The 144,179-nt window shown below is 38.2% G+C and overlaps 2 protein-coding genes across 2 annotated transcripts; one reads left to right on the forward strand and one right to left on the reverse strand.

The window, feature by feature from the left end:
- Nucleotides 1-26,688: 26,688 nt before the first annotated feature.
- LOC131221181 (uncharacterized) lies at nucleotides 26,689-83,655 on the forward strand. The gene is made up of 8 exons (XM_058216350.1): nucleotides 26,689-26,835; nucleotides 27,213-28,379; nucleotides 28,584-28,702; nucleotides 29,227-29,886; nucleotides 30,431-30,710; nucleotides 30,843-30,969; nucleotides 82,701-82,788; nucleotides 83,364-83,655. The coding sequence occupies exons 2-8, from the start codon at nucleotides 27,306-27,308 to the stop codon at nucleotides 83,476-83,478; spliced, it is 2,463 nt and encodes an 820-aa protein (XP_058072333.1). The 5' UTR covers nucleotides 26,689-26,835; nucleotides 27,213-27,305; the 3' UTR covers nucleotides 83,479-83,655.
- A 5,293-nt stretch (nucleotides 83,656-88,948) lies between these two features.
- Nucleotides 88,949-93,873, reverse strand: LOC131221182 (uncharacterized). The gene is made up of 5 exons (XM_058216351.1): nucleotides 92,812-93,873; nucleotides 92,667-92,724; nucleotides 92,498-92,581; nucleotides 92,280-92,415; nucleotides 88,949-89,412 (listed from the first exon to the last, which is right to left on the reverse strand). Exons 1-5 carry the CDS (start codon nucleotides 93,434-93,436, stop codon nucleotides 89,125-89,127), a joined length of 1,191 nt encoding a protein of 396 aa, XP_058072334.1. The 5' UTR covers nucleotides 93,437-93,873; the 3' UTR covers nucleotides 88,949-89,124.
- Nucleotides 93,874-144,179: the final 50,306 nt, after the last annotated feature.

The following is a 144,179-nucleotide window of genomic DNA, read 5'->3' on the forward strand; positions in this document are numbered from 1 at the left end:
GTCATCGCGTTGGCATGTGATGGCTGAAATCAGGTCCTGAATCACCTTCTCCACTCACTCCAATCCTCTCTGCATGGCTCCAGTGATCTGCTCCAATTGCGACAAGTGCACATCTTGTTGGTGAAGTTGATGTATGATCGAGGCTCGACACTCGCGCTGGCCAATATGACGACGGGTGCGTGTAACTGGGGTGAACGAAACATCACTGGTTGGTTGTCTCTCATCTTCTATTTCAGCGGCCTCTGTCTCCATTGCCTTTATTTTTGTTGCCTTAGCTTCTATCTCTCCCATGGTGTCATCATGATGAGGAGTTGAAGAAGAAGCTGGTGTATCCTGCAGACCCATTCTCTTGATATTTGACAATGTGAACTTGCGAGGAGTTCTAAGGTGATTTGTAGTGGGAATCAATCCCACATGTCGAGATAGAAGGTAGATGTCACACCCCAGACTCGGTAACCGGACTCACAAGGAACCCGATAGCCGGTTCTGGCCGCAACAACCTCCGTAGTACCCCATCTTGGCTCCTGAGGCAGGTTCTGATCCTGGGATCCTATAAGGAGGATTTTCATAACCACATATTCATTCCAATGCGAACATACCCAAGATCAAAGTAAGTAAATATCAGAAATAACAAAGGGGCACGTTATAAAATCCACTATAAATTTGAAATTTAGATACAAGGCTGAAAGGAAATACATCTGATGACAAAAGAAGAAGAAAGAAGATTTGCAACACTGGGGTCCTCGGCTCAACTCCTATCCAAGCTTTGCCACTACGATGCCGACCTAGGATCTCTTACACGAATCAATAGTGCATAAGCTTATAGAAAGCTTAGAGGGTGGTGAAAGTGTGTGACAACAGTGCGCAGAAGAATAATAGGAGATACAACAGGGAAATATGATCAATGTTAATGCCATGAGCCTAGTCAAGGCTAAGTTATGAATGTAGGAAGCCATACTAAAGCTATGCAATGCAATAAGGCTTATACAGCCGATATCAATGCAATACGAAGTGATGTCAATGCTAATAACCAATCCACATATCCCATACAGTTCCATCATAAGGAATATCACCGGAGTCTGATGCACTATAGGATGATTGCTGCTATCAAGACCGCAGAGTCAACAAGCATAAGAGACCACACTACCTACCTGTGGATAACCAACCACTAGCAAGGCTCGATGGTAGCAGACCCCTTCATGAGCTAGTCAGACTTAGCCTAGTCATGCCCTCTCACTTAGGTGGATAAGGCCACATCCTATCTCAACTGACCACATGATAGTGGAAGACGTGGCCTAACGGGGTAAAGCACTTAGGCGCTCATGATTTTCACTCGGTTATGGCGTTGAGGCATCTTTTAGGTACCTTGAAGGTTTAGGGGCTTTCACTCAAGGATATCTTATGCACCCCAACGCTCAAATGATATATTTCAGTGTCCACATACATCCATCCACAAATATGCCAGTGGAGGCAAGGCCCTGATGAAGCAAGGGCGATAATGTCCATGAGATGCGATGCTAGATGCATAAGTCACGTAAACAAATCATGCATTAGCTCCAAGCACTCAATGTGCACAAGAGGGGAACTCCATCCTTCTATCATATCAACTCAATGACCACACACAAATGCAATCCAAACACTCTATGATGCATATGGGTCACGAGGGTGCGTCATACGACGATGATGACTTAAAACAAACTCCTCCTTCCTAAGGAGGGAATCAAGTCTAGGTACTTAGATAATTAATTCAAGGAAAAACCCTCTAGTGGGGGATTAATACTTTGAGGTAGCCCACAAAGCTAAGGAGGACAATATATAAGCTTAAGGGAATAAGCGGTCCTAACGAGGGTCCAAGGTGGGCCTTCAACCACCTATAACAACCCTATGGGCCTACCTTAGGTCACCAAGGAGGACATCCAACCTCAACTGGGTCTCAAAAAGGCAGCCCACTACTACGCGAGCATGGAATAAGGCCCGAGGCATAAAGAAATCCATGGCCTAGTGGACTATACTCAAAGCCCAACACATAGGCAATATGGTGGGCCCTTAAGCAAGGTTTGGGCCAACCATGAAAGTCACAAATTCATATATTGTGGTGGGCCTAGTGGGTAGCCCGGTAATCCAACCATGTGGGCAATTTCTATGCTTCATCCAAGTGAGTTGGGCCTCACAACTTGGCTCAGGTACAAGGTTATTTTGGTGAGCAGCCAAGGCCCCAACTACTTGCACATTATAGTCCACAAACCCATCACAATAAGAGATGAGATACAGGCCCAAAGGTCAAGAACCTAACTAGAAGATTCCAAGATAAATGGGCCTACCAAGGCCAATCCAAACTATGAACATAGATCCAAAATAAAATCCAATGGAACTGGGCCTCCAAGCATATATAAATGAAGCCCAAAGACACCTTAGAAAATGACAATCTTATGTGCATAATCCACCCTTAATTTGGTGGGCAATGCTGCCCCATAATAGGCTACTAGGGGTGGCCATTTTGGGCCCATTGCTGAATTTCTAGCCCGCCTATATTTTGGGCCTGCCGGGGCGCAACAATAATTAATATAAATTAGGTATATGTTCCCTGGTGGCGCACACATATCTTTGTGAGTCACACCAGATGGGAGGACTGGATTACACACATAAAATAGGTGGACCATGCTGCTGGATTGGAAGTCCAGCAACAGTCCAATGGGCCTAGGCGTCCCAAGGTGAAGGGTCCTATGGGCCTGGGCAATTGGCCCAAAAACACATTAAATTAGGTCTCAAAAATGAAAAAATTCTCAAGGAGGTGTCACATCCCATGTGGACCATAGATGGATGGATGATGGGGTAACAAATACATCAAGATAGGCCCACAAGGGGGTGGACGGCCTAGCCATGGCTGGACATCTCAGCCTGGGTGTCTCAGCCTAATGGGCCGGTCCAGCCCTGGTCACCAAATGCACAAGGGTCCTTTGGCTCCAAAAATTAATAGATGAGTCCTAACATGGGTGGACTACTTTTATATAAAATTTTGGAATTTTTAGAATAGCAGAAGTATTTTAATTAATTTAAAGAAAATAGATTGTTCAGAAAATCTGTTTAACCTAGGCGTCTCAGCCTAGTGGGCCGGTCCAGCCCTTGTCACAGTGTGCACAAGGATTATTTGGCCCCAAAAATTGGTAGGTAGGTCTTACCATAGGTGGGACACCTCTCTATAAAATTTTAGAATTTTTGAAGTAGAAAAAGTATTTTAATTAATTTAAGGAATTCAAACTATCTAAAAAATCTGCTAAGTGCAAAATTTTGATGGACCCTGATTTGAGCCTCCAATAGGGTGGATCAATGGCCTAAAAAAATTTGAGAAAAATATGTTTTAGGTCTCCTCACATATGTACTATAAGGTGGGGTCCACGAATGTGGTCCACCAATGAAAATTATTTTATATTTATAGAATTCCACACTGATATGTTGCTGGAAATAGTCCAGAAAATCCAGACTGTCCACCTCACTTGGGCCACACATTTGGGGCCTTAATCGGGGTTGGATAGGGCTGAAATTTGGGGGACATCTAGGTGGGGTCCAGACCTTCAAGAGGCATATATTAAATGGGACCAAACACCCCATCAATTATCCCAAAAACTAAGCTTAAGACAGCCCAAATATCTATCTAGATAGTTTCTGAAAAGCAACATAATACTGAAATAAAATAATTACAATCACTATAAAAGAGGAAATCAGTCCATGGAAATTATGGTATGGACCACCCCAATGGGCCCCATAAACATTCAGACCATTTCTATCAATAAATATCATTTACATGTACCCTTTTTGGGTACATTTAGGGCCCCAACGTCCAAGGGTGGACTGTCAAGGACGTCCTCCCTCTTTGGATGGTTTAGATGGTTCCAGGCTGCAAGGTGGGCCACACACATCTTGATTTCAGAGTTATAAATAAGAAAAATAAAAGAATCCGGCCAAAAGGGAAGGAGCTCCACCACATTGAGGCCCTTGCCTTCATCACACAATCACAATCATCCATTATATCTTAATTTACACGGTTCCACATGAGCATAACTCATCCTACTCAAGATCTATGGGGGAGATACCATCTCCACCAAGGATCAAGGGTCTAGATGACCCAAGGATCCTTGAATAAAGAAAGAAAACCATGTAGGGGTCCATGGAGAATGGCCCCTTGCATGGATCATGCATGCACAAAGGATGGGCTATAAGCCACATCCATGAAGATATGGGGACCACCACCATCATTTGATGGGCCCCACAAGCTTCAAAATGAAAGAAATGGAAAGAATATCTAAGGAATCAAAGAAATTAGAAATTTCTATCTAAGGAACACCCACCTTAAGATCTATCTTCAATCCTTCACCACAATGATCCTCTAGCTCCAAGGAAAAGCTTTCTATGGTGGAGATGAGTTGGGAATGGTTAGATTGGAGGGGATTAAAGAGAAGGAGGTCTGGAGAAAGGGAGAGGGTGGGGACGGTTTGGGCTTTAGCAAGGAGAAGAGAAGGAGAAAGTGAGAGGAAAATGGGAATGCTAGGGAGATGTAGCCAAGAGAAATGATTAGTTTCTCTAAAAGAGGCTAGCAATGATGGTTTAGAGAAGATAAAAGCAATCATAGTCATAGGAGAAGCAACCCATGCCTAGTCTAGGAAGGCTATAGGGTAGGCTATAAAGTAGCCTTCTTAGAAAGCTATGCATAGGATGATGTCATCAATCATGGAAAAATGTGCAATGTTAGGGTGGGTCCCACCAAATCACACGTCAACAGCTTAGAATGAGCGCGGCCCACAACTCATGACTACAACTCGGATTGCCGCACGAGACACAACGATGTAATTGCTATGGCACTAAATTTGGGTTGATCCGGGTCGGATCTTTGTGACCGAACTTGAGGATGACCGCAAACACTAATCGAAAGTCACGGGTCACCGGAATTTGACCGCTAGGACCGCGGAAACAAGAGAAACGAAATGCATACCTACACACACATACATACACATGAACTCGAGTCGGGTCTTACAGTAGATATGATGAGGGAATAGAATATAAGTATCTCTAGTGCCTTGGACCGCGATTGCCAACTCATGAAGAATAAGAGTTGGCAGACAAAGTTATGCTTTATAACAGATAGCATAGAGTATACCCAACATGAATGGAGTAAGATCTGATTTGTTAGTACCCCTAGGATAAACATTTGAACTGAAATTTTCGTGAAGGATATGGAATTTAGGGGGTATGTGGGATCCATGCAGAGCATTCCCTTCATGCTAGGGAATGTTTTTGCCATAGCAGAAATACTTAACGATTTCAGATTAAATATCCAATGAATTGAAATCGTATTCTACAAATCCCTACAGTTTGGTGGGAATACCAATAAATTGGCCAATTAGAGCTGGAGTAAGATGTGTGATTGTTTAGCTAATGGTGATGTCCAGGGATGGAGGATCGAAAATAGGCGAGTGACAATATGCTAGGAACCTGAATACTTGTTCATTTCGAGTGATCCCGTTAAAATCAAGCATTTTTAACCATCAATGTTGCGATGGTTGTTGAGGAGTCTTTTGACATTGTTGATGTCGAGTTAATTAGCATGGTTATGAGGAAGCCCAATGCTATGGTTGAGTCTTCGAACATTATGTTTGTCACTACATGCAATCGATGCTGTCATACTTGATCCATTGTGCGATGGTTGGTGCAATCTTGCCCCAGATTGAATCTTGGTGCCTATATGTGGAGTAAGTTTTTTTCGTTGATGGTGTAGGGTCTTCGCATGGTGGTGTAGCGACATCGTATGCCTGCATCTAGTCATTTCGGGGCAGTGCTAGATTATTCAAATCTTGAGATGGGTCTTCACATTGCTAAGATGTGTCCATGCAAGGCTGAATCGTGTTTTCTAAGGATGGTGTTGTGGTGTAAGTGTGCATGTGAATCTGAGGTTCTGGCGCCAGTCCTTATAGCCTTGGTTGTTGATGCTGGAGAGATCTAACATGTAGATATGGATATTGAGGTGGCTTCTTAGATGTCTCATAGATAGTTCTTACTATCGTGACCTCAATTACGACTATAACGCCTTGGCGAAGGTGATCTCAAGGTGACAGTAGTGTTGAAGAGTACATTGTGAATGGTTAGTACGTAGATAGTGACGTAGTTTGTGGAGATGGTCCATAGACTTTTTGAGGTGACGACCCTTGACTCTGTGGTTGTCAAAGACGAGGCGATGTTGATGTAGAGGCCTAGGTGTCCCTCGAGTCTACAAATATAGAAACTTCTAAGATGTGGAGACAACAATCGTGCTGGTACTCGAGGCAAGGCGATTGGGCATGGTGTGCAACATAGTCTTTAAATCCTCAGTTGTAACAGGATTTTCAGAAAAGGGCAAGGATGGTGTGGATGTAGGTTTGGTCAAACATTGTGTCTAACACAAAGTTTTTCTTGCAATCTATCAAGGTTTGCTAAGATTGTCTAGTATTCTACTCACAAGAAATCTACTCCCAAGGTGTAACACCCTGAACTTTTCAATACTCGATTATTGAAAGTTCTTGAGTGTTACCATGAAACATGTATATGATACCAATTTAGCTATCCTAACTTTGCATCCATTCTCCAACATGAATCTAACCGTTGAGAATAATCTTCATCCATAGATCAAGCCATCTGACCGTTGATTTTAATTTTTAGACCACCCGATCAAAGTAAACTAGCTATTTGATCTCTACATCTACTCTTCATGCATTAGATTGAGATTTTAATCCATTCATCTCATTCACCACTTATTAATATGTAAGTGCTAGGATGTTGAGCACTCACAAGTTGTCAAATTTCGTAAACACAAACCACTTCAAAGTAGATCTTCAAATATTGGTTTATCTTTAAGAGAAGATCAAGCTCAAGATTAGTTTATGTTCAAGAGAAGATAAAGCTCAAGATTGGTCTATGTTCAAGAAAAGATCAAGCTCAAGATCGCCTAATGTTCAAGAAAAGATCGAGCTCAAATTCAAGATGAAGTCCGAGACAAAGATCAAGCCAATTTGAATAAGATATTTGATATATCTTAGGTAGTATAAAACCCTAGAAAGACCTTAAGACTATATGCTTTCAAAATTGTTTAATTATGAGTTTTTATACTTGTTTTGTTTGGTATTCTAGGCCAACCTAAGTTTTCTTGGCCAACCCAACTTCAAGCTTGAAGCGAATAACAACTTTTGTTGTAAATTCGGCTAGCCCGAGCTTGAAATTCAGCCAGCCCGAGAAAGTTCAGGTCAAATTCCAACAACTTCAACTTTTAGAATTTGGGGGAATTTGGCCAGCCAAAGGTTAAATTTGGCTTAACTGAATTGTGCTGTTTGGCCAACCGAAGTTGACCTTGGGCCAATTGAATTTTAGATAATCCTTATCCCGTGCAATTTGAAATCCGTGAAACCGAATCTACTGAACTTTGGCTAGTCAAAGCCTATCTCGGGCTAGCTGAAGTTCTAACTTCTTTGCCTATAAATTGAGTTTTTCTCTTATTCTGAATGACGCAAGTTAATTATCAAAATTCTTCTACAAGAGAGAAAGAAGCTTAAGTTATTAGCAAGCTATTGGACGATATTTATAATTTATTTAAATAGGTTTTTTAATTCCCTTTAATCTCAGATCTTTCAAGTTTAAATCTAATAAAGTAAACTATACTACTCTTTGAGATCTAAGAGAATTGAATTAAGTAGCTTTTGGGTTTAACATAATTAAAATCAATATAACCTTAAACCCTTTCTATCTGACTAAACAAGGAACCATCTACATTCAAGAAAGAGGTCCTTCTGCTACAAGCTTTTGCTATGTCTTCTAAAATGAAGATAAGTTTACCTTCTATAAACTCTTTTTAGGTTTTTCTAAGATCTCCTGTGAAAATCTCAGTTAAGGTTTTGTTTGAGATAGCTTGGTAAAATCTTAGTTTAGGTTTTTATTGTGATAGCCCGTGAAAATCACAAGGAATTGTATAAGCTTATTAAGGTGACCCTAAGAAAGCCTTTTCATAATGAAAGCCAAAATTACGAGGGAAGTAATTTTGGGAGTGGAGTAGGTGTGGCTGTTTTTAAAGCACCAAACCACTATAATTCTTTGTGCCATGTGGTGAATGCCTTATTTTTATTTGTGGTGGATTGAATGCATTTAATTTCAGTGGTGTGGTAAATGTTGTAATTCTTTAATTTACTCTTACAAGTTTGAATTTTTGATTTTAAAGAAAATCATGAAATAAGGTTGTCCTGCCTAAAACTTTAGGTGAAGGTTGTCTACGAATTATTTAGAATCAAAGTTTCAATACTCAAGCAATTGAGATCTTTGTTTTATTTACATATTCAGCACTTATTTTGATTATCTGGCATTGTCCTATTTACCCCCTCTCTAGGACATCATAAGCTCTCCTTTTAGAATAGATTTAACCCATCATCAAAAGTACAATGTGTAAAACTCATCTATGCAAACAATTCACTCAAATCTAATAGTACTCACGTCCTACCTCTTGATCACCTCAAAAACTCACTTGTGTTCATCTATTTACAAAATTGATCGTACATACACCTATATACACGGTTAGAGTACCAACCATTAAGTTTTCCTATTTTTAGCATGTCATCTGACCATCCATTGTATTTGGATCCCCCAAACGGGCCAACCGAATATTAGGATAATTCATTCATAATGAAGATCTTAGGTCATATATCCAAACCACTAGGTAATGTTTCTATTAGATGTGTACAACCATGATTCTGAAGTACGAAGTGTGTTAACTATTTAAAAGAGCATCTTGGACATCTTTTGGAGATCGAGGCCCAAACTTGACCCATAAAAAGAGCATGAAAAATAAAGGATACCCATTAAATTTTAGGGCATTTGGATAGTACACTCTAACATAACGAACGTCAGAAGATGGTCAAGGAATGGATGGCAAATTTGTAATTAAGGGATGTCAAATGCGTGGCACTGTTCAACGATAAAGATTTAACGGTGAGTGTTGATTGCTACTTGGTCACACTATGCGGTCTACTTTGACTAACCAAATTGCCTCATATTTGAACCTGTGTCCTAACATAGCGGTACAAAGATGGCGAATGGAGCGGATCTTCCAAAAGGTCATAAAAATGGATCCCACCTATTCCACAGCCAATCTAAATATCTCAGTTACATAAGTTTCATGGACATTTAAACCACTGGGAAGCATTAGATTATCAAATATGTTGTGGCTCACCAAAGACTTGGATTTACTTCATTTTTTGGCCCATGGCTCAACACGACCTGCTCATGCTAATGGAGGGAATGGATTTTCCTAAAGAACATCCCAAGTAGATCCAGTAACCAAAACAACTTCGGCACCTTCCCACTCACTGTAGCAGCATCCAGATAATGCACGAAAGTGAATGATCCTCCCACTATAACTCTCGAAATCGACGACTGTCCAATTCCACTAGATCTGAGCCATTCAAACTCCTCTATGGAGAATTCAAATCCAACCCTGGTGGTCCAGAAGAAATAGGGAAACTGCACATGTCGCATTATCAAGTCTTGCAGACCTGGTTGCAACGTGTGGAAACCATCATCCCGATGGAGACAGGAAACTACACGCCAAGAATTCTGGTCCTAATACGATCTAAGCCGTTTAATCTCCACCTAAGGGAAAACTGACTCCAACCCAAAGCACCAGGAGGTCGGATGAATCCCCACGATGCTGAGATTTCCAAATCCGCATAGTCAACTGACTTACAGCGAGTGTTTTTGCTGGTCCCACCAATGAAGGGATCTAAACCTTCACTTTTAGATCATCCCAAGCATCCCTTGATCAATCCAGAACATCCAGACGAGAGAAGGAGAAAGATGGAATGGAGGATGATCCACCATTAAAATGGGGATCATCTTCCTCATTCAAACAACAATCCCAGTTCACGTGACACTGCACCATTATGAGGATCAAGACATCTAGATGATGACCATCCGAACACGATCTGACCTCCAAAAGAAGGGAAGAGAGAGACCTAAGAGAAATGAAAAATAGGTAGCCGCAAGAAACTCTTGTGCAACTTGTTCACACATGACACGTTCCAGATATGAGATACGCAGGAACAATGTAAAGGCCTCCCACCAATATAAATTACCAGCCCTTGCCACTAGAGGAGGTACACAGCAAAAAAAAAAAAGAAGAAGAGAGAGAACGAGAAGAAAAGGAGAAAGGGAGACAAAAAAATCAAGGAGAAACGGTGAAGGGGAGAGAGAGAGAGAGAGAGGTGCATGTCGATAGGTGACTCACTGAGTCAACAAACAATTCAGATTCGAGTCACGTTTCCACAACACCGCTGAGGTGAATTACTCCATTCGTTTCTCTATCTTCGGTAAATGTTAGGTTCCAATTCCAAGTTGATGATGTGGAAGAATGAACATTTGTTGTTTTTCTTCAAGATGAGTAAACGAAGTCGACTCAACAAAAGTATTCACTAAACTTGTTTCGTCAGGTTGAATTGTAAGTGTTGATCAAAGTAAGTCGCCTTCTTACATAACAACTTATTTTAAATTTCTAATTTAGAATGATAATTTGTTTAACCTAAACGTAGATGAAAGAAGAAACCCTAGATTAAACCTTAATCATATAATTTGTGTAATTTATAATTGAAGTTGAACCTAAAGTGCACACACTAAGTTCTAACGACATAAGAGGGTGCTTTGAGGTAAGAGATGAGTGATTCCTTTAAAGCTTACACTAATTTGAGTTGATATAATTTATCTTATTTTTACATACTTTCATATTACTATGGCTTTACATGCAATTGATTGATTTACCATTATCAATTACTTATCATTTTAGGAATTATGGTTAAGGTATTGTAAGTGCTATAGTTTTTATCCCTGTTTGTTGTCAAATTTATGGTGCCAAAATCACTGTTATGTTATATATAACTTGCATAAGTGAAGCTCTCTCAAGGATCAACATTCATGAACAAGCTAAGCTCACATCAAGCAAAGCTCACAAGTACAAGAATCAATCTTGAATGAAAGAACTGCTCATAAGACAAGACTCAAGCTGCAAGACTTCAAAAAGAGTACAAGGCAGTTGGTAAAGAACTCAAGACCCTTTCAAGATTGAGCTACATCAAGATTTCAAGATTGAACTCATCAAGACTTCAATGCTCATACTTCAAGGTCACTTGCTCCCAATGTTTCAATGTCCATACTTCATGGTTGAGGTTTGATTGACCATAGGTTGACCTTAGAAGTAGGTCATTTCGGATACATAAACCGAATGTTTATTTTATATGAGTTTGCTCTGTTCTTTGACTAGTCCTAGGTCTTCTTCGACTAGTCCTAGACTTGCTTCGACCAGTCTAAGAAATTCCTCGATCAGTCGTGAGTTTGTTACAAATTTCGGATGAAATCTGTTAGGCTTCGACTAGTCCAGGAATCTGTTCGACCAGTCGTAGGAACAGTGTCGACTGCATCTTCGACCAGTCAAACATCTTCGACTCGAATTCCAGCGAAGTTATTCAGGACCTATGACCAGTCGAAGGAAACCTACGACCAGTCGTAGGAGAGCTTTGACCAGTCGTAGAACGGTCAGAGCATATCCCGCCGAATTTTTCAAATATCTGTTGTTACTTCGACTAGTCGAAGAGCTCTCTAGACCAGTCGAAGACACGATCTTCTCACCTATAAATAGAGCACGAATCTCAGAAGAAATTATCGAATTAATTAATCTATTCAATCCAATCTTCGTCAAACTTCTGAGAGATAATTCTGTGCTCCGTCTAAGCTAAGTGTGCTTATTTAATATTCTCTTTCCTTAGCTTTATTTAATTGATTTTGTTTCTACTATTCCAATCTGATTTGATAAGAGGAATCATTATTCCCTTTCTTTGGAATCAAAATCAATTAAGGCAAGCCTTATTCGGTTTAATTTAAAATCTATTAGAATTAGAACCATTGTAATTGAGTACTGGACATTGAACTTGGACATTCAATCATCTACTCTGATTTGGTTCTACCGGGCTGCTACATCGAAGGAGATAATCAGGTATTTTACATTTAATTATAAATTCCTTTTTGTTTTGGTTTCTTTCAAGATTTGTCAAAAAAATCTTGTTATATTGGTTATCTGAGGAGAGCCAGGAAAACTAAGAAGTGGAGTTTTTTTAATTGTGTAAGCCCACATACAAAGACACAATTGTAAAGGTTTTGGGTGAACCTGGGAAAACCTATTTTTAGTGAACGCTAATATCCCTTGTGTGAGGATATTAGGAGTGGAGTAGCATTTTGTGTGGCTGTTGTTTAACAGTTGGTGAACACACAGGTGAACCACTATAAACCCTTGTGTTGTGGTTGATTGATTTATTTTTCTAATCTTTAATTATTCTTTTGTGGGATGTATGTATGGTGGTGAATGTTGTAATCATTTAATTCAATCTTTGTGAGAATGTTGTAATAGTTTAGAATTTATTTTCTGCTATTCTTTTATCAGCTTGATATTTCAATTTCTTTTGAAAGTTATTCCAGCAAGGTTGCCCTGCCATTTTTATGGTGTATGGCTGTCCCTAGAACAATACATTTGTCATTGCAATTTATTTCAATTCCGTTTATATTTATTTTTGTATTCCTCTTCGGTTTGAGACTTGATACAAAGATCTTTCTAGAAATAAGGTTGTCCTACCATAAACTCTGGTTTTTGGTGTAAGGTTGTCCTTAGAACAACGTTTGTATCAACCTCTCAAGATCTGAATTTTGAGGTTATTTTACTTTCCTGCATTGTGATTTACTTTGGCTATCATTTTCTTTTTAATTCCACTGTTATAAGTTTTATTTGGCATTGTCCTATTCACCCCCCCCCCCCCCTCTAGGACATATAGCTTGGCCTTTTCAGGTATGATTTTAATTATGCATGATTTTTATGAATTTATGTGGGGTGATGGATAAAAGCATTGCACTTTACCAATTTTGAGAGAGACGCGTGCACTCTATATTGAGTTGGCCTTCTGCTCCTCTCCCCTTATTATTGTTGAGTTAGTCTATTTGCTACTTTTCTCTATTATTGAGATAACTTAATGCTACTTTTCTCCTTTATTAGGTTAGCCTTGTGCTATCTCCCTTTATGACTTGGGCATGTGTCTTGAAATTTCAAAACTCACATGGTTTTTTGGTGCAAGTGATGTATTAGAGGTCTCACATCTAGTGATTCATATATTTTATCATGGACGTAATGCGCTCTAGGTAGCGACCCTCTTGGTCGATACGTAATTCCATGAATTTTGGGTAGTGGTGCATAAATCGATGTAAGTAATCAGAAATGCATGTTACATCACTTCCGAGATTGGATGTCGTAAATAGTCACTCCATGAACAAACCATTTCATGTAATTAATCTTATTCATGTGTTGTGCTGCTTCTATGTGTTCACGTAAATCCACGGTAGCGTTGGACACGCTAGAAAATCTCCACAGTTATGGGATGCGGGGCGAGCCGGGTTTTCAATGAATTATATTCCACACTATAATGATTACTACGTATGATAAACCATACACACTTTGTTAGGTATGCATTCATATATATTGGTTGCGCATACCGATACCACTCGTAGTGGTAGAGTGTGAGGCGTATCAGAACCCTTACGTTACTTTTAAGAATCTCTTGAATTATTGTTAATATTAAAGGATAATCATCACTATGAGCAGGGCATTAACCCTCTCCAACCATATAGATGATGCAGGTGATGTGTAGATTGAAGACACGGATGACAATCCTCTTACGAATGATTATTCTGAATAAATAAAGAGATAGCTTTATGTTTAGTTTTGTTTATCTCCACTGCAAGCTTTAATAATGTAATAAGCTCTCATTAAGAGGGCATTTGATAATTTATTGAATTCTTTTAATATAATGGAATAATAAATACAGTTGATTTTACACTCGTTAATGGTTATCTTCATAAATGTAACTGGATGTGATATAAATGAAAAGAAAAATAAGGTGTGATTTTAAAGCATCCTAGTTTTGCATCATTAACACCCGGAATTCTCGGGCATGAGTATGTACTCGGGTTGAGAAAATTCAGGATGCTACACAAGGGCATCGATCCAAGGGTTCTTGATGGAGCATTGTGACTCGTATCATTTATTGGTATAATTTGTGATCTATTGGAAGGAATACTAGTACATTGAAGATTTCATTAGATTGAAAAGAAGGTCAAATAGTCTAGAAGATTTATACACAGAGGTTCAATAGAAATTGAGTTAAGATATGTATCAAGGTTTAGGAGCAAAGATTACAGGTTCTAAAGTTTTTGTTCTCGCTATTAATTCAAGGACTTATAGGTATCAAATAAATATCAAAATATTTCTAAAGATACATCTATAAATTTAATATCACACTGCAAAATTTCAACATCATCGGAGGTCTAAAGAAGATACAAAAATTCAGAAAGTGAAGGTTATCTATCCATAATTGAATGATTTTTGGACAGCTTAAGAACAACCCTAACTCGTTACAAAAAAATTATAGAATTATAATTTCTAATTATTTTTCTTTAAAACTAAACTTAGCAGTCTACGCTATGGCTTTTAAATAGTCTCAAACGGAGTTGTACTTAATTAGTTATGATTTTTTATAAATAAGGTATTTTCTACTTACTATTGTTGTCCAACTTACTATAGTAGGCTACAATTTTTTAAAAATTCTTTAGGGTCTAGATTTGGGCTGTTATTCTGTGCATAACTTAAATAAGACCATATATGATGTCAGCTTAGATTCAAGGGAATCTAAGTTTATATTTCTAGTGTAAATAATCACGAAAGCAAGGGTCCTATATTAGGGTCACTAATTTAATCATTATCATACGTCCTTGGATAAAATCTAAAACCTAGGCTTTGATACCAATCTGTCACACCCCAAAATTCAGAACCTGAGTTGGCCAAGCCCAAATCTGAATCTAGGAAGAATGAGGTTATAATATGAAATTTTTTTAATTTTCATCACATAATTTTTCATTCAATTCCACAACTAATTAGAGACCAACCAAAAATAAATAAATGGTAATTCATTCTCATTAATTTATTTTTCTACTATTTCAATCATTTAACTTTAAATAAACTTTCTTACATTGAAAACTCAAATTCCACTAGCTTAATAGCAAATACATTGAATTTCAATTAATAACAATAGTAAAAATAAATAAATCTTCATGTTATCCTGCTGGCTCCTCACACTCAAACCTTACAAAATAATCTATTTGGTTGTGAGCATGATGGTAGCTCGTATGGTTACTTTCATCCCAAGTCGGGATTTACATGTTAGAACCATAAGACATTTCAATATATTGAGTAGGTATCAATATCAAAAGAACTTAATAATTCACAGATCAAATTCAATTTAAGACGTATACTACAAAAAGGCATAAATCCGAAAGAACCAAAATAATTGTTTTTCTGTAACTTGAAAGTAATTACCCATGACGATGTTTTAGGAAATGACCCTGGGCAAAGCACCGCATGATATTTTTTAGGGAACGACCCTGAGCAGAACACCACGTGATATCTTTTAGGAGTCAATACAGGGCAGCACACCTGTGTGTGTATCTTTTAGGGAATTACCCAGGGTAGACCACATGTGTCGATCTTTCAAGAATGACCCCTGGCTGAGCACCAGTAATATTTTTTAGGAAGTTTTCTATGATAGAGCACCTATATGTGTATCTTTTAGGAAATTACCAAGGGCAGAGCACCCGTATAACATAACTTGATGATATGAAACAAAAATCTCATAACAACCCATTACTAAAAGTATGGCATACTATCATTGTAAATCAATATCAACAATTTGAAAGAAAAACAATAATACTATTTAACAATTTAAATAAATGTATCTACTACTAGCAGCCATAGATAAAATATATTTTAACACAATTGGAATTAACATTTAATTAACATCATGATAGGAAATGGAAATGCATGCCAAACAAATAAAATCTATGCAACCATAACGATGAAATAAAAAGAAACAACATGATATATATATATATATATATATATATATATATATATATATATATATATATATGAGTATATGATGTGTAGATCACGATTAGGAAGAGATCACCTACCTATTATAATCGAAACGATAATATGATATGATCTAGGATATATGAGGAGTAGTCTTAAATTAGCCAATGCTCCAAACTCAACCAACTTGGGAAGTCAAATTGTGTATAACTGCGTTTGACTGATTATGGGTGAAGAGGAGAGCTAAAGAAGTCCTTGGGGGGGAGGGGGGGTGGGGGAGTGCTAAATAATAAATAAATCAGAGATATCAATTGCCTAAGTATTGAAACATTGGTTTCAATTAATTCATAGGACAACCTTCACCTAAAAAGTTTAGGTATGACAACCTTATTTCACGAATACTTTTAAAATCAAAATTTCAAACTTTGCAAGAGTAAATTAAATTAAATATTGAAATCATTCACCACTTCAACTGAAATCAAAATACTTCATTCACAGAGAATTATAGTTGTTCAGTGTGTCAACAACTATTCTAAATAGCCACACCTACTCCACTCCCAAAATTACTCTCCACATAATCTTGGCTTTCACTATGAATAAGGTTTTGTCAGGATTACCTTAAAACTTAATACAGTTGTGATTTTACCGAGCTATCATAAACAAAAATCCTTACTGAGATTTTCAGGATACCTCAAATAAAACCTAAACTGAGATTTTCTGGCTATCTTAGAAAAACCAAAATAAGAATTAAAGGTATACTCATTTTCACCGTAGAAGAAGCCGTAGCCGAAGAACCACTTTTCTTGAATGTCGAATGTTCAATGTTCATTCATATAGAAAAGGTCCAGGGTTCTATTGATTTTAATTAAGTTTAAACCAATGGCTACTTAAGTTAATTCTCTTAAATCTCAAAGAAAGAAGAGTATTCACTCTCTTTAGAATTAGAATGACAGAGTTTGAGATTAAGGGAATTAAATAAAAACTACAAAAATAATTTATAAATACCGTTAAATAGCTTGTGAAAAACTGGAGCTTCTCTCTTTCTTGCAGAAGAATTTTGATGATGATAATTGATATTTCGGATTGAGATAGAACCTCAATTTATAGGTAAAGAAGTTGAATCTTCGACTGGCCTAAGACAGTCTTCGACTAGCCCGAGCACTGGATTCTTTTTAACAGATTTTCATATTTGAGTGGGATAAGATTTATCCGATCTTCGAATGGTCGAAAGCCTAGTTTGACTAGTCGAAGAGCTTTGTTCGACTGGTCGAAGGTGGTCTTCAATTGGTCGAAGATACCAAAATCTGAACCGATTTAGTTGTTGGACTTCGAGCCGAAAACCCTAGGGTTAATCGAAGATCCTTCTTCGACTACTCAAACAGAACAATCGACTGGTCAAATTTGCAATAGAAAAGCAATTTTGCTTCAATTTGTACTAGGATTGGCCGAGAAAACTTAGACTAGTCGAACCAAACCTTAGGCTGGTCGAATTCAAAGCAAATACAAGCATAAAAACCCAAATTAAATAATTTTTAAAGCACCTAAACCTAAGGTCTTTCTAGGGTTTATAATACTTGAAATGACTGAACTTCTTTGTCTTTAACTTGATTAGAGAGTTTAACTTTTCTATAGAGCTTGATCTTCTACTTAGAACATCAATTAATCTTGACTTTATCATGTCTTTAGAGCTTAATCTTCTACTAGAACATTAGTTGATCTTGACTTCATCTTGTCTTTCGAGCTTGATCTTCTATTAGAACATCAGTTGATCTTGAGCTTGATCTTCTACTAGATCTTGAGCTTGAACTTTGATGTTGAACCAAACTTGAAGATTACTTGAAAAGTTGTTTTGACTAAATGAAATTTGACAACTAAAGTGTGCTTTAATCATTATATCACTTACAAAGGGAAAGCATGGGCCTGGTGAAGTTGCATGATATGCTTGAAAGTGATAATGCTCTGGCCAACTCAACGAGTCGGCTCGATCGATGCCGAGTTTCCCAATCAGTTCTCATATCTCCTAGTTACTTCTTGCAGAGAGATTTCTCCAGTGACGATGCTAGAAACAACAACTCTAATGGTGCACGAATCTTGACTCGTTGAAGGGCGACCGCTTCTTCTTCACACACTCAAACCATCTCTTAGGAATTTCTCTCTGTCATGATCTCTCTCTGAGAATTTTGGAAGTTTTATAACTTACTGAATCTAAAATTTCAAGTTACACATTGAAGCTTGTGGATGTGTGGTGCATGAAGATTTCCTTCTCTGGTAGACTGTTGTAACACGATGGTGAACGATTCTAATCTTAGGTGATGTTTGGTGATTTAATGGTGATCATATAAGCTTTACAACGACATTTCTAATCCTGAATCATGAACCCCACATAGATCCACGTTTTGCGTTGCTTGACGGGGAAGATAGACCACATTAATGGCCTTTTACACCTGGTGACTCTTTCTTCATTTAAAGGCTGATGAACGGTCCAGATTGCTCTAAAGGAGATTTATGTTATAAAAAGTCGAAGCTTGGGATGCAATTGGCGGATGAGTTCAAATAGTTGGTGATGCAACAATTATACACGAAAACATGAAAAATGGCTAGCTAGGTTTCTCTTTGATTGATTGCTCATATAGATACCGTTGGGGTGAGGAGGACCGTTAGATTTAAAGGTTTTAAATGATTGGGATCGGGGGAGGATTTCATAAGAATTGTCAAGAAGGAAGGTCGTGTGCGGTTTTGCCGCCGGCACAACACAGAACAGGCTTTCTTTTATAGGTTGGGAAGCTCAGATTTGTGACTAGTAAGTGGTGTCCACTAAGGTGCAGGATGAGAAATCCAATTCGTCCACCGGTTTTACAACAACAAAATAAGGTAGGAGCTTAAAATCCTAGTCAATCAGAGGTTCGAGGTGGGCCGTGTAAGGAGTTTTCATGGAAGGGATTTTAATAGATTGGGTTTTCTTAATGATCTGGAGTTAATGAACAGAGCAGATATGAAAGTGGTTCCCACCATGATGAATGATTTCAAGACTAAGGTCAGGTCGTGAAGACATTGGCTGAAGAAGAAGGGAGAGAGGAGTGTGAGTTGGGGGTTAGTTGCGATGAGAGGAGTGATGTGCTGATGCATGTCACTTTCTTTTCTTTTCTTTTCTTTTTTTCAAAAAGATAGTGGGACCCACAAAGACGACATGAAAAATCCACTCCCTCCATTAGTCTTGCCTATCCATATTAGGGCATGGGCCAAAAAAATGAGGCTGATCCAAAACTCAGGAGGACCACACCATAGGAAACAATGGGATTTGGAATACCTACCATTAAAAAAATGGAATGTTGCAACTAAAATAAGGTCGTGATCAAAACTTGCCAATCTAGTCTGCCCAGAACATGCCTATGCCGAAGTTGAAGCGTACGGTCGATTAATTGGGGCATGGGTCTTACACCAGTTACCCCTGTCAATTACACTCCAACAACTTATGAGCCTCGATTTTGATGTACTCCAGCAATAGACAAGCTTAAATTGTTTACCAACATCATCTTGCTCCAAAATCTATACATAAGTCAAAACTATAATTCCGCCAACACATCTAAGTTCCTCTTTTGCCACAAATTCCACTAAAAAATAACACTTCGGTTAGAATAGACATGGTTGCTTCTATGCTTGATCAGAATGATGGGGTGTCTATCACATTGGTATTCTGTTGTGTGTAACCTCTGCCTAATAGGTGCACCTGTAGACACCCCACCCGAGATAGGAAAATCTATATCGTTCAATCTAAACTAGTAGTTGAAGCAATGCTGAGAATAGTTAAATTGTATAATAATTAGTTCAAAGAACTTTCAGCACAAGGCTAGAATCATGAGATCAATAGGAATCCAATTCTTGTTGGTTAACTCAAAACTGCTATATTTCAAGAACATCTCGGGATGTGAGTTCAATTAGTAGCGGTTCTTGCTACCCACTATCAAGCTCGAATTCCCAAGTTTTTTGCCTGAAGTGAGACTTAGGATTCGAACCAAGTAACTCAACAATCGGTTGAAATTTGATTACTATTAGTGGTAATTAGATTCCCACTAGCATCTTTATAAAAGGAGGCTTCCTTTTCATTGGAAAAGAAAGGTAGGCATTCGAGGAAAAGGGTTAGATGTATCCTAGAGGGATTCTAAAACTAATAAAAGGAACAAAGAGAGAAAAGAAAGAGAGAAGAAGGAAAAAGAGAAAGACGGAGGAAGAGCTACCTAAGTCATCTCACCTCAGCTTAAGCCTTTCAACAGTTTAGATTGAACGAGGTAGAGGCAGATCTCAAGATATCCAACCATCTCTAGCACTAAGAGTGTCAAGTTTTTTACTTCTTCCTAATCTATAGTTAAGTTTCAATTGGAACATTACATTTTTTGTACATTATTGTTGTATTTCTCTTCTTAGTTTTTTTTTTATATATTAATCGTCTTCTCAGTCATGGTCAATGTTGAGCTCTGTCTCCATGATCATTGCATCAATCAAGCTATTTTAGTTTTGTTTACTTTTCTAGAATTTAATAATAAGAAAAATCTAAATTACATAAAGTAAAGACTATGCTTTGGTACAAGTGGATAATGGTACCTAACTATAAGTGCATTGTTTGTCAATTACTATGAGTTGTGAGTCATCGAGTTCAGAGAACCCTATGAAATGTTGAACATTGAAGACTCGAAGATCATCGGCCTTTAAAGCATTGAAAAAACAAGAATATGATGAAGTGCCTTGACTTTTTCAAAACCTATGCTTATGTAAGTCCCAAAATCATGCTTCTTTGGCTAGCCCAAACTCAATAGGAATAGGTATTCCCTTGTTAGCTAGTAGATGGTCTTGGGAACAAATCAGAACGAATCAAATCTATAAATTTATATTCTGATTCGATCCCATTGAGCGATACTTGAGGCATCTTTGATGGCATTGAGCATTGGTCTCAGATATGTCCAGTGAGTTTCGATAATTTTATTTGAGTTTCTCGATGGAATCGAGGAACCTTTGATAACATCAAAGGGTCACCTCGATGGCAGAGGACCCCTCGATGACATCGAGTAAAGAAGTGTAAACTGTCCAGTAACTTCTCATCTAGAATTCTAACTTTCTCGATGCCATCGAACTGGAAGATTTATGCCTTTAAAAAAAAAAAAAAAAAAAAAAAAAAAAAACCATTGCAAGCTCCTCTATTTAACCCAAAGAGGTTTTTCCTTGCAATGTGCTAAGAAATAGATAGAGCTTTGAGAGAGTGTAATTCCCTTGCTAAATCCTAATCCCAGGCTCTTTCTTTAATGGAGTTTATTATTCAATCATTGTAATTAAGCACATTTATTGAGCATTCAAAGCTCGCATTTAAATGTAAAATCCATCATTCATTAATGCCCTAACCCTAATGTTTAATAGAAAATTCCTTGGTGTTAAAGGGCATTTAATGCTAGTACTTAGGTATTCTAACTTGTACCCTAAAGATCCCTAACCTTTAAGTTAGGTTCTCATACCCTTCTCCCTTACCTCAACACTACAAATGCACATCTACTGCAAAGTTCCTATTCAAAGGAGTTGAAGAAAAAGCTTTCATGATAGATGAAGCTCTTCAACAAGGCACGTTTATGGAGGCTCATCTACCTTAAGTAAGAAAGTTATTTATGAGTCTATATATATATATATATATATATATATATATATATATATATATATATATATATAGGGAAAAGGTACTATGTGCTTGACCTCACGAGTCCGTCCCATGAGGCCGGCTGTGTGGACCCCACCGTGACGCATTTCAAACATCTAACCCATCAGTTAGATGCACCATTCCATCGTGGGCTTAGGTCTCAAAAATCAAGTCAAGCCCTGACTTGTGTGGGCCACACCACATACAGAAGTGGGGAGGGGCCGTGCACCATTAAAACATTCATAATCCGTTTTTTGGACCCATCGAGTAGTGGTTTGCAAATCCAGCCCATCCATTATGTGTGTCCCACTTGCATGAGGGTTCAGACCAAGTTTCAGCAGCATTCAAATCTCAGGTGGGCCCCACCAAGTGCTTTTATATGTTTTAACGGTGTTTCACTTGATTTTAGATGGTATGACCCACCTGAGTTTCGTATACGGCTGATTTTTGGGATATCCCATAATTTAGAAGGTACCAATCAAATGCACGGTGTTGATGGTCGACACGCATCACGGTGGGGCCCACACAGCTCGACCTCACGGGAGCTAATCGTGAGGTCGAGGGCATAGTACCTTTTCCCATATATATATATATATGAAAACCAGTTCTTGTGTAGAATTGTGTTTCAGAGTTTGATAAACCAAATTCACCAAGTCCTTGTGTAAGCCTCCAATGGGAGCATATGTGTGTCGTCCTCGTGTAGGCATTTTGTTGAGTTTGAGATCCAAACTCACTAAGACCTTGTATAGGCTATCAAAGGATGCAAAATGTGTAAACCTTGTGTAGGTTGTAAATGTTTATGATAAATCTAATTTAAAACCATTGTGATAGTGAAATCTGGTACACTCTACGAGAGAGTGTGTCAGTTGGGACTGGAGTAGGCACATAACCAAACCGTTATACATAGTGTGCAATGGGTTGAATAAATTTTATCTATTATTGGTTTCATTTTTGCTGAATGGTCATGAATGTATATCCTTAGTGTAGCTAACATGTTTGATGAATTGCACACACGATGATTCATTGTATTCATGTTTTAGAGTTGATCTAAATTGATATATCTATATCTTGTGTGATTGATTGAGGGGTTGGAGGTGAACCTTAGAAATTTAATTTAAAAAATTTTAAAAGGTCATGTTCACCTCCCTAGGACTTACTCTTACTTTCTAGCTCCTATCATAACAGTTATTGAACTTAGACCATAATTTCATTAACACTTCTTTCTTCATCACCGAAGCTCTTATTCACGATCAACAATTGCAGACAAGTTGTAAGACTCACTCAAGTTGAGAAGTCTTTGATTTCCAATCTCTTGTAAGACTAAGGCATTTAACTGATTGTACGCTAGTGGCAACTCTAAGTCAAACCATATTATGCACGAGTTAAACTCGCATCAATTTCTAGTAGGCACCCGAGAGCCCACCCTCGCGTGGGCATCCACAAACATGGACAGAGGATACCTCATAATTAAACTTTTATTAGAATGCATTAGCCCTTTAATTAATTAACTCTGTATTTTTCTTTTTTACATTGGATATGGACTGTCCCCTTGTCGGTTGCTTCGGTCATTCATTCAAAAGTCCAATACTTTCTAATTTTTAAAATCTTTTAAGCAACCATCTAAGTAATTGTATTTCATAAGATCAACAATTTGAAGTCTTCAGGCAGCGTAAGGGGCCATTAGGACGACACTTGCTCAATGGGGAGTTATCAAAAAACAGGGGTTTAAGCTTGCTACAAAATTGGCGGTTCTAAAAGAAGCCCTTTCATTTTGGCTTCTTTTTTGGGAGAATTAGAAATCCACTTTTTTCAAAAATCTAATCCAAAAATAAAATTTCTAGATTCCAGACCCGTGTTGTGGCCCATATTCTCACACTTTTGTGATTATAATATCTTAGCCATTGTAATCTCAATCTTAGTTTCATTCTCTTTGAAACCACTAGGGCTGAAAGTAGGGCGGATTCAACCCGACTGACTTGTGACCAACTCAACATTGGGTTGGCCTCGGACAGGATTTATCGGGTTCAATCTCGGGCTTGGGCTATACAAAAACCAACCCGATAAAACTTGGGTTGGGCTCGGGTTGATGTCTCAAGTTGCCCGACCCAACCCAACCCGAACCTGAACCCAATCAAATATAAGTTACTTATAAATTATAACTGGGTGCGGATCGCCTGGGTTGAAGGCATAAGAAATTTCAGTGTTGTTAGATCTCATTAGTGCATGTCATTTCTAATGACTCAAGCTAACGAGATATGCACGATTTCTCTCTCGGAAATAGATTGTGTGCTACACGACATGACTTTTAAAGGAGAAGTTGTCCTATATTTTAGCTTGTTTATTTGGAAAAAATGAAATTCTTTACGATAAATAATTACATATATAATTAATAAAAGTATAGGCATGAAAACTAAGATATATAATTAATAAAATCATATTTATAAAAATTAAAAAAAAAAACATATATTGAAATATAATAAATTAATGTAATAACGAAAATGTTAGTATGTATCCAACCAACCAACTTGACCTAGCCCACTTGGGTTGAGCTACGCAACAGAGGTTGGGTTAGATTAGGGTTGAAGTATAGGAACCTTGCGTTAGGCTAAAGTTGACGGCCAACCCAACCCGCCAACCGGATCCTTACTCTTGCTCCGGTGGTGGACTCGAAGGAGTTTCAACGCCTGGTCAAGGGTTCGAGTACCCATAGGTGGTGAAATTCCACTACGTTGGTGTGTGAGGATGTGCGTGCGTGTGTTTAAAAAAATAATTAAAAAAAAAAAAAAAAAAAAACCCAACTCGCCCGACTTTAAGCCCTAGTAACCACCATACCTATGGGCATGTTCTTGGTGGGACCACATGAAGAAAGGCTGAAATTTACATGCTTGCCGATGTCATCATCTCAAATTGTATTTGCACGACTGGGCAGATCTGCCTCTCAACAACCCACTCCCAACAAGAAAAGGAGGAGAAGCCATTGAGTGACTGTCTCTTTTCCTCGGTCCATCCAAGATAGTGCCCATCTAGCTGCATTAATGGATGATCTGCACTATCCATCTAGTAGACCCTACATATGAAGTTACACCTACTAAATAATCATACTTGAATGATAATCCTAAACTTCCCATACTCTAAAGTGAACATGGACCATTGAGCATTTTGTTTCTGACCATCCATTTGAAGGCTGCCTATTGAACGGACATAATTATCTGAGACGAATTATAATTGTGGGGTCTCCTATTAATTGTACGTTCAACCTTTTTGGACGGTCTTGATTACAGCTCCATGCTGCCTTGTGGACCCTTTATGAATGGTCCAAGTAACTGACCCTCCACCGCAACGCACGACTCGGCCTGAAAAGGAAAATCAGTAACTGAGGCTCTCCCTTAACGCGCACTTCTTTGCACGATGTCTTGCGATCTTCGCGCCTACATCATCTACCGACCCCACCTAATTTCTCATTCCACAACGGCTAAAAACCAACGTCTTTCTCCCGCACAATAGAAAAGGCTATTCGCGGCGCGGGGTTATTTGATACTCTGGTAATGTGGGACGGTTCATACACAGGCACTCCGAAATTTTAAATGTTGATAGATCATAATCTACAGCTCAGATTGATTTAACGATCTTAAAACCTTTGATTAATGAGGGTTTTTCTTGTTGAATTCAGACATTTGACTATTTTCCATTTTGAACCGTCCATCAAATGCTCACTAATAAGCAACTTGGGAAATCAAAACAGTGTAAATTTTGGTTTAGGAGCCAGATTCGTTAGTGGCCACGAGTTGGATGGTCTAATTTGAATTACATGAATGCCATGTGTACAATTTCTCAATATGAGTGTATCAACTCTTACATTCTCCCGGAGTATCAAAGTATCAACGAATATTGTTGGAGGGAGCCCGTGCGCAAAAAAGCCTGTGGGCCCAACCATGATGTCCGTGTGACATCCAATCCGTCCATCAGTTGTGCCGGATTGTTTGAGTATCTGAACCTAAAAATCAGGAAGACCCAAATCTTAAGTGGACCATACCACAGGAACAGTAGGAAAGGGGAACAACCACCATGAAACCTTCGTAAAGAGGATCATTGTGTTTATATGAGATCCAACTGGTTCATAAGGTGTGTTCCACCAGGATGAAGAGGAAAGAATAATATCAGATTGATCCAAAACCCCGGTGGGCCCTAAGAAGGTTCCAGTGGTGGGCGTCCGATGAATTGGTCGAATATGGTGGCTTCATACACGGGAGGCTGTCAGTGGCAGCAGCTACTGGACAGTGATACGTGGGCCTAACATGATGTGTGTATTTTATCCACTCCGTTCATCCGTTGTTTTTTTTTTTTTTTTTTTCCAATTCATTTTAAGGCATGAACTTAAGAATGAGACGGATTCAAATATCATGTGGATCACGCCACAAGAAATAATGATAATTAAACGCCTTTCGTTTAAAACTTTTTGAGAGGCACGAATGTTTTAGGTGAAGATGATATTTGTGTTTTCCTTAGGGGCAGTTTCGCGTCACCTAATCAATAGGTTAGATCGAAAATATAGTGGGCCTAAAAAGTTTTAATAGTGGGGTTTAATCATTAATATATTCTTCTAATTTGGTTCACGTGATGGTTGGATGTACCTCATTTTTTGGGCTCATGCCACGAAATGATCTGAAGGAATATATGGACGGCTTGGATAAAAACACACTCATCAAGATGAGCCCACATAGCACCTTCGAGTAGCCACCTCAATCGGCGTCCCCATACACGAACCTATGGTTAGTGTGGCCCACCCGAGTTGTGAGTTGGGCTGATTACGTGGCCCAAGGTCGGAGTAGATATACGTCACACATCAAAACACGGTGGGCCCCACATGGACTGGATGTTGTACGGTCTCCGTACACGTGAATAGAATTCCTGTCCGTACTCTCTCCCTCTCTCTCGCTCCAAATTCTCACCAAACTCGCCGCTTCCCATTTTTAACTTCATTCCTAAAGCACAATCGAACCTTCCTTTCTCACCCCTTTTAATCACAGCCGTTCATCTTTCATTCTCCAGTAACTGTTGCATTCCGCAAAAACCAGAGAAACCCAATTCAAACCGAAATAATCTCCCTGCCTCTCTCCCACATCCTATTTTTATCATCTCGGTAAGCAGTTTACGCCTTCGTTTTTGTCTTTTGGTAACCGTTTTTCCTATTTTCAGGCCTTGATGTATTCTTCTACTCCTATTTCTCTCCACGCCCTCTTCTCTCTCTTTCACTCTCTTCCTCTCTCTTCTTTGTTGTTGGATCAAATACAAGCATTAGAATTGAAAAGTCTTTCTGGGTTTTCTTTTTCAATGTCCAAAACAAGCTATAAGATTGAAATTTCTCTTTCATAGATTGCATACAAGCCATAGGATTGATTTCTGTTTCTGGATTTTCTTTTTCAAAGTTCGAAACCAGCAATAGGATTGAAATTCTCTTTTATAGATCGAAAACACGCAAGAAGATTGAAATCTCTTACTGGGTTTTCTTTTTTGAAGGATCAAAACAAGCAATAGGATCGAAATTCTCTTTCAGAGATTGAAAACAAGCAATTGGATTGAAAATCTCTTTCTGGGTTTTCTTATAATAGAATGGCGTCGTCCTGCGTTCGAATTCAAAGAGACCACAACAGGCGAGAAAGCTCCGCTTCCCATGCGCAAGCGGTGTTCCGAAAGAACCTAAAAGATCTGGTGAGAGATCACCTGCACACCTGCATTGCACTTTCCACCCATGCCGAGTCTGAACGTTTGGAAAACAACGCCACGAGGATCTCTTCTTCCCAAGTTTCGACACGGCAACGTGGAAATGGTGGTGGTTTTAGGAACATCAAAGATGATGGGTGCAATGGTTATGATCGGACTGTGACCCAATCGTCCGCAACATCGAGGAGGCGACAGTCGAGGATATTAGACCGATGGGCCGCTCGCCAAGCCCGTGAAATGATCACAACGATTGAGAGGCAGGGTCACGAGGCTGAGATTTTGGCCTTGTTCAGCACCCATCCCGTGTCGACGAGGGCACCTTCATTTCTTCGCGAGACATCGCCCATGTCATCGGATTCCTCTGTCGAGGTCCCTAACCTGCGGGCTTCATCGCTTGTTCAAATGTGGCGGGAGCTTGAATCGGAAGCGAGAATGGCAAAAGAGAATCGGAGCAGCAGCTTGGTTTCAGCAGCTAGTGGCCAAACGAATGCAGTGAGCACCACTGACAATGCTTCTTCCTTTGAAGAAATGTCTGATAGGTCCGAAGTTTGTGATTCTCTAGATGACATATATGATATGGATTGGGAGTCTGATCGGATGGCTCCGAGTCAGCCACGGCATTCCCCGCGGGCTTTGGATGTGGGGGAAAACATGAGCGTTAGAGTGGCAGACACGATAAGAAAACTGACTTCGCACGATCAGGCATGCAGTTCTTTGTCTAGCGATGAAACAACACATCAGGAGCAGTGTTCTGGTCGGGAGCCACTACTGTCTCGAATCCAGTCCATGTCTGATCGAACGGATAATGTAAGTTTTTCCCTAATTAGGAATCGTCCTTTGGTCAGAGGGCGGCAAGCAACTCGGGATTTGCTTGCACGAATGGAGAGGGAGAGGCAAACAGAGCTTGCTAGATTGGTAGAGCTCCATGCAGTTTCGCAATTCTCACATCGGAGCCGAATTCAGGTGTGCTGTTTTGTTTGGTTTCCTGGATATGTGAATTCTGTTTGATTTTGAATTAGGATGACCATAAAACTGTTCAATTCCACGCTGTGAGGATTGATTTTTCAGCGGCCCTTTTGGAATATATTTAGATCTTTCTATACGATGATCTTTCTGTATGATGCCACTTGGTTTTGAATAGACCTTGATTTTTCCATCTCTTTGTAGGCAATGTTGAGGTTTAGATTCTTACAACACAGCGTCACAGTTCAAGAACAGCAGCGTCCTGCTTCGACTGCATACGAGCTAGACCAATTACATCTTGGAAGCTCTATCATGCAATTAAGGTACTGTCTGCAAGCATATCCATGCAACTACTCTTTAATGTTTCCCTACTCGTTGTTGTTGTCATCTTTTTTCTGAACTTTTCGGCCTCAATTGTCCCTTATGATGCGTTTGCTTGCACCAAATATCATGATATTTCATTAATAATTAGTCATTTTTGGGACAAAGTCATGACATTTCATATCATTTCCTTATTTTTCAAATGATGATTTCATTCTAACTCAAATCCAATTCCCATTGGTAATTAGATTTTAATAGGAACACGGATAGTTCTCTAAATGTTTTTACAATTCAAATAATCTTTTTTTTTTTTTTTCACACATGCACACACATCCCACACACTCATGCCTTGTGGAATTTCACCACTGGAGCAAGAGTAAGGACCCACAATTCAAATAATGTATTTCTTTTACTGAACTTGTCATTCTTAATTTTCTTTCTAAACTACAAAACTATCTTGATTTACTTATTTCTAACAATGATTTATTCTGATATTAAAGCAATGTGTCTTGCTTGATCTAATCAGGGAGAGATTTAGCTCCGGAAACCAGCAATATGGTAGCTCAGTTCCAGTTGCAAATAGCTCTAGCAGCCTTCCACTGTTCCAAAATAATTCTGTAGATTCAGAATGCTCTGGTTTGATGGAGCCATACCCCGAAAACAATGAGTATTTGCATGTAGCTGCAAGAGGTCAGGAAATCACACTATCAACACCCCATTCGTTGCTATCTTCTATTGAAGAGCAGCAAGAAGAAGCCGTTCAAAGTCCAGATGTTTCTTGGCAAGAGAGAAGTGAGTTAGATGGCAGACAGTCCCCTGAGGTTGCTAGTAGAATTCATGAAGCTACATTATCAGTGCCCCAATCATTGGAATATACTACAATTGAAAATTTGCAAGAAGAAGCTGGTCAAAGTACTGCCGTTCCATGGGAGGAGAGGTCGTCTGCTAGCAATCTTGACTGGCAAGGAACTACGAATGCTATTGAATCCCTTAACAGTTGGGAAGGTGATATGATGGTAGAAGAGTCGGACTCTGATTCTAGGCAAAATGATGGACATGCTGATCGAAACTGGTTGAGTAATGCATCTCATCTGCAGAGAGAATCAAGTGACCATAGGCAGTCTACATACAATGACTGGCTTGAAAGTACTTCAGACAATGTGGAAATTTGCAAGCTTCTTGAACGGTATGGAACCATTGCTTTGTTTTTTTTTTTCCTGATATCTGAATTTCATTGTGGACATAAAAATGACTGAAATAAGAAAATCTAAAGTCAATTTAGATTGATGTAGCCAACCCCAAGTAATTGGGACAAGGCTTAGATGACAGTGGTTGCTTATAAAGAAAAAATCACACAAACTACACTGAAAACAACCTAAACTTCATTAAGAACAATCTCATCTTATTCTTTTAGTGGATGATAAGCTGAAATATATTTAACTATATTAATTAAGAAAAAACATTTATTTACTATTGAATATCTTGGCCCTATGTATTGCAATGGAAATTGGTTTTGTTCATTACCGATGCATTTAGATGTTCAAGCTGAAAATGTGGAATTGCAATTTGCTGCACCTTCTAATAAGCCATAATCATATGTGAAATTTAAAAAAAAAAAAAAAAAAAAAAAAATCCAACTCAGGCCACATACAAACTGATTTGACTCAGCTCATACTGGGTTGTATTGAAGGGTATTTAAAATCATGACTTTATTTCTATTCTATTTGCAGGAGAACTGTATCAACATTGCTTGCAAGCAGCTTCAGAGAGAGAATGGATAAATTAATCTTGTCTTATTTACAAAGACAAGGAAACCAGTCTAATGCTGATGATGCTGTTGAAGAAGACGAAGAGCACTCTGTCCATCTTCAAGAAGATCGTGAAGTTGATAATGATGATGATCAAGTTGTATCTCCATCAGTGCAGTTGCCATTACCATCTCGACTGTTTCACCAGCAACAGAGTCGGCAACATTCTTCATGTGCATATGAACCCTCTCATCACTCACTTGTGAGTCTACTACATTCGAAATCCTTTACATTCCACTTGTATTTCATATGTTAGTTACCAAAATCTTCACTTCTTTGTCATTCCCAAAAGAAAACTAAAATAAAAAATAAAAAATCGTTGCAATCTTTGCAGGAAATGGGACTTATATATGAGTTGAGAAGGGATATGGAACGGCTTCATCAGGAAGTGTCTGAGCTGCGAAAATCAATAGAGAGTTGCAAGGATATGAGGGAGGGTTCTCCTGCTGCCTTCCAATCAGGTGAGGGGTAAAAGCTAACTGTGGATTTTCCTATTTTTTTCAATGATTTTCCTTGAAGCAAGTTCCTAGTTTTTGTTCTCCCCAAAATCATTAACCATGAATTTATAGTCATTCAGTCTCCTCAGGCCTTGAGTTCAAACAACTGGACATGCCGTGGTGACCAGATGTTGATTTCATGGGACCCATTGCTGATTGACCATGCCCCTATTGCTGATAGGAAGATCTAAGCATCCATGGTTTTCTTTTTCCTTGGATGTAGACAGCTACTGTATAGGCCACTAATTAAAGGGCTTGAATCTTCCTTCCAATCAGGGACATCTAAGAGCCATGGTTTGGTGGTGCCCATCATATCAAAAGTATGGACTCTGGATCACCAACCCAGTGGCCAGGCCCAATGTTTTTCAACATATCCGTAGGTCAAAGATCACCCGTAGGCAAGGATGCGAGAATAGTATGCATATCTTCTATTTTGATTTTAAGTATCTAAAGCATGTCATAACAAGGTCTGTTGTGTTGTTGTTAGCGGGTGAAGCTGTGTCTTCTACGAGGGGACTAATGATGAAAGGTAGTTGTTGCATCTGCCATGAAATGCAAGTCGACTCTCTGCTATACAGGTACATGTGTTGTACCACCCCGTTTGATGAAAGAAATGCTAAGGGTTCTCCTTGATGGCACTTGAAGCTTCTGGCCCAACACATTGTGATCCAGGCCATACAATTATAGGGTCCAACCATGGATGCGCCATATGGCAAAAATCTCACTGATCAAATCTTGTGTCCATAAAAAGGTGTAAAAAACAACCATGCTGATTTTAACAGATATGGATAATCAGAAGTCTAGTCAACTGGATTTCATTTTGGACCTAGTAACTGAATGGTCTTGATCACTATTCTTTGGTAGAAGTGGTGGGCCTCATTGAGTAAAGCCCTCCAAGAAGGCATTTGCAAACCTCTTTCCATTGGAGCTTTGATTCATTTATCATATGAATCAGATTGTTTTTCAGTGGTAGTTTGCTTCATCCGCAGTATTAGCTATTTTCATATCATTTGGTTATTACATTCACATGCATGCACCACTGGTTGATCCCAGTACCGATTGCTTAAGCTGCATCGAGGCTTCTCTATACCCTCTTTCAGTTCTACTTTTCCTAAAGAAATTCCATCTTCATTTCTAGGTGTGGGCACATGTGCACCTGTTTCAAGTGCGCCCATGAATTGCAGTGGAGTAGCGGTAGATGCCCAATCTGCAGAGTACCAATCATTGATGTTGTGCGTGCATATCCTGACCAATAAAAAGTAGTTCCTGGTGCAGACAGCCAAGATTTATTTCCCAACATTTGAGAAATGAAGGCCAACCAGACCTTTTTGTTTTTGTTTTTGTTTTTGTTTTAGCAAAGCCACATTGGCATATACATGTTTTTCTTCTTCAATAGTATATGCTTTTGTACATACATTTACAATAGGTCGGTGATTGATCATAATCCCTCTTGTTGACATTACATGTTTACATAGATAGCTTTAAGGCCAATGAATGAAAATAATGGAATGAATTTCCTTCTATTCTCCAAGAGTTTTGGGCTGTCTATGGTTTGTATTTCACAAATTTTATTTAATCCTGTGAGTGGTAACTCAACCAAAATGCACCACAAATAGCTTGAAGATAATGGACCCTTTTTAGATGGATATCTCAAAAACCACATTGATCGGACGATTCTAAATATCCAGTTGGTGACCCGAGCAAGCTGATTTTTGGGCAATATGGTCCATTTGTTTCTGTATAATAGAAGACATTTTAAAAATCAAGGCTATATAGTGAGACCTTATAAGGATTATGCATGGCCCAGCTGCTACACTGATCAGATGATCCTAGCCATTCATTTACTGGTCATCAAAAGGATGGCTGAAAAGAATTGACGACTTTGATCCAATTCTACTGGTAAAATCTAATGGTTACGATCATTGACTCCATGTGAATTCTGGGATGTTCTCCCAATGCTATTATGACACATGCCTGCTGTTTAGTTTTAGTTTCTGAGCTTCCCCTCTACAATCTGGACTTTTTTAGTAACAAGGTAATTTTTCTCTGATGTTCAGTGACAGTTTAGAGGTAAAGAGTTGTAGAATGAGCTCCTAACAATGCACATGGGTGCTGTATATACATACTTCTAAGCAATTAGAGTCAAGCTATCATCGGGAATTGTTGCTTGGTATGGGCAGATTTAAAGGATTGAAAGTTTTGTTTCAGAAAATTTGTGCGTTCTCCGATCCGACAGGCGTTTGGATTTGCTGGACACATTCAATTTGTATGGATTGAGGGTATGATTATTTGTTGTTGTTGGAGATCTGGAACACTTTTGTCTGTTCTTTTGCTGCAGTGGATTGGAGCTCTTTTTCAACAAGCTCATGGGCTGATTGATTGATAGAGCTTGCTCCTTTTCAATCACTCTTGCAATGTTGTTGGTATGTCTTTTTTTGCAGAATGTTTGAATTCTATTACAAGGGTTATAGGTTTGATCAATGGAAGTTTTAGGGATATTTAAATGGGGCTGTTGCTTCTTTTTGAAGGGCATTTTGTGAGCAGATTGGTTGTGGTTTGCTCTGCAGGTTCAGGAACAGAGGTTAAAGGTTAAAGCTCTTTTTGCATTTTCTAGGTAGAGCTTTAGCTGGGTTTTCCTATCTTCTGAAAATGTCTTATCGGTCAGATGCATGTGGTTTCATCCATCCAATTAGACAAGGTTTAAAGTATCGTCTGAAACCAGAATGCATGGCCCAATGCCTACCAGTTTCGTCTATCATTTATGACTATCAATCTGATATGAGGTGATAAGACCCAGTTTCTGTGCTCACTGATACAGTAAACTGAAACCAAATTTTCAATCCTTGATTGTAAATGGGGACTGATACTCTTAGAGTGCTGCAATGTAATGAGATTCTAGTAGTTTTCTTGCAGTCTCCATCGCAGCTTTTAGACGGAATTGTATACTTGGGGTTGTTTCCAATGTTGCTGTTTGCGGTTCATGGACTAGCCTCGTGCTGAATCTGATTTCTCGCATTGTTGCTGGCTTGAGGTGGTCTTCCAATGTCTCTCCAGTTGGGTTTTCTATCTTGTTCTGTAGAATTGCTCTGTCAGTGTTGCAGCAGGGCGTTGTTTTCCTTGCATCTATCACCGGTCATTCTGCAGTGTCTAGGAAGATGGTGAGGAAAATATGGAGAAGTGGGAGATTCATATTATCGATATTTTCATTGTGGTATTATTATTATTATTATTATTATTATTATTTTCAGGATGATTAATGGGGGCGGCTTAAGATCTGATTCTCATTGGACCCGTTTTGGATATTACTTTTTCTACTTACCGCAGTAGATAAGTAGCTTATTTGAGATAAGTAAGTTTGGTTTATGATTAGTTATATATATTTTTTTAATTTAAAATTACTTAATTACTTTAGTTAATTTAATTATTTTAGCTTTTCTACTTTTCATAAGTTGTTGAAGAGAGGCATTGGGAGAGATGAAAGAGAGGAGAAGCTGATAAGCATGTTGTTTACCAAACATACTAATATACTTGTCAAGTAAAAAAACTATGATATGATACTTGATGCATAAGTAGCTTAAGTAACGTATGATCCAAATGTCTCCTTAGTGTTTGCTATGGCTGTTGGAGCTAGCAGTTATGTGATAGCTGTGAATGGATGCTCGATTATGTTCATTCAAAATTTGGATCCTTTGCTTGTCAGAAACAAGAAATTACAGTTCTGTGATAGCTGTGAGTGGACGCTCGATTATGTTTGATCAGAATTCAGATCCTTTGCTTGCTTGCAATCTGATTGGACCACATCATCACACAGTGCATTTAATGCAGCAGTACTGATAATGTCAGCGATGACGTGGACCAATCACAATGCAGGAAAACAGGAATTTCCTGTTTGTTGAACGCAGGGGATCTGGATTCATTCCAAAGATAGCTTGTCTCATTTGGAGACTAGTTTCAGCACATCTTCAGTACTTGTTTCTTGTTGCTGAAGGCTTCATAACAAAGCTCCTACAGTTGGCAAAGTGCAGATAAAAAAGAGGTGGATTGACTGCAATAATCAGAGCACAATTCATCTTGCATCACATCTAATCATACTTAGATGAAGGAAAACAAAAATATCGGCTTGATCTAAAACTTTTGTGGCCTCCAAGAAGTTTTAAATGATAGGCATTTGATCCCCACTATTTTGTATGGCGTGGTCCACTTGAGCTTTGGATTTGCCTCATGCTTTAAAATGATCTGGAAAAAAAAAAAATGGATGGACGGTGTGGATATAACACATACATTACAATGGGACCACAAAACTTTTCCACGTCAACACGGTATTGGTCCCCTGACTGTGGGGTCCACTTGATGTTGGATGGAAAATAAACATTACACTAGGCCCTAGGAAGTTTTTAATGGTAGGCATTCAATCACCACTGTTTTCCCATGGTGTGGTTAACCTGAGATTTAGATCATGCCCTAAAATAAGCTAGTAAAATGATGCGACATGGATTTCACATGGACATCAAGGTGGGCCACCTCATTTTTCCAGATGCCCATGATAATACTCACGTTGACTGCATCTCGATGCGTGTCAGGTTATAATGTAGGGCATGTAACGGTGCTATGTGGGCCCCACCATGACGTATGTGTTTTATCGATGCCATCCATCCATTTTTCCAGAAGAAAAGAGGTCGATCAAAGTCTCAACTAGACCACAACACAAGAAAAGTGGTGATTGAATGCTCACCATTAACATTTTCTTAGGGGCCACCATAATGTTTATTTTCCATCCAATCTATTAAGTTATACAGACATAGATAAAGGGAAAACACAAATATCAACTTGATTTAAAAAATTTTGTGGCATCATGAGAAGATTTTAATGATGCCCCGTGGTCCACCTGAGATTCAGATCTGCATCATTTTTGGGCTCATGCCCTTGTAGACACCCCACCTTGAGTGAGAATGAATGTCGATCATTAGCTTCAATTGAATCCTAAGCAAAACAACTATATGGCATAAAGGCATGCCCTGTAGACCCATTGGGTCGAATTTGCCACTGGGTGCACAAATGGCAAGCTGAAGGGGGAGCATCATCTCAGGAGCACCCAATGTTATTTAAAAAATAAAAAGGGTATAGAAACAATAATCAAGCCATGCAGAATCAGTTATACGTGAACCATCGGTCTACCGTTGACTCATTTTATGTAAAAACCAATTTAAGGATGACCAGTTCTATGCAAAGCTGGTCCATGATCGACCGATTATGGATGTATGCTAAGCTTGAACAATGACAAGGTCTATCCCATTGCCCATTTCGCTCTGATTCGCCAAGATCTGTGGCTAGCCGAGCCTCAGTGCCCATATAAACCACTTCGTGAATGTAGAAGATGGAGGAGGGTCTAGAGAGAGTAGAAGAGTCTAAGGAGTTGCAGCACTGCAGGAGATCTATCCAACTGGTCCCTTGAAGTTGATTCAGTTGTGGCATGCTCCTCCTTTTTAAACTATACGTATTTGAATTCCTTTGACCCTTTTTACCATTTATGAGACCTCTCTTTGTTAGGTCACTTCAACAATCAAAGTTAAAAAGTCAAAGAAAATACTAAATTCAATGAGTAGGGTCAAAATTGAGACATTGGGCCAACCCTTTTGACTGAAAAAGGGTGTCTAATTTTTCATTTTTTCTTCTCACATCTTGAATCAAGCCATATTCCACTCTACACATATCTTGAATATCAACCACATCAACACACGCGCACACACACACACACACACACATCTTCCACTACTTTTATTTTTCTTTATTATTTTACCTACTTAGGTTTCGAAACCTTGCATAGTATGGCTTAACATACACTCTACTCCTCTATTATTTTTGCATTCTCCTTTATTTTGCCTACCTAGACCTTGGAGTCTAGCGCAGTATAGCTTAAATCGGTAAGATTGGAAGTTTCCCTGAATCCCCCAAAAAATCATACAATCTCGTAAGGTAGAGGCCATGCATTGCATAGATAGAAAAGGGTGCATAATTCTTTCATTTTCCATAACTAAGGACTTTACTTAAAATCTACAATGCAGACCTATGTAGGGGTCACTTGAATCGAAGAATCTTTTGATTTCTTGCCCTCTACGTGTTTCTACAATTTAGCCAACCGTAGATTCTAAAACTGCATTCTGGCTAGAGGCGACTCCAAAATATTCAAACACATCATTTCAACTACCTCGGAAAAGTATTGCGCAATCAAGGAAGTGAAGCCAAACCAAACTAATCATATAGACTTTGTAGCACACCGCGAATCACCGATCCTTTCTTTCCTCGTGATGGGCCACATCATAAGGAGGAAGAGCGAAAGGGCTTACATTTGGTGGCATTTACAAGCCTACAATAAGCTGGGAAAATGGTGGGATGACGCAAAATTCACACATACATCAAGGTGGGCCACCTCATATTTAGATGGGTTCTCCTATAAGTGTCTGGCTTAAGACTTGTTTAGCTTTACTTCTAACAATGGTGAAATTAATTCTCAATAAACACTTTTCTTGATTTGTTTATTTTGAATTGCTTTTGTAAAATTGATTCTTAGTAAGCATGTTTGGTGAACATAAACAAGGCCGACTATAACGCCCCCATAACCTAGCACCAGAGTACGGGATTTTGAATCACTGAGTTTGTGGGTGTTAACTAAAATACAAGTCGCACATGGGTTGTATATCCCACGTGTTTACATGTTACGGCTAGCATTTGGCTCAAAATCCACAATTAGAGTCACATAAAATAACACAATGGTAAACAAAAGGCGCGTATAAACATAACTGGACTAAAATCAACACAAGTTATCATCCAAACAGTATAAAAGTAAAATCCCCTAACCAGACATGTACAACAAAATCTCCAAAATGTAGAGAGGATAAAGTGGTAAAAAAAAAAGGAAGAGAGCTCAAGGACTCTCAACTTGGCCCTACGCTCCTAGCTGCACTCTCCAAGCGCCTCATCCTACTCGTAGGCCACCTATATATATTAAATTAAAGGTCAAAGGCCTACATAGTGAAGAAGTGCCCCCAAGATTATACGCACAACATAATAACCAAGTATGAAACCACTACAAGACAACCATGCACACATATAAGTTATATATGCTATCAATGCAAATAATTAAGAGATGCAAATATGTCAACATGACAAGCATTCGTAGTAATTAAATTCTCATCAAACATACAAACACATGAATTGGGGTCTAGGATTGGAGATGGGCATTTGACTGACATGCGAGTAGCCCCTCATGGCTAATCAATGGATAAAAGTACAAGAAAGTACACTTGTACTGCTAGTCACCTGGTAAAATCCTCAACAGAAAAGGGACACCCATAGTGTACTAGTCATCTAGTAAAATGCTTAAAAGTACAACTCATCTTAGCCCTTATGCGTCAAACCATATCTTCAGTCATATCTATTCTACTCACAACAACAAGTTCACACCAATTCAGCCTATTTAACTATATAAGTTGTGGAGACATAATCTTTCACATACAACACCCATAGTGAGCTAACTAGCCAGTAAAGTACATCAATGATACACTCATATTGTTAGGCACCTGGTAAAACATTCATGCTTTGGATGTGTATCTACAACCGAACAAAATCTTATCTAACAACAAACCAATCTATACTAAATCCAAGTCGGAGGTGCGTGTCCAGCTAGCATGCGACACACATAGTGAGCTAACTAGGTAAAGTACATCAATGATGCACCCATACCATTAGGCACCTGGTAAAATCTTCATACCCTTGAGATTGGTATTTCTAGCTAACGATGTTCCTATTTACGATTGGTGGTCTAGATCACATGGGTCTATCCACAATCGCCAATAATCCCCATGGATATCCCCAATGAATACACCCACGACAGTCTCATTCAAAATCGCCCCCTAGATTAGTGGCCCTTTCCAATTGTTACCGTAGGGTACATTTTCTTTATGAATCGGTTTTCTATACTTAAGAGTCCAGTCATGAATGTTATGGGGAGAAATAGACCGACCTAGATAGGCAAATCAAGTCGAGATCTAGTACGGCCCGATGCACAACAACGGATAAGGAATCCTACTACCGAGTTAAGGAGAAGGCTCGGTTCAATAAAGATCGATACAACATACACGACCAAGGCCATCGGGCCTCATGAAGAAGTTAAAGGCTACAAAAATTAGACATCACAAAGACCTTCTATAAAGATGTTCTTCCTAATTGAAAGGATATGTCGGTAGCCTGGGAGAAGTTTATCTGACCTTATCCGCATTTGCAGTCTGACCTCATCTAAGGGAGTGATCTGAAGTCTTCTTCGAAGATCGTGGAAAATAATCCATGATAAGCTCAGGATCCCGAGATCTCCGCCGAGGATCTCGAGAGACTCCCCATACATTATGAATCCTAATCCATCTACAACACGCACCTATTAAACTAGGAGAATCCCGCTACATCCTTATTCCTCCTCAACTATAAATAGGGGGATTCCCAATGGTGAAAGGTAGGCACACATAGTCCCTAACTCTAAACCACTTCTACAAGACCCAGATTCCTGACTTTGGCATCGGAGGGTCCCCTGCACTAGCCAGGGTCTTCCTTGTTTTGTTCTTTGTGCAGGTACTCAAGGGTCCAAGAAGGGTCAACCAGAAAATTGTATCAACAATTTGGCGTCGTCTGTGGGAACGATATGGAAAGCCATCTTCATAAGTTCAACAATGGTGAAAGGGAAAAAAAAAGCCTAGGCCTCCTCCATTGCGCTTGATCTTGTACCACCGGAACAACCTGATAGCTATCAGGACTCCACTTCCCAACTGCAGGCTAATTATCCTCCTACGAGGCAGGCACAATGATCATGTAATAGGGGAAGATGACTGAATTCCCTTGAGCAATAGGTTGAAGTGTTGAACAACAATATGAACTCTATGAGATAATTGTTGGAGTAGCTATAGCCCTGGCGCACACAAGAGACCAGGCAGGAAGCTGAGTAACTAGTCCAGGATCCCCCTCAGCCCTCTAATATGCCTGCTACCTCCTAGAGGAGCCAGCAACTTATGTCAGCAAGGTCAGCACCTTCTCATATCTCTGGTACTGTAGCTCTGCCCGCTTCCGACCTTCGTTATGAACTAAACAAGTGTAAGTGATATGGTTTTTAGCTCCTATAATTATCAAATTTTGTAATGTCAAAACCTCTCTTGGAATCTGTGTCTTGTGTAGTTTATCTACATAATGAACTCTGTGCATCTCTCAAGGACAATTGTCTTTAGTTTAAGAACTTCAAAGGCAAGTGTACTCGAATTCAAGCTTACAAGCTTCAAGAGTTCAAGATTTTCAAAGCTGCATATAAGTCAAGACAATGTTCTTATATTTTGATACTCAATTCAAGCTTCAACATTAGTCAATTTCAAGCTTCAAGAGACTCAAGTTCAAGCTTCATCCTATAACACGATCACAAGCTTCGTGAACTTCATAGAATGACTATCAACTGAAAGGAAAAGAAGTTTCAATATCATACATCATGTATAAGGTATGAATGACCCTAGATTGACCATAGGGTAGGTCATTTTGAATACATAATTCAATTGGCTCATTTTATAAGTGAATAGACTGTTTCTCGACTAGTCTTAAAATTTGTTCGACTAGTCCTAGCACTGGCTCAACCAGTTCAAGAAATTCCTCGACTAGTCCTAAGTTTGTTACAAATTTTTGAAAATTTTGGTTAAGCCTCGACCAGTCCTGGAGACTACTCGATCGGTCGTGTGAACAGTGCTCGAATTGTTCTCGACCAGTCCTGCAGCCTCGACTCAAAGTCCAACAACTAAATCTAGTTCCACACGACCAGTCGTGGACAGGTCATGACCAGTTGTGGAGTCCCTCGATCGGTCGTGAAGGGCCTACGACCAATCGTGGAACAACTTTATCTTATCACACTCAAAAATCAGTTGGTCCTATGACTAGTTGTGGTGTCCTTAGAACTAGTCGTGAACACGATTTCTTCACCTATAAATAGAGCATGAATTTTAGAGTTTTTCATTCAATTCAAGCTAAATCAATACATCACTTTAAGAGATAAGTTAGCCATCTTTTTAAGCTATACTATGCTTATTTAATATTCTCTTAATTTAGCTTTGTTATATTTGATTTTATATTCTTTATTCCAATCATATTTGAAGAAGGGATTGGGATTTACCCTTTGCTTGGAATCAAAATCAAATAGAGCTAACCCAACTTGATTTAATTTAAAATCAATTTAGAATCTTGAACCATTTCTTAAGTGAGTGTGGACATTAAACTTCTACGTTGAACTTCTACTCTGATTTGGTTCTTCCAGGCTTCATAAAAAAGAGAATATCCAGGTATTTTACATTATTGTAAATTTCTATATTTTGGTTTCATTGAGATTGTGCCAGAAAAATCTCTTTGTTTTAGTTTGTTTGAGGTGATCCAGAAAACTCAGAGTGTGAGGTTTTTGAATTGTGTAAGCCCACTTGAAAGACACAATTGTGAGGGTTTTAAGTGAACCTGAAAAAATCTATTTTTATAGTGAACGCTAATATCCACTGTGTGAGGATAATAGGAGTAGAGTAGTTGTGTGGCTGTTGTTTAACAATTGGTGTACACACAAGCGAACCACTATAATTTCTGGTCTTATGGATTGGTTGTTTATTTCTTTTTGTGGATGATTGTAATTTTCCTTTTTGCACTTTTGGATAATGTTGTAATTTCTTTATGCAAGTGTGGGAATATTGTAATAACTTAGATTTCTTTTCTTGCTATTCATTTCTTTATTCCTCTATTTCAGTTTGAGTTTTTGATACACAGACCTTTCTAAGAATCAGGTTGTCATACCATAAACCTTGGTTTTTGGTGTAAAGTTGTCCTTAGAATGTAACGTCTCAGAAAAATCTGTACAAAGACCCGAATACCACCTCAGGCAGAAATCGATAAGGATCAAATTATGTAAAATTAGACGAAAATTAATTAAGTACTAAACTGAATTAATTAGTAGATTAGCTTAAATCACTTTCTATACGAACTACAAGACCCAAAACTAGTAGAATCGCTAACTCTACATTACCTAAAAACCTATAATAAATCTCAAAGCCCAGTTGCTCTCGGGAGCATATTGAAACTTCGTATCAAATTTGGACCGCGCGTCGAAAGCCTAATTACCACGAAACTATATGGTTATGACCGCCTTACTTGGCTTGACTACTGTCGCAGGAATCAAGTCCAAATAGTATCCAGAAATGCACAACTTGAGCCTGGAGCGAAGTGTGTGAGCAACGCGAATATCTTTAGAAAATAGACTTAAACTTATGTGAATTGGGCCGTTCACTTGCAGGCTAAATTTAAGGTTTTAGACCGTCAGATTTTGACCCAACTATACCCTTGGATCAAGAAAATTTTCCAACACATGTCAATGTACTTGTGGCCTTGATCGAGTGTCGATGGCCGTTAAACTGAAACGAGTCCTCCATGGTCGATCCACAAATCCAATCGGATCGAATCTTAACTTGACATAGTTCCATTGTTAGGGAACTTTCTTCAGACCGTATGCAAGAAATGAACCTCCAGATGAGCTCCGTTAGCCCGAAACAGATGCCCTTTGGCTATACCCTAAGTATGCCATGGCCCTGGGGCCATTTACAACACTTTTGGGCCTTTAAAAGGGCCTTAACCCACCCCTCTCTCTTTCCATACGAATTTCCTCCAAACCCTAGGAGAGAGAAGAGAGAAAAGTAGAGAAAAGTCTGAGGAGAAGAGTGAAGGTTAGGGAGATCCAGGCGGTGGTTCTCTTGTACAACTACACGCCCTAGATTGCCTCTTTGTTATACTACTCAACTCGTTTCGATTATGATTCGGGTAAGAAATCCTAACCCAAATCTCATTTTAGGAATCCAAATAGAAGAATTTATGAAATAGCTAACCTATCTCAATGTATAGGTACCCATTATTCCGTATTTGGAGACATAGATTTCAAACTGAGTTCGATACGAGTGTACCAACGAAAGGTGCGGATTAAAAACATTTAGGTTATGGTTTTCAAGGCTTTCAATATCGGCAATGATTTTTGTCTGACTTGATTGCTGCCATATGATCTTAGTTACGATGTATTTGATAAACTATGCATGTATGTGTACTATGTAAATATAAAGTACATTCTATGTGTTTGTCGAAATGTTTGAATGAAAGTGGAATTATGATTTATGCTGGCCATGCCTATTAACCTAGAATACATGTTGATTGTATGTAAGACAACTCCTTTATGAAAGGGATTTGTCATAATATATGCTATAACTATATTAGTACATGTATGTGGTATTATGTAGTCTAAGTGTTTGTTAAAATGTCTGAATGAGATCTTGTTGATGGATTGTACTTATTAAGTGTACTAAGACAGGATTCTTAGTCTCCTTAGTCATATGAGTAGTTTTCTTCATGTATGTTAAATTATTTCTATATGATTCATGGGTGATGCGTATGTTTGTCAACTTGTTGAATGTGTTTGATAACATGCTCAAATGAGATTTATGTTTGTATTATTTGTTAAATGCTGATATGAGTAACATATGTGATTCCCTATTACATGTGAGTATGATTGGGGCTACTACGTAGTCCAGGCAATTGGTAACGATTTCCGATCGAGTGGCCGAACTAGTTTTGCCACAACGGATACGTTCGATGAATCCAAGTCATACAGTGATTATCGACGGTGGTTAGGCCACGAGGAGTGCATATGCGCTTCACGTCGATTAATGTAATGTGCACTTGTACCAGTCCATCTTGTCAAATAACTCGATTGGCCTAAGGTATGTTCACCATGTATGGACACTACTGCTTGAATCTAAGGTACCACTTACCAGTGAAAAGCCCGTTTAACCTTGGTACCATAATCAGCTATGACTCATGAGCTGGGCATAGTAGTATGGGACACCGTGGTCAAGCTGTTAGCCTATGCTGGGGTAATGAGTCTCCCCGTGGTTACATTAAGCAACCCAAACTCGTGAGCCGAATACGGTGGTATAGGACACTGTATTCGAGCTGTCAACCTACGCTAAGGTGACGAGCCTTTCTCGTAGTGACCTCGAGTATAAATTAAGCGTATGTCGAGGTGATGAGCCTCCCGTAGCGACTTGAACTTGCCTATCCACTATTTTTAAATCAGGGGTGACGTTGCCCTATAACTTGCCTATCGTATGTGATTAATTAGGATTGACAACCCTATATGGATCATCGTTTGGATAAATGATATAAAGGGAGGTACCTTAACTTGCATGTCCTTTGACGAGGAAGTGTACATGTCCGGAATGGTGCATGCCGCGATCGTGAGATGATGTCGCTAAGAGTGTGCAAGCAAGGGCATGCATCATTACAGCATATCATTCTTGCATTAATGAGAGTACTTATGATATGAGTGATGTACTACTTTATCATTACTGCTTGATTGAATTGATAACATGTTCACCTTTGCCTTATAGTACCACTAAGTTGATCACTCACTCCTACTCTAGGATAGTGTTTTAAAATACCAACCGGACTCCTTTGTAGCTTCAGGTGATGGCGTTGCTTAAGAGGCGGAGCCTGACTTTTATGATGACGAAGAGGAGTTCTCCTACATGCAACTCTCTGGCGGGTTTATGTAGACCTGGAGTTGCGTCGATAGGGTTACAGGGATACGAATTAGATGCCATTACATTGTATCATTTTATAAATTTTGGAACTATACATGTAATTATTTAACTTGGTGACATGTTCATACTCTGGGGACTTACAACCACTTATATGATTTATATGTTTATTACAGTCTTCCCCTTGCATAATCTAATTGTCTCTGGAGCATAATATGCTAATTTAGTGTAATCCCACTAATGCACTAATATGGACAATATTTAATCATCATTATCTATGTTGCATAAGTAATGCGTTGGAACTCGTGAGTTGAGCTTCTTCTCAACCTCCGATTTTCAGGGTGTTACATAGAACAACATCTATATCATTCTCTCAATACTTGTACATTTAAGGTTGTATTTAATTTTCGTATTGTGAGATTGTTTAAGTGTTATCTTTATTTAATTTGATTAAATTCCACTGTTAAGTTTTAAATTTGGCATAGTCCTATTCACCCCCCTCCCCTCTAAGACATATAGCTCGGCCTTCTTAAGTGGTATCAGAGCCTAATAGCTCGCTTTTAATTATTGTTATTGGATTTAAATCAATCTGAGCTATTCGAGATGTTAAATTTTGATAGCCTTTCAGTCACTAGGCCTCCACCATTTGATGGCTCCAATTATGCCTATTGGAAAGCTAGAATGAGGATTTTCCTAAAATCCATAGATGAGAGTGTGTGACAAGCCACACTGACTGAATGGACCCCTCCTACCACTGAAGTAACTGGTATCGATGGATCCAAATCTATGAACATCACACCTTATTTTACTTGGACCACTCTTAAGAAAAATGAGAGTAGTGTCAATGCAAAGGCTTTAAATGTCATAACTTGCACACAATCACCGAATGAATTCAAAAGAATTATATCCTGTGATATTACAAAGCAAGCTTGAGATATTTTAGAAATGACACATGAGGGAACAACAATCATCAAGAAATCTAAAGTCCAAATCCTCACAACCAAATTTGAGGAAATACGTATGGAAGAAAATGAAACCTTCATGGACTTCTATACAAGATTGAATGACATTGTAAACTCTATGTGAGGTCTCGGTGATAAAATCCTAGAAAGTAAAGTCTGTGTAAAGATACTACGCTCACTACCTGAACGGTTTAATTGAAAGGTGACTGCAATCCAAGAACTTCGTGATACAGACAATATAAGGGTAGAAGAATTAGTTGGGTCATTATAGACGTATGAGCTAAACTTCAAAGCTCCTAAATGTAAATTCCTCGCCCTTAAATCTTCTAAATGTATTTATCAAGAAAATAGTAATTCTGATTTAGAAAATTCTGAAGATGATATAGCCTTTTAGCTAAAAAGTTTTATAAGATTTTCAAAAGTAAAAAGAGGGTTGATTTTCAAAAGTCTAATGATAAGAAAAAAATCTAAATCTAAAACTTGGAAATCTTTAAAAGATAGTTAATGTTACAACTGCCATGAATATGGGCATTTAGCGAACAAGTGTCTTAAAAAGGACAAATCTAAAAAGAAAGGTATGCTGGCTACTTAGGATGAACCTTCTGGTACTGAAGCCTCTTCTGAATCAACAGATTCTGAAACCGAGTCGGGTAATGAAGTTAAAACCCTTATGACTCTAGCTAAGTTCACGTTTTTAGATAATGATGATTCAACTAGTAAAGAAAATCTGAATAGTGATCATGAAAATGAAGAAGATCTTCAAGATGCTTACAATGCCCTATATAAGGAAAGTTGTAAAATTGCAGTAAAACTAAAACTTCAGAAAGAAAAGTTTTCGAAACTTAAAGAAAATTTTGATACTCTTATTTTGCAAAAATCATACATTTCAGATTGTTTTGAAAAAACTAAATATGACTTAGATTTCAAAACCTCCCTTATTGAAAATCTAAAATCTAAAAATGAAAAACTAGAACTTGAAGTCTCTTCACTTTTGAGTTTAAAGGATACATGGAAGTATGCCCAAGGTAATCCTAAGTTAGAAAAACTACTATCTGGATCCAGAAAATGTGGTGACCGATCCGGTTTAGGCTACGACAAAAATATTCCTCTCAAACATAAGAATACTCCTCCTAAGTTTGTGAAAGGAGAGTCTTCAAACTCGAAAGGGAAAAGTTCAAATCAAAATTATTCTAAAAAAGCTAAAACTTTTCAATCCTTAAAACCTAAAAACAACCATATCAACTATAAAAATCATAATCATAATCTTTTAGCTGAGAAAATTGTTGATTTACTTAAGGAGCTCTTAAAATCCAACTCAAAGGGTCGGTCTTATATCAACTACAAATATAAGAACACCAACTATACTCCTAAAGCCAAAACTATAATGAAATGGGCTCTTAAGGTTACTTGCTTGGTTGCCCACACGGCTTTCAAAACTTCAAGTCATTCAAAGTGGTACCTGGATAGTGGATGCTCCAAGCACATGACTGGTGACAAAGGTTTGTTCACCAATCTTAAAGACATCACTGATGGTTCAGTCACATTTGGTGATAGTAGCAACTGCAGGATTATTGGCCAAGGTACGGTTCAACTTTCTAACCTCCCTTTATTTGAGAATATTTTATATGTAGAAGGTTTAAAACACAACATATTAAGTATTTCTCAAATATACGATAAAAATCATAGTATAAAATTTTCTAACCTAGGGTGTGAAATTTTAAATAAAAATAGTTCTGTAATATTAACTGGTCGCAAAACTTTTGAAAACTGCTATATTGTAAGTGATACTAAATCATCTAATCTATCATGTTATATGGTATATACCGATGAGACCGAGTTATGGCATAAACGCCTTGGACATGTACACTACTGTAAGTTGTATTGGTTGAGCAAAAGAGAGTTAGTAAGAGGCCTACCCAAAATATGAAAAATAGATAAAATATGTGGCGAATGCTAGATTGGTAAGCAAACTAGGAGTTCTCACAAAAAAAGTGGACTTCAATGCCACATCTAAACTGCTCGAACTCCTCCATATGGATCTTATTGGACCAACTAGAATGGAGAGTCGAGGTGGCAAAAAGTATATTCTGGTAATCGTTGATGACTTTACCAGATATACTTGGGTAGTCTTCTTAAGAGACAAATAAGAAACTCTCAATGAAGTTAAAAGGGTACTTAGACATATCCAAATAGAAAAATAGACTTAAGTCTGTAAGATCTGTAGCGATCATGGATCAGAATTTGAGAATAACGATTTTGAGAAGTTTTGCAGTGATCAAGGAATATCACATGAATTCTCTGCGCCCAAAACACTACAATAAAATGGTATACCAGAAAGAAAAAATAATGTGCTTTAAGAAAAGACAAATGTAATGTTAAACAGTATGAAGCTCCTTAAAAATCTTTGGGCTAAATCTGTAAATACTGCATGTTATATAATTAACCATGTTTATACTAGAATATCAAATGGTAAACGGCTTATGAAATGTGGTTTGACTTCAAATACTTTCGAGTTTTTGCCAGCAAGTACTACATTTTATGTAACCGAGAATATCTGGGTAAGTTTGACACCAAAAGTGATGAAGGGGTATTTTTAGTGTATGCTCTGAATAGTCGAGCATATCGGGTTCTTAATAAGAGAACTGGTGTAATTCAAGAATCCATTAATGTGGTTATTGATGATCACTTGAATACACCTGTCTCCAGTTCAGATAATGATAAAGTACTTCTAATTGATAAACCGGATTCTTCATCAAGTTAAAATAACTCTAAACTTAGAACTGTTAAAGACCATCCAAGTAATTAAATTCTTGGAAACCCTCTCATTGGTGTACACACTCGTAGATCGTAGACAACTAGAGCATGCGTGTAATTACATGTGCTTTACATCGCAGATAGAACTGGCTAACGTAAAAGAAGCTCTTACTGACGAAAATTGGATAGTTGCGATGCAAGAAGAGCTTAATCAATTTGTTAGAAATGATGTTTGGTACTTAGTTCTTAGGCCAAAAGATAAACATATTATTGGAACTAAGTGGATTTTCAAAAATAAGTCTGATAAACTTGGTAATATAATTAGAAACAAGGCTAGACTGGTTGTACAAGGGTACACTCAAATTGAAGGCATTGATTATGATGAAACCTTTGCTTCAGTAGCTCATCTTGAATCAATCAGACTATTTATATCCATTGCTTGCTTTAGAAAGTTCAAAATTTATCAAATGGATGTAAAGTGAGCTTTTTAAATGGCGATTTGTATGAAGAAGTGTATATTGAACAACCAACGGGTTTTGAAGACCCTAAGAATATTGATCATGTCTATTGCCTAAAAAAGGCTCTCTATGGTTTAAAATAAGCTCCTAGGGCATGGTATAAAAAATGACTAAGTTTTTACTAAGTCACAACTTCATAATGGGAAGTGTTGATAAGACTTTGTTTGTAAAGAAACATAATGATCACATTTTAATAGTACAAATTTATGTTGATAATATTATTTATGAATCTACTTGTGCTAACATGACTGTTGAGTTTGTAGATCTTATGAAATCTAAGTTCGAAATGAGCATGGTCGAGGAATTAAATTATTTCCTAGGGTTGCAAGTTAGACAACAACTTGATGGTTTCTTTATTTCACAAACCAAATATGCTCTGAACTTAGTTAGAAAGTTAGGATTTGAGAATGGAAAATTTTTTTATACTTATATAAGTACGACTCTAAAACTCTTAAAGGACTCTACAGGTAAGACTAAATTGTATCGCAATATGATAGGCAGTTCGCTGTATTTAACTGTGAGTCGACCTGATATTGCATTTTGTGTAGGGATTTGCGCTAGATATCAATCTGACCCTAAAGAGTCACATTTAACTGCTGCTAAGTGGATTATACGATATGTCACAAGTTTAGCTAATCTTTTAGTATCCACATGATACTAGTGTTCAATTAGCTGGTTACACTGATGCTAAATGGGTTGGTAACATTGATGATAGGAAATCAACCAGTGGTGGTTGTTTCTTTATTGGGAATTGTTTAGTTTCTTGGTAGAGTAAGAAACAAAGTTCCGTATTGCTCTCTACCACTGAGGCTGAATACATTGTAATAGGTAATATATGCACCCAACTTGTATGGATGAAAAGAATGTTAAGCGATTACGGAATTACATAGGACTATGGTTTTATATTGTGATAATTTCAGTGCAATTAATATATTTAAAAATCCAATCCAGCATTCATGAACCAAGCACATTGATATTAAATATCACTACATTCATGAATTAGTGGAAGAAAAGACAATTACTTTGGAATACATTCCGACCGAGACTTAACTTGCTAACATTTTCACGAAATCGCTCGACAAAAGTAAGTTTTTTAAATTGTAATTTGATCTTGGTATGTGCAATTTGAATTGATTATTCATGCATTTCTGTATTATAATGTATATACTTGTTAGTTTAAATGTTTAAATTTTAAAATTTAATGAAAAATGTACATTTTTGGCTGTGCACGACCAATCGAGTACATACTCAACCAGTCGTGGCACGACCGGTCGAGCATGTACACGATCAGTCGTGTAGCGTGGGTTTGACCTTTATTTGGGGGAAAAAATCCTTTTTTCTTCATTTGGGTTTCTTCTCCAACGGGTCCTAGCACGACCGGTCGAACCCATTTCCATAGTTCTTTAAGGTTAGTGCTTTATTTCCATGTTCCTTATATATTCAAGTTCATATCACTTCTTTTTCATCCTTGGAGTAATTTATTTCTTGTTTCCTTGAGGTTTTTAGGGTTTTCTTCTCTAAAATCTGATTTGAGAAAACCTACTCTACTTCTTTTGCAACCTTTTGATTCCTTGATTTCCTAGTTACAAATGGAAGGTAGAGGAAAAAAGAAAAGTTCTCGTGATACTTCAACATCTAGATCGACACCAATCACAAGGCGCCACCTTCAGTCACCCGAAGATGATCCCTCCTATGTGTGGGATTTAAGGTTGGGTAATGTAATAGTTGAACAACCTGTTCATGTTGAACATCTTGCTCCATTTGAAATCCTTCCTCTTCTCTAATCTGTATGATGGGCTAACATTCTACATTGGGGTAGGCCGGCATATCGGTTTATTGTGCAAGCTATGTATGCATGTATTTCTAATTTTTCAACTGAAAATTTAACTTTTATTATAGCAACTAGAGAAAGTCCATTTGAAGTAGACCGACATCTTATTTCTGGCCTAATGGACATACCTGTTAATGATGAAGTAGTCCAATTAGCACTCTACTAGCTAAACCATCTGAATCAGAAAAACATATACTTACTAGAGCATTGTGCAATATAGATGCACAATGGAGTCAAAATGGGAATGTGCTTACTTCAAAGTATTTGTTACCCAGATACAGGGTCCTTCATAGGATATTTATTTCAAATCTTTATCCACGTTCTGGTAACAAAACCGAACTCACCTCTTTTATGGTTTGGATTTTGTCATTCCATCATACAATTTCGTCTCCATTCTAGACATAGTGATATCCCTTTTGCATATCTTATGACTGTGTTGGCTACCCATATGTTAGTGGCTATGCCTGTTGGAGAGGCTCCCATTCAATAGCTAATCTTCAACAACCCAAACATAAATAAAATGAATTTGAGGCTGGTTGATGGTCAAGTCAATGTGGGTGTTGGTGGAGATGAAGCTGTAAATGAAGAAGAAAGCGATTTACCTCCAGAAGACATTAACATGTACGATATTTTTGATGAGATCAAATTAGATTCTGACGCAGACCTTGATTATCAGCCTTCTGATTTTGCTGAGAGGTTGAATAATCTTAAGGAACAGGTGGCTCAGATTCGTGTAACCCAGGATTGGCAATTTGCTTATATGCGTAAATACATGAGGCGCATTAATAAGGGTTTACATCAGATTGATCCATTTATTCCTGCTCCCTCTTCAGGATCTGATTAGTATTTTCTAATCTTGGTTTATAATAACTTTAATGATACTTGGATTTCTTTTAAGGTTATACTTGACTTAACTTGGTAGTACTTGGTTGAACTTGGTTAATTATGTTTGAATTTGACCTGCTTATAGATTTAATAAGTTGACTATCTTGATCATTTATTCCTCAATACTCTTCTTATTCTTCCTTCTTTATATAATTACACTTCTATTTTTTGCTTCCTTCCTTTGTCATATTGTGATGAAAAGGGGGAGAAATTTTGGCATGCTTTATATATGTTAATTGTGGTTTATTGGTATATGGCAGTGGATTGTGGATGAATTGATTGATTCTATTTTGTGAAGGGGAGTTAAGTAAGGGGGAGTATTGTTGGAGGAATTGATGCAAATTAATGCTTTGTCCTGTTTATAACTGGTGCATGATTCTTTAACCAGGTTGTAACTGGTTTATATTAATAATGCATGATTCTTTGTGCATATAATACTTATATTTGTATGGAGTGCGTTTTGTCACAAATTTGACAAAAGGGGAGATTGTAAGTGCTATGGTTTCTAACTCCTATAATTGTCAAATTTTGTAGTGTCAAAACCTCTCTTGGAATCTGTGTCTTGTGTAGTTCATCTACATAATGAAGTCTGTGCATCTCTCAAGGACAATGGTCTTTAGTTCAAGAACTTCAAAGGCAAGTGTACTTAAATTCAAGCTTTAACATTAGTCAATTTCAAGCTTCAAGAAACTCAAGTTCAAGCTTCATCCTATGACAAGATCACAAGCTTCGTGAACTTTAAAGAACGATTATCAACTGAAGGAAAAAAAGTTTCAATGTTTAAACATCATGTATAAGGTATGGATGACCCTAGATTAACCATAGGGTAGGTCATTTTGAATACATAATTCAATTGGCTCATTTTATAAGTGAATAGACTGTTTCTTGGACTCTGTTCGACTAGTCTTAGCACTGGCTCGACCAGTCCAAGAAATTCCTCGACCAGTCCTAAGTTTGTTACAGAATTTTGAAAATTTTGGTTAAGCCTCGACCAGTCCTGGAGACTACTCGACCGGTCATGTGAGCAGTGCTTGACTTGTTCTCGACCAGTCCTGCAGCCTCGACTCAAAGTCCAACAACTAAATCTAGTTCCACACGACCAGTCGTGGACAGGTCATGACCAGTCGTGGAGGTCCCTCGACTGGTTGTGAAGGGCCTACGATTAGTCGTGGAACAACTTTATCTTATCGCACTCAAAATTTTAAAAATCAGTTGGTCCTACGGCTAGTTGTGGTGTCCTCAGAACCAGTTGTGAATGCTATTTCTTCACCTATAAATAGAGCACGGATTTCAAAGTTTTTCATTCAATGCAAGCTAAATCAATACGTCACTTTGAGAGATAAGTTAGTCATCTTTTTAAGCTATATTGTGCTTATTTAATATTCTCTTAATTTAGCTTTGTTATATTTGATTTTGTATTCTTTATTTCAATCATATTTGAAGAAGGGATTGAGATTTACCCTTTGCTTGAAATCAAAATCAAATAGAGCTAGCCCAACTTGATTTAATTTACAATCAATTTAGAATCTAGAACCATTTCTTGGGTGAGTGTGGACATTGAACTTCTACGTAGAACTTCTACTCTGATTTCGTTCTTCTGGGCTTCATAAAAAAGAGAATATCCAGGTGTTTTACATTATTGTAAATTTCTGTATTTTGGTTTCATTGAGATTGTGCCAAAAAAATCTCTCTGTTTTGGTTTATCTAAGGTGATCCAGAAAACTTAGAGTGCGGGGTTTTTGAATTGTGTAAGCCCAATTGAAAGACAATTGTGAGGGTTTTAGGTGAACCTGGAAAAACCTATTTTCATAGTGAACGCTAATATCCACTGTGTGAGGATATTAGGAGTAGAGTAGTTGTGTGGCTGTTGTTTAATAGTTTGTGTATAAACAAGTGAACCACTATAATTTGTATTCTTGTGGATTGATTGTTTGTTTCTTTTTGTAGTTGATTGTAATTTCCTTTTTTGCATTTGTGGAGAATGTTGTAATTTCTTTTATGCAAGTGTGGGAATGTTGTAATAGCTTAGATTTCTTTTCTTGCTATTCATTTCTTTATTCCTCTGTATCAGTTTGAGGTTTTGATACACAGACCTTTCTAGGAATCAGTTGTCCTACCATAAACCTTGGTTTTTGGTGTAAGGTTGTCCTTAGAACAACATCTGTATCAATCTCTCAATACTCGTACATTTGAAGTTGTATTTAATTTCCGCATTGTGAGATTGTTTAAGTGCTATGTTTATTTAATTTGATTAATTTCCACTGTTAAGTTTTAAATTTGGCATAGTCCTATTCCCCCCCTCCTTTAGGACATATAGCTCGGCCTTTTCAACAGGAAAAAGTGCAGAAAGGCTCCTAATGTGACCGTTTAAGCTATGGCTGAGAGTGGCAAGCCATGGGAAGCCAAACTAAAAGACTTATATGGAAGATCGCCAATATACGACAGGCCTACAACGCAAATGTTCTGACCCTAGTGGAAACGATACTGGAGGAAATCGAGCCTCCATTTACCGTTGACATCATGTAGGCACAAATGCCGGATAGATTCTACATGCCACAAATTGCTCAGTTTTTCAGAACCACCGACTCATCTGAGCATTTGGAATCATTCAGGGTATGGATGGAGCTCCATAACGCATCTACTGTGGTCATGTGCTGCACGTTTCCAGTAACCCTAATAGGAGCAGCTCAGAAGTGGTTCAGACAGTTAAAGCCATAGTCGATTAGCTCATTCTCCCAGCTCGGTAAAGTTTTCATTACTAACTTTATCGAAGGGAAGGAAAGGCTTAAACTGGCCTCTCACCTTCTCCAGTTCGTTCAAAAGGAATGAGAAATTCTAAAAGACTACACCAAGCATTTTAATCTCAAAGCAATGCAAGTACGGGCGCACTCTGAAGAGATTGCTCTGATTGCAATAATGGGGGGCTTAAGAGACGCTAAGTTCCTCTTCTCGCTAAACAAAAATCCCCCAACAATGATGGACAACCTTCTGAATAGATCACAGAAGTATTTGAATGCCGAGGAAGCTTCCCGTCTACCAAAAGTCACCCGGAGTAAAGGAACAACAACTAAGGAACGACGACCGAATGAAGAGCTCGGCTCGGCCAGTAGTAGCAAGAAGAGGAAGGATGACCAATTGCAAGGGAATCAGTGTCCAAACAAGCAGTCCGACAGTAAGTTCAATACGTATACTCCCCTTAATAAGACACCCGAGAAGGTCCTTATGGAAATCCAGGACATGCGCATCCTCAAATGGCCGAGTAAGATGAAGTCTGGTCCCGACAAACGAAATAAGTGAAAGTATTGCCATTTTCACTGGGATCACGACCACTCAACAAGCGACTGCTTCGACCTCAATGAAGAAATCGAAGCGCTCATCCGCAATGGGCATCTCCGGGAGTACGTTAGCAGAAGAGAAAATCGGACTGTTTCAAAGAATGAACAACCCATCAACAACAAACCAACCAGAGAAATTCGTACCATCTTCAGAGGACTTGATGGTTGAGGAGATTTGAACCGAGCTCGAAGAGCTCACACGAGAAGCATCAGTCATTCCAACTCAGAATATCAGATCCTCACCACCAGCATACCCTCAAAAGAGTAAAAAATAGCATCTTGCGGCCTGACCTTTACTGAAGAGGATGTCAGAGGAATCCACCATCCTTACGATGATGCACTTGTAGTTACGAGGACCATAGCCAACCGCAAGGTGTTCCGAATCCTTATGGATATCGAAAGTTCGACCAACATCCTCTTCGCCCATGCATTCGAAAAAATTTGGGAGTTAGACAGTCTTGACTCCGAGCTGTTAAAACCCCATTGCTTGGATTCTCTGTAGGCAAAGTCATGCTCATAGGATCAATACAACTCCCACTCATCATTGGAGATGGGCAAAACCAAATAACTACAATGATCGACTTCTTAGTGGTGGACTGCCCATTCGTCTACAATGCATCCTCGACCAGCCTTCTCTCAACGCCCTGCGAGCTGTAGCCTCAACTTATCACCTTGCAATGAAGTTTCCAACTGAGCATGATCCCAGATTGGTCAGAGGAGACCAACCTGAAGATTGGCAATGCTACACGATGGCACTAAGAGCTCAACATCAAACGATGACCATCACTTCTCTGGACCCCCGAGAAGATTCAAGTGAGAGGGGATGTCCTATGGAAGACCTCATTTCCATCCCACTTGACAGCTCTGATCCTACCCGAACAGTCCAGATTAGGTCATCCCTGGCACCTCCATTATGGGATGAGATTGTGAACCTCCTTTAGTAATACACAGATGTTTTCACATGGTCCCATCAAGATATGCTCAGCATCAACCCGAAGGTCATGGTTCACCGGCTAAATGTCGATCCCGATCACCGACTGACTCGATAGAAGCATAGACCACTTGGTCCTGAACGATATGACGTAATTGGGGAAGAAGTTGAAAAGCTCCTCGAAGTTGATTTCATAGAGGAGATCTACTATTCGGACTGGATAGCCAAAATAGTCCTGGTTAAAAAGTCTAATAGGAAGTGGCGGGACTATGTTGATTACACCGACCTGAACAAAGTCAGTCCCAAAGATTATTTTTCTCTTCCTAGAATTGATCAGCTTATCGAAATTATAATAGGGCAACTGTTAAGCTTTATGGATGCCTATTCATGCTATAACCAAATTGCGATGCACCCGTATGATAAGCCAAAGTGACCTTTATAATCGATAAAGGTCTTTACTGTTACAGGGTCATGCCTTTCAAACTGAAAAACTTCGAAGCCACATATCAAATGCTTGTAAACAAGATGTTCGCTTGCTAAATCAAGCAATCAATGGAAGTCTATATAGATGACATGCTTGTTAAAAGTATTAAAGCTGCGAATTATGTATCTAATATCGAAGAAATGTTCCTAATTCTTCGAGAGTACCAGATGAAATTGAATCCGAGCAAGTGCACTTTTGGAGTTAGTTCTGAAAAATTTCTCAGATTCTTAGTTAGTTAAAGAGGCATCAAAGCAAATCTTGATAAAATTCAAGCTCTACCTGATATGAGCTCGCTGAAGACACCTAAGGAAGTCCATCACCTTATAGGGAGAATTGCTGCACTGAACCGCTTCGTGTCTCGAGCTACGGATAAGTGCCTTCCCTTTTTTAAGCAAGTAAGAGGGAAACAGATGCTGGAATAGTCAGAAGAATGTGAGCTAGCTTTTCAGCAACTCAAGCAATACCTAGGGTCGCTGTCGTTACTCTCTAAGCTTGAGCAAGGAGAACCTCTACTGTTGTACTTGGCAGTCTCGACCGCAATAGTTAGTTCGACCTTGATTAGAGAATCAAATATCTGAAAAAGAATATTCTGAAACTCTGGGTCATTCTGTGAAATTACACAGAGTGAGGTCTATTTTGGAAAACTAAACAGAGTGAAATCTATTTTAGTAAATTGTGTAAATTTGAGGCTTTTCTAGAGTTTTCCAACTAGGTGCAAAGTTAGAGTTCCACAAATATAAATAGGACTCCCTAGGATGTTCATAAGCATCTTCTAGGTTTTAAGGAGTGGAGCAAAAGGGTGGAGAAGCTGTCGTCAAAAGTTTTTTTTTTTCTTCCTAAGTTATTTTCATGTTTTTCTTAAAAGACTTTGGTCCAATCATGTCTATGGTTAGCTAAACTTCTTAGATAGGGCTAAAAGGTGAAGCTTGTAGCATGATGGGATATTTTTATTACATTGATTCATGTTTATGTTGAACTTACTATGATTCTAATTTAATATTTAAGGAATACTTTCAGTTTTTAATGATTTATAATGACTTAAATTACAGTAGATCTATAATAGCTTTGAGTATCTTCTTTTCCTATTTTGATATTATGAGATTAGTAGATCCCGTTGTTTGCCATTTGTAATGCATTGAAAATCGGGGGTCGAGCAGGAGCCCAACTCCCGAGTTTCAACACATCACTTATGCAACATGGATAATGATAATTAAATGTTGTTCATATTAGTGCATTAAACATGAATGAGATTATACCAAATCAATATATCATACTCAAGAGATAGTTAAATTATGCAAGCTTAAGACTGTGATAAGTACATATAAGCATATAAGTGATTGTAAGTCCCCAGAGTATGAACATCACCAGGTTAAATAGTTATATATACTATACCAAAATTTATAAAATGATTAAGTGTAATGTCATCTAGTCCATATCCCTATAGCCCCGATGGCGCAACTCCAGGTCTACATAGACCCGTCTGAGAGTGCATATAGGAAAACTCCCCCTCATCATCATAAAAGTCAGGCTCTGCTTCGTCAGCATGGCCATCATCTGCAACTACAACAGAGTCTGGTTGGTGTTTTAAAACACCGTCCCAGAGTGGGAGTGAGTGATCAACTCAGTGGAGCTATAAGGCAAAGGTTAATATGTTATCAATTTAGTCAAGCGGTAATGATAAAGCAATACAACAAGCATTCCTAGGAACTTTGGTTAATACAAGGATGATATGTGTTAATGATGCATGCCTTCGCCTACACTCCCTTTGCGACATCATCTCACGATCGCGGCATGCACCCCTTCTACTGTGTTTAACTCCTACGCCAAAGGCACATGCAATACGGTGCATGATCGTGTTAGTCAAGTTCTTAATTAGTCTTATTCATACAACAGGTTAGGAAGTTAAGGCACCTCCCTTTATATCATTGACCCAACAATGATCCATCTAGGGTCGTCAATCCTATTTAATCTCATATGATAGCAGTCCTAGGTCGCTATGGAGAGGCTCGTCACCATCAGCGCATGCCTAGTTTATACTCAAAGTCACTACGGAAAGGCTCGTCACCTTAGCATAGTCCTAGTGTATACTTGAGGTCACTATGAGAGGCTCGTCACCTAATCGTAGGCCGACAGCTCGAACACAGTGTCCCATACCACCGTATTCGGCTCACGAGTTTGGTTTTCTCACTGGATACTACAGGGGGGCTCGTCGCCCCAGCATAGGCTCACAGTTCGACCACGGTGTCCCATACCATCATGCCCGGCTCATGAGCCTTAGCAGATCGTGGTACCAAGGTTAAACGGGCTTTTCACTGGTAAGTTGGTACCTTAGATTCAAGCAGCAGTGTCCATACATGGTGAACATACATTAGGTCAATCGAGTTACTTGACAAGCTCGACTAGTACACGTGCACAGTGAATTAATCGATATAGAGCACATACGTACTCCTTGTGGCCTAACCACTGTCGATAATCACTGTACGACTCGCATTCATCGAACGTGTCCGTGGTGGCTAAACTAATTCAGCCACTCGATTGGAAGTCGTTACCGATTGCCTAGAATACATCGTAGCCCCAATCACACTCTAAAACAATAGCATTCACATGTGATAGTCAAAAACAGCATGTGACAAGCAATTTAAATATAAATCTCATTTGAGCATTTCAACAAACATATAGTGCACATGTTATTATACATAAGCATTTCATCCATAAGGCACGTAGTAGTAAGATAAGTTACATGAAGGAAATTGCCATTATAAATAAGGGAATTGAGAATCATATCTCAACACCCTAATTAAATACATTTCAACAAGCATTTTCTCATTCAGGCATTTTATCAAAAACTTAGACTACACATCAACATACATGTAATAAAGTAGTTATAATAGGTATTATAGCAAATCCTTTCACAAGGGAGTTGCCACACCTACAACAATCATGTATTCTTAAACAACAGTCATGGCAAGCACAAATCATAATTCCATATTCATACAAACATTTCAATAAACACATGGAATGCATTAATTTCAACATAGTTCATATATATATGTAATACACGAAAAACATTGCATCTAAGCATTTGTGATAGTGATCAAGTCAGTCATAAATCATTACTGACATTGAAAGCCTTGAAAACTATAACCTAAATGTTTATAATCTGCACCTTTCACTGGTAAACTCATATCAAACTCAATTTGATCACTAAGTCTTCGTCTACGGCACAACGGCAACCTATAGCATGAAATAGGTTAGCTCTTTCACCATTTACTCTATTTGGATACCTAGAACAGGTTGGGGTTAGGATTTCTTACCTAAGAATAGAGTCAAAATCACTGGTATAGCGATGCAAGTGGGTTGATTCAGCACGTGGAGTGGCGGAAACGAATCCCAGTAACTATATCTCACTCTTTCTCACTTCTCCTCACCTTTTCCTCCTCTTTTTCCTCTCTTCTCTCTCCTAGGGTTTGAAATTCATATGAAATGAGAGAAGGGTGGGTCTAAGTCCTTATATAGGCTCAGAACTGGTGAAAATGGCCCCAAGGCCATGGTATACTTAGGATATAGCCAAAAGGTGGCTGTTTCGGTCCAATAGAGCTCTTTTGGAGGCCCATTTTCTGCATACGGTATGGAAAAAATTCCTTGACATTGGATCTAGGTCAGGTTAAGACTTCGGTCTGATCGGATCAGTGGATCGACAGTGGAGGACCTGTTTCAGTTCAACGGTCACGGGTACTCGATCAGGGCCACAAGTGCACTGACATGTGTTAGAAATTTTCCGTGATTCAAGGGTGTAATTGGGTCAGAATTTGGCCGTCTGATACCTTAAAATTAGCCTGTAAGCGAACAGCCCAATTCACTTAAGTATGAGTTCAGTTTCTAAAGATATTCGCGTTTCTCACACACTTCGCTCCGAGCTCAAGTTGTGCATTTCTGAATACTATTAGGACTTAATTTTTGAGATGGTTGTCAAGCCTAGTAAGGTGGTCAAAACCGTATAGTTTCATGTTAATCGAACTTTCGACGCGCGGTCCATGTCCAATACAAAGTTTCGTGATGCTCTCAAGAGCAACTGGGTTTTAAGATTGATCCTAGGTTTTTAGGTAATGTAGCGTTGGAGATTCTACTAGTTTTGGGTCTTGCAGTTCATATAGAAAGCGATTCATGCTAATCTACTGATTAATTCAGTTTAACACTTAATTAATTCTTGCCCAATTTCTAAAGGATTTGGTCCTTAGTGATTTCTGCCTAAGGTGATACTCGGGTCTTTGTATGAATTTTTCCGAGACGTTACAATCTACTCCCCTTAAAGAAAAATTTCATCATCGAAATTAGTACCTTTTCATACTCCTTGAGAATCTGAGGGTAGTTCTTACGAACCTCCACTTCTGTTTCCTAAATAGTCTTTTCTTCAGTGTGGTGCGTCCACATTACCTTCACAAGTGGAATCACTTTACTGCGCAGCACCTGGTCCTTCCTATCTAGGATACAAGTCAGTCGCAGTACATAAGTAGCATATTCACTCAACTGTACCTGCTCTCATCTGATAATGTGGGAAGGGTCAGGAACGTATTTCTTTAGCATCAATACATGAAATGTGCACACATGCGAGTGGTGTGAGCAAAGCAAGGCGGTAAGCTACTACACCCACTCGGTCTAATATCTGAAATAGGCCAATGAATCTCGACATGAGTTTTCCTTTCTTATCAAACCAAAGGACTCCCTTCATGGGGGAAACCTTGAGAAATACATGGTCCCCAACTTCAAACTCTAGTGGTCACTGCCTCGTATCGCCGTAACTCATCTATCTGCTCTGTGCTGCAAGAAGTCGACGCCTGATAATGTCAATCTTCTCTAAGGTCACCTGTGCTACTCTAGGCCAATCAAACTTTTCTCGCCCACTTCTACCCAGCAATGTGGTGCTCTACATGGGCGCCCATACAATGCCTCGTAGGGAGCCATGCCAATACTCACCTGAAAGCTATTGTTATAAGCGAACTCGACATAAGAAAGACAGTCATCCCAACTGTCCTTAAAATTAAGCACATAAACTCACAACATATCTTCCAACACCTGATTTACCCGTTCTGTCTACCCATCCGTCTGTGGGTAGAATGCGGTACCAAACTTCAGTTTCACACCCATTGCTTCCTAGATACGAGTCTATAAGATAGATGTGAATCGCGTGTCTTAGTCTGACATGATCTCCATAGGCACTCCATGTAGATGTACTATCTCCTTAATGTATAGCTTGGCCAAATCATTTGCTGAGTTTGAGACTCTAATAGGAAGAAAATGAGCCAATTTCGTCAACCAGTCCACAATCACCTAAATGGAGTCATGTTCCTTCCTTGTCTTTGGTAACCCTGAGATGAAATCCATAAAGATGAAATCCCATTTCTATTCTGCTATGGGCATGGGCTGAAGTAGTCCGGGAGGTCGGCGATGCTCTGCCTTCACTTGCTGGCACGTGAGATAACGGGACACATAATCCGCTATGTGGGCCTTCATGTTGTCCCACCAGTACGACCTCTTCATGTCTCGATACATCTTCGTACTACCAGGATGCATCGCCATCTTCGAATTGTGAGTAGCTTCGAGAACTTCCTTTCTCAATTCATGAAGGTTTGGGACGCACAGGCGGCCACGATAACATAAACCCCCATCCGTACCAACTCTCCATTCTGAGTTTGTACTATCGCTCACTTGCTCCCTCATCTTTGCCAATAGTTTATCATCTTTCTGAGCTGCAATAATCTTGTTATCAATGAGTGGTTGCACATGAACGTGTGTGATGCTCTCGAATGGCTCCTCTGCTGTAAGCTTCTGCTCGAAGTCTCGCATAAATTCGACCATGTTCTACTCGTCTATCATCAGCAGAGCCGCAAATGTAAATGCTATCTTGGAAAAGTCTCTAATGAATCGACGGAAATATTCTGCTAGGCCAAGAAAACTCCTCACTTCAATAACCGAACCGGGCTGCTCCCAGTCCTGAACCGCAGTCACCTTAGCAAGGTCCACAACTATCCCTTCCTTGGACACCACATGTCCCAGGAACTTGACTTCTTCCTTCCAGAAGTCACACTTCTTGTACTGCGTAAACAACTGGTTCTTTCTGAGCGTATTGAAGACTTCTTGTAGGTGCTCCTTGTGATCTGCCCGGCTCTTAGAGTATATCAGGTTGTCATCTATAAATACGATGACGAATCGGTACAGATACGGCCGAAACACCCGGTTCATCAAGTCCATGAACACGGCTGGTGCATTTGTGAGTCCAAACGACATCACAAGAAACTCGTAGTGCCCAAAACTAGTCCTAAAAGCTGTCTTTTGCACGTCCTCATCCCTGACGTGCAGCTGGTGATACCCTGACTGTAAGTTGATCTTCGAGAAATACTACGCCCCTTTCAACTGATCAAATAGATCATCTATCCTGGACAAAGGATACTTGTTCTTCACTGTCACTTGGTTCAATCTGCGATAATCAATACATAATCACAGTGATCTGTCGTTCTTCTTCACAAACAACACAGGTGCTCCCCAAGGAGATACACTCGGTCGTATGAAGCCTGCATCCAACAGATCATCGATCTGTTTGCTCAGTTCCTCCATCTCACATGGATGTATGCGATACGTCAGTAGAGATATAGGTGTCGCACCAGGCACTAGATCAATGGTAAAATCGTCTCGCATTGAGGGGGTAACTCAAGTATCTTTCTGAACACGTTCGTGAAATCCTGGACTTCAAGCATCTTCTCAAGTGCCGGACCATCAACATTCTCTACCAGGGTAGCATAACAACTCATGCGGCAGGGCCAACTAACATGAACTGGAAAAGTAAAGGCCGTGCCCTTAGGTCTATGGGCTATCACCACCCTAGTATCACAATCAATCTCTGCCTTCATCTCGGTGAGCCAATCCATACCGAGGATAACATCGTAATGATATAATAGGGCAACAATCAGGTCAACGAGCACTATTCTGCTCCCTAAGTCTATTGAGCAATCCTTATAAAGATTGGTAACATCTGAAAAGGTCCCTTTGGGGGTAAGGATTCTCACCCCCTTCGTAGGAGCTGTTTCCAACACTAATCACTTGACTGCTGCACATGATATGATGGAGATAGTGGACCTAATGTCCACCAATAAAAAGACTTGTATACCTTGAATATGTATCATAACCTCAAAAGCCAAAGGTGTTGTAGTCCCTACATCGGATGCCTCAGCTGCAAGTGAGTGCACACGAGCCTGTTGAGAACAGTTCGACTGTGGTACCATAGGCCGTTGAGGCAGCCTGAATCAAGGTCCAGGTGGTGCAGATCATAGACGTGAAACTGATATGGCTTGAGGAAGCTGACGATTGATCTTCTGAGGCGTCGAGAAGCCGTTATCCCTCATCTTAGTGAAGCTGTAGGTATCTGTATGGCCCGACCTCTTGCAGTATATGCACCATAAGTCAATCGTCTAATTAGAGGTGGTGAAGCTACAAGTCTGGGAGGCAAGTCTGCATGGGGCCTCTTGCTGAGAAACAGTCTTCTCGACAAATCCGGTCGAAGCCTAGGAACCATAGGCACACATGTATGGGATAGCCTATCCCCATCCTGCTCAGCTTGCAAAGACATGCCCATTAGCTCAACATAGTTGGATATGCTAGCGCAACACATCTTCGAGCGTATCTCTGGTTGCAGACCCTCAGAAAATTATCACATTCGCATCGGCTAGTCTACTAATATCAGGGGAGCATATCTGGCCAGCTCCGTGAACCTGTTTCGTACTCTACCACTGTCATCCCTCCCTGACGGAGGAGAAGAAATTCACTCTCTTTCTCATTACGATATGTGAGGGGAAAGTACTTCTCATGGAAGTGTGTCTCAAAGCTTCCCACGTCCATACATAGCTTGAAAAGGCCTAGCTATAAGTCCTAGAGGGGGGGTGAATAGGACTATGCCAAATTAAAACTTTAACAGTGGAATAAAATAATAAGATAGTCAAGTAAAAGAAAGATAACAATCCACAATATAGAATTAAAAATAACTTCAAATTCTAGTTGTTCTAAGGACAACCTTTCACCGTAAAAACCAAGGGTTTACGGCAAGGACAACCTTACTAGAACAATTAGAGAAACAAAATTTCAAACTGCAAAGGAAATAAAGGAAATAGAGAGAAAGAAATTCTAAGCTATTACAACATTCCCCACAAACTTGAAATGTAAATATTTCAACATTCACATCCACACATACATCCTACAAACTTGAATGATAAAAGATACAGAAATTAAACAAATATTCAAATCACAAGACACAAAGAATTACAGTGGTTTGCCTATGTGTACACCAACTGTTAAACAACAGCCACACAGCTTGCTACTGCACTCCTAATATCCTCATACAGGGGATATTAGCTTTCATTATGAAAAATAGGTTTTTCTCAGGTTCACCTAAAACCCTTATAATTGTATCTTTTAAATGGGCTTACACAATTTAAAAACCCCAACCTCTGAGTTTTCTGGCTCTCCTCAGATAACCAACAAAATGAGATTTTTCTGGCTTAATCTCAAAAGAAACCAACATAAAAGAAATTTACACAAATGTAAAATACCTAGATTTCTCCTTTTGTTGCCGCCCAGAAGATCCAAGTTGGAGTAGAAGTTCGAATATAGAACTTCAATGTCTAATACTCACTTTGAAATGGTTCTAAGTTCTAATTGATTTTAAATTAAATCAAGTCGGGCTAGCTCTATTTGATTTTGATTCCAAGAAGTGGAATATCCCAATTCCTCTTTCAAATCAGATTGGAATGTAGAAACAAAATCAAATATGAAAAGCTAATAAAAGAGAATTTTAAATATGCACAATGTAGCTAAAAAGAACACAAACTTATCTCTCAGAGTGATGCCTTGATTTTACTTGAATTTTTGATATAAAACTCTGAAAATCGTGCTCTATTTATAGTTGTAGAAATCACAACTACGACTGGTCATTGGACCAACAACATTTTAAAATTTTAAGCGCGATTGGATAAAATTGTTCCACGACTGGTTGAAGGCTGTCCACGACCGGTCACGAGTCCTCCACGACTGGTCGTGACATGCCCGCGACTGGTCGTGAGAAACTAGAATTCATTACTGGAGTTTTAGTTATAGCTGTTGGACTGGTCGAGGATGAGTCGTGCACTGTTCACATGACCGGCCAAGCAGAGTCCAGGACTGGTTGTGGACAAATAAAAAATTCTAAAAAAATGCAACAAACTTATGATTGGTCATAGAATTTCTTGGACTGGTCTTGGAATTTCTTGGACTGGTCGAGCCAGTTCTAGGACTAGTCGAACAGAGTTCAGGACTAGTCTTAGAATAGACCAAACACTTATAAAATGATTCAATTTTGAATTACGTATACAAAATGACCTACCCTATGGTCAATCTAAGGTCATTCATACCTTAAATGTGAAGTATGGACATTGAGTCTTCATTTCTTCAGATGATGGTTGACCTTTAAAGATTATGAAGCTTGAGATCTTGACTTATGATGTAACTTGAATTTAAGATCTTTTAAAGCTTAAATTTAAGTTATACTTCATCTTGAGTTGTACTTTATCTTGAGTCTTGAACAAGAACTTGTCTTCTGATGTAGCTTTTTAAAGACTCTGAACTTTGAAGCTTACATAAGTGGACAATGTACTTGACATTACATTTCTTGAAGTAGATCTTTGTTCTTAACTTGAAGCAATGTGATGCAATGCTTTGAACATATATATATATATATATATATATATATATATATATATATATATATATATATATATATATATATATATATATATATCAACGTGCTATAAAAGACATAGATTGTGGTTTTGGCACTACAAATTTTGACAATTAAGAGAACAAATAACCATTGCACTTACATAGCCAGCAGCCACAGTCTGAAGGACACTGTCCCACCAGAAACTGGCTTCCTTCTCGAACATGTATGTGACTAGCTCAACCTACTCTACTTTAGTGCAGTGTAGCAGCTTCAGCATCTTAGAGATACAGTCATGTCAATACTCGGCTTCCTCGGGTCTATAAGTACCCATAAACGTAGGAGGTCGGAAGCGCTGGAATCGCTCAAATAAGCCACTAGTACTCATATTTCCAGCAGGCTGCACTGGTAGTGCAAGCGGGACCGTGTATATGTTCTGGGCAATGGCCCCCGCAATGATGGCAAAACACTATTGCTTTTGCTGTTATTGCTGCTGCATAAAGAACATCATCTGCTCCAACCTATTAGGAGGAGGAGCCGACCAAGGCACGTGAGTTGTCGAAGTAGACGCACGGTTCTACTCAGGAACCGGTGGTGCAACAGGTGTTGGCCCATTAGTGGGGCCAGTGGCCGACTGAGAATCTGGCATAGTCTTGTGATTCGGGCCCAAACTGGGGTCCGTATGGCTATCGCTGAGGGGAGGTGCCCCGTCAATCGAGTCGCCAAGTGTAAGACATACCGTACTCCAAGTGGCCTTAGGTGGCATTCCCTATATACAACATAAGGTGCAATCCATGTCAGATTTAGCATACAACACTCAATTTTTCAAGCATCCTATACATCTCATAACAAAGGAGCTGCATGCATTCCATTTAACAAAATTTGTCACAATACATGAGATATAGCTTTACATGAATCATGACAGGAAACGCATGTGAGTTAATAATCTAATCAAAGCCTTAAACAACAAACACACCATCAAACTACCTTACTACTAAGCCTATGAAGGCTATAACATAGGAAACAGGAAAGCAAAGAAACCTTAAGGACGACTACAACATAAGACTTGTCGTCAGAATCTGGCGATGGTGGAGGTGCACCCTTATCCTGCAGACAACACAGGATAGCCCTCAAGGTGAGAGACACTTTGCTAAATTTTCACTTCACGAAGGCTTGATTCTCTTCTAACTTAGCTCGGGTCTCTTTGACCTCCTATCGCAGGGCAACCTGTCCCTCCTCAATTTGAGCCAAGCGGGCTTCCAAAGCAGCCTGATCATTGTCGTGCTCATGTGTAACAGGAGGAGAGTCCTCATCTATGTCTTGGGCCTCCTCTTCTTCCTCTTCTTCACCTTCTTCCTCTATCTCATCTCCACCTTCTTCATCACTCTCTTCCTCTCCACTTTCTGTCTCATCCTCACTCTCAACAAGTCGGGCTTGACATTGTCGTGACCCATATTCATGTTGTTGAGAGTGGTGTCGTTGATGAAATGGATTAGCACAGGAATTTCAACGCCAAGTTTTTAACCAAATTCATAAACAAGCTTGCATATGAGTCGACTGAATGGAAGCGAAATAGTTGTCCTAAGAGAGTGTGCGGTCTGAACTATCTATAGTAGTACATATGTAAGCAGGCACAGCTTGTCTCCCTGCACAGCTCGGTATAGAAAGTCTACCCTCAGACGCGTACACTCACTGCGATTACTCTATTTAGGATACACATTATGGGTAAAGATGTGATGGAGTAGGTGGAAGTCAGGAGCCATTCTGGATGTCAGGAGGCAATTTCCTGGATTCACCAGTCGGCCATAAAGAAATCATGTGTGATGATCCTTTTCATGCTCACTCCTAAGGTTCTTCTCGCTAGCATGAACCTCTCCACGCGGGATCCCATAATTCGGGATATCAAACCGACATCAATTGTGACTACCCACCTTCCCAGGAGAATTTTGAACTGTAAAGGCTCCATCGATGGCTCTCGTATATGAGTGTAGAAGGCTCGGACAGTGCTCTCATTCGCACGGGACTTGCCTTCAAATATAGGACCCCATTCGGCGTCCAATAGGCGATCCATTGCTGGATAAAGCCAAAGAGATTCTTGCCCACGTGTGCTTCAAAAAGAACCCTACAGCCTTAAAACCTTTCATGTGACAAATCCGCCAGTAGAGCTCTTTCGAGGGGAGCCTGGGGATCGAGATCCCGCTTCGTCTGTATCTCCCGATAGATGCTTGTACTTGTTGTGGCGCCTTTCTGCCTCCTTAAACGGGTAAGGTAGCTAGGCCCGACTTCATCCGTGGAAGCCCTCTTCTTCCTCAGTGAAAATGGAGGGATAGTTTGGGTTGTTGGACTTTGAGATTTTTGAGACACAAAGAATTGTTTATATGTTCAAATGAGAGGGATTAAGGGAGATAGGTGGTTGTAGAAGGTGGGTTTGAGAGAATGGTGAGGTGGTGCAAGAAAAAGGAAGAAAATGAGATTAGAGGGGTGATTTGAGAGAGAAAAATGACGATTTGTGAGATTTGGAAAGCTTGGAGTGGTGTAAGGGGAGGCAATGAAGCAAATGGGGTGAATAAAAAAGGTCTCACATAATTTTGTGGGGCCCATAGTCGTGTATACATGCCTGCTCTACCGGCCCGGTGGACCCGATCAGCGGGACTCACCGATCTGGCGATGCCATCACTGGTCGCTGGACCAGGGGGCGATCCTATCGCCCCCCCCCCCCCCCGAGGGTGTCGTACATGTGTGGGGCCCAGTTTGGATCCCATCGATTTGCACTGTTTAGTCCCCCGAGTCCGTTTAAGGCATTTTTGGGTTTCATCTCGCGTATATTCACGTTTTCGGGTTGTTTGAGTGTGGAATAGGCTGAATCCTCATCTAAACCCATCAATTGACGGTCTGGAATAGGATTGGGATCACCTCGCATGATCACAGATGCATGCGGGTCCTGTTTCTATGGTCAATTTCGCTTCAACGGTCGTATAATCACCGTCAGGCGAAACTGGGGATTCTAGGATCATTTCTACGTTTTATCGCTTCCTCCTATATCAAAGTCCGTCAGTATGCATCATGTGTCTATAATCCAGGTCCAATTTAATCCAAATCATGCTCTGATACCAACTTATAATGCCCTGAAAATCGGGGGTCGAGCAGGAGCCCAACTCCCGAGTTCCAACACATCACTTATGCAACATAGATAATGATGATTAAATGTTGTTCATATTAGTGCATTAAACATGAGTGAGATTATACCAAATCAACATATCATACTCTATAGACAGTTAAATTATGCATGCAGAAGACTGTGATAAGTACATTAAGCATATAAGTGATTGTAAGTCCCCAGAGTATGAACGTCACCAGGTCAAATAGTTACATATACTATACTAAAATTTATAAAATGATCAAGTGTAATGTCATCTAGTCCATATCCCTATAGCCCTTATGGTGCAACTCCAAGTCTACATAGACCTGCCCGAGAGTTGCATATAGGAGAACTCCTCATCATCATAAAAGTCAGGCTCTGCTTCATCAGATCGCCATCATCTGCAACTACAACAGAGTCTGGTTGGTATTTTAAAACACTGTCCTAAAGTAAGAGTGAGTGATCAACTCAGTGGAGCTATAAGGCAAATGTTAACACGTTATCAATTTAGTCAAGCGGTAATGATAAAGTAATACAACAAGCATTCCTACGTACTCTGGTTAATGCAAGGATGATGTGTTAATGATGCATGTCCTCGCTTACACTCCCCCTACGACATCATCTCATGATCGCGACATGCACCCCTTTCACTGTGCTCAACTCCTACGCCAAAGGCACATGCAATGCGGTGCATGATCGTGTTAGCCAAGTTCTTAATTAGTCTTATTCATACAGCAGGTTGGGAAGCTAAGGCACCTTCCTTTATATCATTGACCCAAAAAATGATCCATCTAGGGTTATCAATCCTAATTAATCTCATACGATAGCAGTTCTAAGTCGCTACGGAGAGACTTGTCACCATTAGCGCAGGCTTAGTTTATACTCGAAGTCACTACGGAAAGACTCGTCACTTTAGCGTAGTCCTTTTGTATACTCAAGGTCACTACGAGATGCTCACCACCTAATCATAGGCCGACAGCTCGAATATAGTATCTCATACCACCGCATTTGGCTCACGAGTTTGGTTTGCTCACTAGACACTACAGGGGGACTTGTCACCCCAGCGTAGGCCGACAGCTCGACCACAGTATCCCATACCACCATGCCTAGCTCATAAGTCTTAGCAGATCGTGGTACCAAGGTTAAATGGGCTTTTCACTAGTAAGTTGGTACTTTAGATTCAAACAGTAATGTTCATACATGGTGAACATACATTAAGTCAATCAGGTTACTTGACAACCTCGACTAGTACGAGTGCACATTGAATTAATCGACATCGAGCGCATACGCACTCCTTGGGGCCTAACCACTGTTGATAATTACTGTATGACTCAGATTCATTGAACGCTACTATTACTAAGAGATATCTTTTGCCACCTCGACTTTCCATCCTAGTAGGTCCTACTAGATCCATATGGAGAAGCTCGAGTGGTCTTAATGTGGTATTGGAATTCACCTTTTTGTGTGAGTTCCTTGTTTGTTTGCCAATCTGGCATTCACCACATATTTTATCTAATTTTTGTAGTTTGGGTATACCTCTTATAAGTTCCCATTTGCTCAATCTATATAGATTTCGGTAGTGTACATGTCCAAGACGTTTGTGCCACAAATCAATCTCGTCTGTTTGGACAATGTAGCATGATTGATTAGATGAGCTGGATTCGGTAACAATATAGCAGTTTTCAGACATTCTACGTCCAGTTAGTATTACTGAACCCTTGTTGTTTAGAATCTCACAGCTTTGATTAGAAAACCGTACACTATGGTTATTATCACAAATCTGAGATGTGCTTAAAAGATTATGTTTCAGTCCTTCAACATACAATACATTTTTTAAACAAAGGAAGGCTATAAAGTTGAACCGTACCTTGGCCCATAATCTTGCAGTTGCTACCATCTCTAAAAGTGACTGAACCGTCAGTCATGTCTTTGAGATCGGTGAATAAAGCCTTATTGCCTGTTATATGCCTGGAGCATCCACTATCTAGGTACCACTTAAAATGGCTTGTTGCTTTGAAAGCAGTGTGGGTAACCAAGCAAGTGACCTTTGGAACCCATTTCATAACCATTTTGGGTTTAGGAGGATAGCAGGTCTTCTTTCGATTGTAAGAGTTATAAGTATGACCTAGTGAGTTAGACTTTAAAAGCTCCTTAAGTAGATCAACTATCTTTTCTGCCAAAAGACTTTGCTTTTACTTTTTATAGTTGATGTCTTTTAGGTTTTTGAAAAGATTTAAAGTTTTTAGAAAACATTTGATCTTTCCCTTTTGAGTTTAAGATCTCTCCCTTTATAAACGTGGGAGAAGTATTCTTCGGTTTACGAGGAATACTCTTGTCATAACCCAGACCGGATCGATCGCCACTTTTTCTCAAACCAGATAAGAGTTTTTCAAATTTATGATCACCTTGGGCATATTTCCAGGTTTCCTTTAAACTCAAGAGAGAAGAGACTTCATGTTTTAGTTGTTCGTTTTCAGATTTAAGATTTTCAAACTGAGAGGTTTTAAAATCTAAATCGCATTTTGTCTTTTCAAAACAATCTGAAATATGGGACTTTTCTAAAACAAGAGATTCATAAATTTCTTTGAGTTTAGAAAACTTCTCTTTTTGAAGTTTCAATTTCACAGCAATTTTACAACTTTCCTTGTATAGGGCATTATAAGCATCGTGAAGATCATCTTCATTTTCATATTTACTATTTAGATTTTCTTCATTAGTCAAGTCATCATTATCTGAAAAAGTGATTTGGCTAGAGTCATAAGGGCCTTAACATCACACCCTGATTCAGTTTCAGAATCTACTGATTCAGAAGAGACTTCAGAATCAGAGGACTCATCCCAAGTAGCCATCATACTTTTCTTTTTTGACTTGTCCTTATTAGGACATTTGTTAGCCAAATGCCCATGCTCATGGCAGTTGTAACATTGACTGTCTTTTAAAGATTTTCTAGTTTTAGATTTAGGTTTCTTTTTATCAAATGCTTTTTGAAAATCAACTCTGTTTTTACTTTTAAAAATTTTATAAAGCCTCTTTGCCAAAAGAGCCATATCATCCTCAGAGTTTTCTAAATCTGAGTTTAAATCATTTTTAGAAGTTTTTTAAGCAATAGATTTACCTTTTGGAGCTTTAAAGGTTAACTCATAAGTTTGTAATGAGCCAACTAATTCCTCAACCTTCATATTGTCCGTATCACGAAGTTCCTGGATTGCGGTTACTTTAAAATTGAACTGTTCAGGAAGTGAGCGTAGTATTTTAGCACATATCTTGCTTTTAGGAATTTTATCGCCTAGACCCCACATAGAGTTTACAATGTCATTTAATCTAGTATAGAAGTTCATGAACATTTCATTTTCTTCCATACGTATTTTCTCAAATTTAGTTATAAGGATTTGTATCTTAAATTTCTTGACAATTGAAGTACCCTCGTGTGTCATTTCCCATATATTCCAAGCATGTTTTGCAGAATCACAAGATATAATTCTTTTGAATTCATCCAGTGATAGTGTACAAGTAATTGCATTTAGTGCTTTAGCATTTGCACTATTCTCAGTTTTCTGAAGTGTGGTCCAAGAGAAATATGGTGTAATTTTCATAGATTTTGAACCATCAATCTTAGTTACTTCAGTGGTAAGAGGGGTCCATTCATTTACTGTGGATAGCCACACACTTTCATCCATGGATTTGAGGAAGATCATCATCCTAGCTTTCCAATAGGCATAGTTGGAGCCATCCAAGGGTGGAGGCCTAGTGACTGATAGGCTATCAAAATTTGACATCTTTTATATAGTTGAGATCGTTAGTTGAGGAATTAAATCCAAATAAAAAGCAATAAAAGCGAGCTATTAGGCTTTGATACCACTTGAAATGGCCAAGCTATATGTCCTAGAGGGGGGGTGAATAGGACTATGCCAAATTAAATTTAAATGCTGCGGAATATGAAACAAAGAATAGATATACACCAACCACAAAACAGGAATGGAAAGCAACCTAAAATAGAGAAATAGAAACACAAATTGTTCTAAGGACAACCTTACACCAAAAACCAAAGTTTATGGTAGTACAACCTTATTTCTAGGACAAATAGAGAAACTGAAACTCAACGTAATAAAAAGATAACAAAAAAAAATAATGCTGAAATGTAAATCTAAATTGTTACAATAATCCCCACTGAGTTTGAAATGAAATGCTTACAACATTCACATTCACATATGCATTCCACAATTCAGAATGATAAAAGATAGGAAATATAAATCACACATCCACAACACAAAGAATTATAGTGGTTCGCCTGTGTGTTCACCAACTGTTAAACAACGGCCACACAGAATGCTACTCCACTCCTAATATCCTCACACAAGGGATATTAGCGTTCACTATCAAATAGGTTTTCACAGGTTCACCCAAAACCTTCACAATTGTGTCTTTTTCAAAGGGCATATACAATTCAAAAACCCTCTCTTCTGAGTTTTCTGGCTCTCCTCAGATAACCAAAAACTTTGAGATTTTTTTTGGCTAAATCTCAAACAAAACCAAAAAATATAAATTACACAAATTGTAAAATACCTGATTTTCTCCTTCGTTGTAGCAGCCCAGAAGAACCAAGTCGGAGTAGAGATTTCAATGTCCAAGTTCAATGTCCAATACTCACTTTATAATGGTTCTAGGTTCTAATAGATTTTAATTTAAAACATAAGGGCTAACTGTAATTGATTTTGATTCCAGTAAAATGATAACAACAATTCCTCTTTTCAGATTAGATTGGAATACAAGAAACAAAATCAATTATCAAAGCTAAAGAGAAAGAATATTAAATATGCACACTTAGATTAAATGGAGCATCGACTTATCTCTTAAAAGACTGAATTAATTTAGCTTGAAGTTCTTGTTCTATTCTGAGATTTGTGCTCTATTCATAGGTGTGCAAATCACACATTCGACTGGTCTAAGGACCTCTACGACTGGTCGTAAAACTAACAGATATTTGAAAATTTCGGGCGCGATAAGATTTGACAGTTTTACGACTGGTCGTAAGTGGTTTACGACTGGTCGTAGGTTTCACACGACTTGTCGAAGCAAGTCGAATTTCAGCGCTGTACATTGAGTCGTAGCTCTACGACAAGTCAAAGATGCAGTCGACACTGTACCTACGACTGGTCAAATAGTCCCCAGGACTAGTCGAAGCCTAACAGAAATTTTTTGATTTTTGTAACAAACTTACGACTGATCCATGAATTTCTTAGACAGGTCGTAGCAGTGCTAAGACTAGTCGAACAAAGTCTAGGACTAGTCTTAAAACAAACCAAACTCACTTATAGAAAACATATGAATTATGTATCCAGAATGACCTACTCTAAAGGTCAACCTAAGGTCAGTCATACCTCAGGAGTGAAGTAAGGACATTGAACATAAGAGACAAGTGACCTTTAAAAGTAGTGTAGATTGAAGTCTTGATGGAGCTCAAACTTGAAAGCTTCTTGAGATCTTAAGGTAGAACTTGAAAGCTTCTTGAGATTCTTGACTTGTGGACAGTGCTTGTCAACCTAAGTTGATCTTAAGTAAAGCATTGTTCTTCACAGATGCAAGCTTCATAATAGTGTCTTTGGCACCACAAATTTGACCACACAAAGGGCTATAAACTATGGCACTTACACTTTTCAATAACTCGGCTTGGCTCGACCATTAGCTAACCCTAGCTCGAACTCGGCTCAACTTGGCCCTCGAGCCTGTCTAGCCAGCTCGGCTTGTTCAATCTGCAGCACGGACCAGTTCGAGCCGAGTTCGAGCCTGTGCGGCATTTTATCAAACACCTAAAATGCATCTTAAAAATCTCATAGAATGCAAAATAGTAACGACATTTTACAGGTATTTCATCAAACACCCGACGTGCAGCATCAAAATTAAACACCCACCATGCAACATCAAAATCAAACAAAATCAAATACCCAGCAAGTAGAATCAAAATCTAACACCCAGCAAGCAATATCAAAATCAAGCACCGAGCATATCCATTCTTTCCTTGCCAACACTTATTTGAGTCATTTCATCAAACGCTCGGCGAGCAACATCCGTATCAAAATAACCGAGTCACCGATTTGATTTGATCCGAATCGGTTCGAGTTGAGGTTTGATTCAAGTCGAGTTGAGCTTGTGCAAGCTCGAACTCGGCTCAAAATTTTTTCTAGCTCCAAAAACAAGCTGACTCGGTTCGAATCCAACTTTAAGCCGGGGTGAGTCGAGCTTTTTCGAATCGAATCGAGCGATTGACCGAGCTAACTCGACTCATGTACCGCTCTAACGCTCATACACGGTATTTATTCTCTATCTAGTGTCAAACAATTCTTTCTAGAGATGCATTACTGCTGTCACTACTAGTGACTAAGTGTGAGTTTTTTCTTTTGTTTGACTTGCACTAATATTTTGAAAGTCTTTTTTCATAGAAGGTACATAGTAACCCATCTTTATATAAAAAAAAATCCCCCTCATCGTTATTAAATTTTATAAGTGGTCAAGTAAGTGCTGATCTTCTCATAACCTAGTTATATATATATCTACTTATTTTCACGTTGGGGGCTAAAGTTGATCGATTTGGATCATTCCAGTGTCATAATTAAAAACAAATCGAGCAACCAACAGTTCTAAGCAAGCACTCCAAACTTTTAAAGCATTAGCAACTTTAAACTGTCAAAAATTGCTGAACCTACTTATTATAATCTAAAGGTCAGATTGATTGAACAATCTTAAAAACGTTGGCTATTTTCCATTTTGGACCGTCCATCAAATGCCCTCCAAAAAGTCAGTAAGTCAAAACAGAGTAAATTTTAGTTCAAGAGCCAGATACGCAAGTGACCAGGGTTGGATGGACTAATTTGATTTATACGTATGCCATGTGTACAATTTCTCAGTGTCTGCGTATCAGCGATCACATTCTACTGGAGTATCAAAATTTCTCTCCTTCTCACTAATAACCCAAGACACGTGCGGCCAGCATGTACTACAGCGAGATATCCCTGTACATCGGTGAGATGAGCTGGGCCTCTTTGGCCCGTGGGATTAAATGGTATTGAATTGGTTAACGGATTGGCTACTCCCCCTCCCACCAGCCCGGTGGTTCATGGTCGGTGCTATGTGGGACCCACCATAATGTATGTGTTTCATCCATGCCGTCCATCTATTTCTCCATATCATTTTATGGTATGAGACCAAAATTGAGGTATATCCCAATATCAAGTGAAGCACATTACAGGAAACAGTGTTGAATGAGCCTCCACCATTAAAAACCTTTTGGGGATAATAAAAGTTTTGAATTAAGCTGATCATTGTTTTTTGCCTTCATCTGGGCCTGTATGACATAATCAACAGATTGGATGCCAAATAAACAGTACAATGGGCCTCAGGAGGATTTTAATGGTGAATATTCAATCACTATTGTTTTCATGTGGTGTGGTCTACCTGGGATTTATATAACTCTCATTTTTGGGATCAAGCCCTAAAATGATATGTAAAAATGGACGAAACACATACACCATGGTGGGGCCATAGAGTACCGAACATCAGCCACGGTCTAGTGGGAGGGGGAGTAGCCAATCCGTTTCCATTAATTGTATTAGATGGCTTAACACCATTATTGCAAAATGAATGCATGTCTGAAATACTGTGGTATTTTGGCCGGGGATAAATTTCGTGATAGCTGACAAACACTGGATTAATCAAAATCTTGTTGAACGGACCATGAAATTGTAATCAACGAATCTCGGTCACTTGTACATGTACATGTATACAACTAGAATGTCATGGGCTTATATGGATGTACAGCATGGGTAAAACACATGCATCAATGTGGGGTCACATGTGTATGGATTTCAAAATCCACGAGAAATTCCCCATGGGACCAAATGCAACTGCATCCCACCCAATCCAACCCCTTCCCATCGTATTATCTTATGAACAGGTTGGATGAAAAATAAACATCACTGTAGGGCCAATCAAGGTTTCAATGGTGGAAATCATTATCTCCACTGTTTCCTGTAGTATGATACACTTGATCTTTGGATATGCTTCAATTTTGGTCTCAACCCCTTAAATTAGATATAAAAACGGATGGACGGCGTGGATAGACCACATACATTCAAGGTGGACCCAACTGAGTTTACTCAGTACGATAAGAGCGTACTGAGTAACTCAGTGCGCAATCCTCAGGGGGCGGCTTCATCGGATCCCCGGATCCAAGCGGATGGATCCCTGACTGTGGGGCCGACCTAGATGTATATGCCCAACATCCACGCCGTCCATACGTTTTGACTGCTCCTTTTAAGGCACGATCCATACAAAGGAAAAGATCCAAATTTTAGATGGACCACACCAAAAGAAACAGTTGTGATTGAATCCCCACCGTTAAAAACTTCTTGGGGCCACCATCATGTTTATTTGCCATCCAACCTGTTTATAGGGTAGAAAAGGCCTGGTTGAACGGACCACACAAAAATCAGCTTGATCCAAATATTTTATGGCCCACAAGAATTTTCTAATGGTCAGTTACCACTGTTTCCAGTGTTATGGTCCACCAGAGATCTGGATTTCTTATATATATTTTTTTGGTGGTTTGACCTCTAAAATGAGCTATTAAAACGGATTCACGGAGTGGATGTAAGGAATATACATCCAGATGGGTTCACAGTCAGGGTTCCACCGAAGCCGCTCCCCAATTCGCGCTCGTGAGTTCTGCTGATTACGTGGCTGTTGTAGGAAGGCGCGGCTTTGGTGGATCTCCAGCTGTGGGGCGCACCGTGATTACGTGCCTTGCATCCACATCGATCGTACATCCGTCTTAACGGTCAATAACCACTGTTTCTTGTGGTGCGGTCCACCTGAGATTTGGATCTGCTTCATTTTTGCGTCATTCCTAAAATGAGCTATCAAAATAAATAGACGGTGTGGATGCAATGCACATAATCAGAGTGGGCCCCACTGTCAGGGATCCACGGATCCACTGAAACCGCGCCATAAGGAATGGACATGTTAATTGGATTCTTGATATTTTAGATTCCATTTATATTTGATATTTTAGCTATCAAAATCTTCACTTGTTTCTTCTCATTCTCCAAATAAATAAATAAATAAATATTGGAACTCATATATGAGTTGAGAAGGGATTCGCCGGAAAATGTCTGAGTTGCGAAAATCTCAGGAAATGGAACTCTTACATGAGTTGAGAAGGGATATGAAAGTGCTTCGTAAGGAAGTGCTTCATAAGGAAGTATCTGAGTTGCGAACGACTGCGGAACAGCTCCGTCAGGCAATGTCTGAGTTGCGAAAATCAATGGAGAAGAATATGAAGGTGGAATTGCAATCGCAGAGTTCCATTAAAAAGGAGGTTCTGCTGCTGCCTTCCGATCAGGTCAGGGCTAAAAGCTAACTGTGCTGCATATAAAATGTTCTTGCATTTATTAATGTTATTATTATTTTTTTTTCATTTGAATGTCTGCTCCTAAAATTTCTGTTTCTGATTTTCCAACTGAAAACTGATATCAATAAGGAGGCGTTTGGATGGTGAGTTACTTCACATAAACTACTTATATGGCAACGTATCTCAGTTTCTACTTATTCAACAAATAAATATGTTTAATATATAATATACTTGTAAATTAAAATGTTTAAATATATGTTTAGTTTCCAAACATCATAAGTATTTACCTTTCAAGTCTGTTTGGTCCCCTCACATTCCCTGTCCATAATGGGGAGCCGACCTTTGATGTGGACCACTCCACCTACGATGTGAACAGTCCATGTGGAACCTGCTCCTTTGATACAGACACCTTGAATGTGGACAGTCCATGTGTGGCCTCCTTTGACATGGGAAGAGGGCTTTAAAAAACAGAAAAAAAAAAAGAAAAAAAAAAGAAGAGAAACTAATGGGATAAATAGCTTTGATCAAATAGGTTATTTTAACGATCATATTTACCAAAATAACTTAAGTGAAAAAAGCAATTTAGGGCATCTTTGGATGGTAATAGATAAGTATGTTTGGTAAGCATTTTTTAAAACATCGTTCCAAAAGCATCACGTGGAAACACCCGGTATGGTGATGCCATGACCATGTGGCTCACTTTAATATGTGTGTTTGATATCCACCCAATCAATCGTTTTGCCAGCTCATTTTAGAGTATTGTCCCAATAATGAACCAACGCCAAATCTCAGGTGAACCACACCACACAAAAAAGTGGTGATTGAACACTTGCCATTAAAAACCTCAAGGATCCATCATAATGTTTATTTGCCATCCAACCTATTGATACGGTCGCATAGACTAGGATGAAGGGAAGCAAAAATACCACCTTGATTCAAAACTTTTGTGGCCCCCAAGAAGTGTTTAATGGTGGGCATTCAGTCACCATGTTTCTTATGATCTGGTCCACTTAAGATTTGAAACTGCTTCATTTTTTTTGGGCTCATCCACTAAAATAAGATGCAAAATGGATGGAAGGCACGGATATACAACAGATGCATAATGGTGGGTACACGATGGCAGCCTTAGCTCAACAAGTTTGCTACCCAACTAACTTAATGGGCTGGGCTCCTTGTCCGGAGGCTGGTTGGTGGGTGAAACCAACGCCACTTGCCTAGGTCCACTCTAATATTTCTTAGAAATTGACCTGTCCATCTATTTTACCAAATCATCTTAAGATATAGGTCCAAAAATGAGGCAGATTCAAAACTTAAATGAGCCATATAGAAGGAAACAATGGAGATTGAATGCACATCATTGAAATCTTCCCGGGGCCTATTATGCTGATTATATGCCATTAAAACTGGTCATAAGGTCATTTCCAAACCCATAAGATCATATGAAGAAATTGTTGCTAGGGTGGATATTTCAAAAAATCAATGTAGGCCACATTACCATTTCAATAGTGGCAGTTCAATACCAATATTTTTCAGTATTGGAGCCCACTTGAGTGTTGGAGCTATCTAATGTTTGGGCCCACAATTTAAAATGAGCTTACAAAAATGGTGGACATGGTGGATTTCTAAAAAAACATCATGATAAAACTCTCCGATTGTTTGATATCCTCCGTCCAAACAGTGGGGGTTGGATAACATTGTTTCAAGCTGCCAGGTCTACTCAAGTTTTGGAACTTCATTATTTTTGGGCCCACCTATTAAAATCATCTGAAAAAACTGGTAGACGGGTTGAATTCTCAGAGACATTATGTTGGGCCACATAACAATAGGCATGGTTTCAACGGTAGGCATTCAATACCACTGTTGTAAGTGTCGTGGCCCACTTGAGTGTTGCGTCTACGTCATATTTGGGCCCACCTCCTAAAATGAGATGAATAAAATAGTTGACAGTGTGGATTTCACAAAAACATCACAGGTTGATTTCTCAACATGGCACATCCATTCGTCAAGGTTAGAGTGCACTTCTCACGGTGCTCGCTCGTAAATTAAAAAGCAATAAAATAAAATAAAAATAAAAATAAAAATAAAAATAAAAAAAAACCGTAAGCCACTTTATTTAATAAGTTACTTATTTAAGTTAATTAACCAAACCAACTTAATCAAGAAAAGTAACTTATTAACTTACATAAGTTAAAAAAGCTACTTATTTGGTGGTATCCAAATGTGCCCTTAATGAGTTAACATAAGTTAAAAAGTAACTTATTTAGTGGTATCCAATGTGATGATGTATAAAAACAAGAACTGAAGTAGGAAAAGGAAAAACTGAATGAAATTTTCGCCAATCACAAGCTGCTGAAATTCTATCATATTGCAAAACTACTGTTTTTTTTTTTTTTTTTTTTTTTAATTTTAAAATTTTTAAAATTTTTTTTTAATGATTTTCCTTGAAGCAAGTTTCTTATTGTTCTCCAGAAAATCAATAACCATGAGTTTGTAATCATTCAGTCTCCTCAGGCAAGACTGGATTCATGAATCCGACCCCAAATAGTCCATCATTATTTCTCAGTTATATACACCACAAGGTCATCATGGCAGCATTAACCAATAAAGACTCCAACAAGTAAATAACCAACAGCTTAGTGATAAATCAATAGAGATATGTGCAAACACTATTTAGCTGACAGACAAGGTTATGGAACATTTCATTGATTAGATCATAACATTCCAGATCCAACATAACAATGAATGATCTATATTTCCGAGATGACAACCCTCCTTCCAAATGATGGACCATTTATATTGCCTAATCCACCAAAAATACTGATGCAGGGATGAACGTGATTAGTTCAATCACCGACTTCATCAAGGATAACTACTCTGAATCCACGGAGGTTATCTAGACTCCTCATAGAGACTTCTCAAATCCATGAGAAAAAAGCAAGGAAAATAGAAATTAAATTGTATAAAATTCGTAATTTGATTGATGATTGAAATAAACTAGTTCACAGCCCTTTAAATAGGGATATTAAGCCATGGGAGAAGTTTCAGAATCAAACTATAACTAAAACTCCTAGAAATCATGACTTAGTATAAATAGTAAACTTACTATAACTAAAACTCCTGGAAATCAAACTATAACCAAAAATAGTTAGTGTCCTATTTGGCCGAACCATGATGTTCTCCTAATTATTCTAAACACATTTCATGTTGGGTGCAATTCCTAAAGCCCAATGGATGAAGAGTTATACCAAAACTAAAACTTGCTAAAAATAGTAAAAATGAAAATAAAATGGGATTTCAACCGTCGATCTGATGGTATTTCACAAATTCGGTGTGGGCAACCCAGTTGGGTTGGGTGCCTAAAGTAGCTTGTCCTACTCCAAAATCATATATGGTACGTCTGATAGCTCATTCCGGTCTGCAGTTTGAGGTTTGTGAGATACGTCCGTTTTAAGTTCTAACGCGGTCTGGGTCACATCCGCTTCCATTCGGGCTTTTTCTGTTCTATCTTGGCCCTGAAACTGTCCACGACCCACTCTACATCAGATACTTACAAGTAAATGAACATATCCTGCTTAAGAAAGATAAAATTACTGAAAAAAAAGCCATTTCAGCAAATGCAACCAATCCAATCTCATGATTGAGCTCCTAAGCCCCATCACTGAGAAATAGAAACTGATTCACATGTCACCCAACCCCAAATATTCCATCCTTATTTCTCAGTTATATACCCAAAATGTTGTAATGACCAGAATGTTGATTTCATGGGACCCATTGCTGATTGACCATGCCCATATTTCTGATAGGAATTAGATTCAAGCATCCATGGTTTTCTTTTTCCGTGGATGTTGGCAGCTGATGTATAGCCCACTTACTAAAGGCCTTGACTCTTCCTTGCAATCAGGGACATTTAAGAGCCATGTTTTGGTGGTACCAGGCCCAATGTTTTTCACTAGTGTATCTGTAGGTCAAAAGATCATACATAGGCAAGGATATATGCGAGGATGCTATACATGCATATCTTCTAATTTGATTTTAAGTATCCAAACCATGTCATAACAAGGTCCATTGTGTCGTTGTTAGCAGGCGAAGCTGTGTCTTCTACAAGGGGACTAATGATGAAAGGTAGTTGCTGTATCTGCTATGAAATGCCGGTCGACTCTCTGCTTTACAGGTACATGTATCGTACTACCCGGCCCATTCGATGAAATAAACGATAAGTGTTTTTCTTGATGGCACTCAGTCTTTCTGGCACACCATGTTGTGATACAGGCTGTACAACTAGCGGTCCCACCATGGATGGATATGAAAAAAAATCTCACTGATCAAAGATCCTCTCTGTCCATAATAAAGTACTGTAAAATATAACATTGCTATTTTAACGCATAGATGGATGATCAGGAGTCTAGTCAACTGGATTTCATTTTGGAACTAGTTAGTGAATGGTCTTGATCACTATTCTTTGGCAGAAGTGGTAGATCTCATTGAGGAAAACCCTCCAAGAAAGTATTTGAAAATTTCTTTTCATTGGAGCTTTTATTCATTTATCATATGAAGATGATCGTTTTTTAGTGGCAGTTTGCTTCATCTGCAGTATTAGCTATTTTCATGTCATTTGATTATTACGTTCACATGCATCCATAGCACAGCATGTTTGATCCCAGTACTGATCGCTTAAGCCGCAAGGAAGCTTCTCTATGCCTCTTTTCAGTTTTATTTTTCCTAAAGAAATTCCATGTTCTTTTGCAGGTGCGGGCACTTGTGCACCTGTTTCAAGTGTGCCCATGAGTTGAAATGTAGTGGTAGATGTCCGATCTGCAGAGCACCAATCATTGATGTTGTGCGTGCGTATCCGGGCCAGTAAAAAGTAGTTCATGGTGCGGACGGCCAAGATCTATTTACCAGCATCTGAGAAAGGAAGGCTATCTAGTTTTTTTTTTTTTTTTTTTTTTTCAATTATTTATTTAATGTTTTTAGCAAAGCTACATTGGCATATATACATGTTTTGCTTCTTCTTTAGTATATGCTCTTGTACATACATTTATTATTGTTAGTGCACTGTTTTGTGCATCGTATTTGTCAATCATGTGAGCCCTAATGTCGTGTAGTTGGTTGAGCCCTTAGAAGCTAAATACCAGAGACACAAGTGAAGGTGGGGCATTAAGGAGCAAAAACTAAGTAAATAAATTATCTTTATGACCCTAACCCTTGATCCAAAACAATATAAACCTCTTGATGATCCTAAACCTATCAGGTAAACCCTTTATTAATCATCCTCTAAAACATAAGAGCTTAAATCAACCATCCGTAAATTGGCTTTATAGGTCGCAGGTTGCTAGAAAAACCATACAAATTCAGCAACCTTCAGTCCTATCGAACCTACCTTTGGTCCCACCGAAAACAGATAAAATAGGATAACAAAAATGGGCAGAATTCCAGGTAATTTAGCTGCAACCGAGTGTCACCGTCGGTCCCATCAAACACTACCTTCGGTTCTACTAAAGATCACTTTTAGTGTAATTAAAAAAAAACCACTTTGTTCGACCAAAACTGCCCACAAATGAATAGTGGCTTTTTTGTCTTAATTCAGTTTGACCGAACCCAAATTCGGTACGATTGAACCTACTTTGGTGCGACTGAAGCTCCACTTGATGCAACCGCAGACTAGCCATTATAGATCTATTGGAACTCTTTTCTTAAAAATCTAGCATTCGGATCTTATGCATCAGTCATTTGGCTAGTGTGATTTTCTCATTTTAACCAATGAAATGCATAATGAACCCAATGGATCGTTTGGATTTCCCGAGAGCAATGGACCATTTTAGTTTTTTATGATAATTATACTTATTATCTTTCGCTAGAGGTGGGCATTCTTGACTCGATCCTGCGGATCCAACCCGATCAGACCCGTTCTGAACAGAACCGACGGCCCAGATCAGACTCGATCGAGTCTGGAAATCTAGATCTGGTCATTCTTCGAGTCGGGTCCGGATAGAGGTCTATCTGGACAGATCTGGACCGAAAACCTGATCTGATTGAAACTGCACCGAACCGATCCGACCTGACCCTAGCGGACGTGTATTATCACATTCGGTAAGAGGGAAAGTTTTCATTTTCGATAAGAGAAAGAGCTTTAACGAGAGACGGAGCTTTTATGAAAGAGAGACAGAGTTCTCCCGAGGGAGAGAGCATTCAGACGGAACGGATTGGCTACTCCCCTTGCCACCAGCTCCGTCGCTGGTGGTGAGTGCTTTATGGGCCCCACCATGATATATGTGTTTCATCCATTCCGTTCATCCATTTTTTAAGATCATTTTAGGCCTTGATCTTAAAAATGAGATGGATATAAATTTCAAGTCGATCACACCACAGGAAAACAATAGTGATTGGATATCCATCATTAAAATCCACCTAAGGCCCACTGTATTGTTTATTTGACATCCAATCTGTTGATTAGGTCATGCAGGCCCAGATGAAGGGAATAAACAAAGATTAACTTGATTCAAAACTTTTATGGCCCCCAAAAAGTTTTTAATGGTCAACGCTCATTGAACATTGTTTCCTTTAATGTGGTCCACTTGATATTGGGATATACCTGATTTTTAGTTTCGTATGATAAAATGATATGGACAAATAGATGGACGGAATGGATGAAACATATATCATAGTGGGGCCCACAGAGCACCGAGTTGCTGTAGAGTTATAGGTACATGTACGGTGTAGCTATAGCTGTAGTTGTCAGGATTTCAGCGAGATTTTAGTGAAAGACGGTTAGTGACTCTCCTCGAGCTCCGAGTTGTATGAAGGGTTCAAAGGAGATCAACGTTATATGGGCCCCACAGTGATGTATTTATTATGTCTATACCGTTCATATATTTTTAGAGATCATTATAGTGCATTATCCAAAAAATGAATAATATCCAGGATCATCTAGACCACACCAAAAATAGCAGTAGAGATAATGATTTTCACTGTTAAACAATTCTTGCAGTCCACTTGATAGTTAGATCTTTCTTATTTTTTGTCTCAAGCCTTAAGATGAACTTACCAAATGAATGGACGGTTTAGATATAACACATACCCTATGATCAGACCTATAAAACTTGCTAACCTCAATATAACAAAGTACACCTAAGTATGCACTTTTGTGCTATGCACGTAAGCCTCCGCCTCGAGCTCTAAGTTGTATGAATGGTTCAAAGGATTTCAAAGTTATAAGGGCCCCACAGTGATGTATTTATTATATTTACACCGTTCATATAATTTTAGAGATCATTTTAGAGCATTTTAAGAAAAAAATAATCACATCTAAATCTTAAATGGACCACACCGACAATAGCAACAAGGATATCCGAACCTTGCCCAATCTGATCCGATCGGTTTTTCCAATCGAGTTGGACCTAGATCGGATCAAGCCATATACACTTCGAATTGGTTCGAGTCAGGTGACTGGGACTTGGTCTCGGATCGGATCGAGTTCAGGTTAGGCCATTGTGATTTAGGATTGGATCGGGTTGGACCCAATCCGGCCCAACTCGGTCCGATGCCTAGCTCTATCTTTCGCCAGTTTCCAATTCTTTTACTGCTCAAAAAACTACTGGATCCTCTGTCATTTTGATGAATCACAAAGTTAATATCGAGAGTCGCTCTTATGCGCAGTTTGCTTGGTGACCTCAACTCCAGCTAGCTAACTTGTGTCAAAGCTCTGCGTGTTTTATCTATGCTATCTATCCATTTTCCTAGCTCATTTAAGGCATGAGCCCATGAGCCCAAAATTGAAGTAAATCTAAACCTCAGGTGGACCACACCACAAGAAACAATAGGGATTCAATGTTTACCATTGAAAACTTCTCTTGGGCCGCATAAATTTTCAATTAAGCTATTTTTTTTTCCCTTCATCCAGGTATGTGTAACCTTATCAATAGGTTGGATGGAAAATAAACATTACAGTAAGCCCTAAGAATTTTTTAATAGTGGATATTTAATCAAAACTATTTTCCTGTGGTGTGGTCTACCTGAGATTTGAATCTGTCTCATTTTTGGGCTCATGCTGTAAAATGAGTACACAAAATAGATAGATAGCGCACATCATGGTGGAGCCCACAGAGGTTTGACACCAGATAATTGGTTGGTGTTGGGAGCTAAACCGCCTCCTTGCTCTTATTCGGGTCTGGTTGCAAATGAGTGGGGGTAACTATGCAATTGAGTTCGAGGCTTGAGCTTGATGTAGAGCAGACACTGTCATATCCAAGATGGACTAGAGAAGGTCCGATCAGAAGAAGAAGTAATGACCCTCAGAACCTTAAAACAAGCATATTTGGTAAACTGAAATGAGTTATTTGACGTACCATATATGATTTTGGAGTAGGAGAAGCTACTTTAGCCACCCAATCATATACACCAGGGTTGCCTACGTTGAATTTGTGAGATTCCATCATATCAGCATTTGAAAATCCTTTTTAATTTTGTTTTTACTATTTATAGTAAGTATTAGTTCGATCATGACGCTTCATCCTTTGAGCTTTAGGAGTTGTGCCCAACATGAAAAGAGCTTAGAAAATTTAAGAGAATAACGTGGTTAGGCCAAATAGGACATTTACCATTTTTGGTGGAAAATCATCAAAGTCTAGCATGACTTATGATTGTCTATAATTAGTAAGTTTACTATTTATAATAAGTCATGAATTTTATGGAGTTTGAGTTGGAATTTAATTATGAAACTTCTTCTTAGGTTTGGTATCACTATTTAAAGGATTGAAAATTTGTTTTTATTATTTATCAATTAATTTTTTCTTTTTTTTTTGAATTTATTTTTATTATCTTATTTTTTCTCGTGGATTTGAGGAATCTTTATAAGGAGTCCAAATAACCTCCGTGAATTCGGAGTAATTATCCCCTTGAGGAAAAATGGTGATCATCGACCTCATCAAGTCCATCCCTACGCCAGATCTTGGTGGGACATGGCCTGCGTCCTAACACATGACATCTCGGGTCCGAGCCTACTCACACACCATATACAGATACTCTACAAAAAGGGTTCAACTCAGGTTGGGCTCCACCTTACTGGCCTAACCAGGACTTTTTAAGTTGAATTGTTGGGTTGAGGTTGGGGTTGGCAATGGTGGGAAGCCCAGACTAGCACTTGTGGCCCGGGCCAAAGCATGGGCCCAGGTTTGAAAGTTAGGACCACTGTTCGAGCAAAGTAGGTGCTAGTAGGCCCAACTCCTTAGCCGGATCCAATCATCAAGTGGGTCACTAATATCCAAGATGAATAGGCAATTTAGAGACACTTGGAGGTCCCCATTCAAGGTACATGCATTATGTAAAATTTAAAAGCTCTTTTAAACTCAAGCTCATGTTTCTGCTATCAAAACCATTTATGTGATGAGATTTCTTGTAGTTGGAGAGGATACCTCCAAAAGATTTATTGAATTTGAACCATTTCAAAACTTTGATAATTTCTTTCTTTCCTTGAATGGAATAACCCTAGCCACGCTTCACCTTCTGGGTTTAGGGCCAGAGCAAGACCTTTTTAGCCCGAATGGGGTTACGGATGGACCAGTATTAGTGGTTGGAAAATAGGGCCAACACTGGCCTGGCCCTGGCTTGCCCATTGCCACCCTCGTTGAGGTTGGGTTAGGCTCGAGTTCTTGGGTTGGGTTGGGTAACTCCTCTTGAGGTTGGGTTACGCTTGGGTTGACTCTCAACCCAACTTGCACCTCAACTATACAAGATATAGCTGGAAATTTGCATTTATAAACCACCTTGACCTTTAAATAGTAAATAAATCTTATCAATCGTGCCTTTCCACTGCATATCTTCATTTTGACCTACGAATTTGCAAGTAACCAAAAGAAAAAAAAAATTGAACCCAAAAAAAGACACGTGGAATGAAGCAGTATGTAAATGAGAAGAAACACAAGAAGAGTCTCACAAGTCACAAGTAAAATTACACAATACTAAAAAACTCAAGAACAATCCAATCCACTTGCGGCAATATCACACTACAATAAGAACTCTACAAGGTTAAAATGATTGAGAGAGAGAGAGAGAGAGAGAGAGAGAGAGAGAGAGAGAGAGAGAGAGAGAGAGAGAGAGAGAGGTGGGCCTACAACCATATCCAAAGCCTGTTAAAGGAAAGGGGAATAATTAGATGAGTTGGGTCACATGGGAAGAAAGCTTCTGACACATACACATGCCTTGCTTGCCAATGCACATGCTCTGTCCCTACAACGCATGCTATCCTCTCTCTCTCTCTCTCTCTCTCTCTCTCTCTCTCTCTCATCTTTCCTTCAAATCCATCACTATCTTGGAATTAAATATAAAGAGAAAAATCTCACAAACTCACACAACTTTGCTTTCTTTCACAATAATGTACACACAGTCACAAGCAATAAAAAAAAAAGTGACAGATAGTTAGGAAAATCATGTATAGATTATCACATCTTCTACTCCTTTTAGCTACTGTAGTTCTTTTCTTCTTCTTTTAATTTCTTTCCAGCTTGTGTGGTTAGAGGGCAGGGGCCACAGTGGGGTGGTGGGAAGCCAGTGCAATGCATTGAAGGTGGCGTGGGCAGGTAATCAGGTGGTCGTTGGTGAGGCCCGCCGCTTGCATGAATGAGTGGACCACGGTGGGGCCCACCAACCTGAATCCTCTCCTGATCATATCTTTGCTTATGGTCTCCGACTTAGAAGTCTTGACGGGGATCTTCCTGCACGACTTGTATTGGGTGGAGATGGGCTTGTTATTCACGAAAAACCATAGATATTTGTCGAATGAGCCGAATTCCCTTCTTATCTGCATTCACAAACATACATAGGAAAACACCCATCAGATTTCATAGAAAGTGATAAACTCATTCAATTACAAGTAGGTGAAGAGCTTGAATAAAAATCTAGCTAAAACAAGAAATTAAAGAAATTATAATAATACTAAGAAGTTGGTCAATGGTCCAAATTCAATAGGCAAACGCACATGGATGATTAGGATTGCCAGAGAATTTATAATTTTTTTTAAAAAGCATATGTCATATAATATTTATTTCTAGTTTCTTTGAGAGGAAGGCTATTTGAAACTGTCAGCCTGTTCATATGGCAGACACCACAAGGAAATGTGCACTAGTTGGAAAATTAGGTTGGTTCACTTATCAAGACGATCACATGTACGTTGAATGTAGACTGTCCCACCAATAATTATTTTCATTGATGTGTTGCCTGTTGGACGGCCTGAATTTTGGGCACATCAGCGTCAGGACCACAAGATGAACGGCTTGGATTAGCCACTTCTTGTAACTTACATGTTCCAGCAAGATTAGTTATTAAATGTTTGCTTTATGGCCTTGATCAGTTGATCCCACTTTTCAGAAAAGGCAGATCCAAAACATTAGGAGACAGCCGTTACATCTTTCTTAATGAAAAAGGTTGTTTTGTTTAGTACTAGCTAAAAAAATTAATAATAATAATAATTAAAAAAGAAAAAAAAGAAAAGGATGCTCTTATGAGTAAATTAGCAAGGAACTGATTTATAATCCTTTTCTTATGAAACAAAAACCCAACATTCTACTTTCTGTTAGACTATTAAAATACCAAAAAGTGGATAACATTTACGTGCCCCCTATTTCTGTAAAATATACTGATTTTTTTTTTTTTGTACATTTGTTGATGAGAGATTCTTGAATGCTCTAATAGCACTTTTAAGTCGTAATGCTCTTGGTTGCGTTGGGACACTTACACAGTCCAATTCATTAATCCAGACTGTTCATAAGGTCTAATACACTTTTTATGGGTGACCATGCAAACACTGCGTTATTTCACTAATATTAACCATTAGATCAATAGACTTTTAACGTTAATGGTCAAGATCATTTAGACATAAATAGGCCCATTCTACAATTTGATCCATCTATGTGTAATGGACCATCATGAGTTTCTTATGATTCTAAAGAATCACTTTTGTTAGGCAATCATAATCATCCCATCTACAGCTTCGAAAAAGGATGGCTATAGAAAATAAGGCCAAATCAGGTCGATTAGATCATCCCATTGGTGCTAATTTTTCTTTGTAGCCAATGAAAAGTATTCTTAGATTCAAATGGACAATTCAGATTGATCAATCAAACTGTCCAAGTGAATCGATGCAACTAGATTCACCATAACTTACAGTTCTCTAAGAGCACCATAGCATTTCTTTTTATTAATAATTGTCACAAAAGAAAATGACGTGTATAGAAAGTTAGGTGTAAATATCAGTTCCCTTGATAAGAGGGAAAAGCTCACGTGGTCCCTGCCCTGCAATAAGGCTATTTGGTAGACCCTTAGTACAACATGACATGTGCACAGTTAAATAATTCATATGGAATGGCCATTAGGTTAGCCCCACTACTCATGGTCTATCATAACAAACCTTAGGTGACCCCAAGATTCTATCCTTCAAAATCCAAGTCTCTCTTTTTATAGCTGTTGGTTTTCCAGTTGTATTATTCTAGGTGAACTCTAGACCTTTGAACTAGACAATTTATCTTGCATGTCATTGATTGGATGGAAAGAATAATTCACAGTGGCCCTTGAAAAATGGGTCACACATGAGAACCATGTAAGCCGATAATTTGATCGTCTACATATTTAAAAGTACCATAAAGTAGAGAATTGCTCCAATGCTCTCCTAGTTGCATCAGGTAATTACAGTTGGATGTAAAATGTCCATTAAGTACATAACACATTAAAGATTTACTCTAAAAAAATCAGACTGATCTGATGATCGAATCCATCCTAAGTTCACCTTCTTTCTTATAGCCATCCTTTTTCCAACCCATTAATTGGATGGTTAGGATTGCCCCATGAAAAAATTATAAGCAATCCATGTTGGGAACCATCAAATAGATGGACCGAATTGTGTATTAGACCAATTTTTATGCAAATGGTCTTAACGGGACCATTGATAAGATGGTTAAGATCATCAAATCAATTTGATATTGGCCTGTTAGTCCAAGAATGTGTGTTTGACCTAATGGACGGTCTAGATTAATTAATTAATTAAAGGCAACAAGGAGCACTATAACTTATAAGTACTATGAAAGTAGAGGAGCATCTCTCATTAAAACATATGTGATGAGGAAAGATCCTACTGGTCCCTTCAACGATAGTGAGGGAGAAAAAAAAATATTTTGATTGACAACAATATATAACATATTTGGGAAATACTCAATTCCTGAAATCCATAGGTTTGTCAAATTCAAAAGTTCTTATTTTTCAAATCAGCAAAATGAGAAACTCATAAAAGCTATAAAATCCCTCTCCTTGCAATATCCAAAGGCCTTGTGAATTTTCTAAATTTGTCAAATTCATGAATTTGCTCAATCTTATTCTCATTTCCTAGAACCCAAACAGGCCCTTAAGTTAAATCTAGAAGTGGATTTTCGAAAAGTTTGAAATTGTTTTGGGTTTATAAGGTGGCAAATAGTCTTAGGTAGCTATTTTGGATAGGCTTTCTTTTGCAATTATATTGAAGTAGCTAGTTATTTTATATGCTCTTGAATTCAGGAGAATGTGTATAAAAAATCATACTTGCTATGCTGAAATGTTGAAGTTTTCTCATTAGATTATGGGGAACATAACTTTTGAAAATGATGACTAAAGAAAGAAGAGGAAGATGATTATGTTTCTGACCTGGAGGATTCTGTTAGCATTATCGACGGCACCTCGAACCTTGTTTAAATCCATGTTGCAATCTGTGGCCACTGATGCTATTTGTCTTTCTGTGAAGTTGGCGACAATTTCTACATCAAATCTGGCGAAAGCAGCCCTGATGACAAAGAAAATTTCTTTCCATGAATTTATTATCTCTTTCTTTTAATTTTTTAACTTTCCATTACAATAATAATTACCTGAAATCATGGCGTTTTCTCAAGATAGAAGTCCAATCCATCCCAACTTGTGCACCTGTTAAGACAAGCAATTCAAACAACATCCTGCAACACATTGAAATTTCTAAGCAGTCTCACTCCAATCTTATATATATGAGAGAGAGAGAGAGAGAGAGAGAGAGAGACTCACTTGTCGTCGTGGACAGGAACTCCCCATTCTTCATCATGGTAAGCAACATACAAAGGATCTGCGGAAAATAAAAAACCCAAAGATTTATCAAAAAAGAAAATTGAACAATATTGTACGTAGTCTCTTGAATCGGTGCAAACCACACCTGAATTGGGTGTAATGAAGCTACATCTCTTCCCCTCTTGAGTAGCATTAGCCATCAAAGAAGAGTCAATTTGAGCTGCCTTCCCTTCAAGCTTCGCCGGTGTTCTCCCATAATGAGCAATTCTCATCTTCCGCTGCGCTTGCATGAGGGATACTTGCTCCCTCCTCGCCACAGCAATGCTCCCAGGCGCATCACTGATGAAAGAATTGAAATTCCACAAAGACTCATGAGAAACATCCCCCGCATCACCGCTTCCAACAACGCCCAATTTCTTCGACTTCTGTCTCAGCAACATCGTCGTTTTTGGGGTATTAGATTTCGGTGTTGCAGGCTTTTCAACACTCGAATTGAGCCCGTTGGGGTCTTCCTTCTTAAGAACGGGTCTCAGCGGCATCTTATACTTAGGAGAAATAGGAGGGGAGACCTTATGCGGCGTCAAAGCAACCTTAGAATTATTAGTAATGGTAGTAGTAGTTGGAGGAAGTGATTTTGGAGGGCACTTCTTCTTGAGGTTTTGCCGCCCTTCGACACTGGCAACACGATTGCAAGCAGGCTGCAAGACCGGACGTCCATTGATCTGAGCCACACCATGGCATGCAGTGTTATCCTTGGTGCTGCTGCACATGGTTGTTGTTGCTGATATGATAGTAATGTTATAATGGAATTTGGAGTTGGGTGGTGTTGTCGTAAATGAATACTAACTATTATGTGTGTGGTAGTGTTGTAATGGAATTCTAAGTAGTATGGGAAAGATGGAGATGAAGAAAGGAAGAGGAGGAAATAAGAGAAGTGGAGGAATGAGAATGGATGAGAGGAAACGGAGAGAGGTGGGGTTTTTAAAAAGGAAAGGAAGGAAGGTGGGGACAGGTAAGGGAAGTTGGAACATGGAGGGGTTGGGGTCTGCCATACGCACTTTTGTGCTTTTGGTGGGGAAGGTGGGGGAAGACTTAAAAGACTAGCTCTTAAGGAAATATAAAAGAAAAGAGAGAAAATGGGATGCAACCATGCCTCCTCTCTTCACTTACACCGCCTTTAATGCTCGTGGGTGATGCTCCCTTCCATAGCTGGATTGGTGGATAAGCAAGGGAGGAAGGTCCAATCATTCCCCACCTCTTTCTAGCTGGCAAGGAATCTGCCTCTCCTCGCGCGCACATGCATGGTTTCCTTCTTTTGGTAGGAATGAAATGTGTGATGGGAAAGGTATCTTGGGTCTTCTAAGAGAGTAAGACACGTTTAGTTACTAACTCCATGATTTGAGCTCTCTTTTGTTTTGTTTTCCCTACTGATGCACATGGGTTGTGGGTTTGTGCTCATGAAATAATTGAGGTGGTTCCTTTTCAATGGTTGTAGATGAGAATTTCGTACAATTAGCTGCCTGTGTGGCCCACCTTGTTGCATGTGTTGTGTGTTTGTCATTGGACTTGTCTAGTATGGTTCACGTTACCAAAAATCAAGCTTATCTGATCATGATCATCAGGTGGGGCAGACACCGAAAGACGTGGATAACTACTAGGAAACCTCCAAATTATGTGGTAGCCCACCTCATGATTTCATCGGCTAGATTTTCAGCACACCCCCATTTCAAGGGGGATGATCTTGTTAGATGGGTTGGATGGGTGCCGCTTTAGTGGATCCATGACTATGGGGCCCACCTTGATGTATGTGCAGTCTTACATCCACGCCATTCATCCGTTTTGAAAGATCATTTTAGAGCATGATTCCAAAAATGAAGTAGATCCAAATCTCAGGTGGAACGTATGTACCACAGGAAACAGTGGTGATCGACCATTAAAGACTTATAGTGGGGCACAAAAGTTTTGAATCAAGCTGATATTTGTGTGGTCCCTTCATCCATGTCTTTGTGAACTTATCAACAGGATGGATGGATGGCAAATAAACATTCTGGTGGCCCCCAAGAAGTTTTTAATAGTAGGTATTCAATAACCACTATTTCCTATTATGTGGTCTACCTAAGATTTGGATCTGCTTCAAATTTTTTCTGTCATAACTTAAAATTAACCATCAAAATGGATGGACGGCATGGATGTAAGGTACATAAATCGTGGTGGGCCCCACAGTCAGGGATCCACCTAAGCTGCGGCTGGGTTAGATATGATGCATGCACTACCGTGGGTCCCACATGCAGCTAGTTAAACGAAATTCTCCTCTCTAAGGATCCCTCCTTTAAGATATTTACTGTGATGTACCATCGATGGCATCTGCAGCGTTGATTTTTGCAAAAGGCGTACCCTTGGAAGTGGTATGTCAGGCATCTTCCCCATTATTGTTTGAGATCTGATTGCCTACAACCACATGCATGCTAACTTGTAATGCTGCCTCATATATCCTGCCAACATGCCGATCATGTAGGACATCCCTACCATGCATATCATAAGATCATAGGGGTGTATGAAGAAAGCCCATCTCGAATATCAAGGTGATCCACTCATTACGTGGGCCATACCTGCATGTGGAAGTAGATGCGGCCTAACTGATGAGTGGACCAGCTTGATCTTTGCGAATGGTAGGTCTTACTGTTTCCATCATACAAATATCCTACATATAAGTGGGCATGTTAGCTAGTGGAAAGGATGATGGCACATGACATGTTTGCATACATCCAAGTTATCATCTCTCTCTCTCTCTCTCTCTCTCTCTCTCTCTCTCTCTCTCTCTCAACTAGGCTAGAAAAAGCTGGAAAGCTGCTTGATTATGAAATACCACTTTACACTCGTACTACCACTTAAGAGTTTTATCTTAGCTTTATAATGAGGAATTATATGGTCTCTACAATTTTTAGTTTCTACAAGTGGGTCCCCGTGTCTGTGGGGCCTCATGAACCATGCCTAAAAATTCACCTAAAGCAAGGTTCTTGTCTATCAATCTTGGCCCCTTTTTTAGTTGAATATGATTGTAGCCATCAATCGATCGTAGACCCTAGTTGTGTTGTTACCATGAGGGGGGTGTCTAGGGGCATAGTATTAGATGTGATTAAGTGGTATGGGATTAAAGAAGTATAATTATTACATGTGACAGGTATTGTCCCCCTATTACCATGGGATACTATGACACAAATATAACTTCATGCTCTATTTGTGCGATGGTGGTATTCAGTTGTTAGTTTGCTGCTCATTCAATAGATATACCAACTATCATTTGGAATAATTGAGAATAACATATATGTGTTATATCCGTATTGTCCATTCATTTTGCAACTTCATTTTATAGCATGACCCCAAAAATGAGGCAGATCCAAAGCTTACATGGACCACAACATAGAAAATAGTGGGATAGCGACGCCCATCGTTGAAATCTTCTTAGGGTCCACTATGATGTTTATTTGTCATATGACCCCAAAAATGAGGCAGATCCAAAGCTTACATGGACCACAACATAGAAAATAGTGGGATAGCGACGCCCATCGTTGAAATCTTCCTAGGGTCCACTATGATGTTTATTTGCCATCCAACCTGTTCATAAGGTCAAACATACCTGGATGAAGGGAAAACACAAATATCAGCTTGACCTAAAACTTTAGTAGCCCCCAAGAAGTTTTCAATGGTAGGCATTCAATCCCCACTGCTCTCTATGGTGAGGTCCACTTGACCTTTGGATATACTAGATTTTTGGGCCCATACCCTAAAATGATCTTGAAAAATAGGTGGACAGTGTGCATATAGTCCATACGTAATGGTGGGAGCTACAAAACTTATATTTACAAAACTTTTCAAAAATTTGGATAGCAGACATTCTAGTCCAATAGGGACCAAATAAAAATCCATCTAATCTAATCCTGACCTTTTTCATTCTCTCCAAACGCACGGTGGAATTTGCACAGTGCCAAATGCAATTCCATCCCACCTAATCCCATATAACACTGTGAGCCAAACGCCTCATAAATTTTGGATTGGATCTATATAATTAAGAGATAAATAAGCTTCCTGGTAGGCCTCTCCGAAGAATCTCGTCTGTGGCTCCACAGATGTATTTACAGATCATATAAATATACTTGATGATTTTGAAAAAAAATAGTATAATAATAAACTTACAGGTGGGTTTGGTCCCACCTTTCGATTTACCTACCTGGAAGAGTTTCAGAGTGGGGTTACTTAACGATGAGGGTCCAGACCCAAATTGTCTTATTCAATATACCATGGGCTCCATGTGGTACAACTAAAAGCCTATGTTTACTCTTCATGTTCTGTAGTGGGTGGAAAATCTTATAGCTCCTTTTTCACACTGTCAAAGTGCATTCTCACATTCTTTCACTTTCCTTTTTATGGTTAAAATTTGTGAGCTGTTATATGGTACGTGGTAGAGAGAAATGGCAATTTTATATATGTTAGACCCAGAACTTGTGAAGGTGGGGTGGACCGTACAGTAAACCAAGCCATTGATATTATGGAGACCACAATGGGGGAGATCATGCCATCAGGTCTTCCCTTTTAGAAAATGACAGCCTCTCAACAAGAAAATGACAATTTCGGTGGACTGTTGATTTCTAATAAGAGCTGATGACAAGACACATTTTATGTTATGACATTGGGATATCTTGGCATGGTCAAAGCAACAGCCTATTTCTGAAAGTGCTTATACTATTTAAACTATAGAGAGTAGACATTACTCTCTTCAAGACCTTAGACATGGTGTTGGCTGATATGATCATTGAAAAGACTGGATTTGGTTCTTCTACTAGTTCATTATCTAGTGGGAAGAACTATTTTTAGTTCCACTAGCCTATTCTTCTTAGCAGTCTCTCACAGTTTTGGCTTCTGCAGTAGCTCTTCTTTTTCAAGCGGGGACATAACATCTATCATGAAGTATAATTATCCAAATAAGGAGACCATCAATCACATATGTAGTTCATCTATCTCCATGACCCACTATCATTTTGGTGCGTGTCTTCTATTGCTTCTTCTAGTTCTAATTTGCTGATTTGGCTTGTTGGATTTTCTCTTTTCACTAAATTCAGTCTATGATGGAACACCAGGTTGATGATTATATCCTACAGGTACTTCAAACTATGTATGTTGCTCTAATGCTTCTACCATTGCACTAGATAATACCATTCAGTGCTTCCAAGCTAGTGTTTGTATACAAGCTGTAAGTAGTTTTCTATAGTATATAAAGTTGTCTGTAAACAAGCTGTAAGTAGTTTTCTATAGTATATAAAGTAGGTGGTATTGACGATTTGTTTTGTTTCTATTGTAGATTATCCTTATTTGATATTTATCAATTTTCCAAACTCTTACATTAAATTCCCTCTTTATAGATGAACTCATGCATCACAACTTTAAAGTTTTTCACCCTTCTTTCTATAGTATTAATGACTAGTTTTCAATGGAGCATAATGAAGGAGATTATAAATGATGTGGGGCGGATCCGCTGAGCAATTCGGGAAATGATAATAGGAACTGTTTCGCAATTCAAAGAGTAAGGGACCATCGATTAAAGGGTATTATATTTTTAATTCAAAATTGGAAAGATCACATTAAAGTAGTTGTAATTTTTATTTTTATTTTTTTGAAATAGTGTGTTGGGGTATAAATTGCCCTTGTACTGCTCTAAATTGATCATCTCTTGAATAAATTTGAAAACTTTCTTTTGAGCTTTTCCTTTCTTTTTCCTTGTAGATTTAAGGATGGTTCTTGGGTAGAAGATAGTGATCTTCTCCCTAACTCTTTTGCTCTATCCGCTACGTTAAGTGGTACCAAAGTGAATAATTCCCTAACGTAATGGCCCATAATTGATTGAACAACAACAAATCTGCTAACAATGCTCATGGATATCAGGCCACGACAACGGCAATGTTCAAGTCTTACTAACGAGAAAACCAGCAGTTAATGCAAGAGATGCAAGCGTCGATTGCACAGTTGATGGAAGCTATAGATCACTTCCAGGTTCATAATTACGGTAAGCCTCAGATCATTGAAGATACTAACGATCGTCCTGTTCGTGGTAACACACATGTAATTCCACATGAGCCACAAGCTAATGGGAAAGACTAGTGATGAAGAACTCGAAAGGGTCCTTGGAGGGTAAGACACCGCTAGAGATCAGGATTTCAAGAAAAAGGTAGATCTTCCAAATTTCAATGGCTACTGCCACATTGAGGATTTTCTTGATTGACTTTTAGAAGTTGACTATATGGAGATCTTAGAAGAGAAGAAAGTTAAGCTCGTGGCATGCAATCTAAGGGGTACAGCTTGGTGAGAGCAATTGTAACTCTTTCGAATTTCAATGGTTACCTCCACATTGAAGATTTTCTCGATTGGCTCTTAGAAGTTGACCATATCTAGATCTCGAAAGAGAAGAAAGTTAAGCTTGTGGCATACAAGCTTAGGGGTGGAGTGTCAGCTTGGTGAGAGCAATTGGAACTCTCATGAACTCTCTAGGAAAAAGTGTTCATTCATACTTGGCAAGGAATGAAGCAATTGATGCATGCATGGGAGGTTCATTCTGCGTAATTATGATCGAATATTGTTCTAGTAATACTAGATCTATGGGCAAGAAAACCAATTGATGAGGGAGTATGCAAATTTTTATTTATTTATTTTTTAATCATTTGTCCTCTTGCACCAACTGATAGAAATCGAGTCATATAAGTGGCAAGGTTCATAAGAGGACTACAAGTGGTGATACAGGATTAGGTTTCATTGCAACCAATGTCAGCCTTGGTTGATGCCATAAATCTAGCAACCAAGGTTAAGATGTAGTTATACATGTTGGGAGACCACGGAAGCACACAGAGATGAATCAAGTGAAGTATTCCAATCTCACCAATCAAGCACAACGTAAACACACCGAATTTAACGTGGAAAAACCCTTACGGGAAAAAACCATGACACAAAGCGACAGATAATCACTATGAAAGTAGAAATTACAAGAGTTTAGAGAATACCCGATCCGGACAACCTCGAATAACCCCAAGCTACACCCTTGAAACCTTAAGAACGAATTAGAAAGCTCTAAGATAAACTCCAATCCTGATTACACCCCTATATATAGCCTTAGGAAGAATAGCAATCGAAATTGGAAATAAATCCTGCAGATTCATAACTCTGCGTAACTTCATGATACGCTTGATGGGGCCTTCGATGGGACTTTGATGTCATTGACAAATCGTCGATGGCATCGAACCTACTTCGATGTCATCGAAAAAATACCAAAATAATCCAGAGATAAAACATGAAAAATCGGATTTTCTCAATTGCACTTCGGTCTCAATGATATCAAAACTAAGTTTGATGGCATCGAACATATACCCAAATAGTCCAGTAACCAACTGGAGAAATTCCAAATTTCTTCAAAGGGATCGAGCAACTAGTCGATGACATCGAATGATCTATTGATGGCATCGCAAATCCTATTTCTGAATAGATTTAAGACATCAAAAACAAAAATCTCCATTATGTCTTCAATCTTTAATATTGTAGCTTCTTGTCCTCTTCTCTCATCTTTGCCTTGCATCATAGTTTAAACATCGCTTCTCGTGCACAATCCATCCTCCTTTTACGTCCTCGCCAAGCCCAGAAAAGTTGTACATAACTTGAACTTTTTTGCAGGAACCACGTTGGTGAGTATGTCCGATGGATTCACGTTCGTATGAATCTTCTCTAGAGTCACGCCTCCTTCCTCAAGCACCTGTCGGATAAAATGGTTACGAACATCAATGTGTTTAGCATGAGAGAGATTAATAGAGTTTTTAACCAGATTGATAGTGCTCTCATTGTCATAATTAATCGGCACGGTCTCCTTTTGATGCCCCAACTGATTTATCATGCCTTTCAACTAAACATCTTCCTTAAATGCCTTTGTCACTACCATATACTCACCTTCAGTTGTGAAAAGTCACCACAGACTAAAGCTTCAACATGCAACTGATTACTCCACCCACTAGCACAAATGAGTAATCTAAAGTTGAATTTTTAGAATCCATACTGCCCGCGTAATCAGAATCCATATACCCAACTAACTTAGCCTCTGTCTTTTTAAAAGTTAAGACGTAGTCTTTTTATATCTTGAATGTATCAAAGTAGCCATTTTATCATTTTTCAATATTGCTTTCCGGAGTTAGACATGAATCTTCTCACAACACTAACCGCTTGTGAAATATCCAGTCTCGTATAGACAATGACATACATCAAACTGCCCACCACATTTGAATAAGGTACACGAGACATATTATACTTTTTCTTATCTATTTTATGACATTGTTCTAAGGAAAGCTTGAAGTAAGTTGTGTGGGGAACGTTAATTAACTGGATTTGTATTATCTATCTCATACTTCACTAATACCTTCTCAAGGTAATCCTTCTAAGATAGCCAAAGCCTGCTCCTCTTCTTGTCCCTATATATATCAATGCCGAGAACTTTCTTTGCAGCTCCCAGATCTTTTATCTCGAATGTCTCAGATAACTGAGTCTTCAGTATATTGATTTTAGATATGCTATGACTGGCAATCAACATATCATTAACATACGATACTAGGATGATGAATTGGCCATCACTTTGTGTCTTGAAATAGACGCAATGATCATACTCACTCCTAATAAATTTCTAACTCAATATGAAAGAATCAAACTTTTTATATCACTACTTAGGTGACTGTTTTAAGCTATACAATGACCTTTTTAGTCTACAAACCTTGTTTTCTACCCTTTTAACTTCATAGCCTTCTAATTGCGTTATGTAGATCTGCTCTTTCAATTCCCCATGCAGGAATGCCGTCACACCCTGAAATTCGAGTACAAGGTGTGCACCCTCAGACTTGAGTTTCGAGTTGTAACTTATACACAAAGTGTATTAACTTCATTCCATTATACGATTATTCAGAGGCAATAGTAATATTCATTGTTTACATTCTAACTGTCCATTCATAATTATTCATATAAAATGATTTAAGCACCAACATTCGTCTATTCTCAACATTCATAAACATTCAATCAACGTAAATTACGCATCAATCATCAGTCATATAGCTTACCAATAAATACTTCCTACAAACCTAGAACAATTCAATTATTTATGAATCATACTATCATAACAAGTAAAATTCTAATTAAATAATTAGAACGGTTCAAATGGGGTCAATTCCTCTTCTGATAGATACGGTCACATCTCTCGTTTCGTGTACCAGTTCAGTCAAAACTTCTTGTTCCTGTACCAACTCATCAATTAATTGCTCATTTGTACGGTTTTCTCATCAATAAAAATGTAAGATTACCAAGTTTAGTGAGAGAACCCAGCATGGTTCATGCTTGTTGAAATTAAAATATAATAGAAATAGAGTATGCACAATGATATGAATGCAAATGATGTATAATACATCAGATGAGATGATCGTCTATTTGCTCGGGTTGGAGATCGTCAACTCACATCCACCCGTTAGGTAGTCTTCCACCTTTCGGTAGTCTTGAGCATAGCCCGCATCTGATAACGCTTTACTAGGATTGACATTTCTTTAGAGAGGGCTCCTAAGATTAACCATGCATTATGTAAATGTAGTAAATGATGGATGGTGTATGAATGCATCATTTTAATAACTACCATAGTTACTTATCTTGATCAGAATATTCATATGTGAATTTAACATACAATTGTATAATTATCACAATTCATGCAATTTGACATAGATTAACATGTGATTTCCCATAGCATACAACATCGTAATAAATACTCTAATCAATACATTAATCAATTAAACTATTACAAACAATTTATTTTAATTCCAATGAATCATGAGATATATTGGGTTATTCACCGTAGAATTCACAAAGTAATCAAGCTGGTTTGAATTCATAAATCCTATTAATTATATCCACGACATTGTTATTCATCTAGTTATATTACACGGTAGGGCCCGCCTTTGATTAACATCCTAAGTGGCTAAATGATCAAATATGTTCATTAAATTCAATTATCAAAATTTAGATTTTTTTTTCCTTTTGTTCTTTTTTAAGATTCTGGAATTGAATGACAAATGATTTATTGGGGTGACCCACCGGATGATTGGATCATACTAATTGTCAAGGTGTGGATCTAATCACATATACATCAATGGCCCATCTCAACCTTCTACACCAAGTGATACCAACATTTGCATAGAAATTTGATCTTTTCTTATTAAATACTTTCAGATTCGACTAGTGTGATCCATTCGATGGTCAGATTGATCTGGAAGTTAGGGATCTTATATATTTTGGCCTTAGGGATCGTATAATCCATACAAATCTAATATGATTCGACCAGATGTACACAATCAATCTCTCCGACAAGAAACTTTGTATTGAATTTTAGACTTTTATCATCTTTATATCATATATATATATATATATATATATATCCATAAATCAATGCCAGGAACGGTGGCCAATACATACCATTCATTACATAAATTGAGTCAAATTGCATCAAATGCATAAAAAATACTAACAGAAGGACAATAAACTTATCGGATCTAAGCTCTCCTAAAATCCTCTCTCTCTCTCTCTCTCTCTCTCTCTCTCTCTCCCTTTCTTAATTGTTACAAAGTCCCTTTTTATTAATATATAAGTTGGAGTAAAACTTTTCTTACGACACACTTAAAAGAAAGGCTTATTTGAGGGATTGAGAGATATGTGAAGGGTTAAAGGTATATATAAGGGAGAATGATTAGGGATAAAGATAAGATAGGGGATAAAACAGAGATAAGATAAAGATAAGATGAAGATAAGATAGAGATAAGATAAATATAAGATAGAGATAGGATAGAGATAGATATGATATAAAAAAATCCTTTATTATTATTATATTATTTTCAAGTGCGTTACAAATGCAGTCTTTGCGTCCATCTGTTCCAACTTGAGATCGTATTAGGCAACCAATGCCAACATGAATAGATACGTGCTTTACAACTGGCGCGAATATCTCTATGAAGTTGACACATTCTCTTTGAGCATATCCCTTGGCTACCAACCTTACCTTATACTTATCCTGTTTCTTCTTGAAAATTCACTTGCACTCGATCGCTTTGCAGCCAATGGGAAGCTCCATTAACTCACACGTCTCGTTCTTGCACAAGGAGTACATCTCATCATTCATCACTTTTTTTCACTTTTCTACATTAGGCTCTTTAAGAGCCTCCTGGAGAGTAAACGGGTCGCCCTCATCTATAATGAGGGCATATGCGATATTAGAGTCATCCCTATATCTCTCCGATAACCTACAATCTTGCGGCAGATTCCTTCTCATAGGTGGCTACTTCACCTGCTCCTGTACCTCTATCTACGCATCTGTCACAGTCTGATTAACATCTATATCAACCTAAACATCTACAATAAACTTGTCTGGTTCCTCCTGCTCGTTCTTCTCATTCTTACGGAATAAGGACCCTTCATCGAATTTAATATCCCTATTAATGATGATCTTTCATGTGACCCGGTCATACAACTTGTACCCCTTCACACCACCACCATATTTAACAAAGATGTACTTTTTGGCTCTTTGTTATAGTTTATTTCTCTCAACTGATAGTATATGGAGTAAGCTTCGTAACCAAACACACGCAATCCTGAGTAATCTACCTTTTGACTACTCCATACTTCATTTGAAATTTTATAATCAATTGTTGTAGAATGGGACTGATTTACCAAATAGCAAGCCGTGTTAATGGCCTCAGTCCATAGGTTCTTGATCAACCCAACATTATTAGTCATACATCAGGTTCTCCCCGAGAGAGTTCGATTCATCCACTCGTCCATACCGTTTTGCTCGGGTGTGTGGTGCACTGTGTTGTGCCTTATGATCCCTTCGTATTTGCAGAATTGATTAAATTCTGTTGAAGCAAATTCACTGCCATTGTCTATCCTTAGAATTTTAATGTTCCGCCCTAGCTACTTTTCTATTATGACCTTACATTGTTTGAAACTGGTGAAAACCTCAGATTTATTTTTCATGAAATAAACACATACATCTTTAGAGTAGTCATCAATGAATGTGATAAACCATCATAACCTCTAGCAGAAACCACAGGTAATGGCCCCCATACATTGAAATGCACAAAATCAAGTACACCCTTACATATATGTTTTATATATTTAAAAGATAACCTAGATTGTTTGCCATATATACAATGCTCACATATATCTAAATTAAAACTTTTAAAACTTGAAATTAAGTAACGATCAGAAAGTACCTTCATGCCCTGCTCGCTCATGTGGCCTAGATGTGCATGCCACATACGTGCAGACGTGGAATCTACTATAGCCGCTGCAGCTCTACTTGTGAAAGTGTTTCCAATCAACTTGTAAAGATTTTCATGCCTTTGTACTTTCATAACTATGAGTGCCCCTATTGAAACCTTAAGGACACCATTGAAACTAGTGAATATGCACCTAATTGCCTCGAGTGTACTAAGAGATATCAAACTCTTCTTCATATCAAGAATGTGCCTCACCTCAGTCAAGGTACTTTCCATCCCATCAAACATATTGGTGCACATCGTACCAACACCCACAACATTACAAGCATTAATTGCCCATAAATAACCAGCCACCATCGCACTCGTTGTAATTGGTGAACCAACTCCGATGAGGAGTCATGTGATATGAAGCCCCAACATCCAAAATTCACTCGTCCCAATGATCATCGTATAAGTGTCCGATTATAGACACTGAAAACACATCACTTCCACTTGTACCTTCATCAGACGTGGCAATATTGGCCCATCTGGAAGAAACCTCTAAGTTCTCTTTCTTTGCTTTAGGATTTGTGCAATCATTCTTCATGTCCCTTGGCATCCTACAATTCTAGCAATTTAATTTTCTTTTGCCCTTGCCTTTAGATTTGCATCTCAATCGAGAAGATCCACCATCTCACTCAGAATTCCGTCCGCTTATAAACAATGCATCAGTGGAGGCCCCCATGCTACTGTTTTTCTTTCTCATCGTCTTTCCCTGAAGGGCTAAGATAATGGTATAAACACTAAGCGATAATTTACTTGTGCACAACGTGACTTGACTCATACTAAGGTATGAGAGAATTTAACAAGATTCAAGCCTAATCTTTATCCTTGATCACTTCCTCTACATCCAACAATTTGTAGATCATCTTGTTAAAGTTGCCAATGTGTGCCTCAACATCTCCTCATTTTGTCATCTTAAAGTTGAATAATTGCAACTTCAAGTGTATGTGATTTTCAAGGGACTTTTTCGCATAAATGTTCTCTAACTTCGCCCACAGACCTGTTGCAGTTTTCCCTCACATGACATTGTAGAGGACCTCATCCGTTAGGCATAATTGACTTGAGGTTCTTGCTTTCTTATCCAATTTGTTTCATTCATCGTCTTCCATAGATTCCGGTCGCTTCTCAAGGACATCATTTAATCCTTGTTAAACTAATAAGCCAATCATCTTGACCTTCCATAATTCAAAATTATTTTTTCTGGAGTACTTCTCAACATTATACTTTGGATTGACAACCATTGATATTCACTTTTATATTCAAGCCAGCGCCCCAACGTTAGCTCTGGTACTACTTGTTGGGAGACCATGGAAGCACATGGAGATGAATTAAGTTAAATAATCCAATCACACCAATCAAGCACAATGCAAACACACCAAATTTAATGTGGAAAAACCCTTACGGGAAAAAAAAAACCATGGCACAAAGCGACATATAATCACTATGAAAGCAGAAATTACAAGAGTTTAGAGAATACCCGATCCAAATAACCTCGAATCACCCCAGGCTACACCCTTGAAACCCTAGGAATGAATTGGAAAGCTCTAAGAAACACTCCAATCCCGATTACACCCCTCTATATAGCCTTAGGAAGAATCATAATTGAAATCGGAAACAAATCCCGCAGATTCGCAGCTTTGCGTAACTCTGCGATACGTTCGATGGGACTTCGATGTCATCGACAAATAATTGATGAAATTGAACCCACTTTGATGACATCGAAAATTTACCAAAACAGTCTAGGAACAAAACATGAAAAATTAAATTTTCTCGATTGCATTTTGATTGGTCTTAATGTTATAGCATCAAAACTAAATTCGATGGCATCAAACTTGTACCCAAATACTCCAGCAAACAACTGGAGAAATTTTGAATTTCTTCGATGGTTTGAGCAGTTGGTCGATGGCATCGAATGGTCTGTCAATGGCATCAACAGACCTTATTTCTGAATAGATTTAAGACATCAAAACAACAATACATGACCACTAGGAGAAATCTTATGACTAATAAAAGCCCTACGGTCATTGACCGGCAAGGGCTATGACACAAGACAGAGGGAACATTCCTTCAATGGATCAATCTTAGGGTCCGATGGCCACAGATCGTGATTTGCAGAGTGCGCCAACCAGGAAGACTAGAGGCCTGACAATGGTAAAAATAAAAATAAATCCCTATATACCACCCCAACTTGGTAAGTGTTACAGGTGTGTTGAGGCTAGCATTATTCCAACCAGTGTCCTTAGAGGAAGTGATGTAGAGTGGGTCACAAACAGTTTCATGGCCAAGATGGATCAGAAAAAGGCCCGATCAGAAGCAGAGGTGATCTAGACCGTCAGAACTCAAAACAGACGTATCTCGCAAACCGGAATGAGTTATCGGACATACCATATATGATTTTGGGGTAGGACGAGCTACTTTAGCCACCCAACCCAGCCACGCTAGGTTACTTGTGCCAAAATTTTGAAATACCATTAGATCGACAGTTGAAATCCCATTTTATTTTTGTTTTTACTATTTATAGTAAGTTTTAGTTTGAGTACAACTCTTCATCATTGGGCCTTAGGAGTTGCGCCCAACATGAAAAGTTCTTAGAATAATTAGGAGAACATTATGGTTTGGTTAAATAGGACACTTACTATTTTTGGCTGAAAACCATGTGCACTAGCAGACATCATGACTGTGTATAAATAGTAAGTTTACTATTGATAGTAAGTCGTGATTTCTAGGAGTTTTAGTTGTAGTTTGATTTTGAAACTTCTTCCATGGCTTGTATCCCTATTTAAAAGGGTGTAAACTCGTTTATTTAAGTATCAATCAAATTATGAATTTTATAGAATTTATTTTTTATTTTCCTTGCTTTTTTTCCTCGTGGATTTGAGAAGTCTTTGTGATGAGTCTAGAAAAGCTTCGTGGATTACTCCTTGAGGAAGACGGTGATCGACCTTATCACATTCATCCCTGCATCAATTGGTATTGGACTGAGGATTCCCCTCGGGCCAATGGAAAACAATGATGGTATGAACCAAAATCCTGTGGATGGTGATCTAGGGATTCGTTATCTTTTATAAAGAATGGAAGCTTTCCATCGGGAGAGTCAGTTGACCATACAAGGGCTGCATGCAACCTTCAACCATCTTGCGAATGCATTACTTCCGCCTCGAGCCCTAGATGATGCTCCACCGTCTATAGTTATTGTATGACATAATCCCAATTTCTATAAAGCACTACCAGTGGTAAATCGTAGGGATACACCAGATGATTCGAGCTCTAGCGATGAGGACCTTAATGAAGGCTTTGTCCAACGACCAATCAATGGAGGCGCTCATCTAGATTGTGCTAAAAGAGACTATTAAGGTAAGGTTGAACTTCTTACTTTTAATGGTTTATTACGCATAGAATATTTCCTCAACTAGCTAGCCAAAGTAGAAAGTTATTTTGATTACATGGACGTGCCAGAGCATAAAAAGGTGAAATTAATAGCATTTAAATTAAAATCCGGTGCTTCTGTATAGTGGGAGCAATTATAACTCTCACGTGCCCAATAGAACAAGGCGCCCATATCATCATGGCTATGGATGAGATGCCTTCTTTAATCATGATTCCTCCCTAGTAATTACAAGCAGGTATTGTTCCAGCAATACCAAAATTGTCAATAGGAAAATCAAACCGTCATAGATTACATCGAACAATTTCAGTAATTAGCTACACAAAATGATCTGTCAGAATCTGAATCGAAGAAGGTAGTATGATTTATAGGTGAGTTACGATCGAAAATTCAGGATCGAGTTCAGATGCACCCAGTCGGGACCATGAATGAAGCGGTTCAGTTGATAGGAAGGGCAGAAAAGCAACTTGCAAGGGTTCCTGCACGGCCTTATCCTTTAACTTGACCTACATGACGAGTCCCATGTAGAATCCAGTGCTGGCACGAGAAAAAGAACTAGTAGGAGAACGTCCACAACCTCCTACAACCACAAACTGTGATACGGGGAGTAGCTCATCTTGGCCTCAACGTATAGTAGCCACAACAGTGGGCCCGAGTTGAATTCCAAATCCTTACGTTCGGCTAAGGTTGAATAATTGTTACCGATGTGGCCAACTGGGCCTGTCAACCTCGAAAATCTGTATCCAAGTACATAAACTCCAATCCTGAGTTTTCAGGTGTTAACTAAATAAAGTGCACGTGTGACCTCATTCATATTCACACTCATTTTACACATGAGCAATTAGAGTTGTACAATTCAAATTAGTGGATTCAAAGCGAGGTAGAGATAACAAAAATTAATAAATATGGGGCTGAAACTAAAGATACAATTAAAATATGGTGCCTACCCAAATGAGGATTATATAAGACACAATATACATACCCAAAATGATTAAAGTGTAAGTTTTCAATTTGGTACAATCCTCTAAAACACAACGTCCGTGGTGCAAGCCACTCTAAGCCTATCCATCTGAAATCTCGATAGTACTTATATCGATAATATCTCTTGGTTGGTGTTTTAAAACATTATCGTGGAATGGGAGTGAGTGATCAACTCAGTGGTTCCATTAAGATTAAGTTACACAAGCTATCAAATCCACATGCACAATTAATGAAAAGTTATTTAAGCATACAGTCCCTAGATACTTTTGTTAATTCACATGCATGTAATTATGATATGATGCATACCTTCACCATCCAACACTCCCTCAAGCGACACCATCTATACGTTCGCAAATGACCAACACTCCCTTAATGCGACCTCGACTGCCGAGTCGCAAACTTATGCTAATGCAATGTTATGGATGTTCATGTTAGCTGAGTATTTAATTAAGTCCATTCATCCAGCAAGATTGAAAAAGGTAAAACACCTCCATTTAATCAATGGCCTTATCCAGATCACTTGGCCTAAGGCGGCCATAGCGGATCTGAGCCTGCGATCCATGATCCAAATCAATAATTCCAAGGGTAAGGCATGATACTCAAAGGTATGAGAATCAACTCGATATGAGTCGTCACCCAAACACCGAGTGTGATCACTCACTTCTGAGGTGCGGGCTTATCAAATAACCAAATCACCATAAGGAAAATGGCTCGTTACCCAATTCCATCATGCCCGGGTCGTTTGAACGGTACTCTGGCATGGAACCATCAGTCAGGTAATTTGACGAGGGCTGTTCGAACAAGGACCTATCACCTCCTGTGCTTGCTGGTCACTAAGGGGATGCTCGTCACCCTAACGTAGGCTGACAGCACGGATACAGTGTCCCATACCACCATGCCCGACTCTCAAGACTTAGGGATCATATCACTAATGGTTAATAGTAGGCCTCTCAAAGGTATGGGGTGCTTCAGATTTAGGCAGGTGTGATCATACATGGTGAACACACACGGTTGGTCGCTTGTTAGGCTAACTCGGTTGACTTGGACAAACTCTTGCATAACTGGCATTGAGTGTAAGCATCCCATGTAGTCCAACTACTGTCAGTTATTTGTGTTTGACCAGAATCAATTGGACTAGTCTAGGGTAGCTAACCCAATCGTGGCTGCCCTCGTAGATCTGCAGTTTGCCGGCCAACCGACAATCCGGGTAGTCTCGGTCAGTCAACCACATTAATAAATTAACTAACGTGACTACATGGATGGAAGTAAATGGTAATTCAGAGAATTCTACTCTATTGAGCATTTTATTGAACATGTGTGGGTGGTATTACACTAAGCTAATAATTTATGGTAAGTGAGTGGGTATATAAGTGCTTTGGTTAGCAAGCATTTATCTCCGTAGTATCTCAATCATCAATCGGCACTACTTAGCACACATACATCCACGCACAACCAATAGTAACTAGCACTGGTTAGCATGCATCCGTCTACGCACTATATAATCATAAATCAATACTAATTATCATGCATTGGCCATACATTACCCAAATCAATAATCGACACTGGTTAGCATGCATCCGTCCATGCACTACACATTCACAAATCAACACTAACTATCATGCATTCATCTATTCACTACATAAACCATTAATTGCGGCATGAGTTTGATAATTGGCAACCTAAGGGTAATGGTCTGCACCTAGAAGTGGTTCATCGATTTTTAGTGTCGCCCCTAGCGTTAGGGTCCGTTGATTAACATGTCGGTGCCCTCTCTCTTGTTGTCGGGCTGTTTCCTTTTGGGGACCCACTTCCCAAGGAGAAAATATCCATATGATATTTCTATGTATAGGAATCAAAAACCAAAACTTAATTCTCATTAATCATGCATGCACAAGTATTTGTGAAGGCCTAAACATGAGTGCTTGGGACAGATGTGTAGAAATGACCCTTGGCCATTTTTGGGCGTGTACCATGATCAAGTGGGGCCACCTTTTGGCATGCCATTAGGTTCATTTGCTAGCCCTATGTGTGGCCTTCAAAATCCAAATAGTGCGGCTCACTGTGTATATGAGTTGAAGGATAGATAAGAGACACACTTCAATACACATGGCTGTACAAATTGAATGAACTAATAAAGTACATAAATCGAAAGTGGTCCCACTACCAAGTGGGTTCACGATAAGAGGATAAATTTCGTGGACAACATACATACAATATACAAGTAGCACATGAAATGTCTTGATCAAATCTCTATGATCAGATTCTCTATCAGGAAATCTGAGCCAATGGATGGTTTAAGAATACATCATTTAGGTTTTATATAAGCTTCCAACCATACAGAACTTTGGATCCATTTGGACCACACAAATCAGTTCAAGGCTTATTCTTATAGAAGTATCTATCGGTCCAGAATTTTTTAAATTCCATTATGAAAGAGGCTGAACATAGAGACCATACATATGACTATTAACTATCTTAAGTATATTAAGAAAAAATATCAAATACATCTGATTGTTGGAATCACGGATTTGGCTCATATAATGTGTAGTCACAAGAAGCCCTCAGATATTTTTTTATACAAGTCTAAGATCTCAGCCATCCGAACTCTGATTGAGGCATATTATATACCATTGGAAAGCTACTTTGATTTTTTACAAATCCAATGGAACATATATTTCTAATTTATTCATTATAGTGAGTACAAATACATTCGCTTTTGGCAAATCAGAATCCTACATGTGTTGTTGGATAGCATCCAAGTAAAGTTAATGCCACTGGTGATTGGACCGTTGGATGGCTATAAAATTTGTCCCAAAGTTAGCTCATATTGTGATTCATATTATTGCTAAGTTTTAACTCCGATCTTAACATGATTGATTTTATACGATTTTTAGAAGTTGTTGTCCAGATACAAAAATGGGATTATATGTGAGGGGTGTTGATATAATGTTCATCATGGTGGACCATACTGACGTGGGGCACCATGCTGACCACCATAGCCATTAATATATGCACAAAATAACTCCACACCAGTGGGCACACATATAAAAAAATAAAAGAGGAAGAAAGAGGATGATGAGGAGAATTGAAGGAGGGGTGTAGACTCACCTCAAATGGATGGATGGCTTGATGATGATGTGTGGTCCACTTACTCTAAGTTGATGATGAGCCACACCTTAGCCCACTATCTCTCACTTACTCTTAAAAACTAAGAATTTTCCTAAGTATAGGAAAAGGATGAGTGTAAGAGAGCTCCTACTCTTGTATAGAGAATTGGGGGTTAAGGTGGTAAGATGTTGTGGCAAGCTTGTGGGGTTTTATTGGTGCTAAAAGTGAGGTGAAAGGTGGTGTATGGTATGGGTAGTGGATAGATGAGGTGGATAGTGCTAATCATGCATTGGCCAAGGTGGAAGAAATTTAGGCATGCATTGGCTAATGGATGCATAAGGGTCGTGGGTTGTAGTTGATGCATGGTGTTTGATGAAGTGGAGTGTTGTAATTGCTTGTTTGAAGTATTGTGGCAAAAAATAAGGCATGCATTGGATGCATATGTAGGATGAGTTGGACAGGAGCCATGATCGATTTCTAAGGCATGGAGAGAGGGCTAATGATAGATTTTGGGATAGAAATCATTTTTATCTCATGTGCATTGTCTTATATGTGTTAGCTCATTTTTTCATCATGTAGTAATTGTCCTATTTTGTGATAATTTCTATATTCTAGAAATTGGGCTTTAGGCCCACATGGGCCCAAGTTCAATGGACTTAAAATAATAAATGTTGCTTATGTTACAGGATACGTAATTTTGGTTGTGGGTTCGATGGGTCGTATCTTACTAGCGAAGCGTTGGATTGACACATGATTTTCACTGTGGCGATCGCAACGACGACGCGGTCCACATGACAAAAGTTTCAAAGGCATCTAGAAGAAATCACTGTTTGGGAGGTTTTGGTGGATCCAAGGTCACTCCTTTTAGTCCCAAATATGTGTGAATATGCACACGGATATGCACTTAAGTCGAGAAATCAAATGTAACAACCAAGGACGTCCAATTTTTAGTTGGCAAAAATCTGAGATGTTACAAGGCCACTTATCAAACTCCTGTCCTTAATGCCCTATAACCCACTTGACCATAAACGAAGGGGGCACTAAAGGTGAGGCCACAAAAGAAGACCCTGACTTTAATGAACATGAATAAGCAACTGAGGAAAGAGAAGATGACGATGAATGGATGGGCAAGGATCCTGGTGAATCTCTAGTTGTGAGACGATTATTGTACACCTCACGAAAGAAAATACATTCATAGCGACACAATATATTCCATACGCGGTGTACCGTCAACAAAATTTTTTTTTGATGTAATCATAGAAAATGACAGTAGCGAGAACATTGTCTCAAGAGTGATGGTGGACAAGTTACAGCTTGCAATGGTAAAACATCCTTTCCCATACTCAATTGGCTAGATAAAAAAGGTGAACAAAACCAATGTAACTGAATAATGAATTGTCTCGTTTTCAATTGACAAAACTTATAAGGATTAAATACTTTGTGACGTGGTCGACATGGAAGCATGCCATATGTTACTCGATCGACTATGACAGTTGCACCATGAAACGACCCATCGAGAGAGAGACAATGTTTACATCTTCGTCAAGGATAGTCAAAAAATAATCTTTGCCCCTATGACACTAAAGACAACCTTGAAGTTTTTAAAGTGGAGGGGAATTCTCTACTGACCATTCGGGATTTCATAGAGGAATCTAAGAAAATCGGTGAGGTATACACCATAGCGGTGAAGGGCGAGGAATTAGAGCCCTCAAACATTCCTCCAAGTTTAAGACTATTGCTAAACGAATTCAAAATAGTCTGGCCTGAAGATTTTCCCAAGGGACTGCCCCCTATGAGGGACATCCAATATCACTTAGACCTCTTCCCTGGGGCTAACCTGCCCAACCACCCTCATTATCGGATGAGTCTGAAGGAGTGTGAGATATTTTAGGGGTAGGTGAAGGAATTAATTCGTAAGGGTCTTTTGAGAAAAAGCATGAGCCTATGTGTCGTACCAGCATTATTAGCAACAAAAATAGATAGGAGCTGTTGCATGTGTGTCGAAAGCTGAGCAATCAACAAAATTACTATCAAATACGGTTCCCAATACTATGGTTAGAAGACATACTCGATGTGCTAGAAGGGACTAAGGTGTTCTCCAAGCTAAACCTGAGAAACGGGTACCATCAGATTCGTATCCGACCCGGTGATGAGTGAAAAACGGTATTCAAGACTAAGGAAAAGTTGTATGAGTGGCTGGTCATGCCCCTCGGTCTATCGAATGCATCAAGTACTTTTATGTGTTTGATGAATCAAGTCTTAAAACCGTTCACTGGCCGATTTTTGGTAGTATATTTTAAAGACATCCTGATATATAGCCAAGATGAGACAGAGCACAGGGAACATCTCAGGCAGGTGCTACAGGTACTACAAGTCAACAAGTTGTACCTCAACTTGAAGAAGTATAGCTTTTTAATGGACAGCCTATTGTTCATTGGATTTTTTGTGACGTTCACGAGCATCCGTATGGATGATGAAGAGGTGCGAGCCATTAAGGAATGGCTGATCCCGACAAACATTCATGAAGTGAGAATTCTTCACAGGTTGGTGACCTTCTATCATTGATTCATGCTGAATTTTAGAACAATAGTTGTACCTATTACAGATTATATGAAAAATGGACTGCTTTAGTGGATCGATAAAGATAATGAGAGCTTTCATGAGATAAAGCATCGGTTGTCTATTGAGGATCAAAAATTGCATATTATCCCCTACTTATATCTTGGTTTTATGAACATAATAATGTTTAATGTTCTATTTTACTCATGTTTGTGTTACAAGGTGAATTTAAGAGCTTAGATTGAAAAGGGTATTAAAAGCATGAATTTAATGCTCAAGAATCACCAAGGCAAGGGATAGATCTTAGGAGACTGAGATTGAAGAATTCACATGCCAATGATCCAAGGAAATTAAGTGAAGAGGGAAGAGAATCGAAGATTTGAAGTGAAGAAAAAAATCCTGAAATTGTCCTAAAAACAGATTTCGGGGCCAGAAGAGTCTAGTTTTGAAAAACTACCAGAATGACCTTCGACATATTGAAGACTTGTAGATAATATCGAAGGACTTATCGAAGACCCTTCGAATAATTGAGAAATTCAGAATTTCAAGCTAAACTCACTGGATAATTATGGATCGATCTTCGATATATCGAAGGACATATCGAACACACTTCGATATATCAAAGCTGCATAAATTTAAGGCGGTTTCTAGATTTTTCAAAGTTGGTGCGAAAGGAGGTGCTGCAAAACTATAAATAGGAGTCTCCATGGCACTCCTAGGCATCATCTGAGGTTTGAGGAGTAGAGAAAAAGCGTGGAGAAGCCGTCACCAAGATTTTTTTCTTCCATTTTCCTTAGTTGTTTTTATGCTTTTATTAAGAGATTCTAGTTCAATCATGTCTATGGTTGGCTAAACCTCTTAGCTAGGGCTAAGAGGTGAAGCTTGTAGCGTGATGGGATGTTTCTATTACTTTGATTCATGTTTATATTGAACTCTCTTTCACTCTAATTTGATTATAAGGAATACTTATAGTTTTTAATGGTTTGTTGTGACTCAAATTACAATCGATATGTGATAGCTTTAGGTATGTTCTTTTCATATTTTGAGATTGTGAATTTAAAAAATCCTATTGTTCACCATCTTCCCTTGTGCATGGTTGGATGATGGAATCCTCCCTAACTTTTACAATTCTCTCAGATTGATTGTGGGATTGGTAAATCCTGTTGTGAGCCATTGTCTCATAGGCATGATTTTGTGATGGAATCACTTCCAGTTCTCACACCTTTCATCCATTGAGATTAGGTCAAAGGAAGTTCAGATTTGGTTTTACTGAGATATCTTCTAATTGGATAAGATGGGGTTCTGATTCCAGTTGTGTCCTTGAATCAAGCATAGATCTCTGTGATCTCTACAAGTGGATCCTTAGAAACCCTAGTTCCCACATTTGAATTTCTTAAGTTTTACATTAAATTTCTCAGAATTACTCTCTCAAATATTTCAGATTTAGGTTTTCATATTCTTCTAGTTCTAGTTGCTTTTAGAAAACACACGAGATTAATCCTTGTGGATTCGACCTTGGTCTCATTGAGATTATTACTACATCACGACCCTACATTTGGGGTTGTGAACATTGTCCACAAAACTAGTCTTGGTTCTTCCTAATTTCTGTAAGTGCTATGGTTTCTTGCTCCTTTGATTGTCAAAACTAGTAGTGCTAAAACCACAATCTGTGTCTTGTGTAGCACATTATTATATCTGTTCAAGGCAATGCATCACATGTACAAGGACAATGCTTTAAATCAAGAACAAAGATCTACTTCAAGAAATTCAAAGATCAAGTACATTGTTCACTTCTTTAAGCTTCAAAGTTTAATATTTTAAAGCGACATCGAAAGACAAGTCAACTGTTCATACTCAAGACTCAAGGTGAAGTATAACTCATGTACTACAAATTCAAGCTTCAAAAGATCTCAAGTACAAGATTCGTCATGTGTCGAGATCTCAAGCTTCATGAACTTTAAAGATCATCTATTATCTAAAGAAAAGAAGGTTCAATGTTCATACATCATGTCGAAGGTATGAAAGACCTTAGATTGACCTTAGGGTAGGACATTTTGCATACATAATTCAAATTGAATCATTTTATAAGTGTTTGGTCTGTTCTTTGACTAGTCCTGAACTCTTTTCGAATAGTCCTACACTGGCTCGACTAGTCCAAGAAATTTCAAGACCAATCCTAAGTTTGTTGCAAATTTTCAGAATTTTTTGTTAAGCCACGACCAGTCCTAGAGACTACTCGACCGGTCGTGTGAACAGTGCATGACTCGTTCACAACCAGTCCTATAGCCATGACTCAAACTCCAGCAACTGTTTCTAGTTCCACACGACCAGTCATGGACAGGTCACGACTAGTCATGGAGGTCTCACGACCAGTCATGAAAGGCTTATCAAAAATTCGTTGGTCCTATGACCAGTCATAGTGTCCACAAGACCAGTCGTGAACGTGATTTCTTCACTTATAAATAGAGCATGATTTTCAGAGTTTGATATTCAATTCAAGTATAATCAAGACATCACTCTGAGAGATAAGTTTGTAAACTTCTTAAGCTATATTGTGCATATTTAATATTCTCTTTTATTAGCTTTTTATATTTAATTTTGTTTTCTGCATTCCAATCTGATCTAAAAGAGGGATTGAAGTATAACCACTTCTTGGAATCAAAATCAAATAGAGTTAGCCCAACTTGATTTAATTTAAAATCAATTTAGAACCTAGAACCATTTCATAAGTGAGTGTGAACATTAAACTTCTATATTTGAACTTCTACTTTGATTTGATTCTTTCGGGCTGCAACAAAAGGAGAATATCTAGGTATTTTACATTATTGTAATTTCCTTTTTTTTGGTTTCTTTTGAGATTGAGACAGAAAAATCTCATTCTTTTGGTTATCTGAGGAGATCCAAAAAACTCAGAGTGTGGGGTTTTTGAATTATGTAAGCCCACTTGAAAAACACAATTGTAAGGGTTTTAGGTAAACCTGGAAAAACCTATGTTCATAGTGAACGCTAATATTCACTGTGTGAGGATATTAGGAGTGGAGTATCTATGTGGCTATTGTTTAACAGTTGGTATACACACAGGCGAACCACCATAATTCTTTGTGTTTTATGGATGTGTTGTTTATTTTCTATATCTTTTATCATTCTAATTTGTGGGATGTATTTGTGGATGAGAATGTTGTAATCTTTACATTTTAGCATTGTAGGGAATGTTGTAATAGCTTAGATTTTCTTTTTTGCTATTTCCTTTTTATTCCTCTTCAGTTTGAGTTTTTGATGCACAAATCGTTCTAGTAAGGTTGTCCTTCCATAAACCCTTGGTTTTTATGGTGTAAGGTTGTCCTTAGAACAACATTTGTATCAACCTCTCAATACTAGAATTTTGAGGTTGCTTTACATTTTCATATTGTGGATTTTTTAAAGTGCTATCTTTCCTTTAATTTTTTAAATTCCACTGTTATCTTTTTAATTTGGCATAGTCCTAATCACCCCCCCCCCCCCCCCCTCCCCCCCTCCCTCTCTAGGACTCTAGCTCGGCCTTTTCAAGTGGTATCAGAGCCTAATAGCTCATTTTAATTGTTATATTTTTGGATTTATTTCCTAATCTAATCGATCTAAGCTATTTAAGATCTTAAATTTTGATAGCCTTTCAGTCACTAGGCCTCCACCATTTGATGGTACCAATTATGTTTATTGGAAAGCCAAAATGAGGATTTTCTTAAAATCCATGGATGAGAGTGTGTGGCAAGCCACAGTGACTGAATGGACCCCTCCTAATACTGAAGTAATTGGTATCAATGGTTCCAAATCAATGAAAGTAACACCTTATTTTACTTTGACCACACTTCATAAAAATGAAAGTAGTGCCAATGCAAAGGCTTTAAATGTCATAACTTGTGCACCATTACCAAATGAATTCAAAAGAATTATATCTTGTGATATTGCAAAGCAAGCCTGGGATATTTTAGAAATGACACATGAGGGAACAACAATTGTCAAGAAATCTAAAGTCCAAATCCTCACAACCAAATTTGAGGAAATACATATGGAAGAAAATGAAATGTTTATGGACTTCTATACAAGATTAAATGACATTGTAAACTCTATGTGGGGTCTTGGTGATAAAATCCTAGAAAGTAAAGTCTGTGCAAAGATACTACGCTCACTTCCTGAACGGTTCAATTCTAAGGTAATTGCGATCCAGGAACTTCATGATACGGATAATATGAGGGTAGAAGAATTAGTTAGATCTTTACAGACCTATGAGTTAAACTTTAAAGCTCCTAAAGGTAAATCCATCGCTCTTAAATCTTCTAAATTATTTCTCAAGAAAATTCTGATTTAGAAAATTCTGAAGATGATATGGCCCTTTTAGGTAAAAAGTTTTACAAAATTTTCAAAAGTAAAAAGAGATTTGATTTTCAAAAATCTAATGATAAGAAAAGATCTAAATCTAAAACTTGAAAATCATTAAAAGACAGTCAATGTTACAACTGCCATGAATATGGGCATTTAGCAAACAAGTGTCCTAAAAAGGATAAACCGAAAAAGAAGGGTATGTTAGCTACTTGGGATGAATCATCTGACTCTGAAGCCTCTTCTGAATCAAAAGATTCTGAAATCAAGTCGGGCAGTGAAGTTAAAGCCCTTATGACTCTAGCCAAGTTCACCTTTTCAGATAATGATGATTCAACTAGTGAAGAAAATTTGAATAATGATCATGAAAATGAAGATGACCATTAAGATGCTTATAATGCCCTTTACAAGGAAAGTTGTAAAATTGCTATTAAACTAAAACTTCAAAAAGAAAAGTTTTTAAAGCTTAAGGAAAATTTTGATGCTCTTATTTTAGAAAAATCCCACATTTCAGATTGTTTTGAAAAATCGAAATGCGATTTAGATTTCAAAACCTCCTTTATTGAAAATCTTAAATCTGAAAATGAAAAACTTAAACTTAAAGTCTCTTCACTTTTGAGTTTAAAGGATACATGGAGGTATGTCCAAGGTGATCCAAAGTTAGAAAAGCTTTTGTCTGGATTAAGAAAATGTGGTGACCGATCCGGTTTGGGCTATGACAGAAATATTCCTCCTAAACAGAAGAATACTCCTCTTAAGTTTGTGAAAGGAGAGTCTTCAAACTCAAAAAGGAATAGTTCAAATAAAAAATTTTCTAAATATGTTAAAACTTTTCAATCTTTAAAACCTAAATACAACCATATCAACTATAAAAATCACAACTGAAATCCTTTTGCTGAGAAATTAGTTGATTTACTTAAGGAGCTCCTAAAATCTAACTCAGTAGGTCATTCTTACAACAACTATAAACATAAGAAGACCAACTATACTTCTAAACCCAAAGCTATAATGAAATGGGTTCCTAAGGTTACTTACTTGGTTGCGCACACAGCCGCACACGGCTTTCAAAGCTACAAGCCATATAAAGTGGTACCTAGACAGTGGTTGCTCCAGGCATATGACTGGTAACAAAGGTCTATTCACCAATCTTAAAGACATGGCTATGGATTAGTCACATTTGGTGATGGTAGCAACTGCATGATTATTGGCCAAAGTACGGTTCAACTCTTTAACCTCCCCTTATTTGAGAATGTGTTATATGTTGAAGGGTTAAAACACAACCTGTTAAGCATATCTCAAATATAGAATAACAATCATAGTGTAAAATTTACTAACCAAGGTTATGAAATTTTAAACAAGAAGGGTTCTGTAATATTAACTGGTCGTAGAACTTCTAAAAACTGTTACATTGTAAGTGATTCTAAATCATCTAATCAATCATATTACATGGTCCATACCGATGAGACTGAGTTATGACATAAACGCCTTGGACATGTACACTACCAGAATTTGTATAGATTGAGCAAAAGAGAACTAATAAGTAGTCTACCTAAATTATAGAAAGTAGACAAAATATGTGGCGAATGTCAGATTAGCAAACAAACTAGGAGTGCTCACAAAAAGGTGGACTCTAATGCCACATCCAAACCACTCGAACTTCTCCACATGGATCTTATAGGACCAACCAGGACGGAAAGTCAAGGTGGCAAAAAATACATACTGATAATCATGGATGATTTTACCAGATTCACTTGGGTAGCCTTCTTAAGGGATAAATAAAAAACCCTTGATGAAGTAAAACAGATTCTTAAACTGATCCAAACGGAAAAAGGTTCTTAAGTCTGGAAGATCCATAGTGATCATGGATCAGAATTTAAGAATAATAGTTTTGAGAAATTCTATAGTGATCAGGGAATATCACATGAATTCTCTACGCCCAAAACACCACAAAAAATGAAATTATTGAAAGAAAAAATAGAGTGCTTCAAGAAATGGCAAATGTAATGTTGAATAGTATAAAGCTCCCTAGAAATCTTTGGGCCGAAGCTATAAATACTGCCTGATATATAATCAACTGAGTTTATACAAGTAAGTCAAATAATAAAACTGCTTATAAAATGTGATTTGATAAGAAGCCTATTGTCAAATACTTTCGAGTTTTTAGCAGCAAGTGTTATATTTACATGACCGTGAAAATCTAAGTATGTTTGACACCAAAAGTGATGAAGGGATCTTTTTAGGATATATTTTAAACAGTCGAGCGTATCGAGTACTGAATAAGAGGACCGTTGTAATTCAAGAGTCCATTAATGTGGCCATTGACGATCACTTGAATACACCTACCTCAAGTTCAGATAATGATGAAATTCTTCCAATTAACAAACTAGATACTTTATCAAGTCAAAATAACTCTAAATCGAGGACTGTTAAAGATCATCCAACCACTCAGATTCTTAGAAACCCTCTCACTGGTGTACGCACTCGTAGACAACTAGAAGATATATATAATTTCATGTGCTTTACATCTCAGAACAAACCGGCTAACGTAAAAGAAGATTTTACTGACGAAAACTGGATAGTAGCAATGCAAGAAGAGCTTAATTAATTTATTAGAAATGATGTTTGGTACTTGTTCTTAGACCTAAAGATAAACATATTATCGGAACTAAGTGGATTTTCAAAAATAAGTCTGACGAACTTGGTAATATAATTAGAAACAAGGCTAGACTGGTTGTACAAGGGTACACTCAAATTGAAGGAATCGATTATGATGAAACCTTTGCCCTAGTAGCTCGTCTTGAATCAATCAGACTATTTATATCCATTGCATACTTTAGAAAGTTCAAAATATATCAAATGGATGTAAAGAGTGCCTTCTTAAATGGTGATCTGTATGAAGAAGTGTATGTTGAACAAGCAATGGGTTTTGAAGACCCTAAGAACGCTGATCATGTTTATCGCTTAAAAAAGGCTCTCTACGGTTTGAAACAAGCTCCCAGGGCATGGTACGAAAAATCGACTAAGTTTCTACTAAGTCATAATTTTCAAATGGGAAGTGTTGATAAGACTCTTTTTGTTAAGAAACATAATGATCATATCTTATTAGTGCAGATCTATGTTGATGATATTATTTATGGATCTACCTATACTAACTTGACTGTTGAGTTTGCAGATCTTATGAAATCTAAGTTTGAAATGAGCATGTTTGGGAATTGAATTATTTCTTAGGGTTGTAAGTTAAACAGCAACCTGATGGTATCTTTATTTCTCAAACCAAATATGCTCTGAACTTAGTTAAAAAGTTCGGATTTGAGAATGGTAAAAATTTTGATACTCCTATGAGTACAACATTAAGACTCTCAAAGGACTCTACAGGTAAAAGTGTGGATCCTAAATTATATCGTAGTATGATTGGCAGTTTACTTTATTTAACTGCAAGTAGGCTTGATATTGCTTTTAGCGTTGAAATTTACGCTAGATATCAATCTAACCCTAATGAGTCACATTTAACTGTTGTTAAGCGGATTATGCGATATGTCACAAGCACAGCAAATTTGGGTCTCTAGTATCCACATGATACTATTGTTTAATTGTTGGTTACACAGATGCTGATTGGGCGGGTAATATCAATGATAGGAAATCAACCAGTGGTGGTTGTTTCTATATTGGAAACTGTTTAGTTTCTTGGTTTAGCAAGAAGCAAAGTTTCGTATCGCTCTTAATTACTGAGGCTGAATACATTGCAGCTGGAAATGCATGTACTCAGCTTGTATGGATGAATAGAATGTTAAGCGATTACGGAATTACACAGGATTTAGTGGTTTTATATTGTGATAATTCCAGTGCAATTAATATATTTAAAAATCTAATCCAACATTCACGAACCAAGCACATTGACATTAGATATCACTACATTCGTAAATTAGTGGAAGAAAAGGCTATTTCTTTGGAATATATTCTGACCGAGACTCAACTTGCTGACATTTTCACTAAACCGCTCGACGAAAGTAGGTTTAATAAATTAAAATTTGATCTTGGTATGTGCAATTTAAATTGATTATTCATGCATTTCTGTATTATAGTATATATATTTATTAATTTATTTATCTAAACTTTAAATTTATGTGAAAAATGCACATTTTTAGCTATACATGACCAGTCAAGGACGTACTCGACCAGTCGTGTAGCGTGTTTGGTGCTTTTAATTTGGAGAAAAACCTATTTCTTCCTCATTTGCTCTTCCTCTCCAACGAGTTTAAGCTCGACCAGTCACACCCAACTTCTTGATTCTTCAAGGTTAGTTCGTTATTTTCATTTTTCTTGTAGATTCAAGTGCATATCACTCTATTTTCTTACTTGGAGTGGTTTATTTCTTGTTTCCTTGAAGTTTTTGGAGTTTTCTTCTCCAAAATCTGATTTTGCGAAAACCCATTCTACATCTTTTCAACCTCTTGATTTCTTGTATTCCAAGTTGCAAATGGATGCTAGAGGTACAAAGAAAAACACTCGCAGTCCTTCAACATTCAGATCATCACCTATCATAAGGTGCCATCTTCGGTCACCCGAAGATGATCCTCCCTATGTGTGAGATTTGAGATTGTGCAATGTAATAGTTAAGCGACCTGTGCATGTTGAACATATTGCTCCTTTTGATCTCCTTCCTCTTCTTCAATATGTAGGATGGGCTAACATTCTACATTGGGGTGGCCGGCATACTGGTCTATTGCGCAAGCTATGTTTGCTTGCATTTCTGATTTTCAACTGAAAATTTAACGTTTAAAATAACAATTAGAGAAGGTTCATTTGAAGTTGATCGACATTTGATTTCTGGCTTAATGGACATACTGTCAATGATGAAGGTATTCCTCTCAGTACTCTAGTTGAGAAACCATCTAAATCAGAAAAACGCATGCTTACTAGAGCATTGTGCAACATATATGCACAATGGAGTTAAAATGGGAATGCGCTTGCTTCAAAGTACTTGTTATCCAGATAAAGGGTTCTTCACAGGATATTTATTTCAAATCTGTATCCTCGTTCTGGGAACAAAACCAAACTTACTTCTTTTATGGTTCAGATTTTGCATTCCATCATCTCTGGTATAAATGTTTGTCTTCCTTCTTTAATCTGTCATTCCATCATACAATTCCGTATCCATTCTGAACACAATGATATCCCCATTGCATATCTTATGACTGTGTTAGCCACTCATATGTTAGTAGTTATGCCTGTTAGAGAGGCTCTTATTCATCATCTTATTTTCAACAACTCCAATATTAACAAGATGAATTTGAGGTTGGCTGATGGCCAAGTGGATGTGGGTGGTGGAGCTGAAGCAGTGAATGAAGACGAAGGCGATTTACTTCCAGATGATATAAACATAGATGATATCTTTTAATGAGATTGAATTGGATTATGAAGCTGACCCTGATTATCAGCCTTCTGATTTTGTTGAGAGGTTGTATACTCTTGAGGAATAGGTGGCTCAGATTCATGTAACCTAGGATTCTCAATTTGCTTATTTGTGCAACTATACAAGGTGCATTAATAATGGTTTAAACCAAATTGATCCATCTATTCCCTCTCCCTCTTCTGGATCTGATTAAGTGTTTTTTCGTATGGCCTATAATAACTCTTATGTTACTTTGCTTTCTTTCAGTTTGTGGGACTAACTTTGGATGAACTTAGTTCGTGTTGGTTACTTATATGTGAATATTATTTGCTTCTATCTTGCCTAGTTTGCACCCTCATTCCTTTTTTATTTATTTTCTTCTTCCATATCTTAGTTTCTTCCTTTGTCATATTGTGACAAAAAGGGGGAGAATATTTTGTTATGATTACTTATAGATATGGATATGGATTGTGGGTAGTAGTATTTATTTATTTTTGATGTGTGTCACTCAGGGGGAGTAAGTAAGAAGGTGTTTAGTAAGTAGTAAGAAGGTGTTTTGAATATTTTACGATAAGTGTGTTTTAGTTATTGTAACTGGTGCATTATACTTTCTTGTGTATATATGGTGCATGATTCTTTATTGAGCATGTAATGTTTCTCTTATTTTTAATGGAGTGTGTTTTGTCATAAATTTGACAAAGGGGGAGATTGTAAGTGCTATAGTTTCTTACTCCTTTGATTGTTAAATCTTGAAGTGCCAAAACCACAATCTGTGTCTTGTGTAGCACATTATTATATCTGTTCAAGGCAATGCATCACATGTACAAGGACAATGCTTCAAATCCAGAACAAAGATCTACTTCAAGAAATCCAAAGATCAAGTACATTATTCATTTCTTTAAGCTTTAAAGTTCAATGTTTTAAAGAGACATCAAAAGACAAGTCAACTGTTCATACTCAAGACGCAAGGTGAAGTACAACTCATGTACTGCAAATTCAAGCTTCAAAAGATCTCAAGTACAAGCTTCATCATGTGTCGAGATCTCAAGCTTCATGAACTTTAAAGATCATCTATTATCTGAAGAAAAGAAGGTTCAATGTTCATACATCATGTCGAAGGTCTGAAAGACCTTAAATTGACCTTAGGGTAGGACATTTTATATACATAGTCCAAATTGAATCATTTTATAAGTGTTTAGTCTATTCTTCGACTAGTCCTGGACTCTGTTCGACTAGTCGTAGCACTGGCTCGACCAGCCTAAGAAATTCTACGACCAGTTCTAAGTTTTTGCGAATTTTCAGAATTTTTTTTAAGCCACGACCAGTCCTGGAAACTACTCGACCGGTCGTGTAAACAGTGCACAACTCGTTCACGACCAATCATGCAGCCACGACTCAAACTCTAGCAACTGTTTCTGATTCCACATGACCAATTGTGGACAGGTCACGACCAGTCATGAAGGGCTTATGTGTAAGTGCTCCTTTTGATTGTCAAATTTTGTAGTATCAAAACCACAGTATGTGACTCGTGTAGCACATTGATATATCTGTTTAAGGCAATGCATTACACGTACAAGGACAATGCTTCGAGTCAAGAACAAAGATCTACTTCATGAAATGCAAGATCAAGTACATTGATTCACCTTTAAGCATCAAAGTTTAATGATTTTAAAGTGACATCAAGACTCAAAGTGAAGCACGATTCAAGTTTTACAAAGTCAAGCTTTAAAAAGTCTCAAGTACAAGCATCATGAACTTCTACGATCGTCCATCATCTGAAGAAAAGAAGGTTTAATGTTCATACTTCATGTTTAAGATATAAAAGACCTTAGATTAACCTTAGGGTAGGTCATTTCGGATACATAAGTCAATTGTTTATTTTATAAGTATTTTATTCTGTTTTACGACTAGTCCTGGACTCTTTTCGACTAGTCCTAGCACTGGCTCGACCAGTCAAAGAAATTCCATGACCAGTCCAAGTTGTTGCAAATTTTTAAAATTTTTTGGTTGAGCTACGACCAGTCCTGGAGTCTGCTTGACCAGTCGTGTGAACAGTGCACGACTCATTCACGACCAGTCCTGCAATTTCGACTCAAACTCTAACAAATATTCCTGGCTCCTCACGACCAATCGTGGGAAGGTCAGGACTAGTCGTGAAGTGCCTACAACCAGTCGTGGAACAGTTTAATACGATCGTGCTCAAAATTTAAAAAATTAGTTCATTCTACGACCAGTCATTGTGTCCACAAGACCAGTCGTAGACTTGATTTCTACAACTATAAATAGAGCACAATTTTCATAGTTTGATATCCAATTCAAGTAAAATCAAGGCATCGCTTTGAGAGATAAGTTAGTATTCATTTTAAGCTAAATTGTGCTCATTTGATATTCTCTTTTTATTAGTTTTTTATATTTGATTTTATTTCTGCATTCCAATCTGATTTAAAAGAGGAATCGTGATATTCCACTTTTTGGAATCAAAATCAAATAGATCTAGCCCAACTTGATTTAATTTAAAATCAATTAGAACTTAGAACCATTTTAAAGTGAGTATTGGACATTGAACGTTTATATTCAAACTTCTACTCTGACTTGGTTCTTCTGGGCTGCAACAAAAGGAGAAATCCAGGTATTTTACTTTTTTGTAAATCTTCTGTTTTTTGTTTCTTTTGAGATTGAGCCAGAAAAATCTCATTGTGTTGGTTATCTGAGGAGAGCCATTAAAACTCAGAGTGGGGTTTTCTGAATTGTGTAAGCCCATTAGAAAGACACAATTGTGAGGGTTTTAGGTGAACATGAGAAAAATCTATTTCATAGTGAACGATAATATCCACTGTGTGAGGATATTAACAGTGGAGTAGCAAGCTGTGTGGCTGTTGTTTAATAGTTGGTGTACACACAGGCGAACCACTATAACTCTTTGTGTTTTTGTGGATGTGTGGTTTATTTTCTATACATTTAACCATTCAATATTGTGGAATGTATTTGTGGATGTGAATGTTGTAATCTTTTACATTTCAAGCATTGTGGGGAATGTTGTAATAGATTAGATTTCATTTCCTTGTTATTTATTTAATTATTTATTCCTCTATATCAAGTTTGAGTTTTTGATACAAAGACCTTTCTAGGAATCAGTTGTCCTACCATAAACCTTGGTTTTTGGTGAAAGGTTGTCCTTAGAACAACATTTATATCAATCTCTCAATACTCATACATTTGAGGTTGCTTTTCATTTCAGTATTGTGAATTGATTATAGTGTTATCCTTCTATTAATTGTTTAAATTCTGTAGTTATTATTTTAATTTGGCATAGTCCTATTCACCCCCCCTCCCCTGCACATATAGTTTGGCCTTTTCAAGTGGTCTCAGAGTCTAATAGCTCATTTTAAGTGTTATTTTTTTGGGATTTATTTTGCTGAGCTAATCGATCTAAGCTATTTTTAAGATGTCAAATTTTGATAGCCTTTTAGTCACTAGGCCTCCACCATTTGATGGCTCCAACTATGTCTATTGGAAAGTCAGGATGAGAATTTTCTTAAAATCCATAGATGAGAGCGTGTGGCAAGCCATAGTGACTGAATGGACCCCTCCTACCACTAAAGTGACTGGTAACGATGGATCAAAATCTATGAGAATAACACCTTATTTCTCATGGACCACTCTTCAGGAAAATGAGAGTAGTGCCAATGCAAAAGCACTAAATGCAATCACTTGCGCATTATCACCGAATGAATTCAAAAGAATTATATCCTATGATACTGCAAAGCAAACTTAGGATATTTTAGAAATGACACTCGAGGGTACAACAATTGTCAAGAAATCTAAAGTCCAAATCCTCACAACCAAATTTGAGGAAATACATATGGAAGAAAATGAAATGTTCATGGACTTCTATACTAGATTAAATGACATTGTGAACTCTATGTGGGGTCTTGGCGATAAAATCCCAGAAAGTAAACTGTGTGCAAAGATAGTATGCTCACTACCTGAACGGTTCAACTCAAAGGTGACCGCGATCCAGGAACTTTGTGATACGGACAATATGAGGGTAGAAGAATTAGTTGGTTCTTTATAGACTTTGAGTTATCTTTTAAAGCTCCAAAAGGAAAATCAATTGCCCTTAAATCTTCTAAAAATGTTTCTCAAGAAAATAATAATTCTGATTTAGAAAATTTCGAAGATGATATGGCTCTTTTAGCTAAAAAGTTTTGCAAAATTTTTAGAAGTAAAAAGGAGGTTAATTTTCAAAAATCTAATGATAAGAAAAGATCTAAATCTAAAACTTGAAAATCTTCAAAAGATAGTCAATGTTATAACTGCCAAGAATATGGGCATTTAGCAAACAAGTGTCCTAAAAAGGACAAACCTAAAAGGAAATGTATGTTGGCTACTTGGGATGAATCCTCTGGCTTTGAAGCCTCTTTTAATAAGAAGATTCTAAAACTGAGTCGGGTAATGAAGTTAAAGCCCTTATGACTCTAGCCAAGTTCACTTTTTCAGATCATGATGATACAACTAGTGAAGAAAATCTGAATTGTGATCATGAAAATGAAGATCTTTAAGACGCTTACAATGCCTTATACAAGGAAAGTTGTAAAATTGTTGTTAAACTAAAACTTCAAAAAGAAAAGTTTTTCAAACTTAAAGAAAATTTTGATTCTCTTATTTTAGAAAAATCACACATTTCAGATTGTCTTGAAAAATCGAAATGCGATTTAGATTTCAAAACCTCCCTTATTGAAAATCTGAAATCTGAAATTGAAAAACTTAAACTTAAAGTCTCTTCACTTTTGAGTTTAAAGGATACATGGAGGTATGCCCAAGGTAATCCAAAGTTAGAAAAACTTCTGTCTGGATCAAGAAAATGTGGCGACCGATTCAGTTTGGGCTACGATAGAAATATTGCTCTTAAACAGAAGAATACTCCTCCTAAGTTTGTGAAAGGAGAGTCTTCAAACTCAAAAGGGAATAGTTCAAATCAAAATGTTTCTAGAAATGCTAAAATATTTCAATCTTTTAAACCAAAAAGTAATCATATCAACTATAAAAATTAGAATTGAAACCCTTTAGTTGAAAAAATAGTTAATTTACTTAAGGAGCTTTTAAAATCTAACTCACTAGGTCATTCTTACAACAACTACAAACATAAGAAGACCAACTATACTCCTATCCAAAGCAGTTATGAAATGGGTTCCTAAGGTTACTAGCTTGGTTGCCCACACTGCTTTTAAAGCTTCAAGCCATTCAAAGTGGTACTTAGACAATGGATGCTCAAGGCATATGTCTGGTGATAAAGGTCTATTCACCGATCTTAAAGACATGGCTGATGGTTTAGTCACATTTGGTGATAGTAGCAATTGCAGGATTATTGGTCAAGGTACGGTTTAACTTTCTAACCTCCCTTTATTTGAGAATGTTTTATATGTAGAAGGTTTAAAACATAACTTGTTAAGAATTTCTCAAATATGCATTAAAAATCACAACGTAAATTTATTAATTAAGATTGTGAAATTTTAAACAAAAAGAGTTTTGTAATATTAACTGGTCATAGAACTTCTGAAAACTGTTATATTATAAGTGATTCTAGCTCATCTAATCAAACGTGTTACATGGTCCACACTGATGAGACTGATTGATGGCATAAATGCCTTGGACATGTACACTACCGCAATTTGTATAGATTGAGCAAAAGAGAACTGATAAGAGGTCTACCTAAATTACAGAATGTAGATAAAATTTGTGGCGAATGCCAGATTGGCAAGCAAATTAGGAGTTCTCACAAAAAGGTGAACTCCAATGCCACATCCAGACCACTTGAACTTCTCCACATGGATCTTATAAGACCAATCTTGACGGAGAGTCAAGGTGGTAAAAAATATATACTGATAATCGTGGATGATTTTACCAGATTTACTTGGGTAGCTTTCTTGAGGGATAAGTCAGAAACCCTTGATGAACTAAAAAAGAGTTCTCAAATGAATCTAAACTGAAAAGGGTTCTCAAGTTTGTAAGATCCGTAGTGATCATGGATCAGAATTTGAGAATAGTAGTTTTAAGAAATTCTGTTGTAATCAGGGAATATCACATGAATTCTCTATGCCCAAAACACCACAACAAAATGGGGTTGTTGAAAGAAAAAATAGAGTGCTTCATGGAATGGCTAATGTAATGTTGAATAGCATGAATCTCCCTAAAAATTTTTGGGCCGAAGCTGTAAATACTGCCTACTATATAATCAACCGGGTTTATACTAGTAAGTCATACAATAAAACTGCTTATGAAATGTGGTTTGATAAAAAACCTGCTGTCAAATACTTTCGAGTTTTTGGCAGCAAGTGCTATATTTTACGTGACCGTGAAAATTTGGACAAGTTTGACACTAAAAGTGATGAAGGAATCTTTTTAGGATATTCTTTGAATAGTCGAGCATATCGAGTACTGAATAAGAGGACTGGTGTTATTCAAGAATGCATCAATGTGGTCATTGACGATCACTTGAATACACCTGCCTCAAGTTCAGATAATGATGAAGTACTTCTAATTGACAAACCAGATACTTCATCAAATCAAAATAACTCTGAACTGAGGACTGTTAAAGATCATCCACCCACTCAAATTCTTAAAAACCCTCTCACTGGTGTGCGCACTCGCAGACAACTAAAAGATATATGTAATTACGTGTGCTTTACATCTCAGACAGAACTGGTTAATGTAAAAGAAGCTCCTACTGACGAAAACTAGATTATTGCGATGCAAGAAGAGCTCAACCAATTTGTGAGAAATGATGTTTGGCATCTTGTTCCTAAACTTAAAGATAAACATAAACAAACCATCAAAATCAGAAAAATGCATGCTTACTAGAGCATTATGCAACATAGATGTGTAATGGACTCATAAGGGGAATGCCCTTGCCTCCAAGTACTTGTTACCTAAATAGAAGGTTCTTCACAGAATCTTTATTTTAAATTTGTATCCGCGTTTAGGTAACAAAATCGAACTCACCTCTTTCATGGTTCGGATTTTGCATTTCGTCATCTCTGGTACTAAAGTTTGTCTTCCTTCTCTAATATGTCACTCTATCATTCAATTTTGTCTCCATCCTAGACACAATGATATTCCATTTGCATACCTAATGACTGTGTTAGCTACTCACATGCTAGTTGCTGTGCATGTTGGAGAGGCTCCTATTCATCACCTTATTTTTAACAATTCAAATATAAACAAGATGAAATTGGAACTGACTCCTGGTCAAGTGAATGTGGGTGGTGGTGGTGTTGAAGAAGTAAATGAAGAAGAAGGTGGCGATTTACCTCCAGATGATATAAATATGGATGCTATCTTCAACGAGATTGAATTAGATTTTGAGGCTGACCCTGACTATTAGCCTTCTGATTTTAATGAGAGGTTGCGTTCTCTTGAGGAATAGGTGGCTCAAATACGTGTAACCCAAGATTCTCAATTTGCTTATATGCGCAAATATATGAAGCATTTGAATAAGGGTTTACACCAAATTGATCCATCCATTCCTGCTCCCACTTCTGGATCTGATTGAGTATTTTTCTTATATGTTTTGTAATAAGTCTTATAATACTTTGTTTTCTTTCAGTTTTTGAGACTGACTTTGGATGAACTTGGTTTATGTTGGTTACTTATATGAACTTGATTTATACTAATTTATGTTAGATGAACATTATTTGCTTATATCTTTCATATCTTGATTTATTTGCTCCTTTATCCTTCTTCCATATCTTTGTTACTTCCTTTGTCATATTATGACAAAAAGGGGAAGAATGGTTTCTTATTTCTTATGGATATGGATATGGATTGTGATATTCAGGGGGAGTATAAGATTTTTTTTTAATAGTGTGTTCTAGTTATTTTAACTGGTGCATGATTCTTTATTAAGCATGCAATGCTTCTCTTTACCTGGTGCATGATTCTTTATTGAACATATAATGCTACTCTTATTTTTAATGAAGTGTGTTTTGTCACAAATTTGGCAAATGGGGAGATTCTAAGTGCTATGGTTATTTGCTCCATTTGATTGTCAAATATTGTAGTGCTAAAACTACAGTATGTGACTTGTGTAGCACATTGATATATTTGTTTAAGGCAATGCATCACACGTATAAGGATAATGCTTCAAGTCAAGAACAAAGATCTACTTCATGAAATGCAAGATCAAGTACATTGATTCACTTTTAAGCATCAAAGTTCAATGATTTTAAAGTGACATCAAAACTCAAAGTAAAGCACGATTCAAGTATTACAAAGTCAAGCTTCAAAAGGTCTCAAGTACAAGCATCATGAACTTCTACGATCGTCCATCATCTAAAGAAAAGAAGGTTCAATGTTCATACTTCATGTTTAAGGTATAAAAGACCTTAGATTGACCTTAGGGTAGGTCATTTCGGATACATAAGTTAATTGCTTATTTTATAAGTATTTTTGGTCTGTTCTACGACTAGTCCTAGCACTGGCTCGACCAGTTAAAGAAAGTCCATGACCAGTCCTAAGTTGTTGCAAATTTTCAGAATTTTTTGGTTGAGCTATGACCAATCCTGGAGTCTACTCGACCGGTCGTGTGAACAGTGCACGACTTGTTCATGACCAGTTCTGTAACTTCGACTTAAACTCCCGCAACTATCCTAGCTCCTCACGACCAGTCGTGGGCAGGCCACGACCGGTCGTGGAGATCATACAACTGGTCGTGAAGTGCCTATGACCAGTCATGGAACGGTTTTATCCAATCACGCTCAAAATTTTAAAAATCAGTTCGTCCTACGACCAGTCGTAGTGTCCATAGGACCAGTCGTAGACTTGATTTCTGTAACTATAAATAGAGCACGATTTTCAGAGTTTGATATCCAATTCAAGTAAAATCAAGGCATCACTCTGAGAGATAAGTTAGTATTCATTTTAAGCTAAATTGTGCTCATTTGATATTCTTTTTTTATTAGCTTTTTATATTTGATTTTTTTTCTGCATTCCAATCTAATTTGAAAGAGGAATTGTGATATTCCACTTCTTGGAATCAATATCAAATAGAGCTAGCCCAACTAGATTTAATTTAAAATTAATTAGAACCTAGAACCATTTCAAAGTGAGTTTTGGACATTAAACTTTTATATTCGAACTTCTACTCTGACTTGGTTCTTCCGGCCTACAACAAAAGAAGAAATCCAGGTATTTTACATTTGTGTAAATCTTTTGTTTTTGGTTTCTTTTGAGATTGAGCCAAGAAAATCTCATTGTGTTGGTTATCTGAGGAGAGCCATAAAACTCAGAGTGGGGTTTTTTGAATTGTGTAAGCCCATTAGAAAGACACAATTGTGAGGGTTTTAGGTGAACCTGAGAAAAATCTATTTCATAGTGAACGCTAATATCGACTGTGTGAGGTTATGAGGAGTAGAGTAGCAAGCTGTGTGGCTGTTGTTTAATAGTTGGTGTACACATATGTGAACCACTATAACTCTTTGTGTTTTGTGGATGTATGGTTTATTTTCTATACCTTTAATCATTCAATATTGTGGAATGTATTTGTGGATGTGAATATTGTAATCTTTTACATTTCAACCATTGTGGGGAATGTTGTAATAGATTAGATTTCATTTTCTTGTTATTTATTTAATTATTTATTCCTCTGTATCAAGTTTGAGTTTTTGATACAAAGACCTTTTTAGGAATCGGGTTGTCCTACCATAAACCTTGGTTTTTGGTGCAAGGTTGTCCTTAGAACAACATTTGTATCAATCTCTCTATACTCATACATTTGAGGTTACTTTTCCTTTCAGTATTGTGAATTGATTATAGTGTTATCCTTCTATTAATTATTTAAATTCTGCAGTTATTATTTTAATTTGGCATAGTCCTATTCATCCCCCCCACCCCTCTAAGACATATAGCTTCGCCTTTTCACTATGACCAATCGTGGAACAGCTTTATCCTATCGCACTCTAAATTTCAAAAATCCATTGGTCCTACGACCAGTCGTAGTGTCCACAGGACCAGTCGTGAATGTGATTTCTTCACCTAAAATAAAGCACGATTTTCAGAGTTTGATATTCAATTCAAGTATAATCAAGACATCACTCTAAGAGATAAGTTTGTAAACTTCTTAAGTTATATTATACATATTTAATATTTTCTTTTATTAGCTTTTTATATTTAATTTTTTTTTCTGCATTCCAATCTGATTTGAAAGAGGGATTGAAGTATTCCCACTTCTTGAAATCAAAATCAAATAGAGCTAGCCCAACTTGATTTAATTTAAAATCAATTTAGAACCTAGAACCATTTCATAAGTGAGTGTGGACATTGTGAGTGTGGACATTGAACTTCTATATTCGAACTTTTACTCCGATTTGGTTCTTTCGGGCTGTAACAAAAGGATAATATCCACGTATTTTACATTATTGTAATTTCCTTTGTTTTGGTTTCTTTTGAGATTGAGCCAGAAAAATCTCATTCTTTTGGTTATCTGAGGAGATCCAGAAAACTCAGAGTGTGGGGTTTTTGAATTGTGTGAGCCCACTTGAAAGACACAATTGTAAGGGTTTTAAGTGAACTTGGAAAAACCTATTTTCATAGTGAACACTAATATCCATTATGTGAGGATATTAGGAGTGGAGTAGCTGTGTGGCTGTTGTTTAACAGTTGGTGTACACACAAGCCTTCCACTATAATTCTTTGTGTTTTATGGATGTGTGGTTTATTTTTTATATCTCTTATCATTCAAGTTTGTGGGATGTATTTATGGATGTGAATGTTGTAATCTTTACATTTCAGCATTGTAGGGAATGTTGTAATAGCTTAGATTTCCTTTCTTGCTATTTCCTTTTTATTCCTCCTTAGTTTGAGTTTTTAATGCACAAATCGTTCTAGTAAGGTTGTCATGCCATAAACTCTTCGTTTTTATGGTGTAAGGTTGTCCTTAGAACAACATTTGTATCAACCTCTTCATACTAGAATTTTGAGATTGCTTTACATTTTCGTATTGTGGATTGTTTAAAGTGATATCTTTCTTTTAATTGTTTAAATTCCGCTATTATCTTTTTAATTTGGCATAGTCGTATTCAAACCCCCCCCCCCTCTCTAGGACTCTGGCTCAACCTTTTCAATTTCGACAAGTTGTATGAGGTTGAGTATGATGCTCTATATGTCGGAATTGGAGGAGTATTATCACAAGAAGGTAGGATGGTAGCCTTCTATAGTGAGAAGCTTAGCGAAGCTTAAAAGAAGTAGTCGACGTATAAGCTTGAGTTGTACGCAGTTGTTCAGGTGCTGCGACATTGTCGGCATTAACTGATTCAAAGAGAGTTTATTTTATACATTGACCATCAAGCGTTAAAGTTTATTAATATTCAGACTAACGTGAATTGTGTACATGCTAGATGGGTTGTGTTTTTACATGAATTCATGTTCGTTCTAAAGCACAAGTCAGGCAGCAGAATAAGTTGGTTGATGCACTTAGCCGTCGTGTATCACTACTTGTTACAATAAGCAATGAGGTAGTCAGTTCGACTATTTCAAGGAGCTGTATGCTAAGGACAAGGACTTCAAAGATTCTTGAATGAAGTGTCACGAAGGTCAACTCAATGATCTACATATATAAGATGGTTTCCTCTTTTGAGGGAATCGATTATGCATCCCGCAAAGTTCTCTGAGGAAGTGGATTATTTAAGAGCTACATTGAGGTGGCCTTGGTGTAAGACAAGATGCGAGCTCTTGTAGATGAGCGATATTACTAGATATAATTGGTACATGATGTGAGAAAAGCAATGCAGCATTGTCATATTTGTTAGATCTTCAAGGGGCAATTTCAGAATTCGGGCCTCTACACCCCGTTATCTGTGCCTAATGGCTCATAAGAGGATTTATCTATAGACTTCGTGCTTAGTCTTCTATGAACCCAACGCTGCATGGATTCAATATTCTCGATGGTTGATTGTTTCTCCAAGATGACACACTTTATCTTATGCAAGAAGACCCTCGATATAACACATGTGGTGAATAAATTCTTTAGAGAGGTCATGCGGTTACATGGGGTTTCGAAGTCATTACTTCTGACCATGACACAAAGTTTATTAGCCACTTTTGGTAGACTTTGTGGACTCGATTTGATACACAACTTCAGTTTAGCAGCGCCTAGCACCCACAGACTAATAGAAAAACTGAAGTTATGAATTGCACGTTGGGAAACCTCCTTCGATGTATTTCAGGTAAAAAACGGAAGTAATGAGATTTGGCCTTGTCTCTAGCGGAGTTTGCATTTAACAACATGGTAAACCACTCAAGAGGGAAGTCCCCGTTTGTAAGGCCCGTATCCTAGTCCATATTGTTCCGTCAACTCCCACGATCCTTCCTGACGAATTTTGGCAACTCTCGACCTATATCCAATGTTTACGCACGATCCTAAGTCATATCCTATATATTTGAGTCGACTCAATCCGAGACTTGTATCATTGCGACCACACCGTTGTGGCGGTTCCAACGCCGCATCTTGCATACTGATCCAATACTCTGGCCAGGAGATGTGGGCCCGCGTTCAGTTCGAGAAAAACACCACGTGTTTGCAATCTCAAGAGAATCTCTACAACATGTCTCATCAATCAATCAATCACTCAAATCAATCAATCAATTACCTCGTGTTAAGTACAAGAGCAACCCATGCTTTCTTTCTCCACAAATCAAGCAATCTAGCCCAAAAGTCAACAAATCTCTCACCTCACCCATCACTCACCTTACATCTATCACTCACCTCACATCCATCACCTCTCTTACAACCACCATTCTTTCTCTCTTTCTCTTCACATTTCCAAGCAACCAAAAGTGATGCACGTCTAAGCTCTTCCATGAGAGAAAAGTGCATGTGTGTGGCCCACTTCCCACCCCAAAATCTTTCATCCTAGCCATTCACTTCTCATCACCCTCCATCCAATGAGACATAAGGAGATAGGCATTCCAATAGACCAAGAAGATCAAATGGTGGGTGTTTCTATAGGCCTAGGTTTTATTTTTTGATGATGGGCCAAGTGAGGCCTACTGATTGATGGTATGGATCTCACTTCGGACCCTAGATGTGGTCGATAGCCCACCTTGATTCTTATGATCATTCCATGATGAGGCCATTCTCCATGGACCCCATCATGATGTTTACTTTTCTAGATTTAAAGAGGTCATCTAGACCTTCCATTTTGGTGGAGAAATAATCTTCACCGTTGATTTTTGATTTGGTGGGCCCACATGTATTGGGACCCACTTGATGTATGATTGAATGTAAGGGAGGGCTCATAGTGGCGGAGCCCTCCATCACACGTGTCCCTCTCTCTTTCTCTCTCTCCCTCTCTTTTTCATTTGTAATTATGTGTGATGACGTGGCTATGTGACCCACTCGGATGGACCCCACCTTGATGTATGCATTGTCCACACCATCCAACCTTTTGGTGGCCCATGCACGTCTGTAGGTGGGGCCCACCTTAAAAGGGTGTTACACCAAACTATCCAGCGTCCAGGGATGCTGGACGTGGCCACAAGTGAAGTATGAACTGACAGCCACTAATGTGCAAACCAAAACAAAAATATATCATTTTGATTCAAAACTTGGGTGGACCGCTTATGCAGGCCCCACCTAGATGTATGGGTCTAATCCACACCATCCATTCCATTCCTTAGCTCATTTTAGGCATTAAGCTGAAAAATAAAGCCAATCCTAAAAGTGCCCTGGTTTGTCTATTAGCGTGAGTGTTGAGTCAGCTAGACTACAGAGCCTTATAGGAAGATCAATTCAAGGCGTCTGCCTCAACCGGATGTGTACACAAGCTTGCCACAAGTAAATCTAAGCCTCAAATCCCATGTCCTATAACACCAGGTATTTAAACCCTTAAAACAAGTTAGAACATCATAGGGTTTTTAAGTTAAGAAAACTTTTACAAAATCAGAAAATCTCTAAGTTTTCTTGCTTTGTCGATTTTATCGATACACTGCTCGATATGATCAACCTGTGCTATTGATATCCTCGATGCCAAAACAATATCATTAATATGAGGACAAAATATATCCAGCAACCACATATATCTCTGGACGGATTTATCGATGTATCGATATACCTATCGATATCATCGATATTTGAATCTCGAGTCCATCAAATGTGACTCGATAATATCGACAGGCAGATTTCCAGTGCCCCTGTTTTCACTTAAGAATATCAAATGTGCATCGATATATTAAAGCCCTCCTCGATCCATCGAAGTTCAAATCTCGATGACATCGGAAGGCTCTCGATGTTATCAGTCATGGGCACGAAGATTTCCAGCAAAATATTTCAGGATAGTTTATCTATGATCGAGGGTCACTCGATAGAATCGATATTCAAATATCGATGATATCGGTACGGTTTCGATGGCATCGAACAAGGATAGAAACTGTCTAGCAAGCTTAAACAAAAATTCCTTGGATTTATCGATGCCTCGACACAGCTATCGATATCATCGACATTCAAATTCTGATGATATCAAAGGTCCCTCGATCATTCTTATAAACCTGAAATATTTCAAAGCAAGTCTCTCTCATTTTCAAATGTCGAGGAATCGATTCTTGTCTTGAGAAAATCGAAGTTCGAAATCCGATGGCATGACGCGTGTTTTGATTCCCTCAACCAGCTCGCAGAAAGTTTCAAAAGCATATGACATTTGAGTTCGTGTCATTGAGCGGCTAGTCGATGCAATCGAGAGTATACGCTCGATGATATCGACCCTACTCGATGATATTGAACTCTATCATAAATGTGACCATTTGATATTCGTTAGAACTTTTTGCCTATATATAGAGAGTTTGTCTTTAGTTGCTGGTAGAGAAAGAAGAGAGTGCTTTTGAGTGTTTAGCCTTAGATCATTTACCTAAATCCCTTTCTCTCAAGGGAGTTCATCCTCCAATCCACCCTCATCATTGATATTCAATAAGGTGGATTGGGGAATGAACTTCTGCATTCAAGGATCCTCCAGCTACTATCTTAATGGTAAATCATTAAGCTGGGATGCCTTGAATGTATAGATGACTGGAATCACTCTATCTTCCTTATAGGAAAACATTTTATAGAGTAGGATTCCGTCTTCACCTTGACCTAACCCGAAACCTTGTACTGTACATCATTTGTGTTACGGATCAAGGAAACAAAAGATTCTTTGTCAACAAAGGAAGAGATCTTCGACAATGTGCTGAATGAGACTTATCCACTTATGTGTAAGTTATTAGAGTTTAGAGGACACTTGTGATCATTTCTTTTTAGGATTAGGTCTAAGGTGTTTCTCACCCCTTCAAGCCCTCATAGGAAGCCTCCGGTGGGAGTGTATGTGGTGGGTGCATTATGTTGACCCATGCTCTATGGAGAGCATAAACAGTTAGGGTCTTGTGGAAGATCCTTAGCCAGTGTGCCTAAAAGTGAGTGCGTTGTATTGACCCTTGCTTGTGAGAGCATAAACAGTGAGGTTCCTTGTGTGGATCCTTGGCCAGTGTGCCTAAAACCAGGTGCTATGTGTTGATCCTTGCTCAAGGAGTATAAATAGTTAGCCTAGGTGTAGGTTGTAAAGGTTGAAGGTGAACCTGATTTAAAACCTTAGGTTTGAGGTGAACCGTTGTGAAACCTTCTCAGTGAAATCCGGTACACTCAAGGGTTGAGTGCGGTTACTAGGAGTGGAATAGACAAGTAGTCGAACCACTATAAAAATGACTGTGTTTGAGATTGTTGTTGTCTTTCATTTGACTACGTGATTTCCTTAATTACTTTCATACCTAATTATCTGAGATCACACCTCACACACACTCACAGTCATATCCATCATAGACTAGTTTATATTTTGTTCATCTCTCAAATAGTTTGTGATTGGATCCTCTATCAGGCTTGGAAGCCAGTAGAGTTACTCTTGAGTAATCCTAATATATGCTTGTTATTAGGATTAGTGTGAAAGGATTTTAAAATATCATAAAATTATTAAAAAAATCCTATTCACTCCCCTCTAGAATATATTGGCATATTCCTACTTCAACTAAAGCGGTCTTTACCCCAATTTCATTTTGGTATCAGTGCAAAGTCTCTCTTTAAGGGCTTCATCACTTAAAGAGTGATCTTGACTGAAGTTAGGAATATGGCCAAAGGAGAGGGCTCATCGGTCACTAGGCCTCCAGTATTTGATGGCTCAAATTATGCATACTGGAAGGCTAGAATGCACTACTTTCTGAGATCTTTGGATTATGATGTTTGGGATATAGTTGAAAGTGGATATGTGCCACCATCTGATTAAATTGTACTTGATAGTGGCACAACCATCAAAAAATCCAAACCCAAAGAGAAGTGGACAATGTTCGATAAAGAAAAACAAACTGCTAAAGCTAAAGCTATGAACGCCATCTACTGTGTCGTGTCCCAAGATATTTTCAATCAAATAAGTATGTGTGGGACATCCAAAGAAGCATAGGATCTATTGGAAACAACCCATGAAGGCACAAGCACTGTGAAGAGATCTAAACTTCAACTCCTGACTTCATAGTTCGAAAGTCTCAGAATGGAAGAGCTTGAGACCTTTATGGAGTTTTTCACAAAGGTGAATATCATTTGTAACTCCATGGGTGGATTGGGAGAAAAAGTTCCGGTTCAAAAAATCTGTAGGAAAATACTTAGATTACTGCCAGAATGATTTAATCCCAAAGTAACAACTATTGAAGAGTGTAGGAATATTGATGAAATGAAAGTAGAAGAACTAGTAGGTTCCCTACAAACTTTTGAACTACACTTCAAACAAACCCAAAAATCTAAAACAACTGTCTTAAAGACTTCAAAGAAAATAATGATGAGGACAGTAGAAGTGAAAAGGAAGATGAAGATGAGGAAGTGGCTTTGCTGGTATAAAGATTCAGGAAATTCTTTCAGAAGAATCGTAGCTGTCGTTCCAGAGGAAGGTGGGTAGACAATAAACCTTCTACGGGTAAATTTGGTAAAAAGGCCAAGGACCCACAATGTTATGCCTGTCAGAAGTATGGACACTTATCTACGGAATGCCTAAACAGAAAAACAAAGGGTAAAGCAATGGCCGCCACATGGGATGATACGGAGGAGTCAAACTCAAAATCTAGCGACTCAGAAAGCGATGGAGATCAAAAATCCTTGAAAATTCTTATGGTCTCCACTGCTCCAATCATTACCGTTGAGACTGAGAGTGAGGAACCACAAGCCACTGAATCATTTCTGTTAGATAATGAGGAAACTGAAAAAGAAGAAGAACAACAACAAAACAAGCTACAAGATGCTTACAATCAACTGTACATTTATAGCATCAAAGTTATTAAAAGACTTGGAATATCTGAGAATAAAAAGGAATTGCTGCAAAAAGATTTGGATAAAACTCTGAAAATTAATACACACCTAATCAATGATTTACAACAATCTCACTCAGATAATGATAGACTTGAAAGAATTAACACCTTCCTTAAATCCGAATCTGAAAAACTAAACAAACAGGTTGAGCAATTAAAAGACAAAAACATACTCCTTCAAAACAAAAATAATACACTCCTGTTTGATTTAGAGGAATCCAGGAAAATTGCTAAGATAAACTAAAAATTTTCCCAGAGTGGTGAGAAGTTAGAAAAACTCTTAGGTATGAGAAACCCTGGAAAAGACAAGAGCGGCTTAGGATATGAAAAAAGATTGGAAATGGAGCACCAACAACTGGAAAATCTGCTGCCTCAAGTAGTAATAGAAGAATTACTCCAGTTTGTTGTTTGTGTGGTGATTCGGGTCATTATCAAGTTGAATGCTTGACACCTAGGAGGCCTCAACATTACTCTGGTCAAAAGCTTATTGGAAAATTCAAACCAACCAGAGAAGTACAAAATGTCATGAGTCCACCTAGGAATATGGATAAAATAGATTCACATCCACCACCACATAAAATGACTAACACAAAGCAATTGAATCAAGTGGTCAAATTGAACATGAAAACAAAATCTACCACTGTTAAAAATCTTGTCACAAAATGGGTCCCAAGAGAAAAGAAGAATTGTCTGGTTACTCATTCAAACCATATGCCAGGCAATGAAACTAAGTGGTATCTGGATAGCGGGTGTTCAAGACATGTCACAAGTGACAAATCCCTCCTTACAAATTATTCAGATCTTAATAATGGGATAGTCACCTATGTAGACAGAAGTACCGCTAAGGTAATTGGATAGGGAATCATTAAAGGAATCCAGTTGCTTAAAAATGAGAATGCCTTCTACATAAAAGGATTAATACACAATCTTTTAAGAATTTCTCAAATATGTGACACTAAGCATGTGGTTACATTCAACAAGGAAAAATGCGAAATCCTAGACCTCTTAGGAAAATCAGTAATGAAGGGTTCTCGCACAAATAACCACTGCTATGTCATCAAAGGTAAAGGAAGGGATGATCCTTAAGCCTAGAAATACTGAACATAAAGAAAACAAATCCAGGTCATGCATCAAGATCTGGATATTTTTGCTAAAATAATGCAATTTTGCTGAGCTTTTAATGATATATCTGAGGTTTCCCACCTCAATCCTTTTTGTATATAAACATCTTCATGTTTATAATTTTGATTTGTATAATGCGTGTACAAAATTTTGTTGTGCATACTATCGATACATAGATATACTAATAGTATACATGAAAGGTTGTCTGAATACTAAAAATTAAAAACATTCGCCTTTGAGATACCTGTTGATACATTGAGTGATTGGTTCGATTACATCAACCATAAATCGATACCATCAATGAACTCTCGAAAAGATGAATCATTGGGACGGTTGGACTTCCCTCTAATCTTCATTAAAAATATCAAATAGGGTTCCCCGATGTCATCGAAATGATGTTCAATTATATCGACGGTTACCGCTGAATTAAAAACAGAAGAACGGAAAAAGAGACTCACTGGTTGATCTCAGGATGGGATTGTATTTCTCAGAACAGGTTTCTCTTCTCATGCAAAAATGTCTAAAGGCGGGGTTCCTACACAACATGTCTCAACGGAGAATGAGAAAGGTAAGAAGAGTGCAACTGACTCATCTCCTTGTCTCAACTTAAACTTTGTGGCAGAACGAACTATTCAAAGAAAATGCATTGAACCTTTTAGGATTCCTGGTATCTTAGAACTAATTGGGTGGAGGAATATCATGAATTTTGGTGGAGGATTTCAGCATAATCTGGTGCATCAGTTTTTGAGTTTGATCTACAATATTGAGAATAATCCTCCAATCATTTCAGTTGCTGTCATAAAACGAACAGAGCACATCACCCATAGACTAATAAGCCGGTTGATTGGGGTAGCGGTCACTAGGATTCCTGTATC

This window comes from Magnolia sinica, chromosome 12, assembly GCF_029962835.1.
Source record: "Magnolia sinica isolate HGM2019 chromosome 12, MsV1, whole genome shotgun sequence".
Classification (NCBI taxonomy): Eukaryota; Viridiplantae; Streptophyta; class Magnoliopsida; order Magnoliales; family Magnoliaceae; genus Magnolia; species Magnolia sinica.

Bases quoted from the DNA above. Each gene is read 5' to 3' on its own strand.
- LOC131221181 (XM_058216350.1), top strand. From the start codon at position 27,306: ATGGCGTCGTCCTGCGTTCGAATTCAAAGAGACCACAACAGGCGAGAA. The intron at 29,887-30,430 runs GTATGGAACCAT...TTCTATTTGCAG, and splicing joins ATTTGCAAGCTTCTTGAACG to GAGAACTGTATCAACATTGC. The intron at 82,789-83,363 runs GTACATGTATCG...GTTCTTTTGCAG, and splicing joins GTCGACTCTCTGCTTTACAG to GTGCGGGCACTTGTGCACCT.
- LOC131221182 (XM_058216351.1), bottom strand. From the start codon at position 93,436: ATGTGCAGCAGCACCAAGGATAACACTGCATGCCATGGTGTGGCTCAG. The intron at 92,416-92,497 runs GTAATTATTATT...CTTTGTCATCAG, and splicing joins AGAAAACGCCATGATTTCAG to GGCTGCTTTCGCCAGATTTG. The intron at 89,413-92,279 runs GTCAGAAACATA...TTGTGAATGCAG, and splicing joins ATGCTAACAGAATCCTCCAG to ATAAGAAGGGAATTCGGCTC.